Source organism: Carex rostrata, chromosome 10 (assembly GCF_964058835.1).
Source record: "Carex rostrata chromosome 10, lpCarRost1.2, whole genome shotgun sequence".
Taxonomy (NCBI): Eukaryota; Viridiplantae; Streptophyta; class Magnoliopsida; order Poales; family Cyperaceae; genus Carex; species Carex rostrata.
In genome coordinates this window covers 8,609,369-8,750,351 of record NC_135927.1, presented here as the reverse complement: position 1 = coordinate 8,750,351, position 140,983 = coordinate 8,609,369, and the positions used below count along the sequence as shown (strand labels likewise).

At 33.2% G+C, this 140,983-nt stretch overlaps 15 protein-coding genes, 1 long non-coding RNA gene and 1 pseudogene across 32 annotated transcripts in view; 11 read left to right on the top strand and 6 right to left on the bottom strand.

Moving 5' to 3' along the window:
* NFD5 (pentatricopeptide (PPR) repeat-containing protein) overlaps positions 1–2,452 on the top strand; it is a 4,054-nt gene extending 1,602 nt beyond the window's left edge. Inside the window, exon 3 of the mRNA XM_078309851.1 lies at positions 1,084–2,452. Within this exon, the coding sequence (XP_078165977.1) occupies positions 1,084–2,157 (1,074 nt within the window). The 3' untranslated portion in view covers positions 2,158–2,452. The remainder of the gene's footprint in view (positions 1–1,083) is intronic.
* Positions 2,453–4,647: 2,195 nt separating this feature from the next.
* LOC144560664 (epoxide hydrolase 1-like) lies at positions 4,648–6,581 on the top strand. The gene is made up of 4 exons (XM_078309905.1): positions 4,648–4,997; positions 5,254–5,436; positions 5,543–5,781; positions 6,261–6,581. The coding sequence occupies exons 1-4, from the start codon at positions 4,710–4,712 to the stop codon at positions 6,505–6,507; spliced, it is 957 nt and encodes a 318-aa protein (XP_078166031.1). The 5' UTR covers positions 4,648–4,709; the 3' UTR covers positions 6,508–6,581.
* Positions 6,582–10,535: 3,954 nt separating this feature from the next.
* On the bottom strand, positions 10,536–13,767 carry LOC144560665 (epoxide hydrolase 1-like). Its single transcript, XM_078309906.1, has 4 exons — positions 13,317–13,767; positions 12,454–12,636; positions 12,143–12,384; positions 10,536–10,886 (listed from the first exon to the last, which is right to left on the bottom strand). Exons 1-4 carry the CDS (start codon positions 13,602–13,604, stop codon positions 10,640–10,642), a joined length of 960 nt encoding a protein of 319 aa, XP_078166032.1. The 5' UTR covers positions 13,605–13,767; the 3' UTR covers positions 10,536–10,639.
* A 19,627-nt stretch (positions 13,768–33,394) lies between these two features.
* On the top strand, positions 33,395–36,408 carry LOC144560461 (putative aldo-keto reductase 1). Of its 2 annotated transcripts, XM_078309663.1 has the most exons (8): positions 33,395–33,534; positions 33,977–34,141; positions 34,238–34,405; positions 34,576–34,779; positions 34,861–35,033; positions 35,195–35,291; positions 35,786–35,939; positions 36,144–36,406. In XM_078309663.1, exons 2-8 carry the CDS (start codon positions 34,100–34,102, stop codon positions 36,323–36,325), a joined length of 1,020 nt encoding a protein of 339 aa, XP_078165789.1. In that variant the 5' UTR covers positions 33,395–33,534; positions 33,977–34,099; the 3' UTR covers positions 36,326–36,406. The 2 variants fall into 2 exon arrangements, with proteins under 2 accessions (XP_078165789.1, XP_078165790.1); XM_078309664.1 differs by lacking the exon at positions 33,395–33,534 and having other exon boundaries at positions 34,033–34,141; positions 36,144–36,408.
* Positions 36,409–39,225: 2,817 nt separating this feature from the next.
* On the top strand, positions 39,226–41,822 carry LOC144560136 (uncharacterized). 4 transcript variants are annotated; one of them, XR_013513337.1, is made up of 4 exons: positions 39,226–39,624; positions 39,863–39,932; positions 40,544–40,644; positions 40,747–41,822. It is a non-coding gene; the product is annotated as an uncharacterized LOC144560136 (long non-coding RNA). The 4 variants fall into 4 exon arrangements; XR_013513338.1 differs by having other exon boundaries at positions 39,227–39,624; positions 40,544–40,594; XR_013513336.1 differs by having other exon boundaries at positions 39,228–39,624; positions 40,544–40,594; positions 40,999–41,822.
* Positions 41,823–42,406: 584 nt separating this feature from the next.
* On the top strand, positions 42,407–45,142 carry LOC144560255 (putative folate-biopterin transporter 2; annotated as a pseudogene). The gene is made up of 4 exons (XR_013513351.1): positions 42,407–42,418; positions 42,787–42,882; positions 43,586–43,756; positions 44,395–45,142. The product of XR_013513351.1 is annotated as a putative folate-biopterin transporter 2 (transcript).
* Positions 45,143–47,626: 2,484 nt separating this feature from the next.
* On the top strand, positions 47,627–52,301 carry LOC144560999 (putative folate-biopterin transporter 2). Of its 2 annotated transcripts, none has more exons than XM_078310221.1 (6): positions 47,627–47,743; positions 48,746–49,093; positions 49,562–49,821; positions 50,211–50,306; positions 50,805–50,975; positions 51,611–52,301. In XM_078310221.1, the coding sequence occupies exons 2-6, from the start codon at positions 48,757–48,759 to the stop codon at positions 52,226–52,228; spliced, it is 1,482 nt and encodes a 493-aa protein (XP_078166347.1). In that variant the 5' UTR covers positions 47,627–47,743; positions 48,746–48,756; the 3' UTR covers positions 52,229–52,301. The 2 variants fall into 2 exon arrangements, with proteins under 2 accessions (XP_078166347.1, XP_078166346.1); XM_078310220.1 differs by having other exon boundaries at positions 47,660–47,879.
* A 1,424-nt stretch (positions 52,302–53,725) lies between these two features.
* Positions 53,726–57,046, top strand: LOC144560460 (putative ribosome biogenesis protein RLP24). The gene is made up of 5 exons (XM_078309662.1): positions 53,726–53,789; positions 54,279–54,372; positions 55,072–55,185; positions 56,140–56,276; positions 56,697–57,046. The coding sequence occupies exons 2-5, from the start codon at positions 54,292–54,294 to the stop codon at positions 56,866–56,868; spliced, it is 504 nt and encodes a 167-aa protein (XP_078165788.1). The 5' UTR covers positions 53,726–53,789; positions 54,279–54,291; the 3' UTR covers positions 56,869–57,046.
* A 1,705-nt stretch (positions 57,047–58,751) lies between these two features.
* Positions 58,752–61,739, bottom strand: LOC144560719 (enhancer of rudimentary homolog). The gene is made up of 4 exons (XM_078309971.1): positions 61,591–61,739; positions 60,359–60,458; positions 59,623–59,743; positions 58,752–58,989 (listed from the first exon to the last, which is right to left on the bottom strand). Exons 1-4 carry the CDS (start codon positions 61,591–61,593, stop codon positions 58,881–58,883), a joined length of 333 nt encoding a protein of 110 aa, XP_078166097.1. The 5' UTR covers positions 61,594–61,739; the 3' UTR covers positions 58,752–58,880.
* A 3,323-nt stretch (positions 61,740–65,062) lies between these two features.
* On the top strand, positions 65,063–70,442 carry LOC144560661 (U-box domain-containing protein 70-like). Of its 5 annotated transcripts, none has more exons than XM_078309899.1 (8): positions 65,228–65,275; positions 65,630–65,724; positions 66,087–66,174; positions 66,474–66,821; positions 67,295–67,537; positions 67,854–68,357; positions 68,579–69,340; positions 70,028–70,442. In XM_078309899.1, exons 4-8 carry the CDS (start codon positions 66,672–66,674, stop codon positions 70,217–70,219), a joined length of 1,851 nt encoding a protein of 616 aa, XP_078166025.1. In that variant the 5' UTR covers positions 65,228–65,275; positions 65,630–65,724; positions 66,087–66,174; positions 66,474–66,671; the 3' UTR covers positions 70,220–70,442. The 5 variants fall into 5 exon arrangements, with proteins under 5 accessions (XP_078166026.1, XP_078166024.1, XP_078166025.1 ...); XM_078309896.1 differs by having other exon boundaries at positions 70,022–70,442; XM_078309898.1 differs by lacking the exon at positions 65,630–65,724 and having other exon boundaries at positions 65,072–65,275; positions 70,022–70,442.
* A 2,051-nt stretch (positions 70,443–72,493) lies between these two features.
* On the top strand, positions 72,494–79,148 carry EIFISO4G1 (MIF4G domain-containing protein / MA3 domain-containing protein). Its single transcript, XM_078309895.1, has 9 exons — positions 72,494–72,844; positions 73,284–73,352; positions 73,960–74,055; positions 74,892–75,086; positions 75,190–75,281; positions 75,667–75,754; positions 76,041–76,391; positions 76,999–77,241; positions 77,700–79,148. The coding sequence occupies exons 1-9, from the start codon at positions 72,707–72,709 to the stop codon at positions 78,723–78,725; spliced, it is 2,298 nt and encodes a 765-aa protein (XP_078166021.1). The 5' UTR covers positions 72,494–72,706; the 3' UTR covers positions 78,726–79,148.
* A 9,679-nt stretch (positions 79,149–88,827) lies between these two features.
* On the top strand, positions 88,828–94,602 carry LOC144560663 (putative protein phosphatase 2C 21). 3 transcript variants are annotated; one of them, XM_078309901.1, is made up of 11 exons: positions 88,828–88,993; positions 89,720–89,853; positions 90,132–90,195; positions 90,370–90,475; positions 91,365–91,518; positions 91,993–92,118; positions 92,723–92,846; positions 93,362–93,438; positions 93,644–93,696; positions 93,855–93,909; positions 94,169–94,602. In XM_078309901.1, exons 2-11 carry the CDS (start codon positions 89,737–89,739, stop codon positions 94,319–94,321), a joined length of 1,029 nt encoding a protein of 342 aa, XP_078166027.1. In that variant the 5' UTR covers positions 88,828–88,993; positions 89,720–89,736; the 3' UTR covers positions 94,322–94,602. The 3 variants fall into 3 exon arrangements, with proteins under 3 accessions (XP_078166027.1, XP_078166030.1, XP_078166028.1); XM_078309902.1 differs by lacking the exon at positions 88,828–88,993 and adding an exon at positions 89,068–89,179; XM_078309904.1 differs by lacking the exons at positions 93,855–93,909; positions 94,169–94,602 and having other exon boundaries at positions 93,644–93,700.
* Positions 94,603–95,582: 980 nt separating this feature from the next.
* On the bottom strand, positions 95,583–98,755 carry LOC144560659 (uncharacterized). Its single transcript, XM_078309894.1, has 6 exons — positions 98,571–98,755; positions 97,888–97,941; positions 97,724–97,797; positions 97,576–97,610; positions 96,630–96,784; positions 95,583–95,937 (listed from the first exon to the last, which is right to left on the bottom strand). The coding sequence occupies exons 2-6, from the start codon at positions 97,905–97,907 to the stop codon at positions 95,736–95,738; spliced, it is 486 nt and encodes a 161-aa protein (XP_078166020.1). The 5' UTR covers positions 97,908–97,941; positions 98,571–98,755; the 3' UTR covers positions 95,583–95,735.
* Positions 98,756–100,699: 1,944 nt separating this feature from the next.
* On the bottom strand, positions 100,700–106,240 carry LOC144560101 (disease resistance protein RGA2-like). 3 transcript variants are annotated; one of them, XM_078309253.1, is made up of 5 exons: positions 102,238–106,240; positions 101,679–101,937; positions 101,496–101,575; positions 101,241–101,379; positions 100,700–100,776 (listed from the first exon to the last, which is right to left on the bottom strand). In XM_078309253.1, exon 1 carries the CDS (start codon positions 105,887–105,889, stop codon positions 102,350–102,352), a length of 3,540 nt encoding a protein of 1,179 aa, XP_078165379.1. In that variant the 5' UTR covers positions 105,890–106,240; the 3' UTR covers positions 100,700–100,776; positions 101,241–101,379; positions 101,496–101,575; positions 101,679–101,937; positions 102,238–102,349. The 3 variants fall into 3 exon arrangements, with proteins under 3 accessions (XP_078165379.1, XP_078165380.1, XP_078165378.1); XM_078309254.1 differs by having other exon boundaries at positions 101,241–101,364; XM_078309252.1 differs by having other exon boundaries at positions 101,496–101,937.
* A 13,978-nt stretch (positions 106,241–120,218) lies between these two features.
* On the top strand, positions 120,219–122,355 carry LOC144560254 (putative protein phosphatase 2C 46). Its single transcript, XM_078309418.1, has 4 exons — positions 120,219–120,645; positions 121,337–121,713; positions 121,791–122,027; positions 122,203–122,355. Exons 1-4 carry the CDS (start codon positions 120,219–120,221, stop codon positions 122,353–122,355), a joined length of 1,194 nt encoding a protein of 397 aa, XP_078165544.1.
* Positions 122,356–129,441: 7,086 nt separating this feature from the next.
* LOC144560253 (uncharacterized) lies at positions 129,442–136,951 on the bottom strand. The gene is made up of 6 exons (XM_078309417.1): positions 136,820–136,951; positions 136,137–136,190; positions 135,973–136,046; positions 135,825–135,859; positions 134,693–135,033; positions 129,442–129,559 (listed from the first exon to the last, which is right to left on the bottom strand). The coding sequence occupies exons 2-6, from the start codon at positions 136,154–136,156 to the stop codon at positions 129,442–129,444; spliced, it is 588 nt and encodes a 195-aa protein (XP_078165543.1). The 5' UTR covers positions 136,157–136,190; positions 136,820–136,951.
* Positions 136,952–138,946: 1,995 nt separating this feature from the next.
* LOC144560100 (disease resistance protein RGA2-like) overlaps positions 138,947–140,983 on the bottom strand; it is a 5,541-nt gene continuing 3,504 nt past the window's right edge. Inside the window, exons 1-5 of one of the 3 annotated variants that reach the window (XM_078309249.1) lie at positions 140,485–140,983; positions 139,926–140,184; positions 139,743–139,822; positions 139,488–139,626; positions 138,947–139,023 (exon numbers count right to left, since the gene is read on the bottom strand). The exon at positions 140,485–140,983 is cut by the window's right edge and continues 3,504 nt beyond it. In XM_078309249.1, the coding sequence (XP_078165375.1) occupies positions 140,597–140,983 (387 nt within the window). In that variant the 3' untranslated portion in view covers positions 138,947–139,023; positions 139,488–139,626; positions 139,743–139,822; positions 139,926–140,184; positions 140,485–140,596. Of the gene's footprint in view, positions 139,024–139,487; positions 139,627–139,742; positions 140,185–140,484 lie in introns of all 3 variants that reach the window. The other 2 variants (XM_078309251.1, XM_078309248.1) reach the window with 2 other exon arrangements.

Sequence of the window (140,983 nt, the reverse complement as noted above, 5' to 3'; positions counted from 1 at the left end):
GAGTGAGGCTATGGTACTATGCATAGCATGTATTGGTCCGTACTATGGATCAATGTCTTCGATTTCAAAGTTTGAATAGTCGATATGAACTATTCAACATAATCACCATATGAAAATGTACTTGGAGACTAATTTTTATATATTTTTTTGAATATTTTAACTAACTTTTAGACGAGTAGAAAATCACTTGATCTAAAATTCTGGACCATTAAATTTAAAAAATATAAAATTTGGTCTCTTAGTACATTTTCATATCGAGATCATGTTGAACAGTTCATACCGACTATTCAAATTAAAAAAAGAATGAAGATATGAATCCATTGGACAGTTTGACTTGCGGTTTGCAAAGTACCATAGCCTCACTCAGGAGGAAAATGTCATGTGCCTACAAATCCTGTCCTGGTTAGGTCATACAGGGAAATAGGGAATTATACCCCTATCTTGTGATAAGATGGGTTGCGATTTTAAGCACCTGGGTCCAAAACAAATAGACTAAATTTTAATATTTTTTGGAAATTTTTTACTATTTTTTGGAAATTTTTTACTATTTTTTTTATAGGTACAAAATCACTGTTTTTGGATGGTCCAGGATCTTCTGAAAAATAGTGATTTTGTACCTATCTAAAAAATTAGTGAAAAAATCTAAAAAAATATAAAATTTGGTCTCCAAGCACATCTTAATATGGAGATCATGTTGAGTGATTTTGATCTCAACTATTTGAACTTCGAAAATAGAGATAACAATGTGAGGCATGATTGGGCACGAAAACAATGGCGCATTTTAACCCTATTCCCTAGGGAAATGTGTTGGGAGGTACATCTGTAATTACTGGACAACATAGATTTTAGGTGGAATTTGACTTTAATAGCCTCCTTTTTTTTGTGCATATTGCTCATGCTGCATATTTGTAAGCTTCAACTGTTGGTTGTAATCTGCATATAACCCAATTAACGAATGTAACTAGTGTGAACCTAAGAAATAGTTGAGTTTCTGCAAGCTAAACAATTAATGAGTTTTAAATTTACAAAATAATAAAACCCCTATTCTTGCTTATGGTTATTGTTTACATGTACTCTTTCCAGGTGTATGAATTACTACTAAATGAAGAAACCTTCAAACCAACTATTCGGGACTATTCATTTTTAATTGACCATTATTACAAATCAGACCAAATCAAAAAAGTTGAGCGAATCCTTTCAAAAATGAACGAAGCAGGTTTGGAACCTGATGCTGTGATCCATGTAGCCCTGGTTCACATGTATTCCAAATTAGGCAATCTTGAGGTCACTCGGAAGCACTTCAAATCCCTAAAGGATGCCGGGTTCAACATCCATTTGGATCTGTACACCTCCATGGTATTAGCATGCATAAATGCGGGCCAGCCAAAAGAAGGGTTAACACTTGTCAATGAAATGGAGGCGAAGTCGAAGGCGGAGGAGAATATTAAGCCAACCGCTGAAATTTATGTAGGGTTACTGAAATCATTTGCCGAAAAAGGTGATGTCACTAATGCACAGGTTGTGATGAATATGATGCAATTTTCAGATATAAATCTTGATTTGGATTGTTATATCGCGTTAATTAAAGCATATGGTAAATTGGGATTTCCTGAAGAGGCACGGAACTTATTTGATGAAATGGCCAAATTTTATGACGAACCCCATGATTCTTGTACCGCTAGCATGGTACATGCTTACATGAAGAAGAACTCCTTGGATTTAGCCCTAGATTTGTTGCTAACCCTAGAAAAAAAGGGGTTCAAGCCCGGCATTCATACAAATACTGCACTTGCGGATTGGATGGGTCGATTGCAATTGGTTGATGAGGCAGAGCACTTTGCGGGTCTGGCCAGGGAAACGGGTAAGGACTCGTTAGAGTTACATGTGATATTGTGCGACATGTACGCTCGGGTCAAGTCTAAGCGTAAAATGAGTGAGTCACTTAAGGTTTTAAAAAAGTGCAAAAAGGACTTAGAGAGTGATGAACTGGAGCGGATTGCAAAGGGGCTGATATCGGGCGGGTTCATAAATAATGCAGAGCGGGTTGTCGAATGGATGAAGGAACTAAAGATGGAGCCGTCTGATTCCATCCAGGTTGCAATCAAAGCGTCTAAGTCGATGAACCCGGCAAGGAAGCCGACGGGTAGGGTGTGGTAATTTGGATCTTTTGTGACAGTTGCTTAGGTGGTCCTTTCTGTGTTTTAGTTTGTTCCTTGGTTTGTTTTTTAGCATTTCTGAATAATTCTTTTGACCTTTGTTTAATCATCAGTTGGTGAACTTTGAAAGGCCAGAGCAAATATAATAGTTTTCCTGTACCTTTTTTTTATTGTGGCACTGTTTTGTGTGGTCTACTGTGCTGCAGTACAGCTGAGAGCTGGTCTTTGGGCTTATAAATTTTGTGCTCCAAAAGTGTAGCATAAACAACTAAATACTTTCATTTGTTTTTCAAACTCCCTTTTCTTTCTCTTTTTATATCTTTTAGCAATAGTTAGGTTCAATTTTTACCTCTCATGTTGTCAGCTTTTGTATAATGGAGACCCAAAGAGAATTGATAGGTCTCTTTAGGTTCAATTCAAGAAAAGGTACTTCCAAAGAAAATACATGTTTTATGTTTTGTTAATTTATAAAGATTGAAAAAAAGAGTGAGGCTATGATACTATTAGTGTATTTATACTCGGGCGGGTACGGGTACCCCGGGTATACCCGGGACGGGTACGTCTCGGGTACGGGTATACTCGGGTACAAGGGTATACGGGTACGGGTATGGCGGGTATAATTTTCAAAAACCATACCCTACCCGTCCTATACCCTTACCCGTGTACCCTTGACGGGTAAGGCGGGTACGGGTTTTTTTTTTTTTTTTTTTTTTTTTTTGTTGTTTTTTTTTTTCTGGTTTTTTTTGTTTTTGTTTTTTTGTTGGTTTTTTTTCTGGTTTTTTCTGATTTTTTCTGATTTTTTTGGGGGGAAAAAAATACAAATTTTGAATTTTGAAATGGCATGAACAGTGGTCGGGTATACGGGTACGGATACTCGGGTAGTCGGGTACGGGTTTAGTCGGGTACGGGTATAGTCGGGTAGGGTATGGTCGGGTATTGATCAAAAAAACCGGGTCCGGTCCGGTTTTTGCCCTTACCCGCGTACCTGAGTACCCGACCCATACCCGGGCTCGGGCACGGGTACCCCGGGCGGCGGGCACGGGCGGGTAGGGTAGGGTATACCCGTTAAGGGTATTGTTAATACTCTAGATACTATACATAGTGCACTTTTGGTCCGTACTATGAATGCAAATCTCCATTTTTTAATTTCAAATAGTTGATCCGTTCTACTCATCATGATCTCAATACCAAAATATATTTGCATGTCAAACTTTACTTATTTTATTTTTTTTTACAATATTTTTTAGATGGGTACAAAATCACTTGATCTAAAATTCAAGAACCATTCTAAAGTAATTTCCTACCTATCTAAAAGCTAAAATTAAAATCCTAAAAATATAAAATTTGATCTTCAAATATATTTTCATATAAAATCATAATGAACGGTTTGAATCGGACCGAAGTGCATATGCATACTGAGAAAAATCTATAACATCAATGTTAACATTGACTGTGACATACTTGTAAAAGTTTATTTCCAAAATTTAAAATGGCATAACGCTGTTACAAAAAATAAATCAAGTGCAAAACAAAACACGAGAGAGACTACTTGTAGCTAGTGTTGCTCATTGCTAAGTCCTCTATTCTGCATCTTATATTTTATTTGATGATATATTATATTTTTTCTCTTTATTAGTGATTTTTATTGTTCAAATTAAATTAAGAAAAATAACGGTAGGTCATAATAATATTATTTTTTGATAGACACGAGGAGGAAAGTGTGGATCACGTTAAAAGATTCTTTTCATAAATTATTGTAATCATTTCATTATTTTATTCAGATTCGTTTGGATCCGTTCTTTTATTAGGAGCAGCTGCATGTTCGTCTGACTCAATTATAGGCGAGTAGTCAGGATCTGTAAGTAGCGGATTCCAATACTTTTTAATTTTTAAAAATTTAACCTCAGATTGATTGGTTTTTGTTCAATTAGCTAGTTGCACAAGTTTTTTTAATTGGAGCTCTCGCTTGATTTTATATTATTATTATTATTATTATTGTAACGCATCACTGGCGGCGTAATAATTAATACAAATTGAGAGAAACATCAATTTTTGATAGGAATTGAGCTTTTCAATTTGTTCAATGATAAAATAAATAGGAGAAATTTCACGTATATCCCTCAAAATTTTTAAAATGATGTATTTCTTCATTTATTTAAGAAAAATGTCAGTCTTATATTTAATTAGTTTTCGAGGGCAAATGGTTTATTTTATTTACTTATGACATATATACAGTGACATTTAGGTGTAGAAATGGGTCTGATGGGTTTCTCTATCGTCTAATCTGCTTTAAGATCCACGCATGCATGTCGCTTCAAAACAGGTATACATGAAATTATTCCAAATAAGTAAAAACATGTAGTGTTTAACCTTAAATTTACAATGTAGATCATTAATTAGACTTTCTCTTCATACAGCCAGACCACCTACAAAATATAATATAAGAACACTTACTAACTCTCTCTCAAACATATCACCTATTTCCACACACCCACCCCAAAGGGAGTAAGAAATAATAAAGGCAAAGAGGGGGGAGAGGAAAGAGAGACCAAGATGGAAGGCATATCTCACAAAACAATCGAGGTAAACGGCATCTCCATGCATGTAGCCGAGAAAGGACCCGCTGATGGTCCAACAATTTTATTCATTCATGGTTTTCCTGAGTTGTGGTACTCGTGGCGGCACCAGATACTGTCCCTTTCGGAACACGGCTTCCGCTGTATTGCACCCGACATGAGAGGATTCGGTGACACTAGTGCTCCTTCTTCAGTCTCCTCCTACACCTTTTTTCACCTTATTGGTGACCTCATCGCACTTCTGGACAACCTCTCTCTACCCCAAGTAAATATTTAGTTTTGCAAAGGTTATTGCATAGAGTGCTTGAGGCTCAATTTAAGCGCCATCAAATTTTTGAATAATTGCTTAGGTGAGAAAGGAACAACATAAAGTTCTTACATTAATTGTAAAAACAGGATAAAAGTTTGAAAATCATGAGCTCCAAACCATAAAATTGGAAATATTATGCTCTATTATCTTCATATGATAGAAAAGAAAAGGATGATTGAAAAATGAAAATGACATATATATGTTGCAACAGGTGTTTGTGGTAGGACATGATTGGGGTGCCATCATCGCGTGGCAACTGTGCATGTTCAGGCCTGACAGAGTGAAAGCACTCGTCAACCTAAGCGTACCTTTTATGCCTCGCAATCCCGCTGTCAAAGCAGTTGATTACTTTCGATCTCTTTATGGCGATAACTATTATGTTTGCCGCTTCCAGGTTCTCCATCCATTAGTACTCTATTATATATATATAGTTTATTAATCTTTGCTGTGTACTTTTATAGTGCAAATTTGCAGAAGTAACAGATCAAATTTTGAATCAGGAATACGGATTAGCAGATGAAGAATTTGCGAGCATGGATTCTAAGTTGCTAATAAAAAAAATTCTGACAATGAGCGGCGGGGGAGGGACGATATCTTTGTCCAAGGCATCGTTAGAATCTTATAAAGAGCCTGATGTGTTGCCATCTTGGCTCTCAGAGGAAGATATTGAATACATTGCATCCAAGTTTGAGAAATCTGGCTTCACAGGAGGGATGAATTACTATCGTTGCTTAGACTTGTAAGTTTATTAAAAAAAAATTTCATTTTCCTCTAATTATCTCTTAGGAATGAGAAGCATTTAGCATGGAATTTTTGTACTCTTATTTATTTGGCGTAATTGCAATATTCACTCCTTTGTTTTCCGTTAAATGCATTATAGTTATATATTGGGCTAAACATATTAATTTGTTGGTTCTTCACACTAATTAAGTTATTAAAAGAGGTAAAGATTCATATGTGGCTAATTCGGGTTGTAACTCAATCTAAATTAAATTATTTTCATAATGAAATTATTCCGGGTTGTAACATAATATTAACTAAGCAACCTAATTAATTGAATTACTGTTATAATGAAATAATTAAGCATTTGCAACCTTGTTCACACTCATTTAATTAGATCAATGTTTGTTAGAAAATTACTCTGTTAACAATTTCTTTTATTACAACAACCATTTCACTGTTATCAATTGTCAACTAATCCTGATGTAACTTCAACAGAAATTGGGAATTGACGGCACCGTGGACAAGTTCAAAGGTAGATGTACCGACAAAATACATCGTCGGCGATCGTGATAGTTCATATCGCTTTCCTGGCATCCAAGATTTCATTCATAAGGGTGGAATGAAGAGCTATGTACCTTTGCTCAAGGAAATAGTTGTAGTACCAGGAGCAGGGCACTTTATACAGCAAGAGAGAGCACAAGAAATAAGTGATCACATTTATGACTTCATCAAAATGTTTTAAGCAAGCCAAATATCTTGTTTTCTTCAATAATTTGATTTGTTGTGAGCAATTTGGCAATAAAAGTGTTGGAATTGTTATTACTCTAGAATATGTATTTTAATTACTCTGATGAATTAGTATTTGTTTTAGGGGTTTTTTTTTCACTATGTTCACTATGACTCAAAAGCTCAATTTTTTTATTCATTTCATTAAAAGAACATAAAAATTATCAAATTTTACAAAATATTTACATTAGCAAGGTGGATTGCAATCCTAACGACTCACAAGTAATTATATCTGGATTGTATTGCAATACTACAAGAATGAGACAGAAACTGCGAGAGTATACCGATATAAATATGTTTTTTTTTTCTATTAGGCCTTGTTCGGATGTCACGGGATTACACGGGATGGGATTTGACGGGTATGGGAATCCACTTTTGAAAAAATAGGATAGGAACCCATGGATACGGGTATGGAGTGGATTTATTATGGGAATGTGCTAAAATGAGTGTTTGGTTGTACCGTAGGATTAATAGTAGGAAATCCTATTTTTCATTTTAAAATGTTTGAATTTTGATTAATAAACAATAACATGATGAATACTAGTATAAATAAATGCATCATATTTAATAAAATGCTGAATGTTAACACTGGATAAAATTATGAATTTACAAAATAATAATATCGCCAAAATATTCTAATTAAATATTAAATTAGTATTACAACAATACAAATTTTGTATCCAAATAATTATTAAATTGCAAGCATCAGTTGCTATTATAAATTCTTAAAATCACAATAATTGTAAATGTTAGGATGAAGTCCCTGACATTTAAAAGTTGAAGCGAAAGGTATCTGGGTCATCGCCTCTTCGTACCACTCCAGTATGTTCTTTCTTCTCTGTCCATGTAGCAGTTTCTTTTACCAGAACCAGTATGTACCAGTCCGATACACTTCAACACTTGTACCAGCATCAGTTCAGTACGCTTGTACCAGCACCAGCTCGGTACGCAATTGTGCTTGATGAACTTGTATTTAAGTCCCAAAAACTTATCCTTTCTACAAAGATAATTTTAATGACCATGTAAGAAAACCTAATATGCATATGGCCATATATAAATTAGCTCACATCCAAAAATTAAGTAAAAATACGAATAATAAATAAATTGCTTTCAATTTAATTATGTTTGATAGAAACTAACATATGGAGCTTTGCTTAACTAATTTAATTCACAGTATATGGATGCTTAATCAACTAGACCAATCTAAGAAAACAAACATTCCTTTAATAAAGATATATATTAGTCAGGTTCAAATGGTTTACACCAGCACTTAGTATTGAGACAAATAACACAATTGAATCAGAGAACAAATTAGAAGAAACAAGCAAAATTTATTTGTTACTTCGGCATACATGAAACAAATTAGATTAAACCTATCTTGCATACCATATTGAAATACATCATTGCACCCATCATTCATACCAGAGTGGCATCATTAGGAGACCCTCTAAAACTATCCAGAAACCAGCATCACACAAAAACATAAATCATGAATCCTTATTTGAGTAAAAGAAAAAGAAAAAACCAAAACAGAAAGAAAGAAAATAACGACCAAAGAATGCAATGTTATATATTATATCATCAGGTATGAATACAGTACTATCTATTTAAACGACACAATCATGAAAGCAGTATTACCACATTCACATAATACAGTACTATCTATTTAAACGACATGATCACGTATTTCTCTCTCTAAAATTAATAATATCAAATTTACCTGCTGAAACACAAATTTATCTATTTTAATGCTTTTTATATTAAAACTCATTTAAATTTAAATACTATCTATTTTACCTTTCATTAATTTTTTTTATATATGTAGCATGTCTAAGAAAGAAATCAGTCTTTTAGTTGATCGGTATTCGAGATCATATGAGCATTTTTCTACTTTGGACATATACATAATGACATTTAGGTTTACGCTTGTGTAAGCATCAGATGTAGAGAAATGAACTATTTGAGAGTTTTTTAGAAGGATAAACATAATATTATAAATTTGTTCTGGTATTTTATTGTTTTTGTAAACTCATAGTTATAATTTTATGACATGTTTGATTAGGATAAAGAAGTCCACATACATTCAAATTGAACTATGAATATATACTATGAATGCTTGCTTTTGGCTTTAATAAATTTTCACTGCATGGTCTCGACGCACATTCGATAAAACATTATTGTTTTTTTGTTGATTTGATTCATTGATTTCTTTTCTAAATTTGCAGCTTGTTTCCAAATTTGATTCCAAAATGCTGAGCTGGGCCTAAAAGAAATTACAAAATATCTTTGGGCTTGAAAATAAAAAATAAGATAACTTGGGCCTAGATTAAAGACCATATTATGCTATTCGGATGGGATTTTTATGGGCCTATATTAACTCGGGCCTAGATTGAAGACCTTATTTAAAATATAGACTCACTTTAAAAGTCGTGCAAATTATACTGTTGGATCTAATCTGATTATATCAGGTACCTTACATATTATATCACATATTTACTCCGGCATTGAATTAAGTTCTTCATTGATCATAATTGTTCATCTAGTGGCTTATTAGATTTGATTGTTTGAACTTTTAATCCTGACCGTTGTCGAATGAGGACATCAAATAGGAATGAGATAATAATTATTTTTTTTATTAGACATGATATTCTGTTCATTTTAAGACCTTTTTTATATTTAATTACAATGAAAAATTCAACACTTGAATGTGTTCATTATTATTTTTACTTTAAATAACTTGGAGATCAAATGGTTGCTTGAATGCTTGGAGGAGATAACAATTAAAGTTTGAAAGTTAGTGTCTTTTACCACTAAGCCAAAGGCTTGTTATTATATTAGACATTTAAAAAAATCCAAAAAGAGAAACTGATTCTATTAACTGATTTTTCAGAATATTTCAAATAACAAAGTAAATTGTCTGTAAAGATGCATTTTTTTATTATCTGGCTTGTTTGATTGTTACAAACTAAAATGAGAAAACAAATAAAACTAGTTGATCTATTTATATTAAATAGTCAACACGTACCACAATGCAACCTTTCAGTAGCAGGAGGAATTTAGTTCCTGGGTTTAATTAAATCCCCAAACCCCAAAATTATATCACAAAGTAATATTTAATTAAATTCCTCCTACCCTAAACCCCAAAATTATATCACAAAATTAAATCACCGGATTGCTTCAACTTTAGAAGAAAGGGACCATATTCTATGGTCATGTCCTTATGCCAAACAATTCTGGCAGCTCCTCTCCATCTCCTTGCAAATACAACTTAACACAATCCATCGGGGAGGCATAGTCAGGATTTGGTTACGGACTCGTAGGAATCTGGGGGTCTCAGATAAAAGAAACTGGGATATCACATGGGCAGGTGCTACATGGGCCCTTTGGCGCGAGCGAAATAGGCGAACATTCACAAGAGAGAGGAAGACGGCGCGAATACTGGCAAATGAAGCATGCTCACAAATTAAATCAAGCTTTGGCAGGCTGTTTTATAAGCTGCTCACTCCATCTAGAGGAGGTGATTTAGAGAGAGACTTTGTGCGAGGATTTTGTATTTTATTGGCTGTAACTTATTCAAAATAGGTAGATTAGTGAAAATTTGATATGCTGAGGTGACCCTGTAAATATTACTCTCTATTTTATTTAATACAAAATTGTCGGAGGGCAACTTGCCCCTGACCTTCAAAAAAAAAATATTTCGTAATACAAAATTTAACTGTTGGAACTAGGAAAACAATAAATGTTGCGGCTATTGTTTCTAAAGTTTGGAATGCAAACAAACTTAAATATACAATATCACATACATTATGTGATGCTTCATAGTTATTTTATGAATTCTCATGAAAGTCACATGTTTAATTCATTTTTTGTTTGTTTGCGGCGTGATGTTTATTCATTGCAATTTTAAATCGCCCGGTTGCTCTAGTAGCTTAATTGAAAATTATATCACAAACCTTTGTTTTGCGTCCTAGAAAACCATTAAAGAAAACAAAACGAATACTTAATTATCAAAGTAATTATAATACATATTTATTTGAGAGTATTATCAAACTTCTTCTCAAAACACGATACATGCATATGTAGCTAGCTCAAAACATCTTAACGAAATCATAAATGTGATCACTAATGACTTGTGCTCTCTCTTGTTGTACAAAGTGGCCTGCTCCTTTCACTACAACTGCTTCCTTGAGCAAAGGCACATGGCCTTTTAATCCACCCTTATGAATGAAATCTTGGATACCAGGATAGTGATATGTAAGATCGAGATCGCCGACGATGTATTTTGTCGGTACTTCTACCTTTGCACTTGTCCACGGTGCCGTTAACTCCCAATTTCTGTGAAATTACATATACATAAGATGAACTGAGCAATTGAGAGATAATAATAACAAAGAAATAGTAGTTTTAGTATCAGAAACTGTTAAAGAGTAATAATTTAAACATTTACCGGAACACTTATATTAAGAATTAATATATATATGAGGAGGGATCGGATGACACCCTTTTTTAGTGACATCGGATAACATCGTGCATTTTCAAAGTTTTCAAAGTCCAAACAGTCGATCCAAACCGTTCAACATAATGGATATATTAAAATGTGCTTGCAGATCAAATTTTACATTTTTTGGAATTTTTTTACTTAATAATATATATATATAGAGAAAGGTTGGCTAAGATCAAAGTGGTAGTTTCTGAGCTTTGGTGCTACCAATTCGTTTTCCAATTTTTAAAGTTCAAAACATCGATCCGAACCGTTCAAATTGTTCTCCATATTAAATTGTACTTGGAGACCAAATTTTATATTTTTCTGAATTTTTTTACTATTTATTAAGCTACTTTGAAAAACAGCTCATCCAATGGTGGCTTCTGATTTTACTGTTTTGTTAAGCTACCGTTGAATCAGCGATTTTCAAAGCGGCTTAATAAATAGTAAAAAATACAGAAAAATGTAAAATTTGGTCTCCAAGCACAATTTAATATGGAGAACAACTTGAACGGTTCGGATCGACGTTTTGAACTTTGAAAATTAAAAAACGAATTGGTAGCACCAAAGCTCAGGAACTACCACTTTGATCTTAGCCAACCCCCCCCCCCCCCCCCCCCCTCTCTCTCTCTCTCTCTATATATATATATATATATATATATATATATATATTAATTGATTGATTTACTCACCCGGATTATTAGCCACCTATTTAATTGGTTTTCATTATATTGCAATCCGGAATATTAGCCACAAAAGGTTTGACCACAGCATCTTTGAATCTAGCTACTAATTAATTCATTGGTTATTTCTACTTAATTTTGTATATATGTATAGACATTGCATGCAGTTGGTCAAATATAGACAAACTAATTACTATAAATATTTTTTGCTGGTCAAATATGCTTAAAAAACCTCATTGTTGATATATATATATTATTTGTTGGTTCCTATAACAACTTGGTTAGAGAGATTATGCCAGTTTTCTCTTTGTTAATAAATAAGAGTTTAATTCTTCCAACTATGTTATGCCAGCTTTTCATGGCCTAAGAGAGATTCTAACAGAGATAAAGTTAAAGGAAAATGAAATAAATTATAATTAACTTACAAGTCCACACAACGATAGTAATTAATCCCTCCGGTGAAGCCAGATTTCTCAAACTTGGATGCATAGTATTCAATATCCTCCTCTGAGAGCCAAGATGGCAACACTTCGCATGCCTCTTTACAAGATTCCATTGATGCCTTTGAGAAAGGTAACGGCCCTCCCGCGGCGCTCATTGTCGTAGTTATTTTGAAGAACAATTTAGAATCCATGCTCTCATATTCTTTTTCTGCAACCCCATATTCCTAATTCAAAATTTGATCAGTTAGTTTTGCTCATTTGTGCTATCAAATTATAACTAATAAAGGAAGAACCTGGTAGCGGCAAACATAATAGTTATCGCCATAAAGAGATCGAAAGTGATCGACTGTTTTGACAGCTGGGTTGCGAGGTATAAAAGCAACGCTTAGGTTGACGAGTGCTTTCACTCTATCAGGCCTGAACATGCACAAGTTCCACGCGATAATGGCTCCCCAGTCATGTCCTACGACAAACACCTGTTGCAACATATATATGTCATTTTTATTTTTCAATAATCATCCTTTTCTTTTCTATGATATGAAGATATATAATTGAGCATAATATTTCCATATTTCAATACAACATTCATGCACACACAAACAAATGTAGAGTAATTTATTATTAAGTTCAGAACTAATATTATATTTAGCCACTGAGGTTGCATGCATTTCCTATTATTATATCCTACTTAACTAATAGAATTAAGGGAAGATATATTTATTTATTTAAATTTAATTTGTTGAATTTCCTATGATAAATGCGGCTTAAAGTTAACTTACAGATCTTTTTAGGAATTTTTAGCACAGTATCTACAGATCTATTAAAGCTAGCTATAGTTAACTTGTTGAGAAATCCAACTTGAAAACGCAAGGTCATAGCAAACAAATTGACAGGAAACCAGGTCATTTTCAGAAAAGAAAAGGACAGCCAAGTTGCAATATAATACAAGTACCTAATCCAAAAAAAAAGATTAATTCATTTTACAACAAGAAACCTTAAACAACGTAAAATTTCATGAGAACCCTTAAAAATATTGCTGACCACCAAAGCAATCCATGAGGTACTACAAAAATTTAAATATTCAAAATTTGAAGGTGATCAAAGCCTCAAACATTATATTGTACATGCAATAACCTTTGCAAAACTAAATATTTACCTGAGGCAGAGAGAGGTTGTCGAGAAGTGCGATGAGATCACCGACGAGGTGAAAAATGGTGTAGGAGGATATTGAGGAAGGCACAGTGGTGTCACCATATCCTCTCATGTCGGGTGCAATACAACGGTAACCACGTTCCGACAGGGACAATATCTGGTGCCGCCACGAGTACCACAACTCCGGGAAACCATGAATGAATAAAATCGCTGGGCCATCAGCCGGTCCTTTCTCGGCTATGTGCATGGAGATGCCATTTACCTCCATTGTTTTGTGAGATATTCCTTCCATCTTGGTCTCTCTTTCTGTATCTTCCTCCTCGCCTTCCTCCCTTTGATGTGTGTGTGTTGGGATAGGTGATTTTTTTGAGATATATATATGAGAGTTAGTAGTGTTCTTAACTATATTATATTTTTCTAGGCCGGATAAGCACGTTCGGTTGCAAAATCAAAATCGCTGACATATAATTAATGGCACCTAGCGCAAGGATACTATTCTGTGCATGCATTACAAATCCATAACGCCACTTAACGTTTATTATTTTTGACTTCAAAATTGTTTGCTACGACTAATAAATCAATATCGATCAGCGTTCACACGCAAGGAAAATTACACGGTCGAAGTCTCACAAGAGCAAGGTGAATTCCATTTGTTGCTTCGATTGATTTTACAACATTATTTCTTCATATAACAACTTTTCAATATTTTTCTTTCTTAATCAAACATAGAATTCAGAAAAAAAAAAAAACATTATTTCGTCATTTAACAAATTTTTAAACATTTATGACCAATAAACTTGATTACACATGATCCAACGGAACTAGTCACGTTATATTTATCACATGTAACTAACGTATTGTGAGCTAGCATTCGTGTATTGTGATAATTTTCCTTGATTTTAGTTATGACATAACACGACATATAATCCAAATTACGATATCACTACAACAAAGTAGATACTTTTTGCGAGGGAAAAAATACATTTATGACGGTAGTCCGTCGCAAAAAAATATCATCGCAAAAAGAAAAAAACTGAACAATAAGAGTAGTCTGTTGCAAAAAGTCATTTTTTTATCCTCGCAAAAAGTGTCTCATTCTTGTTGTGATATAAATAGCTACGATACAGCACGGTATTACACAAATTTACATTCCTAATTAATGTAGGCGGATGGATGCATAAGCAAAGTGGTGATAAGTATCTTTATAAATGAAAAAAAAAATTGTCTTTAAAAAATTCATTTTTTAAATAAATAATATTATTACCTTATTAATAAAATAAAATCACATAACAATCTCCAATCTTAATTTTCTGATCGATTCCACCAATAGACCATAGTGACAAATGAATTATTCGGGTTCGGTTCGGCGAAGTCAAAAATTCGTGATACGGAAATAATTCGGGTATAATTCGGAAATTATTCGGAATTATTCGTATTAGAAATCTCAGTCCTACAAGGAAGCAAAAAAAAAAAGGAAAATTTCAGAAAAAAATTCGTAAAATTCGTGAATTATTCGCGAATAATTCGGTCAACTAAATAATTCGTGAATCTTGTAACAATGATATTAATTATTTGACTGCATCCGCTATATTCAAATTATCTAATCGAATTGCAGTTAAAAAAATTTAAAGTAAAATACAAATTTCAATTGCTTCGTAATAGTTCAAAAAGAGCGGGTGAAACTTAATTATGAACAAATCTTCTATTATTTTATACTTATTTTCTTTATTTATTTTCTTAGAGTTGTGGTTCGTCTATTATAGACTATTACGGACACGTCGCCTACGCGTCTGACACGCTTGACGATAAATGGATATATGCACATAAAAGAGATTGTTTCCAAATTAATTTGCTCCGTCATCTATTCCTATTCCTTTTGCTTGGAGTTGGTGATGACTTGATTTGAATTATGGCGGCTTCTACTTGCCGTCCAATTTTGGCAAAGCTTGAATTTCAACTATTTTGCAACAGTGTTGTAAATTTTTGTCGGACAAACAGGGTACCGTTCAACGATTAATCGGAAATAATCAAGAATAATCGGTCATAATTGAGAATAATCAACCAATTAATCAAAAAAATCTATGATGGTTTGATCACCACCAACAACTAATCAACCAATTAATCAATCTAAACGACCGTTTTTTACAGCATTGTATTGCAATGAAAGAATCATATTTCTATTTTTGGGTACAGGAATATTTATTTATTTCGTAGTCAACAAATAAAGTTCTACACTGTAGTTATTTATTTAAATAATTTTACTCATTGCAACCGCTACAATAATTTGACCAGGTTTAAAATTTATGATTCAAATATATGAACATGATTTGAAAATAATTTGTGACAAAGAACAACATTTAGTAACCTCTGACAAAATTTATGCTTGATAAAATGCCTTCATCCAATGAGAATTTAATATCAAGTAAAACAGAAAAAAAAATTGTTTTATTAAAAAATTATGCGTTAATTTGCATTTAAAGAAATTTCCAACATAAAAGGAGAAAAAACTTGTACGTGTAGCTAAACAAAGAAAAATATTTTGAGTGGATGACATTATATTTATTTTATTATTTTTTTCAATTTGCTATTTTGAATCTAAAAATCCGACCCAATTAACAGAGATGCTGATTGCTGGAATCCGACCCAATTCACAGACGTACTGACATCTATTACGCGTGCGCGCGCCTCAGTCATAGGTCTAGATCTTCTGTTCCTTGTATGAATCTAAAAATCGTGTAGCAGGTCACATAAATTCAGTATAATTCAGAAATAATTCGGAAATAATTCGTTTTTGTAAACACCAAATAAGTATAATTCAGGTATAATTTGAGAATAATTTGGGAATAATTCATTTTTTTACACAACAAATAATATACTAAAATACTAAAGTTGTAAAAAAAAAATGAGATTGTTTTGTTTATTTTAATTTTTTTATTAGTGTAAACATAGAAATTTTTACATAGACATATTTATTTAATTCTACTCTATAAGTTATATCAATTTTATAGCTTATTTTAGCAAAAATTAGCATAGTAAGCAATATAAACATCATCAGCTTGATCTGAATTAATTCATTAATATGTAAACAAATCAACTTGTCAAGATTCGTAATTCTATTCTTTATCACCTTCATACACATATACATAGATAAGTATATACCAAGTAAATAACACGTAAATAATATATAATAGCACTGATTCATTACATCTAATTAAATTCAAAAGTTAGAAATTTTAACACTTGTATAACAACTTGAATACAATTTTTTATATACAGAAATGGACACAGAAGATTGAGTTTGAACTTTAATACTCCTACTTCCGATTCATTCTTTCTTGCTTAAGTTCATCTTCTATTTTTTTTAATTTAGTGGGATGGTATTAAAAAGATTCAAACCATTAATTTCATATTTAACTGTTTAGATCTTCATGAATTATGCAATAAATTCTCTTTAAATTGGAGAGGATCCCGTGAAATAGAAAAGGTTGTGGAGCAAAGTAGCAAACACGTGATCCCCCAGGTCTCCTAGAAAAATGTGAGCCTTGCGTGATTTCAAAATTTCTTCGGATTTCAAATTCATATCGCGATGTATTTTTCCGAATTTAACTCGAATAAAACGTAAAATTCGTATAATTCGCGAATAAATCACGAATAATTCGTTTAATTTGCGAATTGTCATTTAATCCGCCGTTCGATTCGCAGATGACTCAGATCCGAATTATTCAAAAATAACTCGCGAACCTTGTCACTGTGAGTGAGCCGTGAGAACTTGTAGCGGATCAGCGTTCACAGAGGCTACAGATTTAATGTCACAGTACATCTAGTTTGTTGATTAATAGCATGTTTCGTAGTCAACGAAGAGCATCTCTGACTGTCTCTTTCCCATTATATTAATTCCATGGAGTGTAGACGGTAGACTATGTAGTCCAATGCGACTTTATAAATTAGTAAATTACATTTCCTTTTATCATGATTAGACATGGTCTAACAATCCCGCCCATACACCACAACCCTCTTTTTTTTTTTCTTTTCTTTTCCTTTTGATATTCTATGAATGAGATACATATATAATTTTTTAAACATATTTGTAATTATTTAATAAATATTTTTGGGTGGGTTTCTGTATCCTTATTGTTGGTTCCTTGATTATGTCGGCATATTTGAAATTGATGGTTACATTGAAGAATTGATAAATGTGATTTTGTATAAGAGGAGGGATCAAGTTACAACAATTTTTGAGTTACAACAACAATTTTTTATAATTTCAAAGTTTAAATCGTCGATCCAAACCATTAGATGTGATCTCTACAATAAAATATGTTTGGAGACCAAATTTTATATTTTTTGGATTTTTTTTTTAATATTTATTAAGATGGGTACAAAAACTAGTCAAATTCAGACCATTGAATTTTGTACGCATCTTAATAAATAGTAAAAAAATTACAAAAAATGTAAAATTTGATTTGAAAGCACATTTTATTGTGAAGATCACATCTAACGGTTTGGATCGACGATTTGGACTTTGAAAATGTAAAAAATGGTTGTTGTAACGTATTGTAACTCAAAAATTGTTGTAACTTGATCCCTCCTAATTACATATATAATTATTTGCAGTATAATTAAGATTATCTACCATTATTATTGCTCATGGTATTATTTGCATTGCAATTGAGATTATTTACATTTATTTGAAACATGTAATTTCATTCATTGTAAAAATGCAGAGTGAGTCGGTTTTTGAGATTTCATGTTTGGAATTATTTATAATCTCACTGCATTTTGGATGTCTAATTGTTTGCATAGTTTTAACTATTGCATCATAAGTATAAACTACAAAGAAATTAAAATTGAATTGTTTATAATGATATATTATTTTGGTATAGTTTGGACTACAACCACATAATATCCAAATTATTAAATTTACTAAAATGTCTAGAAACTAAACACAAGATCATAAATGTGTATCTGGAGAATTATAACGAAAAATTATAACGGATAAGGATACAGTAAGACTTTTTACTATCTGTATCCGACCGTTTATACTTTTAAACTACAACAAATGTGCTATATGTTCTTAAATTGATTTATTAAATTGCATATATATATATAGAGAGAGAGAGAGAGGCTAATATGCTTTCGGTAGCATATGGGCCGAAATACAAACGGTCCAAATTTGAAATTTCAAAATTTCAAAAGTCGATATGAACCGTTCATCTTGTTCTCCATATTAATATGTGCCTGGAGACCAAATTTTACATTTTTCTGAATTTTTTTACTATTTATTAAGTCACTTTGAAAATTACTGATCCAACGGTAACTTAACAAAACAGTAAAACCGTTGAATCAACCATTTTCAAAGTGGCTTAATAAATAGTAAAAAAATTCAGAAAAATGTAAAATTTGGTCTCCAGGCACATATTAATATGGAGAACAAGATGAACGGTTCGGGAATGGAATTGCTCGACTGTTAAAAAGTAAGGAGAAACCGCGGGTAGACGCTTTTTCTTTCGGATGGATAGGACTGAGTTACGTGCTTTCTTAGCGATATGTCTATAAAATATCTGCTCTTATCTTAAGGATCGACTTTTTGGATTTTAAAATTTCAAATTTTGACTGTGTATTTCGACCCATATGCTACCGAAAGCACATTAGCTTATCTATATATATATATATATATATATATATATATATAGGACTTGGCTACGGTGCTATGAGTAGCTAAGAGGCCTCCCGTGCTACGGCTCAATATTCGACTTTTCGAAATCCTAACGGTCGATCCGAACCGTTCATCTTGTTCTCCATATCAATATGTGCTTGGAGACCAAATTTTACATTTTTTGAAAGTTTTTTACTATTTTTTTAGATTTATTGAAAATCGCTGTTTTCCAGACAAATATGGACCATAAAAAACAGCGATATTCAATAAATCTAAAAAAATAGTAAAAAATTTCCAAAAAATGTAAAATTTAGTCTCCAAACACATATTAATATGGAGAACAAGATGAACGGTTCGGATCGACCGTTAGGATTTCGAAAAGTCAAATATTGAGTCGTAGCACGGGAGGCCTCTTAGCTACCCATAGCATATTAGCCAAATCCTATATATATATATATATATATATATATATATATATATATATATATATATATATATATATATATATATATGAGGAGGGTTCAAATGCACCCAAATTTTTGTGCACCCAAATGCACCCTATCTTTCAAATTCTTTTTCTCCGTTTTCAAAGTCCGAATAGTCAATCTGAACCATTAGATGCGATCTATATATTAAGATGTGGTTGGAGACCAAATTTTACATTTTTTGAAATTTTTTTACTATTTATTAAGTAACTTTGAAAATCGCTGATTTTACATTTTCTGGACCATTAGATCAGCGATTTTTCAAAGTGGCTTAATAAATAGTAAAAAAATTCCAAAAAAATGTAAAATTTGGTCTCCAAGCACATCTTAATATATAGATCGCATCTAACGGTTCGAATTGACTATTCAGACTTTGAAAACGGAGAAAAAGAATTTGAAAGATAGGGTGCATTTGGGTGCACAAAAATTTGGGTGCATTTGAACCCTCTCATATATATATTGATGAATAATATAACGCTATTTGTGCTTTCAACCATCTGTCATCATCAAGCAAGGCTACACAATATACCAAATAAGTTTATGTTCCTATCAGTTTTTATTTCCTTATTACCAATTCTAACAACATATCAAATCAGAAATCAACTATTTGTTCCAACCACAAAAAAAAACTCAAAAACCAGAAAACTTCAGCCTTTACCGGGTTCTTAATTTTCTTAGAACCTTACCATAAAACTTCCTTTTTCATCAACAAAAACCAGAAATTTCAGTTTTTACCAGTTTGCATCAGAAAACCAGAAAAATCCCTTTTTCATCAACAAAAACCAGTAAACCAGTAAACTAGTAAAAGACCAGAAAAATCAGTTTCGCCCCAAGCTTCAAAAGCATTACCAGAAAACTGAAAAAAAAAAATATACCATAAAGATCTTACCTTGCTTCGCCCCTTAACCCAAGAAATGATGCAATCGAGTTTCGCCCGAAACTCTAACCCTAATTAACTCTCGAGAAGTGGCGAGAGGGAGAGGAGCACCCAACAACACCGAGCGGTGTGAGCACTGCAAGAACGCAGGGCACACTTGCACGCTACCTCTTCAACTTTAAAGATTTTGGAGTGATAAATAACCAATTTTCTCAAATATGTATATCATGATGCTCTTGCAACCTCTCTTGTCTCCTTTGTATGCCGAGTGCTCCCACTTGCACGCTATCTCTTCAACTTTAATCTTCTCTACCAAGTCTGCTATCTTTGACGCGTTCTAGTCTAATTGGTTGCATTTCATGTACCGTAATCTATGTTTGGTCCAAACCTAGGTAAGGTGCAATTTGCGTTTCATGGATGATCTTGCTGAATTGTTGACTTGAATTCTGGTATTAGGTTGGTTCCCAAATAGAGAGAGAGAGAGACTAACCAAGCAATTGTTTTCAAAATTATAATTTTTCTTGTTTTGTCGAGTAATTTTTTTCTTTATTGACTAATATTCTTAGGATTCATTTTGATAGGTCAAGAATAGTCACTAATTCATATTAGCTCTGTTCTTGATCTATTCCTTGTTTCATCCAAATATTCCCTTAAAAAATTAAACACATTTTTGGATCATACTGGGCCATTGTAAATAGCCTTTTTTTTTTTCTTTTATTAATCAAAAACCTGTTGGCGGCACTTTGCCCGAACCTTAAAAAAAACAATGGAAATTAGACACAAACTCATTACAGTTATTCACCAAGATAAATCAATTTAGTTGAGCTCACTATGGTATGATAGCATAATCGAGGGTTTAAGAAGCGGAAATATACCTGTTGTTATTATTTCAAAGGATTAACAGCAGAACTAACATTAACATTATATTGTTATTATGATCGATCAGAATAACATGTTTATGTTATTCCTTTGAAATAACAGCAGAATTATTTCCGAAGCAGAAATAACTATTTCCCATCAAGGTCTATACTAATATTCTTAATTACAAGTGATTGAATAACTTAGGTTAATGAACGACAAAAATAGAGTGAAATAATTGAAATTGTATAAACAAAATATTATAAAACCGCATAACCCGAGGAGCCATGCATATTATCTTAATCATTCTTACGTATGCAACTCTCTCACTTTTCCCCTTAAATCAGCAAATATCTCATAAATGAACATTGATTTCCACATAGCAAACCTCATTGCGCATTGCTTGTAGGGGTGCAAACGGATCGGATACGGATCGAATAGTGATAAAATCATATATGTATCTGCTTTTGTTTTTCAGATACGGATTAAATATTAGACAAATACGAATTGAATCGAATATTAAACAGATATGAATATAGATATCCATTTTTTATAATAGTGAATAACATAATTTTTTTCATAATATATATTAAACTATATAGTAAAGATACGAATAATTAAAATTTAAAACCATATCCATATTCACACGGATATTTGGATATCGGATATCCATATCTAATTTTCGAGATCGACCATTCACAACTTAAAAAGAGGCCTATTTTGTTAATTTTAATATGCTCATTTTTTATCTTTGTGATCACTTGACTCCATATTAAATTAATTCGACAAATTATAAATTTAATATGTAAATGCATCAATTGTGAACTAGATTAGTTTTAACGATTTAGATTGTCGTTTGATATCATTCTAATAAATAATTTTGAAGTTAAATTCATTAAAGAACTTGATAAGCTTATAACACTCCAGTTCTACTATATTAATTACTCTAAATAGTTCCTAACATTGATAATTAGCGTGCAATTACTGACTCATCATTACAAAACTACCATTTTAATTAAATAATAGTTATATTTTACACACCATAAATAAATAGAGTTGCCAATTTAATCTTATATATATAAATGTGTGTTGAAAATCATGATATTTGAAGACAAAAATGAGGACCAAATATATCAGAGAAATTTTCTTCTATATAATTAATAAAAAGAAAGAGATAAAAATAGAAAGAGTACATCAGATTTTTTTATTAATAGAAAATCGGTAGAAATTCCACTGATCCTAATGAGTGAAAAGTTTGAATCCATAAAATTTCTACTAATCCTAACTCAGTTTTTTGTGTGAATCTGACGATCGAATACATGAATAAAATTTTTCTATTACATCTCTATTAAAATATATCTTTTTGTAGAAAATAGATGGAATTTTATATTAATCTAAATTTTAAGATAATTTATCTATTTTCTAATTTTTTTATATTTTTACTAAAAAATAGATAAAAATAAATAAATAAAATTTTCTATTACATCTAAATTTTAAGATACTTTATATATTTTAAATAAATAAATAGGATTTTTAGAAAACTGGTTTGAATCGACAGGAAACGTAAGAAATCTACCGATTCAAACATTAAATTATTAGGATCGGTAGAAGTCCTACTGATCTTATCAATAAAAAACCTGATGTAATCTTTCTACTTATCACTCTTCCTTTTTATTATTTTTTATTGAAAAAATATTCTTAATATATATATATCCAGTAGGAAAGCTCGAGGATACTTATATATTGACCTACTCTTGGTACGTACGTAGCTGTCAACCACCTCACGGAAGTCATCCCCTTAATTTTTTCCTTGCCACATAAACAGCTGACATTATGTAATGTGTAACAATAATTAACCTTAACAATGATTGGCGTGTGGAATGTGTATGTCTGAACTAACCATAGCACGTGCATTATACAAACTTCTTAAGCATAGCACGTGCAGTGCGCACATGTGAGCTGCTGTACCTCAGACTGAATTTATTATCAACAAATATAAGAAAAGAAATAGCTACGTCCCCTAAAAATATAACTTGTCAAATAAAAACTAAAAATGATAAATTTCTACGCCGTTTGCTTTGCGCATGCATGCATGCACATAAACATGGCTTATAAGATACATTGGTTTTTTGTGTACAGTGTGGTCTCAGCTTATGCTGGGAAACAAATCTGCTGTGATTCTTGAGAATCAGAGGACCCTGTTTTTTCAAATTTATCCATTCATTTGTTTGAGATTTGTGCATATAAAACAACAAATTTTGCACAAAATTTGTGCATTTGAGAATCACACAGCAGATTTATTCCCCCAGGGCTTTTGGGTACGGTTAGAGTGAAAAAAGCGTGCCGTGCTGTAACTAATACGTCGTGACTTTGGTCTTGTGTTGTGTCGTATTGTGACCAAGTGAATAGTGACCCGTGTCGTGCTGTGCCGTGACCAAAATATCAAGAGGTGGTCACGGCATGCGAGTCACGCCGTGTCCAAACGAAACTGGTCACGTTTCTCACGTTTAACTATTTTATCATAATTTAAGTTAGTTTATTCAAGATTCACCATTTCAATAAGACCTAACGATCCTAATTATACGTGACTCGCGTGATTACGTGCTGTGCCGTGTGACCGAATCTTTCGCGTGTCGTGCCGTGCCATGACCAAAATGTCAAGGGGTGGTCACGGCACGCGACACGCGAGTCATGACACAAAACAATAACACATGCCGTGCCGTGCCGTTCCGTGACAGAGCCAGTTCCACCGTGCCATTTTTCCCAATCTAGGTGCGGTGGCATCAACAAGGCAAAAGAAAAGTAAGAGTAACTGCACCGTCTTTGTTAAAAACAATCCGAATCATTTAATTAGTTCATTGTAAGATAATTTTTTGTTCATCTCCTCCATGCAGACATCACTTGCAACTGTACAATTTTTATTCAAGAGGTGTTTACCTACCTCTTTTTTATTTATTTATTTATTTATTTATTTATTTATATATATCTCAGTAGAGGGGACAACTTGAACCAATAATCATGTGAGTATAGCTGTATAGTGGAGAGAACACCAGTAATCATGCAAGAGACAAGCTGGAACCAATAGAAAAGCACCAACTGTTGCATTTTATGCTCGGGGTTGCTGCAGATTATACGAATGCCTCCAAATTACAACGTCACAGTGACGAACACAAAATCCTTCTTTTTCAACGTGAACGCAAACCCACCCTGCAACAGTGCCATCAACCAAAGAATCTCCAACCTCCCCAGGCCGCTAGCTGTTATCACCAGCATGGCTATTATTGTGTCAAATAATGTATCATTCTCCGGTGCACCTTCACCGGGAATGTTTGGTTGGTTGGGGATGTCAATTATTACATCCGTTGTGCTCAAAGAATAACATTTGTACCATTTGAGTCAATTATAATATTACATCAACCAATCCATTATTTTTTATACCATGAGAGATCGATACTAGTTTTGTAAGCAATTAGTTGTTGAAATTTGGTATTTAATTTTCTTCCTAAATATTTGATATTTATTATGGAGGATATATAGACGCTGACTATACATCATAAATCAGTTCCAAAAAATTAAACACTCGCTATTTGATACTTAAAAAAAAAAAAAAAAAAACCTCAAGCAATTATTATGTAGTATTTGAAATAATTTAAGTTACTCATTCAAAGATTGTTCGGCCATAATCCTAGGCTGGGACCCGGCTGCAGTTCCGGACCCGGTCGTAATTCCGTCCTCGATCATGGTCCCGGGCCCCGCATTGCTGGCTGCTTCAGCATCATCTTTTTAATTTACGCTGATTGCAGTTGGAATACTAACAGCCAGTTAAGTATTTATACTTAGAGGATGAACTCTTTCTTTCTTTTTTTAATTAAACATCGGCAGCAGGAGCACAATCGATCAAAAAGTCGTCGTCATCATCATCGTCCCCGTCGAAATATATATAATTCACGTTACATATTCAGTTAAAGGGCTGAGATGAAAGCAAGAAATACTATATGGCTGAGATCACATGCAGTTAACTTTTAGTCCCTTGGAGCAACCTAACTTATAAGTCATTATTAAAATGTTTCTGTGTTTTTATTTTTATTTTTATAATAATAAATTAAATTTTAATTTTATATGATAAAATAGAGTCATTAGACGTTAATTTTCCCTACATGTATTTAACAAAGTATCACTTTCTGATTTTAATTTTATATGAATAATTAACAAGTTGAAAAATTAACATCTATAATTTATGCATATATATTGAGTATTTTTATAAGATGAGCGCAGAGTAGGTTTTATGGAATTTGGATTTACTTTTGAATCCAATGGACACCGAAGTCGTTTGATGTGCTTTAAAATTTGTGCGCATGAATCTCATAACTGGACGCGTACAAATCTTAAAGCGGTCGGACTCTGATGGCCATCAAACACTAAAGTATATTCAAAAGCCCATCAAACCTATATATTTCTCTTATTAGAAATTCTTTATACTAATCAAAACAAAATTAAAATATCATATTAATTTTTTTTATATATGCATAGTGGAAAAACATGAATCAGGATCGGCCTATCTGGATCGGTTATATGAAACAACCGATACTAATACCTATCTGTATTGGTTTTCTGAACAAAACCGATCCTAAAAACTAGTTAGATTGGGTTTTTTAGTCAACCGATCCTAATTTGTGAACTATCAGGATCGATTTTTTATAAAACCGATCCTGATACTATCAGGATCAGTTGTTCTAAAAAACCGATCCTGATCGGTTGTTTAGAACAACTGATCCTGATACAATTTTTTTTTTATAAATTGGTTCTGCAAAAAAAAAAATTAAAAAAAATAAATAAATAAAAAAATAAATAATCAGGGTCGGTTTTTTATAAAAAAACTGATCCTGATACTATTAGGATCGGTTTTTTATAAAAAACCGACCCTGATTTTTTTTTTTTTTTTTTTTTGCAGAACCAACTTTGAAAAAAAAAATTGTATCAGGATCGGTTTTATTTCTAAAAACCGATCCTGATAGTATCTGGATAGGTTTTATTTCTAAAAACCGATCCTGATAGTATCTAGATCGGTTTTTAGCAATAAAACCGATCCTGATAGTATCTGGATCGGTTTTTAGCAATAAAACCGATCCTGATAGTATCTAGATCGGTTTTTAGCAATAAAACCGATCCAAATAGTTAAATGGAATGCAGACCGTTCATTTTTGCATGATCATCCAACGGTGGGTCTGTAATTAAATGACATGTAATAATTTTTAAAATGATCAAGATATAACATGGAACATTAATAACGTAAAAGTGCCGAAGGCCCGACAACTGTAAGTCTTGATCCAACGTAAACTATTTACGGTCGTGCGATGTTGCTATATTGTTTTGCTTTGAAGAACTAGTAAATGAATCCCGAATTGTATCAAATTTTATAATGGTGAAATTAATATGACATTCTTTCATTTTAACGGTTCCGATCGACCAAATGCTAATGTTCTTATTCGTTCCTTCACAACCCCACACAACAAGGGTTCAAGTTCTATGTATATTATTATATGGCACAAGTCATTGATGCATCATGCATGATTGTATAAAAAAATTCAATAGTCAAAATGACTTCAAAATGAAATATTAATGTCAAATAATTAATTATATTATCACATAAATTTTAATAATATAAATTACATTAATTTTCATCAAAATTACATTAATGAAATATCAATGTCAAATAGTACCTATCTTCTGTTTAATATTATTTAAGTAGAATTTGAAAATTAAATAAAATTTCTATTAAATAATTAACTTATATTTCTAATATGTAATTTTTTATATTTATTTAAACATAACCATATGAAAAGATTTTCCAAATAAAAGAAAAAAACTATCTGGATCGGTTTTATTGCTAAAAACCGATCCAGATACTATAAGGATCGGTTTTTAGCAATAAAACCGATCCTGATACTATTAGGATCGGTTCTTTATAAACAACCGATCCTAATGATAACTTCCTATATAACCAGCTTAGCTAGGGTTCTTTTTATTTTTATTTCGCGCCTCTCATTTTCAATTTAGCGTCTCTATCTCTGTCTCCGTATTGTTAGTTTGTAATAATCTAGAAGTCAATAATACGATAATTTATCACAAAGCTTTGTTCATGAATTGGATGATTAATATCATTTTGTTGCCTTGAGTATTATTGAATTTATGGATCATTTCGAGTTCATGACTGAAATTGTGAAACTCCATAATATAGATGATATATACTCTTAATCTTAAAAGGTCACTAACCAAGGTAATTAGCAGGAACACTAATTACCGCTATAAGGTTAGTATGTGGATTAAAAGATGGTTAAGTTTTACAAACCATTTGACACGAGATGTCATTTTAATCACATAGATACATGTTCTAGGAACATGGTATTTGACAGACCCCGAATGAGACATTAAATAGAATTGTGTTCGTGTCATTAATGTTTCTCATTCAGTGTCACGTTCTAAAGTATGAGGTATTTATCGTTTCCACTAAGAAATATATATGTGTGAGTGTTATCTAACACTGTCCGTAAAAAGCAGTCATAACGGTAGCATTTCGATATATATAGCTTAGCTGAGGAAGTGATAGTCTGCCAAGAATACTACTTGTCCCTCGTATCTCTATACGAGTTATAGCATCACTGGGCCCCTTGATAGAGTAAGATTATCAGCGCGCGGTATGATTACAAGAGTAATCATATTTGATAATCAGCTCAAGATCAAGAAAAGATTCAGTTAGCAAGGATGACACACATCTACCTTGAAACTGATCTGATAGCTATGAGACAGAAGAACAGACACAAGTAAATTGTTTACTGGATCGTGATATTGTACAGTACAGCATCATCTGTGTAATTGGATGGTCATGATGTGTTTCCAGACGCCACCCATGATTATAGAAGTTAAAACAGTTTTAACTCTATTTACCAACATAACACAGATCCTATTGGGTCACACCATATAGGAGTTAATCGGAGAATCTTATTTTGATTGATTATAAATTGGTTATGATCAATGATAAGATGGTTATAATTAATTATACGTGTTATAACTAAATTATAAATGTTATGTAAAAATAACAAGCAAAAACATTGGTTAATTTATAAACGTGTATGACACGTTGTATAAAAGTTAACCGGTTAATTTATAAATGTGCAGGACACATTGTATAAATTATCGAAACAACAACCGCAAGAAAAATATATATAATTATTCAGAATAATTATACGAATATTATTTGTGTTCGGGCCGAGGGCATTCGAGTCTTTTCAGATTCGTCCTTATCCGCATGACACGTCATCGATCCTATCCAGATGACATGTCATCGATACCGAAACAAATAACCGAAAGAAAAATATATATATAATTGTTCAGAATAATTATACGAATATTATTTGTGTTCGGGCCGAGGGCATTCGGGTCTTTTCAGATTCGAGCTTATCCGCATGACACGTCATTGATCCTATCCAGATGACATGTCATCAATCCTATCCACAAGGGCAAAATGGTCATTTCACACCTATGCCACCTTGCATGTGTAGAAGCATGGAGAAGGATGTGGAAGGGTGTGGAAGGGTGTGGAAGGGGTATTTTGGTCATTTCACATATAAAAGGATGAGGTGTCAATGGCATATCTTGTAAATAGGCCGAACTTGGAGGGCATTTTGGTCTTTTGCAACCAACTCTAAACACTATAAATAGGGGGGAGGGGTAGAGAGAGAAACATATATTCACATATATACATATGCACATTCACATGTATCTTTTCGTGCAGAAACGAATCGGTATTTTCTCTCTTTCTCGGTTTCTCTCCCAAATAGTGTTTCGGTTGAGAAAAGAAAGTTATACGTAGTTGACGTATAATCTTGCGGGTTGTTGTGGAGAATATTTACGGGATCGATGAATAGTGTTTTACCGAATTTTGCGGTATGTCAGTTTTGCATATTGATGAAACTGAGCAACCGAAAATTCGTGTTTACGGGTTTTCGTCTTATTCCCGTGAATAGTGTTTTTGCATAATTCCGCGGTTTACGATATTTCTGACAGAAGAAATAAACCGCTCTCCGGTTAGTCCTGGTGGATAACCGATAGAGGTATCACACGTGTGATACTCCGAGTCGACTCCTTCCCTGGTGAGGCTCTACTCGCTCGGTCTGCATTCCAACTATGATTTGGAAACAAGGTATAAATATGTTATATTAATCTATTTAATTTGTAAGTAGATTAAAGTTTTAGAAATCAATCATGGAGTAGATCTGTAAAAAGGATTAAAAGGGTCTTTGCAATGAAAGACTTCAGAAGGAACTCTGCTTTGGTCTTTCCGGCATATCCCTTTTAATTCACGGCTTGAGTTAGAAGTAAAAATTTTTGTTTTATGTTCTTTCCGCAGCTTAAGCCTAAAAGGGTTTTGGTTACCGCGAAACCCTAAAAGTGGTATCCGAAAACCCTACACGTATCTCCCTCTCAAATCCTCAGTACTCTGTCTCTCTCTCTCTCTGTCTTCGTCTCTCCCTCTCCTCCGTGTCTCTCTCTCTCTTTCTCTCCGTCTCTTCCTCTCAAATCCGAGCCTCTCGCACCTCCGGCTCAATTGTGCCAGTTTTTAATTTTTTTTATTGTTTCAAAAATTAATTAATGGTGTTTGTATATTGTTTTACAGTTTTGAGGACATCTCTCTCAAGTTACTTAATCATCCGGCCGATCAACTATTATGGTATTAGCTTTATCTAATTTTCTCATTATTATACTTTTAAAACACATTTTTTTGTATTGTTTATTGGAAAATGTTTTTCCATCTAATTGTTACCTTTGTTTTTGTTTTTAGGGTCTTTTTTAATCTCAAGTGATGTGATTGCAAAAGAGGTAATTATTGATTTTTTTATTGTTGTGCTTTACATTAATTGCATAAATGTGTATATTGTATAAATGTGTGTTAATTGAATAAATAGCCCAATTAGTCAATTGTATGTTTGTTAATTAATTTTTTTTTTTGATTTAAATTTCTTGTTATAATATGTAATGCTTCACAAAACTTTGTATGAAGTACATGAATTTTTTGTAATAGTTTAAGATGTGTATGATAATTAATTTAGAATGTGTATATGATATTTAATTGATTATTGCTTCTTACTGTGCAAAAAAAGAAATTTAGGATGCTGGCCAGCAAAATATATATGGAAGCTGGTCAAATAAATAAAAATATTTTTTTTAGCTTCAATAAAACATCAGGATCGGTTATTTTAAACAACCGATCCAGATTACTACTATTAGGATCAGTTGTTTAAAATAACCGATCCTAATTCGAAAAAAAAACAAAAAAACTTTTAGGATCGGTTTTTAAATAAAAACCGATCCTAAAAGTTTTTTTTTTTTATCAGATCATAATTCCAAAAAAAAAAAAAAAAAAAAACTTTTAGGATCGGTTTTTATTTAAAAACCGATCCTAAAAGTTTTTTTTTTTTTGGAATTATGATCCGAAATACTATCAAGATCGGTTTTATATAAAAACCGATCTTGATAGTACGTATCAGGATCGGTTGTTATGTAATTTAAAAAAAAAAAATTTGAAAATACTATCAAGATCGGTTCTTATATAAAAGCCGATCTTGATAGTACGTATCGGGATCGGTTCTTAGTCAAAACCGATCTAGATAACAACTATTAAGATCGGTTTTATTAAAAAACCGATCCTAATAGTTTCTATTTGGATCGGTTCTTTAAAAATATAAAACCGATCCTGATAGTATCAGTATCGCCTTCATCAGGATCGGTTGGATTCCGATACTGATATGTGTATATAACCGATCCTGATTCATATTTTTCCACTAGTGATAGAGAAATTAATTTATCTAATTGTTTTATTTTAACATTTAAATTTTAGATTATAAGTTATTGTAGTTCTAAAAAATAGAAGAAAATTAAACAAAAAAAATTAAGACATTTGAATAGGGTATCAATGGCACCCTTTTACCCGTTTATGAGTATGGATAAGATTTTGTTTTCGTAAATTTATTGGATACGGATAAAGATTTTTTTTTAATCCGATAATCATAATAGATAAGGGTAGAATACGGGTAAGATAATTTTTAACAGATAAAAATAAAGTACGGATAAAGACAATTTGTAACGGGTGTGAATCTGAAAATGCTTACACTCAATTCTTACCGGCCATAACCGTTCACACCCCTAATTTGAAACCTCCTCAGTTGTAATTTACTTTTTAATTAAGTAATTAAAAGATTTTTCGACCGGAGTCAGAGTGCAATAATTCGTAATTAGTAGCAAGTAGGATAAACGGCATGCAACGGATTGGAAAGCTCATGTAAGCGCTGACATAGATGGTGATCATCTCATCATATCTTATTATAAATCACAATCTATAGAAAATCTCCTATAAATTATCTATATATGAAGTTTGTATAGCAACCTTCTTCCCAGCATAAATTAAAAGTTCAGTTTTCTGTTGCAATCTATTCAAGGGGTGAACATGGGCTCTCCTTAATTTCTTTCCTATTGAACCTTTTGGAAAACCATTTTTCTCATTTTACATGTTTAGGAGATTTCCAAATTGAATTTAAGCATCTTCATCACAAACTATAAACTTATCAGTCTAATAAATTGTGGTTTTAAATTAAGAGAGTGTAAATACCACCATTATGTATGTACTTAATCTTCAAATAACAAAAATTCTAAAATTTATATGTCAAAATAAAATGCTAGATGTAATCTATATTATTTTCTGTACATGCATATAAAAAATTATCAATTTTCGATTTAGGTTTTATATTAGTCAGTAAGTTGAATAATCAAAATCCATAATTTTTTCACATCGATGTATTTTTTGTAAGCTCTTGATATATATATACTAACGAAAACAGAATTGAAATGTCGTGATTTAATTTACGTGTGAATAGGAAAAAAAATGATATTGATCATATCTAATAGTTTTGACATTTAAATTTAAATTTTAGTTATTGTTCTAAAAATAAAAATATAATGAAGACATTTCAACTCTCTTCTTAAATTAATTATCAAACTCTTAGTTGATAGCTTAGCAATCGTTATATATGGATATAGTTTAATCGATTACTCTCAGATAGCATATATTCATATATTCAGGGTAGACAAATAATGAATAATGGTATTGTAAAAATATAGCGTGTCAGACACATGTGTCGACATGCACGACAAAGGACATAAAAAAACACGGTACTACTTATATATTAGGGGTATGCTTGGTTGCAAAATAATAGCTAGAATAGTCAAATCAAAAATAGTTTATTTTTCAATTTAGTTATTCTAACACACTCAAACACCCAATAAGCTATTTTGAATAGTCTAATTTCAAAAATAGCATATTCTCAGTACAACAAAATATACCCTAGACGTGTGGTGTCATCAGGTCATGTTTTCAGGAATATGTTGTCTTAAATTTCATAAATCGGCACATTAATTTATGTTAATTGTGATTTAAAAGTCAATTATTAGATGTTTGCACTCTTAGTTTTATTCATAAATTGAATGATTTATATTAATTTTTTTATTTTTGAAACTTTATCATCTATAGATCATTTAAGTCGAGAACGTATATTGTGATACTCTAAATCATTTCTAGTTTTGATAATTAACATGGAATATGAATTGGTCATAACAAAATCGATCAGTACGCATGTGAATTAAATAATGATTATATTTTATAAACAATCGATATGGAGTTACTAATTTAATTTCATAAATGCGTGTTCTACTCTTAGATCGGGTACTTTTCACAATCTCATTGAAAGATATATATGTCGCACAATCCGATCTCCACCAAAAGTCGTGCAGATCAAAACGCTGATCAGCGCAAAAAAATATAGATCACTATTGGACGCCTCCTATCTGAATTTGTATCACCTAAGGTAACAAAATATCTCTGTTTGGATCTGGACCGTCAACCAGAATCCGCACGATTATTAAAACAGGTTCGGATTGGCCCGGATTCTCATCGGACGGCAAAAACCCAAACAGAAGTATTTCTGTTACCTCAGAAGATATGGATTCTGTCTATTCTCTCAGTCTCAGACCCTCTGCTATCAGTCTTCTCCCCCACCCTCCCCCTCTCTCTCTTACTCTCGACGGTCGACCAGAGCCCTCTTACGCTCTCCCTCTTCTGGTCCAGGTCGCGTGTGAGAGAGCCGGGAGCCCTTGCGCCTCTCCATCCTAGGAAGCTCTCCTTCTCCCCTTTTTCCTGATTTAATTGTTTCCGATTTTGAATATGATCGGGATCAAATCAGAACTTCTATTTTCAGCATTGAATTCTTCTTAGAAGATTGCCTCCTCCTTAGTTACGGTACAGTAAAGTCTAGACACTTTTGACAATTTATTGATTTATTAGATCAAATAAAAAGGAGATTAAGGATGAGTGAGGCTATGGTAATATGCATATTACGGATCGACTCGTCTTATGGATCTATCTATATTTGCAAAGTTCAAATAGTCAATCCGGACTGTTAAACATGATCTCCGTATGAAAATGTTTTGGAAAACCAAATTTTACATTTTTTAGAATATTTTTACTAAATTTTTAATAAGGTAGAAATTTATTGTTCAGATGGTATAGAAACTTTATATCAAGTGAATTTCTACCTTTTTGTAATTTTAAATACCAAAACATGTCATGTTCAACTGCAATTTTGTTTTTCTTCTTAGTAACTCTTGGAAATATATAACCGCCTCTGTTCATTAACAACTTTAAGTTTGAGATACTTAGCAAACTTTGTGAATAATTGCAGGATAAATAACTGCTTCCCTAATCAATAAGTAAAAGCATCATTCCCTAACAGCATAAATACCAAAGCACCTCCTCGGTACTTCAATCAACACTTGTTGAGGAGGAAGAACAGGAGCAAGTGCAGATGACCACTTCTAGAGTGAAATTGGGATCCCAGGGATTAGAGGTAGTACTATTTTGACACTTTTTTGCAATATATATTTTCTTAAACACTTTCATGTGCAGTTTTATATAAAAAAATAAATCACGGTTATTTCTGTAGGTATCAAAGTTGGGTTTTGGATGCACGGGGCTTTCAGGAGCTTATGACTCTCCAGTGTCTGACGACGTCGGCATATCGATAATAAACCATGCATTTGACAACGGCATCACCTTGTTTGATACCTCGGATATCTACGGAGTTCATACTAATGAGATTTTGGTTGGCAAGGTTTGTTCTACACTTCAAGTTTTTTGTTAAATATCTTATTTTGGGGAAATTCAAAAGAAAAATTAAGTTTGATCAATTATTTCTGAAATTTACTGAAAGGAGGTCCATATGATGTTAGCCAAGCAAAAAACATGTTATTTTCCTAACTTACAAAGGCCTTCATTTATTAGGCTATTAAGAACTTGCCAAGGGAAAAGGTGCAAGTGGCTACCAAATTTGGGCTTTTAAGAAATGCTGCTGGAAATTTAGAGATATGTGGCAAGCCAGATTATGTCCGTGCGTGTTGCGAGGCGAGCCTTAAAAGACTTGGTATAGAGTACATTGATCTCTACTACCAGCACCGAATCGATACAACCATTCCAATTGAGGAAACTGTAATTAAGTTCTTATCCTATTTATTCTTTATTAGCCCTTGTTAAGATTTATCAATTAATTGGGTCTGATCATCTATATAGATTGGAGAACTGAAGAAGCTAGTCGAAGAGGGGAAGGTGAAGTATATAGGATTGTCGGAGGCAAGTCCTGATACAATTAGGCGTGCACATGCGGTGCATCCAATCACTGCTTTGCAGATGGAGTGGTCCCTCTGGACTCGTGATATCGAGTCAGAAATTGTGCCACTTTGCAGGTGATATTTTTTTCTTCTCTTTTTTGTTATATCAAATGTGTTAAAATATGGTAGAATAGGACAAGTACCTGTCATGAATTTTACCTTATATGGTTCCAGCTGAAGGTTCTTTCATATGAGTATTGTAAAGGTTACTTATTAGTTGCATTTTGGTTGAACAGAGAACTTGGCATAGGAATAGTAGCATACAGCCCCCTTGGCCGTGGATTTTTTGGTGGAAGGGGAGTCGTTGAAGAATTAAAGGACGTCTCTTATCTGGTAAATTAAAAACCAGATTGCTCATTCTGACCAATTCACCTTCAGTTCCTATATCAGTTTAAATATGTAGGAATGATTCTGTTAATCTTTCATAGTGAGATAATCAACAACACTTAAATTAGTAATATTAAATCAAATAATAAATAAAACAAAATATTATACCTAGTATTTAATTCAGGTCCCACTAATGCCTTACTGGTAAAGAGATTCACAGGTATGGAGTAACATTCCATTTGCAACCCTGGATTTATAGGTACACTTTATGCAGTAACAGTGATTAGCACGGTTATCCAATCATCTCGTACTATTTTTCCTTCTGATTTAGTTTATTGTATGAAAATTGAACCCCATTTAAAAAAATCTGAAGTTACCTATTAAAAGCTCTACAAAATATTGATGCGATACTACATTGACCATCCTTCATAGTACCAAAAAACAGTGTGTGTTGATTTGTCACTGGTACTAACTAATTGTTGCTCTTTCATGGAAAGTAGACAAATCACCCAAGGTTTGTGGGGGAGAATTTGGAGAAGAACAAACATTTATTTTTTCGTTTTGAGAACCTAGCGAAGAAGCACAAATGCACAACTGCTCAGCTAGCTCTGGCATGGGTTCTTCACCAAGGGGATGATGTGGTTCCCATCCCAGGTTTGTTTGATTTATTTTCTATCACATTCCTTCTGAAATGGTTATTTTTAGAAACCAAACATACTCCTTTTAAATGGTCTAGAATGTTTAGATCAAGTGATTTTCAACCTATCTAAATGGAGATATTTATCAAAAAACAATAACCAAAATAATAGGACTGGCAATTTTGAAAACCAATAATTTTCTTTTTGTGCGTTATATCAGGAACCGGCAAAATTAAGAACTTGGATAGCAACATAAGTGCAGTGAAAGTAAAACTCTCAGATGAAGACATAAAAGAGTTAACTGATCTGATAAATGTAGATGATGTGTCAGGTAGTAGAACATACGGTGGATATGAGCACACAAGCTGGAAATATGCAAATACTCCCCCTCTCAATATATGAGAATAAGATTATTTGATATGACTGAAGAGACAAAAGAATCTAAGAATTATTAAATAAGGATTTTTGGTACTTTTGACTTGTAAGCATAATGCTGACGTTCATAATTTTTTATGGATGCTGACAATTATCAACGTTAAAAAAAAATAAAACATTACAATTATTATCACCCATTCACAGAATCTCCAAAAGAAAAAATATAGCGAATTATAATATTTTTTGTTTCTAAGAGAAAAAAATATGTTTATATGTATTTGAACTTCAGATTTTTTTTTTCTTTTTAAATATTTAAAATACAATTCGATGAAATATGAAAAATAAAGGAAGAGACGAGATGTTTCTTAATATAGACGATGCAATAGCATGTTCAAGTGGTGGCAGAGTTGTTGTAATTAGTGTATCAGAGTTGTGATTACATTGGACTAGATTGCAGAATTTTTATTTGAAATAGTAAAAATATAAGTTTGATGAAAATGTGAAAAATTAATGGACAGTTGTACCATCTTATAAAAAAAAAAAAGCGAGGCGGTTTTATTTCTTTGTAAGAACTACGAAAGAGGCGTTCATTAAGCGGACAGAGCTAGCTGTTCTAATAAGTGTATAAAAGTTGGTGATTTACATTGAACTATATTTCAGAATTTTTATTATTAAAATTTTTAAAAATATAATTTTGATGAAAGTATGAAAAAACAAAGGACAATCGGGCGAATTATGTTACGATTTTGATTAATTTATGACATATTTGACTGATTTTGACAATGTTATAGTTAGAGCAATCTCAATTTTAGTCTAGATATAAAGGAAAATATAAATCGGGAATTTAAAAAAAAAAAGAGTCGAGGAGAAGACGGAACTTTTTGTGAGCAAATGGTTAGTTTTTTTTATATGTTTCAAAATAATAATACTCTCGAGCTCTTCTTTAGAATTCAGACTAATTCAGTTCGAGGTAGAATGCACAGAATCTTTAATATTTATGCAGATTCTGATCAGACTGGCCGGATCTAAACAAAGATATTTTGTTACCTTAGGTGATATATGAACTCGTCTCCCACTCTCCCTTATCATATTGAAGAAAGTGTTAGAGAAAATACCTGATGAATTAGCAGATCTTAATTCTGTCCTGAGTCCTGACCGGGCAAAGTATACAAGAAACTCGTGTCTTCATTTAAGTATCTATATTTGGAGGATTGAAGAATGAAAAATTATTGTTTTTCACAGTGAGATTATATATTAATTAATATTAACATTAACAACGTCATGGAAATGCCTTGATGACTTTCATGTATACCCCCTCATTTAAATATTTTTGACTAAACTCGTATCAGCTTAGAAACAAATAATCTGCTGCCAACTTCCTTTACGTTGAAGGGCTGAGATCAAAGCAAGAAAGACTGAACGGCTGAGATCACAGTAATTGATTTTGTTCAATTTAGAGGCTAAGTATTTTAGAAAGCGAGGAACGAGTCCGGCTTTATGTATTTTCTCTGAGGCGATTTTTATGTGAAAAAGAAGCACAAAAGAAAAAAGAAAAAACAAATCCTTGTTCAGAAGTCGATCCATCAAGTTCAGATTTCGCGATTGTTTAGTACAGTTGTGCTAAATAAAGGCCCAAAGAAGCTTTCAGGCCCATCAATAGAGACGAATGTGGGACCCCCGTGATACAAGAATTCGCATCCTCTCAGATATCTCATATTTTGCGTGACTTTTTGGAAAATGTCAACTGTTAGAACACGTTCTGCGCGAATCTCAAAGCTCAAATAATACTGGCCCCCTATGTCACCCCGAATAGGCACCGGACACGTCGGTCACGCAAAATTTGAGATATCTCAGAAGATATGAACTCGCGAGTCGCGATACAAGGATGCTGCTCTCCAACCGGCTCGTGTGTGGCGAGCAAAAACGACACCTCCTGTTGTCAAATCACGTGCTCGATTGATCAGAAGAAAACTGGAGAAAATTCGCAGCAAATGGACTGCAAACAATCCCGTTTGTGTTCGATGTGGCGATACGGATCATCGGGCGAAAGACTATTGCAAACTCGCAATGCACAAATAAAACACAAATTCGCGTATAATTTTTTTTTTTAATGTTTTGGAATTGAACACTGAATAAAACGTAAAAAAAAAGTATCATATGTTTTATTCGTGAATAAATGTTTATCACAAATTATTTGTCAAAAAAACACAAAAAAAAATTATTTTGTTTTTACTTCCTTGTAATACTGCATCATTCTTGAATTATATTTAAATTATTTTCAAATCATGAATTTTAACTCTGCCAAACTAAATTCAAACTGAGGGCCTACCGGCCATGTAAGAACCCAATAAAAAAAAAATGAATCCAAACTATTCATTTGTCACAATTGTGAGTAACAAATAAATTATTCGGGTTCGATTCGGCGAAGTCAAAAGTTCCTAATTCGAGTAGAATTCGAGAATAATTCAGAATTATCTGGATTAAAGATCTCAGTGATTAAAAATAAAATAAAAATGTTCTTAGAAAAATTCGCAAATAATTTTTGAAATTCGGAAAAATATCATAAAATTCGCAAATTTACAGGCATATCTATGATTCTTTTCTACCAGATGAAGCGGCAGGCATCGGTCCGTAGAACCTATAAAAAAGAGATGATTATTCGGATTTAGTTCAGTCAAAATTCAATCAACTGAATAATTTGACGTTTAGTTCAGCATAAAAAAATAATTATTCATATTTAATTCGGATTCAATTGGCGAATCTTCTGCACTATTACGTTTTTTTTCGTTTTATTTGTATTTTGTGCGCAACAATCTTGGCCACAAAGCAGTTGTATGCGGAGCATCGACAGTCACCAACGTGTTCGGTGCCTATTCGGGGATAGCGCAGGTCCCGTATTATTTGTGCTTTGAGATTTGTGCAGAACGTATTTGAATGGTCGATATTTTCAAAAAAGGTCACGTAACATGTAAGATATCTCAGAGGATGCAAATTCTAGTCATCACTCTTCTTCTCCGATCAACCTCCTCTTCCAGAAACACCTATTCTGCCAGCGGAAACTTCAGATCCGGGTATGGAAAATCTGAATCCTCTCCCGAATGCGCTCAATCGAGTTCCGGCGTCTGAAGCGATAGAGCGCGATTTCAATCAAAGCTTCATTTTAGACGATGTCGCTGGCTGGGGTCCTGAACAGGTGGAGCAGGCATTACTCCGCCTGTTCAGTCAAAGTTTTTTTTTTTACTTTGTTCAGCTCATAGATCTTGTCGCTGTAGATACCATCTTCTCTATTTGAAAATTGGGGATTGTAGATACCATCTTCTCTATAGGTATGTATTTTATTTTATTGTTTTTAATCATTTTCTGTGGTTGTGTTGGATTATAAAAATAATAAGTAATAAGTACAAAATTAGTTTCGCCAATGATTCATGTGCTGAATAATTTGATAAAAAAAAAATAGTATTGGAAAGTACTGTAGGTGGTTGAAGTGGCTCAAAATTGGTATACATGTATACAATACATCATAGTTAAGGTCTTATTTGTAATTTTTCTTTTTACTTTTTTCAGCTCATAGATCTTGTCGCTGTCAGCAGCTACTGCTTGTAAATTGGAGACTGTAGATACCATCTTCCTATAGGTATGTATTTTATTGTTTCTGATCATTTTCTGACAGTTTCTGTAGTGGTGCTGGATTATGAAAAAGTATTAATAAATATAAAATTAATTTCACCAATGATTCATGTGCTGATTAATTTGTTAAAAAAATTAATGCATTGGATAGTACTGTTTTGGAACTTCTTTTTTAAGTAAGAAAATATTTAATGATATAAACAATTTATTTTTCAGGAGAAATATATTGAACCTCAATTTAGCCATCATTTTACAATTGTGATCGACGTGGAGTCGTGGACCATATCAACTCAATTTGGACCATTTCTGTTTTTCTGTTTTTCTGTTGGGATCATTATACATTTCTTTATGCATGCTAATGACCTTATCAACTCAATATTTTTTCTCTATCTTTTTAGTCTAACAAATATGTTCAATGTTAAATAAGCAAAGGTTATTTCTTAGAGCTTTTTTTCTTTTTAATTTAGATTTTCCCAAAAGTATATCATTGGCAATGTCTCATACTTTGCTTCTTTATTTGGAAATGTATCATACTGTATTTCTTTCGTCCCTTCTGTTTTTATTTATCGCATCATGATTTAGGACAACTCTTGACAACATTTCATCGTTTTGTGCCAGACGATGTGGCTCATCAGCTCATATAATTCTGCCAACCTACTTCTTCGTAAGGTAATTTAAGAACTACATTTCTATTTTGTGAAGAAATGAGAACCCATTTGGTATAAGTTCTCTTTTCTTTTATTTCTTTTGATGTTGTGTACAAAACTTTTTTGTATGTAAGATGTAAGATTGCCAATTTCTGATACCAGTCTCTGGTACAGGTGGAACAATTGTATATTTGCAAAAGGTGGTCATATTGGTGTTTGGTTGGACTAAATTGGTCAATGTGATATAACAAAGCAGATGAGTACACCTTTTTTATTAAGCTAGATCTGGCCTGAAAGAATGACCAAAAAATAATTATTTTTTACTTATTTTACTATTACAGACTTCATCAAAATTTTAATTTATGAACATAAAATGGTTGCATCTTGTAGTTTCTATTCTAAACCCTACATTATTAACTTTTACAGATGATGACAAGGAAAACTGCTAAATGTGCTAAATCCATGATAGAATGATGGGAAAATCAGACAGGCCGAGGCTGCACTCGGCATTCACTTCTCTCACCTTCAATTCCCAAATGGCCTTCTCACCATGTAACACCAAGTCAGTAGCACTAGTGCCTCAGCGAGTGCCACGACATAAAAAAAATTTAAAGCGAAGTTCCAATTCGCCTTAAATGTCTTTTCTGTTTGGCTGAAATCTTGTGAGTACAGCTGCATTGTGGAGAGAACACCAGTAGTCATGGCAGAGACGAGCTGGAACCAGTAGAATTAAGAGAACACCAGTAGTCATGGCAGAGACGAGCTGGAACCAGTAGAACCAGTAAAATTGTGAAATTGAGCATTGACCCCACAAACTCCACTCTACTTAATTTGAACTTTGACCCCACAGCCTCCATTCCCGTGATTATTGAGCATTGACCCCACAGTCTACTTAATCGTTGTTTATCTTTCTCCTTAAACCCTAAGCGCCTGATCGGAAGCAAAGCGAGGGTACCGATTTCAGTCGAAGAGAAATGGAGGTGGCGAAAGACCTTTTCTGTGTTTGTTCTCCTCTCCTCCTTACTCTTGTTCTCTTGCTGAATTTAATCTTTAGAAATGATATTTATTCATTGAAATTTAATGGTGAAATTCTAATTAATATTGTAATAATAATGATAGCAAATACATAATTGACACCCCTTGTTAGATCTCTCTCCAGGTTGCTATGTTTGAACTGCCTGCTTCTCCATCGAGAGATGTGGATGAGAAATTTGTTTGGCCTTGGAAAGGTGTGGTCGTCAACTTGCCAACTGAGCTAAAAGATGGTAGGCACGTTGGTAAGAGTGGAAACCGGCTCAAGGAGCAGCTTTGTCGGTTTAACCCTCTTGAGGTTTATCCCCTATGGAATCACAAAGGGCATACCGGGAACTGCATTGTTACATTCTCAAAGGACTGGAATGGTGTCAAAGATGCCATGTACTTTGAGAGCCATTTTGAAGCAGAGGGGCTTGGCAAGAGGGACTGGCAGGAGAAGAAGTCCAAGGTAACTGAGATTTATGCATGGGTTGAAATCATCCTCCCTTGCAACCCATGCATAAATCTCAGTTACCTTGGACTTCTTCTCCTGCCAGTCCCTCTTGCCAAGCCCCTCTGCTTCAAAATGGCTCTCAAAGTACATGGCATCTTTGACACCATTCCAGTCCTTTGAGAATGTAACAATGCAGTTCCCGGTATGCCCTTTGTGATTCCATAGGGGATAAACCTTGAGAGGGTTAAACCGACAAAGCTGCTCCTTGAGCCGGTTTCCACTCTTACCAACGTGCCTACCATCTTTTAGCTCAGTTGACAACCACACCTTTCCAAGGCCAAACAAATTTTTCATCCACATCTCTCGATGGAGAAGCAGGCAGTTCAAACATCGCAACCTGGAGAGAGATCTAGCAAGGGGTGTCAATTATGTATTTGCTATCATTATTATTACAATGTTGATTAGAATTTTACCATTAGATTTCAATGAATAAATGTCATTCCTAAAGATTAAATTCAGCAAGAGAACAAGAGTAAGGAGGAGAGGAGAACAAGCACCTTGTCAGAGAAAGGGTCTTTCGCCACCTCCATTAAGACAAGAAATGCCTAAAATGAAACGAAGAAGTCAAAATAACTTTTAGATTGGATAAAAACTGGAACCATGCCAGCATGTGTTACTTGTTTCTTTATTATAGTTTTATATCATTGCTTTTGTACTTCTAATATTACTAGATGTTTGTCTGAAAGGGGGTTCTTGGATTGTTAAGCATTCCCTCTGCACTTGTATTTTCAATTGGGATTGTACTGAAGGAGACGTGCATTCAAGATTTCTCTTATAATCAGGTTTGTTTGTATAAACTCCCTTACCAAATCTCAACGAATTGAAATCTGCTAAAATCCACAAAGGATTTCAGGGACCCTGAAATTCCAAATCCAACCATTTAAATTTTTTCATACACGAATCTCAAAGTAGACAATTTTATGCACAAATCACGAAATATATAGATGGTTGGATTGGGAATTTCAGGGTCCCTGAAATACCTATGGATTCCAGCAGATTTGCACTCAATCTCAACATATATGTAGTTTACCTAATTTTTTATGGGTCAATTTCTCCATTTTTTGCAAAATATGCTCTCTTCATAAATTAATCAGGAGGGTAATTTGGGCATTTTGGTAAAAATAGTAAAAATTAATTTCGAGATAATGTTGCAGATATATTTAACATTCTCATATTCCGTCGGTATTTTAAGACTACCAGGGGTAAAAAATAATATTTTACTTCTACTTATAACAATATATTTTGTTCAATTAGGTTCATGGGTCAATTTCTTATTTTCTCCACTTGTTGTAAAAAATGCTCAAGTAATCCTGCTTATTCTCTTCATAATCTAATCTAGAGGGCATTTTGGTAAAAAAAAAAGCTGAGATAATGATGCAAACATATTAAATCTCATATTTCATAGGTATTTAAGACTACCGGGGTTAAAAAAAATATATATTTTACTTTTTCTTATATATCAATATCTTTTGTTCAATTAATTAGGTTCATGAGAAAATTTTACAAGCTAATAAAAGTATGTGGTCAGCATTGAAGTGTCCTGAAGTGTGGCGCCCATGTATTTATATGTACCTCTCTCTTGCTTTGAGTCTGGATATCTCAGTTGGTATGTTCTACTGGTACAGCAATCCTACAGCAGGGCCTGCTTTTTCTGAGGTACCAGATTTTACCATTTTTTATCCGCAGCAAATTTTTTAACTGTTAAAAGGTTAAATTGGAACTGTTTAGGTAAAACTATTAGATTGAGTCTATGATACTTTGCAAAGCGCAGATCAGCTCGTACTATGGATTCATATCTCTGTTTTCATAGTTCAAACAGTTGATCTGAAATATTGAACATGACTCCATATGAAAATGTAGTTGGAGACGGGCTTTTAGTTTTATTAGAATTTCTAACTATTTTTTTGGATAGGTTGAAAATCATTACTTTTGGATGGTCAAGAATTTTAAATTAGGTGATTTTCTACTTATTTTAAAAAATAGTAAAAAAGTTGTGGTAAATGTAAAATTTGATCTCCAGGTACATTTTCATATAAAGATCATGTTGAACGATTACTGTTTGGACTTCAAAAACAGATTTATTGATCCATAGTACGGACCAATCTGTGCTATGCATAGTACCATAGCCTCACTCATAAAATATATATACTCCATTTTATGCTATGATTGATAAGTTTGCAAGGAAATAAAGGCTCAGTTAAGGATATATCTATTTCAAGCTGGTATTAATTTATGCTAACCTGTATCTTGTTAGGTTTACATGATTTACAAAACTATTGTTTATTTCATTATAGAGTTTCATCGGACTTATCTACTCAGTCGGATCAATAGGTTCTCTCCTCGGGGTATTGCTATACCAAACTAAACTCAAAGATCACCCTTTTCGGAGCGTTGTGGGCCCAGATACTCATTAGCATGTCAGGCATGCTAGATTTGCTATTCCTACTCCGTCTAAACCTAAATCTACATATACCTGATCATATTTTCGGTGTCATAGACAGTGGTATCTCAGCATTTGTCGGGAACCTTAAGTGGATGCCACTTTTGATTCTCAGCTACAAATTGTGTCCCCCAGGAGTCGAGGGGACGTTCTTTGCGCTTTTAATGTCTATTGACAATGCCGGTCTTTTGACCTCGTCTTGGGCCAGTGGCCTTCTCCTTCACTTGCTCAAGGTTACCAGAGATGAATTCAGCAATTTGTGGATTGCTGTACTGGTACGGAATTTTTCGAGGTTGTTGCCACTTGGGTTTTTGTTTCTGATACCAACAAGTGATCAGAATTTTGCAATGCTTCCTTCTGATATTGTTTTGGAGAATAGTGAGCATGTTAGAGAAAAACAAAATGACATAGAACTAAAGGTGGTAGAAGAAGAAAGTGAGTTGGTCTCACTGATTGGAAAGAGTTGAGATTTTTGAGCAATTTACATGATATATTTCTCTTTTGTTTAAAGAAAATGATATATTTCTTTTTACTTCTTTCATGAATTATTTTTCTTTTTCTTTTTTTATGAATAACAGAATATCTGAATTTTTTTTCGTTAATTTTTCTTTTTAAAAATATCATTATATTCTGAATCACTTATTCCAAATATTGTACTTCTCCGAGAAAACTATTTTTCATAAACTAACTTAAAAAATAGTTTTGGCTTGCACTCCTTTCTTTTCTACCAAATCTTTTTAAAAAGGGGTAAATTTGCATCATCATTTAGTCAAACTATTTAATGCATTTTACTTCAATGTTTTAGAGATTTCCACACTGAATTTGGCGGATTCAAATCTGCTCCTTTTCTTAAGAAAAGGAGCAACCTCCTATTTCTTCATCTGAACCGTTCAAAATCGATCGTACGGCTTCAATTACATCTGATTTGTTTTAATAGATTATATTGATATAAAAAAAAAAGTAATTGAAGCCGTCGGATCAATTTTTAACAGCTCGGATGAAGGAATAGGAGGGTGCTCCTTTTCTTAAGAAGAGCAGATTTGAATCCGAATTTGGCCATCTCCATCACAATATACAAACACATCAGTAATCAATAATCAATTGTAGCTTTAATTACCAAATTCATATATAGTTTTTTAATTGATACCTCACAAATAGCATATATTATTGGTAGACAAATAATGAATAATGGTTTATGTATTCATTAGTAGGACATTGTAAAAACACGGCATGTCGGACACACATGTCAACACACACGATTAAGGACAGGTAACAACACAGCACGACCTATCAAATGTGTTATGTTAGATCGTCTTTGTGCTGTGTTTTCATAAATATTGTGTTCTAAATTTCATGAATTATGTTAGTATTGTAATCTAAAAGTCAATTGTTATATTATTACATTCTAAGTTATCTTCATAAATTATATTAAATTATATTATTTTTGTTTCTTGAGACTTTATTATTTATGGACCATTTAAATTTAAGTTGAGAACTTGAAATTTAAAACATTATAACGGGAATGATGATTGTTTTAAATGATTACTAATTTTGATAATTAATATGAAATGCTAATTGTCTATTACAAAATTAGTATGTGAATTAAATAATAGTTATATTTTACAACCACATATAAAAAGTCATCAACCGTCTAATCTTATAAATGTTGGAATAAATTTTTAGAACAATTTGGATAGTTAAATAAATTAATAAAAAAATAAATTAAGTTCAAATGATAATATCTGGATCGTGTACGTATCCACTCCATTTACACCTCCAGCTTGAGTCGGCATATTTTGATGAACAAGATGACACTATGATATGATTAGTGATTACTATTTTGTTAATGATATATGTTTTTTGTAATCAGTAAATTTATTATGAAAAGAAATATATTTAGATGTTAGTAAATCAGTAATTTATTTTAAAATATCTAGATTATATATTTCTTAATTATTATTATTATATCAGTTTTTTTTTTACTTTTACTGATTTACAAATTGCTTAAATATTACTGATTTAAAAATTACTGATTACTGCTGATATGAGTAATTTATTTTAAAATATCAGGAGATGGATAATGATCTCATCATTCTTAAAAAATAAACAACATCTTATAATAAATATCTTTATTATTATTATTATTATTATTATTATTATTATTATTATTATTATTATTATAAATCACAAGATAGAATCTCTTTAATTCCTAACCTATAGAACAAGAGCTGTTTCTTGAACAACTTTCTTCGTAGCATAAACTTTTTTTTTTTTATGAAGGAACAGAGGCTTGTATATTGATTCTAACTTCTAAGCAAAGGCACATCGGTTTTTGTTTAGAAAACCGCTAAATTAAACCTAGCATAAACTAATTATTAAAAAAAAAAAAAACAGTAGTTTTCTCTTGCAGTCCTTTCTTTCCTACCAAACCTTTTGAAAAGCATTTGATTTCAATGTCTTAGCGATTTCATCACAAAATACAAACACATCAGTATAATCAATTGTAGCTTTAATTACCAAATTCATAGCTGATAGGCTAGCAATCATTATGGATAGTTTAATTGATTCCTCACAAATAGCATATATTCCGGGTAGATAAATAGTGAATAATGGCTTTTGTACTAATGACTAGGGGATTTCAAAAACACGGCGTGTCGGACACATCAACACGCACAGTTAAGGACACAAAATAACGAATTCACATCCTCTCAGGTTACCGGACTGAGTACAATTGAATCAGACGATTCAAAATTGTCCTTTTTTAACTTGGCACGAATCTCAAAGCACAAATAATACTGCCTCCTCTGTCATTCCGAGCAAATACCGGCTGAGAGGATACGCACCCCATGGCATGACCTACCAGATATGTGTCTTTGTTAGGCTGTGTTTGTGTCATGTTTTCAGAAGTATTGTGTCCGAAATTTTGGGAATCGGTACATTTATATTAGTGTTGTAATCTAAAAGTCAATTCTTAGATTAATTATATTAAGAGATATAATATAAGTTTGTAATCTTCAGCTGGGTCCCACCCACCCTAGAGAGTAGTAGATCCCACTTACTCTTTTCTCTCTAGCTGGGTCTCACTCCCCACTCACTCCTTTCTCTCTCTTTCTCTTTCTCTCACTTTCACTTTCACTTCCTCCTTCACACCCGTTTCTCTTCTAATTTCTTCGGCTGGACAAAATCGAAGCAGCTCCGACGAGGTAATCCACGGATATTGCTCCGTTTTGGGTTCTTGGTTTCTTGCAGCTTCTTTCTGAGTAGTTGTGATATTGGATGAAAATTAGTTATTTAACTTGGTTGGTGAATTTTGATTGAGTGTTCATGATTTTGAGCTAGGTAATTTGAATTTCTACTATTAATATTTAATTTCGGTTTAACCGAAGTTTTCTTATTCGGTTTTGATTCTATTTCGGTTCCGTTCGGTTTGATTTTTGAAAACCGAATAAAATTTTGGATTTTCTATTTTAGTTCGGTTTGAGCCGAACCGAACCGATGAGCACCCCTATATTATTTGGCTCAACATATCTCTTTTAGATGTTATTCTTTCTATGTGACCTCTACATAGAGAGACGGAACTCGTACCACTACACTATATTTGCGGACTAATTTTAAAACTTTATAATGTAAATTGATGATTGTTTTAAATGGTTCCTAATTTTGATAATTATTATGGAATACTAATTGACTATTACAAAATTAGTATGTAAATTAATAGTAGTTATATTTTACAAGAAAGAGGCTCCTGAACAGCTGAGATCACTCTAATTAGAGGATAACCATTACTTCGTTGCAAGAAAATTTCCAATCCAGCAAAACGCGGCAAAGGTGGGGAAAATAATATTTTATTTTTGAATAAAAGAAATCCTCCAAATCCCTCTTTTGGTAAATTCCAGATAATATTGAAAATATGTAGTATTTGTCATACTTGCAAGTAAGACCAACTTGACCAAGACTAGTTTTCTAATCTTATTGCTTCTAGGTAAAACAGTGGAGATCTTTAACACCCATTTGGCAAATACATTATACGGTCAACGAAAAATAAAAAATTAAATTTGGTCAACACATTTCTTCTTCTCCTTTGCGTTTCTACTTTCTACCCAAAACATTTTTACAAAAATAGGAATCTTGTTCAACCAAAAACTCCTCACAAAACCAAAAAATTTATAGAAATTATTCAAATGCTTACATTGTCTCCACATTAGCCTTAGAACGAATGAAAGCAAAAAATGCAAGATCCATGGAACAAGAGAATGCTTCAAACGATTCCAAATGGCCATGGAGTTGGCTCAGGATACTCTCAGACCAGCTACACTGGTCTTTTGTGTACGGCGTGGTCTCAGCTTATGGAATCTGCCAGGGCTTGGGATGTGGTGTAACTGAAGTAGCGAGCAATTTCTATTGGAAGGATGTGCAAAAGCTGCAACCTTCTCAGGCACAGTTTTATGATGGTATGACTTGGATTCCTTGGATAGTCAAACCAATTTGGGGCCTTTTGACTGATTGTGTACCAGTACGAGGGTACCGGAGACGACCTTATTTCATCTTGGCAGGTACATTTGCTTCTAGAACTGTCAATATTAGAACTGGTACTGTTATAAAGTTTGTGTATTTTAGGTTTCGGGTTGGTTTGTCGGTGCATTGGTACGAAACCATCAAACCGATAGCAGATGCTTGCATAGCAGAAATACCATAATTGAAAATTATTGTTTTTTTTTAGTAAGATTTGAAAATTATTGTATTTTTAATGGTTAAGTAACATCAATATTAGATGTGAATGTTATAAAGTTTTTGTATTTTGGCATTTGGTTTGTTTGTGGGTGCATTGGTATGAAACCAACAGTAGATACTTGCATAGTAGAAACACCATAGTTGAAATTTTGGATTGTTAATGGTTAAGTAAGATAAATTTGGGACTCAAATGCGTTAAATCGAGGTCGAAGCCATAAATTTAGGTATAGTTGCCCAATTCAATCACAAAAATCAAAACTAAACCCATACTGGTATATATATTTTCACAGGTGCAATAGGGATAATATCTACTCTAACTATATCTCTAGACAGTACGCTTCCCATAACACTTGCTGCAATGACAATGACACTGCAGAGTGCCGGTGCAGCGATATCTAGTGTGACCATTGATGCATTGGTGGTGCAAAAGAGTCTAACACACCCCTCTCTTACCTCTCACATGCAAAGCATGTGCAGCTTGTGCGAATCCATTGGAGGCCTTGTCGGGTACTCCATTAGCGGTGTTCTTGTTCAACACATGGGATCTCAGGTTAGCAATTTGTTTAATCATTTGTTTGTTGAATTTTAATAACTTTGAACTGGTTTTCTCATGGATTATTATGTACTTTTCTTATAGTACTGGGACCCTAGATAATTACAGAGGAGTTTTTGCTTCATGCAGTGCACGGATAATAGAACCAATATGACTCGTACACTACATGAAGCAAAAGTTTGTGTATAATTCTCTTTATATGGAACTAGATGATAAATCAAGTCTGAATTAAGCCAAGAAATGCCTAAAATAAAACAAAGAAGTAAAAAAAACTTTTAGATTGGATAAAAACTGGAACCATGCCAGCATGTGTTACTTAGTTCTCTATTATAGTATTATATCTTTTGCTTTTGTATTTTTAATAATACTAGATGTTTGTCTGAAAGGGGGTTCTTGGATTGTTAAGCATTCCCTCTGCAGTTGTATTTTCAATTGGGATTGTATTGAAGGAGACGCGCATTGAAGATTTCTCTTATAATCAGGTTTGTTTGTATAAAACTCCCCTACCAAATCTCAACATATATGTAGTTCTTAACATAATTTTTTATGGGTCAATTTCTCCACTTGTTGCAAAAGATACTTAAGCCACCCTATTTAATCTGGAGGGCAATTTGGTAAAAAAATTATATTCTGAGATAATGATGCTAACATGTTTAACATTCTCATATTTCATAGGTACTTAAGACTACCAGGGGTAAAAAAAGAATATCTTACTTCTCCTTGTATCATTATATTTTGTTCAATTAGGTTCATGGGTAAATTTCTCCACTTGTTGAAAAAAATGCTCAAGTAACCCTATTTACTCCCTTCATAAACTAATCTGGAGGGCAATTTGGACCTTTTTGGTTAAAAAAAATTGATAATGATGCAAACGTATTTAACATTCACATTTTTCATAGGTATTTTAAGACTACCTAACAGGGGTTAAAAAAAGGAATATTTTTACTTTTTCCTTATATCAATATATTTTGTTCAATTAGGTTCATGAGAAATTTCTACAAGCTAATAAAAGTATGTGGTCGGCATTGAAGTGTCCGGAAGTGTGGAGACCATGCCTTTATATGTACCTCTCTCTAGCTTTGAGTCTGGATATCTCAGTTGGTATGTTCTACTGGTACAGCAATCCAACAGCAGGGCCTGCTTTTTCTGAGGTACCAGAACTTCCCATTTTTTATCCGCAGCAATTTTTTTTTTACTGTTAAACTGGAACTGTTTGGATAAAGCTATTAGAGTGAGGTTATTGTACTTTGCAAAGCTTCTGATCGGCCCGTACTATGGATTCATATCTCTGTTTTCATAGTTCAAACAGTTGATATGAACGGCTCAACATGATCTCCATATCAAAATGTTGATGGAGACCGGATTTTACTTTTTTAGAAATTTTTTTACTATTTTTTTTATAAGTTGAAAAATCACTACTTTTGGATGGTTCATAATTTTTAAATTAGGTTATTTTCTACTTATTTTAAAAAATAGTAAAAAAAATCAGAAAAATGTAAAAATTTGATCGCCAAGTACATTTTCATATGAAGATCATGTTGAACGGTTCGGATTGACTGTTTGGACTTTGAAAACCGAAGTATTGATCCATAGTACAGATCAATCCGTGCTATGCATAGTACCATATATAGCCTCATAAAATTTACTTCACCTTAGGCTATGATTGATAAGTTTGCAAGGACAAAGGCTCAGTTGAGGATATATCTATTTCGATCTGGTATCTATGCTAACCTGTATCTTATTAGGTTTACATGATATAACATAACTATTGTTTATTTTATTATAGAGTTTCATCGGACTTATCTACTCAGTCGGATCAATAGGTTCTCTCCTCGGTGTATTGTTATATCAAACTAAACTCAAAGATAACCCCTTTCGGAGTGTTTTCTTGTGGGCCCAGATACTCGCTAGCATGTCAGGCATGCTCGATTTACTATTCCTACTCCGTCTAAACCTAAATCTACATATACCTGATCATCTTTTCGGTGTCATAGACAGTGGTATCTCAGCATTTGCCGGGAACCTTAAGTGGATGCCGCTTATGATTCTCAGCTACAAATTGTGTCCCCCAGGAATCGAGGGTACGTTCTTCGCGCTTTTAATGTCTATTGACTATGCCGGTATTTTGACCTCGTCTTGGGCCGGTGGCCTTCTCCTTCACTTGCTCAAGGTTACCAGAGATGAATTCAGCAACTTGTGGATTGCTGTACTGGTACGGAATTTTTCGAGGTTGTTGCCACTTGGGTTTTTGTTTCTGATACCGACAAGTGATCAGAATTTTGCAATGCTTCCTTCTGATATTGTTTTGGAGAATAGTGAACATGTTAGAGAAAAACAAAATGACATAGAACTAGAGGTGGTAGGAGAAGAAAGTGAGTTGGTCTCACTGATTGGAAAGAGTTGAGATTTTTGAGCAATTTACATGATATATTTCTCTTTTGTTTAGAAGAAAATGATATATTTCTTTTTACTTCTTTCATGAATTATTTTTATTTTTCTTTTTATGAATAACAGAATATCTGAATTTTTTTTCGTTAATTTTTCTTTTTAAAAATAACATTATATTCTTAATCACTTATTCTAAATATTGTACCCTAATAACATAAGTAAATAACTAATGACAAATTTATTTGTGTAACTTTTTTGTTACTCTAAAAATTCAATATTAACATAATTACAAAAGCAGATAATTGTTACTTTTAATTCCAGGTGATTTTATATTACGTAATAAAAAATATTGAGAAGTGATAATCAATACTCCTTACAATCTAGCTCAAAACGCACTTTTACAGCTTTACTTGATAATAAAAATATTTGTATCAACATTGCTAGTAATAAAGACTCTGAAAATTATATTTTACTTATTCAATAAAACCTTTAACTTGAACCTTTTTTTTTATAATTATCTAGAAAAAAGACGATAAACACTTTGATATTAAATATAAATACTTACGAATTTCGATATATATATTTTGTTATGTTTAGTATAAATATTTATTTTAGGAGTCCCAATAAGAAATGTGGGATGAAGTGCAAAAATAATCTAAAAAAATAATATTTATGAACAACCCAATCACATTCTTAGGAGAATTTCACGGTAGCACTAAAAAGACTTTAAAATTATATATTTTCTCCTCTAAAATTTAAAATATCATATCCACCCTTCTAAATTTCAAAGCCTCGCAAATTTATCAGTTTTATTGTCTTCTTTATTAAAACTCATTTCTACATTTTTAAAGTACATATTTTTATCTTTTATTAACAAAATAAAAAATGTTGCATGTTTAAGAAAAATGTCAGTCTTCTAATTGATCTATTTTCTATGGACATATTATTCATTTCTCTACTTCTAACACATACACAGTGACATTTAGATATACATTTGTGTATGCATTAGAATTACAGAAATGGATTATTTGTCCTTGAAAATGAACAAATTAAAAGACTGACATTTTCTAAAATGTTTCATATTTTTTTTTATTTTTCAATAGATGGTACAAAAATGTACTTTGTAAATATAGAATAAATTTTAATAGAAAAGCCAATAAAATTCGTAAATTTGTGAGTTTTTGAAATATAGAAGGATAAATATGATATTATAAATTTAGATGGGGAATGTGTAATTTAGAAGTTTTTGAGGGGCATAAGGAAATTTCCTTCTTTTTCCCCGAATATTAAGAAAAAAAATAAAAATCAACAAACACCGTTTTGGGAAAATCTCATTTCATGATGGTACGAAAGTACGAAACACAACGTCCCGGATCGGACGGTAGAGCCCATAACCTCTGAGGTAGCAGTATATTTCTGTTTATATATGAACTGTAGGATCAAAATCCGAGCCTTCAATATTCGTGCCGATTCTGATCGGATGGTTTCGATTAAAACAGAAATATCTTGTGTTACCTTAGGTGATATGAATTCTCTTCCTCTTTCTCTCTCTCTCTCCGCTGCCTCTCTTCTCTCAGGTACGCTCGCTCTCTCCCTCTGCTGCCTTTTACCAGTATGCCCAAATCAAGGAAAATAGCGTGGTTTGCTTAAACCTGAATCTGATATTTCCTTTTAGTTTCTTTCGGGGTACAATCTTAGGTCTTTTAGGTCTGTGTATCTCCTCTTGGTTTGGTTTCTCTGCAAGCAATTAGGGTTTGATTTGTAACACATTGAAACCCTTTTCCTTGCTTTTACTTTATTATTTAGTAGTCCCAAGTAGTATTATTCAACTGCTTCTTAGAAAAACTGAGTAATTTATCTGATTAAAAGTTGGTTTTGTGTTTTCTTATAATATACAGCACAAAATAGCTTATTAATTTTGCTGGTATGTTGAAATTGGAGGGAATAGAGCTATTTAGTTTATTCCTGGATTATTTCATAAAAAGATGAATTTCTTTAATTCAGTACCTACTTGGATAACTATTCTCCCTTTCTTCTTTGTTTAATATGGATTTATTTGTTTACAGGGTTTGAGTAGCAATGAGGTTAGAGAAGTGCTGGTTCTGTTCTTCTACTATCTATCCTGGCCATGGTATTCAATTTGTGAGAAACGATGCTAAGGTGAATCTCTTAGTCAATATACCAGTACCAATCTTACTGGGTGTATAAGGTCTTTTTCTGTGTGAACCAAATTGCCAATCTTTAAAACTTTTGGGATAAATATGTGCTATCCTCTTGCGTACCAGTTCATATACTAGTACCAATCTGACTGGGTATATGAATTGGTTCTGTTCAGGAACAGTACATTTTTTGCAACTGTCTTCTTGTCCCCCTTATTCCTAAGGCCTTTTGTTGTGGACCAAATTATCAATTTTGACAAATTTTGGTTTACTTGTGTTATATTTTGATGCGTACCAATTCATATACCAGTACCAATATGACTGGGCATATGACCTGGTTCCGTTCAGAAACAGTACATTTTGCAACTGCCTTCTCGCTCTTTTTGCTAAGGACTTTTGCTGTGTGAACCAAATTACCAATTTTGACAAAGTTTTGGGATACATGTGTGCAATCTTTTTTACGTACCAGTTCATATACCAGTACCAATCTGACTGGGTACATAAACAGTACAGTTTTGCAACTGCCTTCTGGCCTTTATTCCTGAGGCCTTTTGCTTTGTACCAAATTACCTATTTTGACAAATTTTAGGTACATATGTGCTATCTTCTTGCATACCAGTTCATATTGTACTTGAGTAGTTAATTGGCGGCTTCTTTTCCCTCCTATTGTGTTTTGATTGTCTTTTTAATTGTTTGTCAGATATTTAAGTTTTGCCGGTCAAAATGCCACAAGAATTTCAAGATGAAGAGAAACCCTCGCAAGGTGAAATGGACTAAAGCGTACCGTCGCTTGCATGGCAAGGACATGACCAAGGTACATCCAACTACAGTTCTTCTACCTTTCTTTTTACTGCTTTGATCTGGTTTACCATGGTTGGTCTCAGGTTTAGGTGCTGTATGCATGGAATTTGGTTTTGTTGAGAATTAGTATCAAAATATTTGAATTTGTTGAGTACAACCTTGTTAAAAGTACTGCTTAAGGTCATGTTTGGTTGTGGAGTAAAGTTTTTTTTTTAAATAAGTGGTCATTGCCACTGATTTTCATTAGAAAATCACAAGGGGTGAAGATGGTACCAAGTTGGTACCAACCCACCTATGTTTTTACATCAATCCTCATAGCTAGAATTAGAACAAAACACCACATAGAAATATAGCTTTGTAACAACAAAATAGCAAAAACTAAAGGCAGTCATAATAAAAAACGCCGGTTCAAAGATCTTCAAATGAAGCCAGGTCCAATAGATCCTCATCATATAGTGTCATCTGCTCTAGGTTCTGAATACCTAAAGAAATAAGCTCACCAGCCCCTAAAAAGCTATCATATCACCAACGTATCAACATATGCATAATAGTCCCTGTAAGCAAAGAAATCTCAAAACAGTTCATCAAAGCCTTCATAAACCAGAAACCCTAACAGACAAGTATAGAACACCACAAAAGATAACTTTAGCATAAAAGACCCTAAAATATTAGGTCACCGCTATTGCCTACTCCATCTTAGAAATGAACCTCTGCCTATAACAGCGGGCCCCATCGGTGAAGTGAGTGTGGAGTATGTTAATCTGCCGGGAGAGGTGGGAGTAACTTATTTTGGATTAACTCACGTCTTTCTTGTATTTTACTCGTTTGGCTGCTTAAGTGTGAAGGGGTTTACTCCACCGCTTACTCCACAACCAAACATGGCCTAAATGAATCTTTATTTTTTTCAGAAATAGCAATATTACCTTTCTCATGTATCTTTTTGTCATTTTGTTTTTTATTTGAACAGGATTCGACCTTTGAGTTTGAACGGAAGAGAAATAGGCCACTGAGGTACGATCGCATCAACACAGAGAAGGTACTTCAAGCCATTCCAAAGATTTCTAAGGTGAAGGCCAAGAGAGAGGCCGACCATATCACAAACAGGTTTGTTCATATTCCTTTTTATAATTGAAAATAATTAAAGGTGCTTTGCACATGAGACCGTTTGTGGTGAGAATTCGCATCCCCTAAGATATCTCAAATTTTTAGTCAATCCATACAAAATCTGAACTGCTCAGCACGAATCTTAAAGAAACCCATTTTATATTAATACTGCCCCGTTGCATCTAAATAGGCATCGAAAATACTTTTTGGCCCTTGTAATGATGCACCCGTGTAGAGATGCATTTTATAGGGTGTAAACGGATCAGATACCTATGGATAATAGTTTGTATCTGATATAATCATTTATATACCTGAATACGATTGAATATTGAACAAACAGAGATAGAATATGAATACATTCCGGACATTAAAACCTTTTTGTTCTTGTTAATAATGGCAAATCTGTAAAATGTTTGACAGGTTGAAGGTTGGTAAGACCAAGAGAAAGATAGAAGCAAGGAAGGAACTAGAACAAAGCATTTCCATGGTAAAGGCACCGTCAGCTTTCAAAGAGGATGCTACTCTCACTCTTCCAAAGCAAAAGGTCACGGTTTCCTATACCCAAACGGAAACGAAACTGATGGAAGAGTAATTGTTGCTATAATAGGGTTTCATTTACTAGTATTTTTTGTTATCCAATGTAGGAGATTTTGTGGGGTTTTATTTGCTTGGTGGTAGATTATAGAGTATGTTTAAGATTGCAAACGGATTGGAGTCTGATGATTGTACTGATATGGATAAAGAAAATGTGGTGGTTTGGTTCTATTATTCTGATTTTTGCAGCATTTGAAAGTAGCATGTGAAAAATTTTGATTGGTCTGTCATTTTTAGAATGATAAAGTTTCAAATGGTTAATTACATCCAATTGTATTTTCATAACCCTTAACAAGTAGGTTGTAATTTTCTCAGACATTGCAAATAATGGAGAAACTGTTGCATGTCTTGATTTTCACTCTTTAAGTTTTGTTATATTTTAGTGCCAAGTTTCATTCAGTTGAGATGCACAGGTCAATAAAGAAGCAATATTCCAGATGGTGAAAATAGCAAAAAAGGAAAGAAAAAAAAAATGTTATACTTTTTTATTGTTTTAGGGAGAAAATCGCATATTTATTTGATAAAAAAAAAATTGCGCAAAGTAACATCTTTTTTTCTCAATTTGATGCCTAGAGAGTTATTTATAATGTTTTCAAATTGTCTGAATTATTCTACATTTTTTTTCTGGAGTATAATTACAGTATAAAAGTCTTCTTTAAGTCTTTAACAATTGACAACATGTACGCTTGGAACAGTGATTTGTGAACAAACTTTGTAGGTTTAAGTTATGTTGGTTGAGTGAGTCTATGGTAATATGCATATCACGGGTTGTTATCGTGCTACGGCTCTATATTCAAGTTTTTAAATCCTAACGGTCGATCCGAACCGTTCATCTTGTACTCCATATTAATATGTGTTTGGAGACCAAATTTTACATTTTTTGAAATTTTTTTACTATTTTTTTAGATATTTAGAAAATCACTTGATCTGAAAATTCTGGACCATCCAAAAACAGTGATTTTCAATAAATCTAAAAAAATAGTAAAAAAATTTCAAAAAATATAAAATTTGGTCTCCAAATACATATTAATATGGAGAACAAGATGAACGGTTCGGATCGACCGTTAGAATTTGAAAACTCGAATATAGAGCCGTAGCACGGTGCCAAATCGTGATATGCATATTACCATAGACTCACTCATGTTGGTTTGCTCATAAATTTCACTGTTTAGAAAAAAATTGTTACCGAAAGCAAAATGTCACTACATCAGATATAATTTGCCTCAATTTTTCTTTATGCATGTAAACTAGCAGAACCAGTTGAATCCATATCATTTGAGGTAACAAAATATTTTTGCTTAGATCTGGACCGCCCGATCAAAATCCAAACCAATCAATCCAGTCTGAGGTGATATGCACAAGGCCCTTTAATATTTGTTTTAATATTTGTGTAGATTATGATCGGATGGTCCAGATCTAAACATAAATATTTTGTTACCTTAGGTGATATAATGATATAAACCAGTTCATATCAGATCCTTATTTTATAATCTACATGGTTATTCACACAAAAAAAAATTCTAGTAATCAAAGAACGTAGCCAAGAAGTGTGATAAGGTGAGGCAAAATATTCAGGATGGAACATAATTTATAATTATTTGAACAATAAACATATACTTGCAATTCTTTTTGAAAGAAAATACAGTAAAAGAAAGTATATTCTAAAAAAAAATTGGCTCACGGCTGGCAAGTTCAATTCAATTCTGATCCTCTAAACTCAAATTTTGAGTTTGACTCCGGATGGTTCAATCTGCTCCAGCACGAATATTAAAGAGGCCCCGTGCATTTCACCTTGGACCAGATTGACCCGAATTCTGATCGGATGGTCCAATATGGCCCATGTGATTGTAATAATAATGACAGAGCAATACAAATTCCAAATTAAAAACAAACCAACTGCAAACAACAAAGTGTATATTACAAGTCACATCAATCCGCTGATATATTATTATAACAGTTACTGTTAACTTCACCAGATAAAACATGTTACAGTACATAAAAACTGACTGATCAGTAAAGTTGACCATGATCTCTGGCGAGGCAACGGAGATGTCGGTGCAACTTAGATTTTATCCACTGCCGGTCACATGGCAGGTACGCCTGGATAGTATAATCGTACCTATAAGTTCAAACCAATGAACTATGAATTGCATTATATATATAAAACTGTAGTTTACTAATCAAATCGAGACCTATTAACTAGTCAGAGAATTTTGGCACTGTAACAGACCCTACCAGTCAGGTAAGTTTGCTACTGTACCGTTCTGGTATTTTGGATTTTACAGTCGGGTTAGGTGACCTGACAGAGAGTGATTTCAATCGCACTGATAAAAACCAAAACCCTGATTTAAAAAGCAGAATATTTTAACAATTTCTAGGGTAAATATGCATATAGTACAAACCAAGAAAAGAGAGGACCAACTGAAAACTGTATAAATTGAATACTTCACCAAGGGGTAAAGATTTTAACAGAGCAGTTTTGGTTTCATGCAGCGCAAGGAGTGTAGAATCAAAACAGCGCTGTGTATGGTTCGTGCGCTGCATGAAGTCAAAACTGTTCTATTAAAATCTTTACCCTTCACCAAGGTCAAATTGCTCGTTTATAGTCAACACATCCTTCCATCAATAGCTTTCCGTGTTAATACAAATTAAAAACGTTAAATGCATAGCAATAAGTCAAATCTTTAACAAAGAAATAAGTTCATGATTCGCAAGGTTAAATTTGTTGAATAAACAAAAAAATGGTACTTACACCAAAGCACTGAGATCAGTCATGCCATCTATGAAATTGAACAAATCAGATATGTCATAAGTTAGGTTTTGAACAGTCGGGTTTACATCCCTGAGTTTTTTCTCATACATTCCACAAAGAGCTGCCATTCAATTAAATAAACCCCGTTATTAGCAAAAAAAATGAATTACTAGTCACAGCCAAGTATACCAGTATGTACCAGTAACAAATCCAAATGAAATTGCTTCATTTCTTTGGTTGTTTATCATGAGTGAGGCTATGGTACTATGCATAGAACAGATTGGTTCGTACTACGGATCAGTATTTTCATTTTCATAGTTCAAATAGTCAATCTGAAGTCTGAACCATTCAACATGATTTCCATATGAAAATATTTTACATTTTTTAGAATTCTTTTACTATTTTTTAGATAGGTAGAAGTCATTTTTTTTAAGGGTCTTGAATTTTTTTGATCAAGTGATTCACTACATATCCAAAAAAAATAGTTAAAATTTTTTTGTAAAAAATGTAAAATTAATCTACAAGTACATTTTCATACGGAGATCATGTTGAACGGTTCAGATCAATTGTTTAGACTTTAAAAATGGAGATTTGATCCATAGTATGCATATTGGTCCGTACCATAGCCTCACTCATTTATCAGTTCATTTTTTTCTTTGGTTTTGTTACCAAAAAAAACCCTATTTATTACTATAGCAAGCATTTCTTGCAATACATATTTCTAAGATAAACTTACCTTCCATGGCTTGACCAATGGAACTATAATCCATAAAAGTTCTCGTCATACGATTCGGGGTAGGTTGCATTAGTATGATGGTGTGCTTGTTATTAGCAGCCTACAAAAACATCTTAGTTTTGGTTAGAACATCCTTCTAACAAGAAGCAAAAATAATAGCATACGTATTTTACTATTTTTGCGTATTTTTTGTTAGAACATCCTTCTTGACAACAGCCGTTCAATCAAGAAAATAAAGTAATATTACAAGAGCTGCAAAAGGAAGAACAAAATATATACTATGTTATCCTATATATAATTAGATTAAAAAAAAAAAAAATGACCTAGCTTCATAGGACATGAAATTTATTAAATACTTAACGGCTAATTCTAACAGTAAACATAAATAATAGGATCAGCTTCCTTTTCTTGTACATATTTTTGCATATGATATAACAAGAGCAACAAAAGGAAGAACAAAATATATATACTGTCTATCGTTTATAATTTAATTTAAGAAACTAGACTAACTCCATAGCACATGAACTTTATTAAATACCTAACATAGGACTTCACACTTGATAACTCATTATGAGAAACAGAAAAAATAAAATGAAGACAATTATTTGAATGAATTGACTAATCCATTAGCACGTTTCGACAAACTTGCTTCATGCCAAGTTGCAAACACTTTTTTAAAGATGAGAGCAGCCTTTAGAGTTTCAAGTGATATAAAATCATAAATAATATGACATAATTTCAACAAAAATGTTGTGATTTTGCACATTTATGGTTTGAAACCCTCTTATAAATGCCTAATAAGTCATCCAAAATGATAATTTCTTATCTTGAATGGATCTCATCTCAGTAATATAAGGGAATTCCCAAGGAATTTCACTGCCCCAGTACTCATATGATAAAATTGTTGAAACAGATATTAAAAAAAAAAAGAGGATATATTGAGATAATTGAAAGGCATAAAATCAAAAAGAGCAATTAAGATATCAGCAAAACCCAACAAGGAACAATTGAGGATTGCAACTTTCTACATTAATATCTTCTTTGAAATTATTCTAATTGCATATCTGCTCAATATTTTAATACACTAAATAAGCACCAAATTCAATACTAGAAGAGTAGCAGGTTAGTCTTCTAGAATTTTGGCAGCCCAGTGGAGCCAACAACAACAAAATCAAACCAAAATAGTGGGTTACGCGAGAGAGAAAGAAAGAGAGAGAGAGAAAGAATTTCACCATGGTTTTTTCTTTTGGAGCGAAGAGGAGAGAATATATCCAGTGTCTGTTTAACTAGGGTTTTGGTCAGTTTAGAGAGGAAAGGGAAGTGAGCAATTTGCAAAGAGAATTTGCACAGATGACCCTCAAAATTCTGAAATTGGTTAAATATACGGATTGATATTTCGGACAATTTTATAACAGCTATAAATAATAAAGGACATATTATTCCTCCTTTAAATTTATTACCAAAAATATTTTTGTGAGACTCAAATTTACACTGTGATTTACACTTATTATACAGTATAATCTAGCTTAATATTTGAAGTTAACATGTTTCTAGATTTGTTTGAAAACTTAATTAAAATTTTGACTTGAATGATTCTAATTTTTAAGATATTCAAATTCAAAATAGATCAAATTTGACGTAAACTGATATGTTTTAGAAAACGGATCCAAATCTACTGCTATTGTAAGAAGAATAGCAAAGTTTTGTTGTCCACTTTTATCTCTCTTCAAAAGAAAAGGAGAAAGAGAGCGATAGAGAGAATAACAAAGGATAGCAAGATTTTGGATAGCAGCGGATTTCGCTTTTCATAAAATGGTGCGAAGAGAAACGGAAGAGACGAATGCGTGAGTTGCATCTGACTAAAGTTGTTGACAGAAAGAGAATGTGAGCTATGTATATAAATTAAACGACAAAAGTTAATAGTTTTGTAAATGTCAATTTAAATAAAAAAACGTAGAATTAATTTCAAGTCATGTTGAATTAAATAAAAGGTAAAATTTTCCTACATATTTAATTAGTTCTAAGTAGGCATTGCTGAACGTGATGAAAATACTTATATCTTGTAAATGGCTTATGCTAATTTCAAAAATATTTTGGATGTATTTCATTTTATTTCAGAGTTAATGAAAATGGCATTAAGCACCACTTACACACAAAAAAATGGCAATATTTTTTTATCATATAGACATACTTCTTACTAGAATAATTAATATTATTACTTTTTAGTTTTTGATTGAAAACATAACATTAATATTTCATTTTTATTTGGGAAAATTGGTATTGAGCCACTGATTTCATTGGAGAACTTTCTAAAGCATTGTGTTTCACATAAATTGAAATTATAATGAAAAAGTTATGACTAAATCATAAAAAAAATGTGAAATATAATTTCTAGCGCAATAAGCATTAATAGATAACTATGTAATTGAATCAATTAAGTTAGACTTAAATGAGTAAAATATGATAAAAATAAGGACTAATAACAAATGGATTTATTTTGTTTTCAATGCTTCACCTTCTATATATTATTGACAGAGGTGGTTAGAATTACTGAATTAGTATTGTCTACGGTAACTCAAGTTTGAGTTAATAAAACATCCGGATCGTCCGTTTTGAATTGACATAAATATTAAATATGCCTCTTGAATTTTCAAATCGGTTCGGATTGATGTAGATTATCATCGGACGGTCCAGATTTAAAGAGGATACGGGGTCGTAGTAGCTAAGCCACTTATTATTGTTTTTTTTTTTTTAAAAAAATCCAACCTTCCTCTTTAATCATTCGTAGTCTATAAAAATGTAAAAAGAAAAAAAAAAACCAATAATAATATTTGTAGTGTAGTGTTATTTTCTTAACTTTATTTATTTGTTGCTATATTTGTTTAGGGTGTTATTTGGACTTAAATGAAGTATTTAATGCAATTATGTAGGAAAGCATGGTAAATTGAGTGTTGGTTTCTCAAATATCAAATTTAGATGGTTGATGGATCCAACTAGAACCATAGTTACAAGATACCCGAGTTATTCCCGAATTATATCGGAATAATTATTTTTTGGGGTGATGCTGAACCGAACGTCGAATTATTCAGTTGACCGAACTTTGACCGAATTAAACCCGAATAATTTGCGAAATTTTACAAACTTTTTCTGAATTTTACAAAAAATTTCCGATTTTTTTAAAGAACAATTTTTTTTTTTGGTTTTTTTTTTTTTTGCTCCCTTGCAGGACTGAGATTTCTGATTCGGATAATTCTAAATCATTCCCGAATTTTTGATCTCGCCGAACCGAATCTGAATAATTCATTTGTCACTATGACTAGAACTATCAAAAAGTTGATGAATAATTTAATCTTTCGTATTATTTTTGTGTTGATGTTTTCCAACTTTATATTGACTCTTGATAGTAGTTGATAATTCTTGAAAATTTCATGTGCATCTTGTCTTTTTTTTTTTGACTGATTTGTTTACTAACTATTAATATTATTATGTATATTTTTTTCAAAATTGCTTGATTCAAATATTAATACAACAATATTATTGTGTTCGGCAAACTAAAAATATAACAATTGTAACAAAAATAAATTGTTTGTGTTCATTTAAAATAAAAAATTAACAGTTGTTGTCTTAATTTTCAGAACTCATTTCCGAACTCTTTCAAATTGAACACATGTCTAAACAAACATAAACATATTTATGAAGCAAAGTAAATACCTGTCATCATAAACTTCGAAATTTATTGTATGAATCATTCTAACATGCATATTTTTATGAATCGAAATAAACACTTGTTTGTAGTGAAATGAACAATTATCTGATCGAAAATGAACATTTTCCGGTTCATTTGTTTTTTAAAAGTTGATAAAAAGTAAGTAACAATAAAGAAGTTCTTATCAAGCATGTGATGACCAGAGATCAATTGACAGACATATTCAAGAGAGCGTTTTCATGTGACAAATTGTTTACCTTATAGTATTATTGTGTATGACAAATAAAAACATTAAGGGGGTGTTAAAAATTAATGTTTTAGTTTTTCTATGTTGAAATTAATATTTGATCAATTAGTTAATTGGTTAGAGAGTGAATGTATTTTGATTTTCTAAATAGATTAAATGTTGAGATTTTTTAAGAGTCATGTTTGAATGTGCAATTCATACACTTGATACTCGTGTCATAATTAATGACATATTTTTTTTTCGAATTTGTAAATATCACCACATGACCTATAAATATATGAGTTTTCATTTGTAAGATGTATAAGAATATAATGTGAAAATTTCTACTATCTTTCTTCTCTTTACTTCTTTTCTCTGGCACTAAAAATACAAAATATAAAACAAAATAAGAAAGACCTTTGAATAAGCCAACATATGTATGGTGAGTCTCTCTTCCTTTATTCTTTCTGAGTAGTCTCTGCTTTCGCATGTTTGGGTTTGCAAGTATATTTGAAGGTAAGGGTAAAGTGTTTATAATTGATTTAATATAGAAATGAAAATATTAATAAATAAGTGAGTTTAGATGAAAAAATAATTAATTTTAAAGTTTTGATGAAAGAATATCTAAATTCAAAAGTTATGATGGGAATCTAAATTTCTCAATAAACAAAATATTTTATCATGTGGGTCCGTCCCATTAACCCACCGCTTCCTCTACTTTACTCTTCTTTTAACTATTATTCAACTATTTAACTATTTTAAGTATGGAATGAGAAAGAGAGGAGTGTGAGAGGTTTAAGTTGAGTAGGATTTATTCGTTTGTTCTCCTTCGAACAACAATTTGATTAGATCGGACAGTTGTGATTGATCTATGCAGACAGATCAGACGGTTAATAGCTTGAGTCCGGGTGGTGGGAACCGCAGCAGCCGATTCACCGTGGCCGCAACCGCACATGGCGTCTCCTCAGCTATCGGGTCGGGCAAGGTGAGCAAGGGTTTTGGGTAGCGGATCCCTTCACGGGTCTGGGCTTTGATTGTTCTGATTTTGGTTCGGCACAAGTATGGCTGCTTTGGGGATTGGTTCACTTTAGAATTTATTAGAATGAGTTTTAAAAGAAAATGCAATAAATGCGGTAAATTTGTGAGTTTTTAAAATTTAGAAGGGTAAATATGAAATTACCAACTTAGAGGGGTCAATACGTAATTCAAAGTTTTTGAGGGGTATACACGAAATTCTCCCTTTTATTTGATTTTTACCTTTTTGTTGTTAAGAATGTTCCATTATATAGAGCTTCAGTTTCAAAAGATATAATTGTTCTACTTGTTATATTTATAATAGGCAACTGGTACGCTCATCAAAGCTGAGGTGCCATGGTTAGTGAGAAGAAGATACAACCTTTCTGACAAGGAAAGGGTTCTTGAAACAGTTAAAGGGTAATAATTTACCTTCCTTGTACTTGTTGGATATGAGAATTATTGGTGAGTTAAAAATTAAAATTATATATATGGTATAGTATGCATTGCTTATTTTGTAAAGAAAGATGAATATATAAGCAATATATGTTTACTGTGTTTTCTCTAGTCAGTAGATAAAGCTAGTAATAATCTTTTAACTTGATTGCATGTATTATACTATAGTATTGCACTCTACTGAAAACTGGCCTTGGATGTGTATTGCCAATCAGATTTTATTTTGATACATCATCACTTGGTCTTGGTAGTAAAAGATATGCTATTTTCCTAGCCTTTTTTTCTTCTGGTGTACGTACTAAGGGGCTTTTTTTTTTTTTTGGCAGTATACTTAACAAGTTCACACCAGAGAAATATTATGTTCTCAGGGGACAGTTGATTGAATCTGGCATCACCACTGCTGAAATCTTGAAGGTAGTTTTCTAGCAGAAATTCCTTTTTTTTTTCATTTTTTTAATAAAGAAAGAAAAAGAGAAAGTTGTTTACTTGGTCTCAAGTACATCTCCAGCCCCAATATTATGCCATCTTGGTATTGAATTCACAGGCACCAAAATTGGCCTGGTTTTAGATAAACTGAAAATTTGAGATATCTCAGAGGATACAAACTCCTTGGTATAATACTGAACATCTATCACCATTATGGGATGCTTTCTTTCTCCAGTTCTGACATGATTTTGTCATTTGATATTGTTTTTCCTTGTAACATTTACCAGGATGTAGCCACGCTGATTTTTGAGAAGGCTGTGTTTGAACCGACCTTATGCCCGATGTACGCACAGCTGTGCTCAGACCTGAACAGCAAGTTGCCGGTGTTCTCAGTGGAGCCCGGTGGTGAGGTGATCACCTTCTAACGTGTTATCGTGAACAACTGTCAGGAGACCTTTGAGGGGGCCAAGGAACTCAGAGCCGAGATGCGGAATCTCATTGATCCGGACCAGGAGACGGAGAGTTATGATGAGGAGAGGCTTTTGAAATTGCGCACTCTAGGGAATATTCGCCTGATTGGAGAGCTTTTCAAGCAAAAAATGTTGACTGAGAGGATTGTTCGCCACGTTGTTTGGGTTTTTCTTTTTATTTTATTCTCCATTAATACCTACTTAAAGCTTCAAATTTATGTTTCCTGCCTTCATAAATATTTATGACATGTATTTCTGAATAGAAGAGAATGCTACATCTCTAAATCTCCTTCCTCTCCCATCATTTCCTTGACAATTATGAGTGTGGCCGTATATTTTTCTTTTGGTTACACCTTTTCAACAACCACTCAACTCATAATAAACTCTTATAGGCTTCCAATCTCTTCAAATAAATTGCAAATTTGTAGTGATTGTTGTAAAGCTAAGGCACATGTTTTGCCTTATAAACCTTGTACTTCTTTTGTTTCCTCACCTTTAGAGGTTGTGCATTCGGATTTGTGGGGTCCTTCCCCAATTGTTTCTTCTAGTGTTTTCACTGCTACGTACATTTTGTTGATTGATTACTTGATTCTCTTGGATTCTAGTGGTTCATTAACTGATTTATATAAAACAAACAGCAATTAATGGGGCATGATAGTAAGACATGTCCAGCCAAAGAGAACGTAGAAGCCATCTGCCTGATTCTTAACACTATTGGGAAGCAACTGGATGAAAACCCCAAGTTGAAACAATACAATGAGGCCTACTTCAACCGCCTCAAGGATCTCCAAGCCAACCCACAACTTGATCCTCACCGCTGCTTAATGGTGCGTGATGTCCTCGACCTCCGCTCCAACAATTGGATCCCTTGCTGTGAAGAGGTTTTTTTTTTCCTCCTACTCCCTTTTATATTTTTCATGTAATCTAACAATTGGGTCCCCGGCCTTGAAGATGTTTCTTTTTCCTACTTTTACATTTTTCATGTTTTGCTAATTACAAAAGTTTTATTTACTTTTATTTTCTATTTGTGACAACTAGAGTCTGTGGTTTGCAGTTATGTGTACATTTGGGTAACTTAATATTTGTACCTGATTTTCCTTGTATTTGGGTTAATAACCCTTGGGCATATTCACTTACCTATTCATTTTTAGTTATTATATTATAAATACAACATAATTTAAGACTTAAACATTGCAGAACAAGCTAGCAAATAATTTGCAGCGAAAAGAGGAAGAAATTAGGGAACTCAAGGAAACTCTACGGAGGGAAAAGCAAGAAAAATATCAATTAAGAAGAGAAATTGATGAGAAAGAGCATGAGGAACTCCAAAGCAAAGACATAATTGAACAACTTAAGGTAGAGAATGACCTCCTCAAAACCCAAAGACGTGAACATTTCAACCAGATTCAGTTGGCAAATGAGAGGAGGCTTGCATTAGAAAAAAAAGTTTCTGATTTTGAACTCCTTGTCAAGGAGCTGTGCATACAAAAAGAAAATATGCATTGTGGTTCCTCTACAGCATTGAACTCTGAGTTTTCCTTGCAAGAACTGCAGCAAGCAACCCAGAATTTTAGTGAAACATTGAAGATTGGAGAAGGTGGATTTGGACCTGTTTACAAAGGCTCTCTTCGTCGAACCACGGTAGCAATTAAGCTGTTGCATTCCCAGAGCCTACAAGGCATATCACAATTCCAACAAGAGGTATTTAATCTACGAAAAAAAAATTTATATGCGTTAGAGAGGAGAGAATGGCTGATGAAGTTGTACATTTAAGTGAAGAAAAATACATGGGATGTTATTCTTGGGTAGCATCTATAATGGTGATCCTTGATTTACCCTAGTTTTCTTTGACCTTGTATTAAATTATAACCTTGTCAATTTTAGTTTAATCTTTATATAATTTTTTCCTTTCTTAATTATAGATTACAATCCTCACTAAAGTGAGGCACCCAAACCTAGTAAACCTCATAGGAGCCTGCTCAGAAGTATCGGCACTTGTATACGAGTACCTATCTAATGGCAGCCTTGAGGACCGTCTTACCTGTGCCAACAACACCCCACCTCTGACATGGCAGGCACGCACCCGCATCATCGGTGAGATCTGCCTCGCTCTCATTTTCCTCCACTCAAACAAGCCCCAACTAGTAGTCCATGGAGATCTCAAGCCCGGAAACATTCTCCTTGACACCAATTTGGTGACTAAAATCAGCGACTTTGGCATTTCTCGCCTCTTGAAACAACCGGACACCAGCTCAGCTGCTTTCATCCAAACAAGCCGTCCTGTAGGAACATTTTCATACATTGACCCTGAGTATTTGTCAACTGGGTATCTGACACCAAAATCAGACATCTACTCCTTTGGCATCATTATCCTTCGTCTCCTAACAGGAAAGTCTCCAATGAACATAGCAAGACAAGTGCAAGATGCAATGAGAAATGGGATCCTTTTGTCAGTGATTGATGAGACAGCTGGGACATGGCCCTTTGAGCAAGTTAAGGACTTGGCAAAGATAGCCCTAAGATGTGCTGAGTTGTCTAGAAGCCAGCGACCTGATCTTAATGAGGTGTGGATAGTGGTCGAACTATTGATGAAGGCTGCTTCTAGTTATGTGGAACCACAGAGTCATGGATCTAGGCTTGGAGAAAAGAGCATACCATCACACTTCATCTGTCCAATAAATCAGGTAATAATTTTTGAAATATTGTATTCCCAATCACAATATATAGTATGGGTATACCATAAATATTTAAATTTTCTTTGTTTAGGAGATCATTTGCTGTTATTTGAAATTTAAATTTGAATTATTAATAAAAGAAACTATGTTGTGGTCTTGATGGAGCTAGAAAAAATGGTTGATATACTTTGTATAATTTTATAAATACGTAGATGAACTTTAGATATGTTGTGCATAAAATTTTAGATATGTTGTGAATGAATTAATAATGAAAAAAATACAGTGTATCCTCCCCATACGAGAAGGGGTATATTGACGGCCATATTAGTTCGTTAACCACTTCCAACAACTTAAAAAATTATTATCAAAATAAAGAAGTACAATGGTAGATATACTTTCTATAATTTATGTTGTGCATAAAATTTAATTCAGTTAAAGAATTTATTTGGTCATTGGCTGATGGTTTGTCAAATTGCACCATATATATTTAGTTTGATACCCAATTATCCGAATTATAAAGGAAATATCTATACTAGTACTCTTTTTTATTTTAATAAACATTTAATCGATTGTTGCATGCTATATAATCAAATAAGATTGTAGTGTTTCTTACCTCAATAGCTTTTACTTTAGGAAATTAGTTGAATGACAAATATAGAATTTGTAATTGAATCATATTTGTTACTTGAGTTTCAGGAAGTGATGCAGGATCCTTGTATTGCAGCAGATGGGTTCACATATGAAGCAGACGCAATAAAACAGTGGCTCAGTAGAGGGCACAACACATCTCCAATGACCAACTTACCACTTTCAAATAGCAATCTGATTAAAAATCGGGTGCTTCGTTCTGCCATTCAGGAATGGCTTGAGCAGCACCCGCAATCTTAATCTATCATTCAGTTTCAAGTTGTACCGGACGCTACTAGAATGGGAGCTTTTTTCTAAATTATTTGCATGGTAATGAGGATCCATGTAAATAAAATTGGTTTTTTGAATTCGTAAAACTATTTGCATGGATAGTCCCATGGAACTAGTAATGTATGGAAATCCAGTATGTGTAACTATGTAAATGTTTTGTATCTCCTAATGTAAATAAATTTTGAAGACTCTCCACCCGCCAAAATTTCAAATATTATATTTTATTAAAGGTCTATATAAATGCATGGAGTTACTTGACACCATGCGCATGTAGTGATGTAGATAAGTCCAAAGTAGAGAGAGATTATTTCTATGAACTTATCCATGTAAATGTTTTAATGATTTTGTTTATATTATTTTATAAAAAGGGTCTATGTAAATATCTGACCAACATGCGCATGTAAATATTTTGGAGTGTCGAGTCTCATTATTGCCTTATTATTGCCATGGACTACAGTTGGAAATGGTGAATTCCTAGAAACAGTGCCATTGAATGTATATTTGATATTTAAAAACAGTGCCATTTATGTATATTTGATATTTCCCTTTGAATGAAAAGCTCATTCAAATCATAACATTTATTTCCAAAGTTCACAGTAAACATAAACTAAGGGTATCTACATCTCAACAATTCAAATGAGTTTCTAAATAAATGTTAACTAATTTTTAAAAATTATGGTCTAAGTTTTTAATTCTCACATCTCTAAAATTAATTTTAGAGTTTCTAACAGACCACGTCAGTAATAAATTAAAAATGAGAAACAATTTTAGCTAATTATTTAGCTAGCATAGAGTTTATAAACAATTTCTTAATAAGAAATTCTCTAACATAGTTTCTAAATAAGAAACTCTCTCACATTTCTAAAACTGAATTAAAAACTGCTACATCAAATTAGAAACTCTCATAGTACCAGGGATGTAGATGCTCTAAAAATCATATATTAAAATCACATAAATATTCATATTATTTTGTTTGATATTACAAATTTACAAATATTACAATCAAATCATACCAAGTCCTTACACAGTACAAGTCAAATTAACACTTCACTTATCCGGTAAGCATTCTTACATAATATTAACACAACCCACGAGGCCTTGCACCATTCTAACTTGTTAGATAGTATGACAGTTTAATCTTGAGGCGCATGAAGTCCAGTGATTGGATAATTTTTTTCTAATAAGTTAAAAATTTGAAATAATGCAATAGAATTAATATATTTTTACTGTTTAAATTTTATGTAGTAAGTTAGCATAATATTTCCATTTAAATACTAATTCGACTCTAAAACAACTTAAAAGCAATATTTCTCATTCAATCTCATCATTTTTATAACATTTTGCATAATTTGTTGTTTAATCTTGTTACTTTCCAATCTAGACTATCGACTTGAATTAACTCAACATACCATTGAAAATTTTATGATATAGTTTGGTACGCACAATATATTTTTGCAGGAATTATGTAGTATAAATGGTATGTCTTCCCACATTTGGAGATAAAATAAAAAAAGGAAAGTGATATATTTATAGCAAAAAAAAATTATTTGTCAAACCAACATCAGAAATTGTGAACATTAAAAATTCAAATTAAAAAATTATTTTTAGAAAGATTATGTAAAAAAATTTGGTACAATTTAAATAACAATTTTATTTTAATATGTCAATTATTTGAATAATCCTCCTGAAATTATAAAATTATTATGGAATTATCCCATTAGATAGGCTGAAGTCTGAACCCAACCCCAAATGGGATAAAGATTTTAACAGAGTAGTATTGACTTTATGCAGCGCACAAAGACTTATTTAATTCTATTATTGATACGCTGCGTGAAGTCAAAACTGTTCTGTTAAAATCTTTATTCCCTAAAAACGGACCTAACGTCAGCCTCCCAAGCAAATCTCGAAATATCTGAAAAAATAAAATTAAAAAAGGAAAGAGAAAAACATAGCGGAATGACATCATCTGAGTTACCTCATATTTTGCATGACTTCTTGGAAACTTTCAACCGTTCAAATACGTTCTACACGAATCTCCAAAGCACAAATAATACGAGCCCCCGCGCTATTCCCGAATAAGAAACGGACACGTTGGTCACGTAAAAATATGAGGTATCTCAGAGCTTAACACTGAACATAGCGACCCATTTGCGTCATTTCACGCCGTGGTAACGTTGTCCGACTCGTCGTAGGGTTTACACCGCGCTTTTGTATATAAGCCGACTCTGCTGAAATACCCAAACTACCCTTACCAAAGCCCTAAGCGATAAAAGGCCTCGTCTCTCTCCGTCTCGCTCTTTCTCTCCTCTCCTCTTCCTTACCTCCGCTAAATTAAAAACAAAGAGAGAAAAAATAAAGAAGAGAAAAAGAGAGGATTCAGCCTAAGTTGAGTAGGATTTATTCGTTTTTTCTTCTTCGAACAAAAATTTGATTAGATCGGACGGTTGTGATTGCTCTATGCAGACAGATCAGACGGTGATTAGCTTGAGGCCGGGTGGTGGGAACCGAGGCAGCCGATTCACCGCGCCGCGTTTTCCCGACACTCTCGCCGCCGCAACCGCACATGGCGTCTCTGCATCTGTCGGGTTGGGCAAGGTGAGCTTGCTGGGTTCCCGGTAGCGGATCCCTTTACGGATCTAGGTTATGGTTGCTTTGGGGATTGGTTCATGAGAAAATTTGGTTTTCTCTTGTTCCTTTGTGATCTGAAATCTTAGCTGTGGTTGGCGATTGTAAGGAATTTTGCTCTGTGTGTATTCAATTTGGTAAATTAAATATGATCCAAAGTTTGTAAACAGTAAAATAAAACTCAGTTTGTTGATTTAGGTTTTGGATACCTATTACTTTAGACTTATTCTGATTTGGCATTAAGCAAAGTCTTAGACTCTGTGCTAATTGTAATGAGATGCAAAGTAATTAAGATTTTTTAATCTTGGGCTGGCCTGTACTGTTTCATTTGTTCTCTCTTTAGTTGGGCCTTGTTTAGTATTTGAACTTGATAGTATTTATTATGGTAACACATGTTTTCTCTGTTTAGATTGGTGATCGATTTGAGGCACGTGAGCGCATTAAGTACACTAGAGACCAGTTACTCCAGTTGCGTGAGGTATAATCTAATATATGTTTAAGATTTTTGCTCTTAATAAAATAAAACTCTTATTTGGCCATTTAACAAAGCATCCCTGTGAAATTGCCTTCTTGTGAGGATTTTTAAAATGCAACAAGTTATTGGAAAAATATAGATTATGGCTGCTGTACTATCATGGAGTTTACTAACAATGTCTAATTGAGTTGTTGTTAGTAAGCATTACAGTTGCAATACAACAACAACAACTAACCCTTTACTCCCAAACAAGTTGGGGTAGGCTAGAAATGAAACCCAAATCGGAGTCCCAATATCTATTTTGTCAAAATCTTATTTTGTAATAGAGCAGCACCAGAGCACTAAACACCATTAGGGGTTCTCTATGTTATAGACATAATGCATGGTTTTGCCAGCATATCTTATGTGTGAATTGTTGGTATTAAATTCTGCATATTTCGCAAAATTTGTTGATTCTTGTTAACATATGGTATTATTGAATGTTGTGTGTGCAAGGGCTTGTCAAGAATGTCACAATTAAGTTGCTTGTTAGATATATTTCTATAATCTCTATGTAACTATATCTTGAGCATGTAGAACTAATAATCATTGGTGCTATTTTGGGTTTAAGATTGTCGACGTATCGGAGGAAATATTGAAAATTAAACAAGAGATAGAAACTGAGCTACACGGTGAAGATCAAAGTTGGGCCCGCAGTGAATCAAATGTAAGTCTTTAACCTTCCTGCATTTATTTTTTCTTTTCTAAATTTGCATGCGCATATAATTGATTTAACAGTTCTATCATATAATTTGATTGTACTAATGATGTACTAATAATTGCTTTTGTATTTTTAATTTGTGGAAAGAAATACCTTGAATATTCTATTTGACTCTTTTTTCTAAAACTATAGTTTGCAAGCAATTTTATCTTTGAATAAGCAATTGCTAAAGCCAGATTTTGGGTATATTTCAATTTGAATATTTCACCAACTTGGCTACTTAGGTTACATGAAGCAAAGGAAACAAACAGATTATCCTATCTGCTGGAGAGATATTTATTGCTTTACAAGTCCCAATATATCAATCACATTTTATTTAAAAAAAAAGAGAGGTTATGGTACTATGCACAACTTCGATTGGTCCGTACTATGGATCAATATCTTTGTTTCTAAAGTTCAAATGGTTGATCTGAACTGTCCAACATGATCTCCATATGAAAATGTACTTGCAGACTAAATTTTACATTTTTTAGAATATTTTTACTTTTTTTTAGATAGGTAGAAAATTACTACTTTCGATGGCCTAGAATTTTCAGATCGTGATTTTCTACATATCTAAAAAAATTGTTAAAAATGTAAAATTTTGATTGACAAGTACATTTTCACATGGATATCATGTTGAACAGTTCCGATCGACTGTTTTTACTTTGAAAATGAAGATATTGACCCATAATAGGAACCAATCACACTATGCATAGTATTATAGCCTCACTCAAAAAATAATGCATGATTAATTTATTGGATTGCTTATGATTAATTAACTTTTGTGTCCTTGTTTACAGGTGCAAACACAGGCCTTCAACCGCTATTCAGAACCTGACACGCGTGATTGGCGCGGCCGATCAGAGAAAATAGCTTCTCCTCAGACCGAGGAGAAGTCGTGGGATTCATTGCGTGACCGTGATACTTCGTTTGGGCCCAATCAGAAATCCCAATCAGATCAGTTTTCCCAGAGGTCCCAAGGCCCGATCAACCAAGTCAGATTTCTCTTAAATGTTCCTTTTATTTGACATTTTCCTTTTTGTCATAGAGCTTTAGTTTCAAAAGACATAATTATTATACTTGTTATATTTATAATAGGCAACTGGTACGCTCATCAAAGCTGACGTGCCATGGTCAGTGAGAAGAGGCAACCTTTCCGACAGGGAAAGGGTTCTTAAAACAGTTAAAGGGTAATAATTTACTTGTACTTTTTGGATACGAGATGTATTGACAAGTTAAATTTTACATATGGTAGTATGCATAACTTTTTTTGTAAAGAAAGATGAATATATAAGCACAAGTTTGCTGTGTTTTCTCTAGTCAGTAGATAAAGTTAGTAGTAATCTTGTAACCTGATTTGGCAGTAGATAAAGTTAGTAGTAATCTTGTAACCTGATTAGTTAGTAGATAAAGTTAGTAATAATCTTTTAACCTGATTGCATATATTATACTCTAGTATTGCACAATCAGATTGGATTTTGATAAATCATCACTTGATAAAAGATATGATATTTTTTGTGCCTTTTTTTGCTTCTGGTTTATTGAGGGGCCTTTCTGCTTTTTCTATTTTGACAGTATACTTAACAAGTTGACACCAGAGAAATTTGATGTTCTGAAGGGACAGTTGATTGAATCTGGCATCACCACTCTTGACATCTTGAAGGTAGTCATCTAAAATTTTTTTTTTTTTTTTTTTAAACTTGATTTTTTAGGAAAGAAAAAGAAAGAGAGTTTTACTTGGTCTTAAGTTCATCTCCAGCCCCAATATCATGCCATCTTGGTATTGAATTCACATCCTCTGACATATCTTAAAGAGAAAATTTGAGGTATCTCAGAGGATACAGACTCCTTGGTATTATACTAAACATCTATCGCCATTATCGGATGCCTTCTCCAGTTCTGACATAATTTTGTCATTTGTTATTGTTTCTCTTTGTAACATTTACCAGGGTGTGATCACACTGATTTTTGACAAGGCTGTGTTGGAACCGACCTTCTGCCCGATGTACGCACAGCTGTGCTCAGACCTGAACAGCAAGCTGCCGGTTTTCCCATCAGAGGAGCCCGGCGGAAAGGACATCACCTTCAAGCGTGTTCTCCTGAACAACTGTCAGGAGGCCTTTGAGGGGTCCGAGGAAATCAGAGCTGAGATGAGGAAGCTCACCGACCCTGATCAGGAGACGGAGAGGCGTGACAAGGAGAGGCTCTTGAAATTGCGCACTCTAGGGAATATTCGCCTAATTGGAGAGCTTCTCAAGCAAAAGATGGTGCCTGAGAAGATTGTTCACCACATTGTTCAGGTTTTTATTTTTATTTTGATCTCCATTTCTATTTCACTTTGAGTTAACATCTATTTCTGTATGTTGATCTGTGTCAGCCCCTCCTGAAGCTTCAATTTTTTTGTTTCCTGCCTTAATAAATAATACATGAGTAGGGTTCAAATCTTTTATGCCTCAATCGTGCCTTTCATCCTTATTTTCTTTTTTCAAAGTCCAAACAGTTGATTTGAACCGCTTCACATGATCTTCATATTAAAATGTGCTTGGAGACCAAATTTTATATTTTTTGGGATTTCTTTTACTATTTTTCTAGATAGGTACAAAATCAATGTTTTTGACATTTTAATATGGAGATCATGTTGAGCAGTTCAAATCAACTGTTTGGATTTTGAAAACGAATATAAGGATGTAAGCCACGATTAAGGCATGAAAGACACGAAAACCCTACTCATAATACATATACTGCCCATCTGTGCAGAAACATGTATTAAGAGAATGCTACATCTCTAATGCTCCTTCCTCTCCCATCATTTACTTGACAATTATGAGTGTGGCTGTGTATTTTTTTTTTTTTTGGTTCTTGCCTTGGCAAAGTGGTACATTAACTAACTTTATATAAAACAAACAGGAATTACTGGGGCATGACAGTAAGATATGTCCAGCTGAAGAGAACGTGGAGGCGATATGCCAATTCTTCAATACAATAGGGAAGCAACTGGATGAGAACCCCAAGTCGAAACGGTACAATGAGACCTACTTCAACCGCCTCAAGGATCTCCAAGCCAATCCGCAACTTGCTCCTCGTCTCCGCTTCATGGTGCGTGATGTCCTTGACCTCCGCTCTAACAATTGGGTCCCTCGTCGTGAAGAGGTTTGTTTCTCTTTTTCCTACTCCCTTTTATATTTTTTGTGTTTTGCAAATTACAACTGTTATTGTTTTTTAATTTTCTATTAGTAACAACTAGAATCTGTGGTTTGCAGTTTTGTGTATATTTGTACCTGATTTTCTTTTTTAAGTACAATTTTACATTTTTTGGACTAGAGTGGTCTCTTCTTGTGGGTGCAAGTCACATATATGTGAGAGATTCATTCAAATGTAGTAAAAATATTGGTTTTGGTTGCTGTATGAAATGCATTTTGTTTTCTCTTTATATCTTGTGCAAAGGTCTCCTTTATCATTCATCATTACATTCATAATCGTGGATACGTGTCAAATTAACAGTTAGTAGTACTGCACGGGGCCAACAAGTAGTATCGGATCAAATGCATTTTGCTTTAAGTTTTCAAGTATTTCTCTCGGGAAAAACTTAAATTCCATATATATCACAGGTGAAGGCCAAGACAATAACTGAAATCCACACTGAGGCTGAGAAGAACCTTGGGCTCCGTCCAGGTGCAACCGCCAACATGCGAAATGGGCGCAATCAAATGTCAGGTGGGCCCCTTTCTCCAGGCAGTCCATTCCCCATGGGCCGTCCTGGTACAGGTGGTATGATGCCAGGCATGCCTGGGACCCGTAAGATGCCCGGCATGCCTGGTCTTGACGCTGACAACTGGGAAGTTCCCCGCTCCAAGTCTATGCAGAGACGGGTTGACCCGTTATCTCAGCCTCCGTCCATGAGCGCCCGACCCGTTAACATAAACCCTAGGTTGCTCCCTCAAGGCAGTGGTGGACTTATTACTGGTAAAACCAGTGCCCTTTTACAAGGTAGTGCTAGTGCTACTAGTACTACTAGTACAGTCAAACCTTTCTCTCCTGTGGCAGCACCTCCTGTTGTCAGTACCACTGTCGCACCACCTCCTACTGTCACTCCTGCTGCCAGTGGGCCCAAAACAAACATTGCAGTGTTGAATAAAAAGACAACATCTCTCTTGGAAGAATATTTCCATGTGCGCATTCTAGACGAGGCATTGCAATGTGTTGAGGAACTCAAAAGCCCCGAGTACCACTCTGAGTTGGTCAAGGAGGCGATCAACCTAGGGCTTGACAAGGGTGCAGGTTTCATTGACCCACTTGTCAGACTCTTAGAGTACCTCTCCTCGAAAAATGTGCTCAAACCGAGGGATATAGGCACTGGTTGCCTGCTATATGGGTCAATGCTTGATGATATAGGGATTGATTTGCCGAAAGCACCAGTGTTTTTTGGGGATGTAGTGGGGAGGCTTATTGTTTCTGGTAAGTTGAGTTTTAAGGTGGTTGAGGAGGTTTTGAAGAAAATTGAGGATTCTAAATTCAGAGAAGATGTGTTTAGTTCTGTCTTGAAGAGTATTGAAGCAGCGGGCCCCACTGGTCAGGGAATTCTGGGCCAGCACTCTGCTGAGATTAAGGTTTGCAAGGACCTCATCTCGGCTTGAGGCGGCAATTTAAGAGGGGTAACTACTGTTGGGAGTTTATTTTCGTAATTCCTTGTTTTAGTATGAAAAGCCTGGGACCCACCTGTTTTATTTCTCGCTCGTTTTGACATGAGGTGAGAAAACAACTTAGATGAATGAAGAAACGAACTTTAATTAAGGGTTTTGGGAGAAGTGATGTACTACTGATTAGGTGAATGTGAGAAGCATGGTTATTTATAATATGAGCTGTTGTATATTTAGATTTTGCCGAGAATATTATGGTGAGTTTTGAATTATTATTGTTTGTCAGAAGAAAGACTTAGGAGGAACAAAGAACAGAAAGCAAGCCATGGAATTTTTGTTTCTTGGGCTTATGGCTTAATTTGCTGCAAGTTTGAGATGTAACAGGGCTTGAATTGTTATTTATGATTTGTTTTACAATTCCGTATCTTCTTATATAGACCTTTTGTTTGTGTTTTTTCTTATAAAGCAATTTCGGCCACCTGAATAGGGCTTTGAATAATTTTACAGGAAACTACTCAGAATTAACAATTAGAAAATGAAATTGTTTAAATATAAAGCAATTTTGGCGATCTGATAAGAGCATTTCAAATTTCAATTGCTCTGTATTACAAGTTGATTGATGATTTCGTTGTGAGGGAGGGGACGAGTTGGTCTTAAAATTAAATGCAGATATAGTTCCAATTTAAATTTCTGATGTTTTTTTTGTGCCTTGCCTAGGTACAACTCTGATTATATTTCAAGAGACAAATATTTTAAGAGAATGAGATACAAGAAAGGTTATCTGTGGTTAGGAACTAATGTGTTTTGGTTCTGATGGTTACTCTTTTATTATTTTATCAGCTCTGTTAGGACATATTTCTTTTTTATACGAACACACAAGTTTTTTCCGAAATCAATACCTAAGCAAGTTCAATAGGTTTTTTGACATGTAACTAAGCAAGATAAATCTTTTACGAACATTGCAAATTCCACACATCCTCTTAGTCATAAATTAGATATGGTGAATATTCTTAGAGGAACAATGAAGAACTGCCAACTACTAATAGACACAAGTATATAACAACTGATACAACTACGGAAATGATGAGTACATCAAACCCTTAAAAAAAAATAAAAGAAAGGTAGACCAGTACACAGTTTGATCCCAATTTGTCAATTTTCTCAAACACTTCCCTTTACTGCTTCGGCGAGGGGCATTTATCGTCATCATCTAGCCACCACCACTGATCATCACAAGGAGTCTCTCTGGGACCCACTGCCTTCACGGCCCAATGTAATTGGTCCTCGACTTCCCGTAAATTATTCCAGATAGGATAACTAGTTACCTCAAATGGAATCTGCAGACCCATTTCCTGATTTACCAGCAGAGCATCAAGTATTATAGAGTTTTCGAGTGCCAGTTCAGATTCAAAAGCTACTACAACTGGATGCATTTCACTTGACATCTCTCCTTCGGGTTCTAGGTTTCTTTTAGGCTTGGTTTTTGGTTCAATCTGAGTTGTAGAGGTACCGGTTGTGGCATCTTCTGGTGCATGATCAGGTGATGTTGACTCAGATTCAGAGATTTTTTCATGGCTGGAGGCAATGCTTGCTTTTTCGACCGTTACCCGGTCAGAAGCATTGATAGGTGTATCTATCTCTCTTTGTGGTTTCACATGTTGCAAGGGTTCAGGGTTTAGGGTTTTGTCGATGGATTTTGAGGATTGTTTGCAGTCAGTCGACTCAGAATTTGTTCCCGTTTTCGGTGATGATGGTTGCCGGCTCGTTGCTTTGGTAGGTGTAGTCTTTGATTGTTTTGCCATCTTCTTGGAGAAATCAAAACAAGAAAACAAAAGATATGAAAAATGTGATTAAAATTGATCAAATATTTGCTTGACTGTAGATAATTGCCATAATTGAAATCTTTATTCTACTAAATCATGTGCTGGGTAAATAGAGATAAATGACAAGGCTGTACCACACAAATGCTTCTAAGTATAATTTATTCAAACACTGTGTGCATATACCAAATACTCAAATAAATGAAGAAATAAGAGTCACATAAGAAACCAAGACAACAAACAAGCACAAAAAAAATGAAAAAAAACATAAGATTTACGTGAAAACCATTTCGAAAGAAAACCACAGTAGTACATGGCACAAATCTATTAGATTAATAGAGTCTTACAAGTACAAGAGACCAACAAGCACAATAACACTCTCTCACACAAGCTCTTATAATTTCAAAAAGAAGAAAAAAAAATCTAGAAATATTTGGAGAAGAAGCAATAAAATTTCAAAAAGAAGAAAACAAAATCTAGAAATATTTGGAGAAGAAGCAATAAAATTTCAAAAAGAAGAAAAAAAAATCTAGAAATATTTGGAGAAGAAGCAATAAAGAGAGCGAGTGGCTCAAAGGCTCACTAAAAGTAAAAGGTCATTTTATAACCTTTTATAGATAAAAACAACCACTAAAGCTGTTGACCCAAAACTTCTCTGTCTTCAATCTCAACAGCATGCAAACCTTAATGTAAAAAAAGATGCAATATAATTAAACTTATAATTTTTGTCATAACGAAAATAACTAGATGTAAACAGCTCTCCTATATTCTAACCTAGTTGAGAGACATTGTAGAAAATAATCTGAAATTAGGTTTACCGATATATTTATTATTGATTCAGAATTTCAGATTTACTCTAGCGCCTATTGTTATCATGTATACGAACTATAAGTATCTTTCGCTATCTATGAATGAATGGTGGATCGGATTTAAATAACTAATTGGATTCAAATTCATTAGCTAATCAGGTACTATGTAATTTGCAATGCTCTAACTTTTAATTCTAATTATTAATCAGAATTCAAAATAAATTATCTTAATTTTAACTCTAATTACAAATTAGAATTTTAGAGGTGAGCAAATAAAATTATAGGAGAAAGAAAAGTTGATTTGGTCCTATGACACCTATAAAAGTTCAAAATCTAGGAGGGGAGATAGTTTGAATTCATATCCTCTGCATTAACTCAAAATTCTCTTTTGAGTTGATGCATCCCAACCATCTAATATGTTTTAAGATTCATGCAGACTAACTCTGCAGTCTGCACTAATATTAAAAGGTTCCTATATTATAGGCAAGAATCAGGTACCAGGTTGACTCTGTTTAAAATCAAATGGTTGACATTCATTAACTCGAAAAATTCTCTTTTGAGTTAATGCAGGATATGCATTGAGACAGTGTCCCCTCGTGATCCTTAGTGGATCTGCGCACCTTAACAACCACATAGCTCACGCACAGCGATTGCTAGAGATAAATATTTTTTGTTAAATTATATAGATTTTTGGTTGAATTTTAGAACTACCAATTAATTATTGGAGGTGGTAATCTTCGAAAGAAAAATCTTGATCAATCTAGATCATTAATAAACGGAGGTTTAGAAAATTCTTTGTATGCCCATACTTAATTATCAATCAAGCTCTCAAATAGCCTCAAATGAATTTTGGACTGAATAGAAAGTTAGAAATATTACAGTACCTAATGGCACTTTAAAAGTTGAAATGAATGCAATAATAGTTTTTTATTTTTAAATATCTTTGTTCTTATACAAAAATCAAAAGAGATGTTAGAAATATGCAGGGGTGGATCCAGGGTTTTTGTCAGGGAGGGGAGGACAAAAAAATATCAAATCGGGTTTTAATAACTAATAGGATTTGAACTCATTAATTAATTGGGTATTCGATGAAAAATAATGCTTTGACTTATATTTTTCAATACTTTGACTTGTACTTTCTGATTTTTTAACTTATAATTCTAATTACCAATCATAATTCAAGAATTTATTTTGATTTTAACCGTAAATTTAATCCGAATTATGAATCAAACATCCCAGAGAGGGGCAAAAAGAATTTCAGAGGAGGGCAAAATCTATCGAAACCACTAAATCAGCACTAAAACTCAAAATCTAGAGGGGCGGCCGCACCCCCCCCCCCCGGATACACATGGGTTCGCCCCTGGAAATATGTCTAGGCAAATCATATTGGTAGAAGAAGGATCACTGCCAAGATTTGAGAGTGAGAGAGAGAGAGAGAGAGATGTACAGGGATTTAAAAAAAAAAATCAGATTACAGAGTAAATTGAGATCATACCTTTGTAGAATGGTGGAGAGAGAGAGAGAGAGAGAGAGAGAGAGAGATTAGTTGAAAAATATAGCATAGCCCTTAATTTGAAAAAGTTAAAATAAAAAGAGAGGAAGAAAATAATAATACATGGTTGAGCAAAATAAAATGTAATGTATGTATAGCCATCAAATTGGAAACTAATTTATGTAGAAATAAATTGGATTCTAAAAATGTAAAAATGGTGGTTGCATATTTTCAATGAACATAATGTTATATATATATGCATATATCTATGTTTATTTTTTCTTCTTCCTATAATTAATTTAACATAATTGAGAATCCAAAATTAATTTTATTCAAGCTAAATAAAACACAACAATTAATAGAACTTTCAAATTCTAAACCCCACAAGAAATTCTGTGTTTTTTTTGAGGAAAAAACATATATAATTTATTGTGGGGTTTAGATTTTGAAAGTTCTATTAATTGTTGTGTTTTATTTAGCTTGAATAAAATATGTAGAGGGTGAATGAAAATAAACTAAATATTGTGAATCTATTTGGTTGCTTCCACAAAGAAATTTAAAATGGTGAATAAAAATCACTTTCTTCTAAAAAAACATAAATAAATAAAACTAAATAAGAAGGTATTTGACAAAAGATATGGCTGGAGATGATAATTAATGAAAATGGGAGAATGATATTATAGGAAATGTAGAATCTCTAAATGCAGAAAACAATAAATTTACAGAGCACTATATATATATATATATATAGATGCCAATATTACTCATCTTATTTCCTCTTCGGTTTAAATTTTGATGCAAGATATAATGCTGGCATATAAAAATTGGTTGAATGGATGTTATGATATTAATATTAAATGAATTAATGTTAAGAAAATATGAGACCGGCTAATGTCATAACGTTAGAACTTTAGCCTTAATTAAGTTATAACGAGTTAGTTTTTGTGATTTCAAAGTTGATATGAAACACTCAACATGTTCTCCATATTAAAATGTATTTGGAGATCAAATTTTACATTTGTTTTTTAAACTATTTTTACTATTTTTTGAATCTTTATGAAAACCACTGTTTTGATATGATAAATAAATAATAAAAAATTCTGAAAACAATGATTTTAGAAAATTCTAAAAAAATAGTAAAAAAAAATTCCAAAAAGTATAAAATTTGATATCCAAGCACATTGTAATATGAAGAACATATTGAGCAATTCAGATTGTCTATTTGGACTTTAAAATTGTAAAAGCTGATTTGTTATAACTTAGATTAAAATTCTAAGTAGTCGTAACGCATATATGCTTAAAAATAAAAAATTGTTGGATTCTTTGCTTAGAGTTGGTGAATTCCGTTACAAATCCTCTGTTATATTTTTAGGGCTTACGTGGAACTTGAGAAGAAGACAATGTAATTATTTTGGAGTATATACACTTGGTTTGATGAAGCTTGTATATCCATAAAAATTAGCTAGGGATTAAAATTATCAGCATATCTTTTTCTACCATTTCTTCCCACAGTTTATAGAATAGTATATATACATATAGGCCCTGACAATTTACACAATTAAATTAAATTAAATTAATAATTAATATTTAATAAATGTACTTTATTAATTGGCAAGACAGCTAATTGTGAACCAAAAAAACAAGTTCATCAACATAATTAGGAAAGTTAATTGAAAAGAAGAAGTCTAATTAAATTATAACCAAAAATTAGGTCCATATATTTTAACCTATGGCTGCACAAACCAAATTTCAACCAAATTAATCCTGATTTCTAAATTTTTGTTTTACGTACATTTTAACATAGGCAATAATCAAGCTTTGAAGTTGCCTCAATTTTTTTTTTTTTTTGATAATACAATCTTTAAATATTATACTGGCAATTAAAGATGTTGAAATTAATCACACTCAAAAGTATATATTTTTTTGTATAAATATCTTGATCTTATGAAACAAATAAAAAACTAAAAAAACTTCAAAAATATATGCCTAAGTGGAGCGTAAATTAAATCAAGATTAATGGTTTAAATTATTGGTTTTAGAAAATAAGAATGAGAGAAAGAGGAAGGAGATAGAGAGAGATCATGCTCTCAAAATTTTCAAAGAGATAGAGAGCACACATTGAGGGAACGAAATTCCCTGCTCTTAAAAAAATCATGCTATTCTCTCTCTCTGTTTTTTTTTTTAAAACATGGCAAAGGCTGTCCTCTTCTCTTTATCTCTATATCTTCTATCTCTCTCTCCCCTCCTCTTTTGAAAAGAGAGATAGACATAAGAATGGAGAGCAAGGAGCTGTTATTCTTCTTAGAATAGCAGTAGATTTGTATCCCACATTAGGAGGGATGTAGAAATATAGAAATTGAAGAAAAAAAAATCAATAACTATGTAGTACATGCTTAGAGAGAGAAAGATGAAAATTCTCAATTTGTTTGCATTGAAGGACACAATACATAGGTAGGGGGGGAGTGGTTTAAGAGAAGTAAATTGAAAACTTGAGAGAAATTACGGGTTCAAAATACGAATAAAGAATTTTTGGTGGACATGAATAGTTAGGTGACTTGATTTCAAATCTTTATTAAAAAAAGATATAAACAAAGAGAGATCATACCTTGGGAGAAGTCATAGTACCGGTGCGTTAAAAGAGCTTAGTTGAGAAAAATAATACAACCTTTAATTTTAAAGAGGGAAAGGAGAATTATGGTTGAGCAAATAAAAATGATTTGATTTATGTATTTAAGGGAATAATTGTTTCGAGACTAAAAGGTAAAGTTCACAAGGAATGAATTGAATAAATTGGATTTCCCAAAATATAAAAAAACAAAAGTAATAAAAGCCAATGAATATTATCTTATTTACCTTTTTAGATGATTTTATTTTCTTATAATTTAACAAATCTGAGAGCCCAAAATTATAGGCTTCCAAGCCCAATATAACCCACTGCAATTAAAATAAATCACAATTAAATTAGGCCCACGTTTAAAGAATAGTATATATATATGAGGAGGGATTCAATTACACCTTTTTTTTGTGACACCGGATTACATTCTATATTTTTAAAGTTCAAACAATCGATCTAAACCGTTCAACATGATGGATATGTTAAAATGTGTTTGAAGATCAAATTTTATATATATTTTTTAATTTGTTTACTATTTACTAAGAATTAAGATTGGTAAAAAATTCAATAGCGATTTTGTTAAATACTTAATAAATAGTAAAAAAATTCCAAAAAATGTAAAATTTGATCTGCATGCACATTTTAATATATCCATTATGTTGAATGGTTTGGATTGACTATTTGAACTTTGAAAACTTTGAAAATCGAGAGTGTAATTGAATTGTGAACACTTTTAAATTAGGCACACGTTTTACACAATTATTTTGAAATTAATTAAAATTATTTAGTGTATTTTATTGGCAATATAGCATGTATGAACACAAAAAATATCATCAACAGTCCATAAATGTAATTCAAATAGTCAATATTTATATAATGGTTTAGTAATCTATTTAATTTTGAAAGAAAATAAAAAATTGTGCCTAAAAATCTGTCCGTTTCTGTAATTGTGTGACAATAATTTTATTTTTTGCACTTCAATTATAGTTTTCAACACAGAGGACGGATAAGGATTTCGTCACGAAGGAGCAAGAAAATAGCGAATCCGTTTTAAATAGCTAATTGGATTTCAAATCTATTAACTAATCGAGTACTAGATGAAAAAACACTGCTCTAACTTATGATTTCCAATTCTCTGACCTCTAATTTCTAATACTTTGACTTCTAATTGTAATTATCAATCAGAATGCAAGAAATTTATTCTTATTTTAACTCTAAATTTAATATATTTGATTTGTATCGAGATTTGCTAAAATGATTTATATTTATGAGATAAATTAAATTCGTATGAATCTAAACCATTCATGTCCATTCGCACAAATCTCAACACATCAAACGGGTCGTATCGAACATAATGTGCTAAGTCAGCTGATATGTGTCCACGGTAATAATAGATGTAAATTTAAGATGATTTGAAGGGAAATATGCCAATTTGTTTGATTTTAACATGAAAATATGTAATTTAGATATTTTTAAGGGAAATCGTATTCATTCTCTGCAAAAATAAATAAATGTTGAGTTTACATGAATCTTCATTTAAAAAAAAAAAGAATAAGATATTTGAATAAACTAAGAAATTTAAATTTTTTGGTGGACAAAAAAATAGAATGAGGTGATAGATATGGAATTTATGTCATCTAACGTAACATAATAATTTTGTTTACATCCGAACCATCTGATCCGAATTTAAACATGAATATTATGTTACCTCATAGGATATCAGTTCGGATCTCCTAAAGTAATTCAAAAGTTTGAGTTTGAATCCGAACATCTAATTCAAATCCACATAAATATTAAAAAGATCCTACAAGTTCTAACTTGAGTTGAATTGATCCGAATTTTGATCCGATATGGATTCAAACTCAAATTTGAATTTGAAATGTTCAATTAGGATCTACATAACTATTTAAAGTGACTCTGTGCGTTCCACTTCAGATCAAATTGGCTCAGATTCCGATCAAACGATCGTGATCTAAACAAAAATATTATGTTACCTCGTAGGATATGGATTCATGGGAGAGTATCCTCCGCGGAGTATTCTCTGCGGAGCTGTGCGGATTTTTTAATTTGATCCGTCCGATTAAAATGAATGGATCAGATTAAAAACTCCGCAGAGGATAGCGTTCCATGGATTGATATCTCATCTTTCCTATGGACTCTAGTCTACAGAGATGTTGTACCTGTATTATCATTTATCAACAACACTTTGCCAAAAAAGATTTGAATAATTATTTCAATCCCCACACTCCAGTACCCGCATTATACCCCCATCTCTTAAACAGATTTTAACTTTCCATAAACTAACTTAACTAACTAATTTAATTAAATTTATTCAAAACACTAGTATAAATACTTGGAAGATAATAAATTAATGCTTGCAAATTAAGATATTAATACTTGCATATATAACTATATGGAGAGACCACTCAAACTACATGGGGAGAAGAATCATACACGTTTTTAGAGGTGGGTTTTTTTTTTTTTTTTCAATATCTTTCACATTTCTCACGTTCTATGAGGAATTTTGCGAATCTAAAACCACGAATGTATTCTACGCAATTTTATCTTTCAAATGAGATCCATGATGACGTACTTTCGGATTCATCGTCACACAAGTATTTATACCTCGTTGTGCAAGTATTTATACCGCATCGTACAAGTATTTATACCTATACTTGTAAGTATTTATCCCCAATCGTGGACCCCGCATCTCCGCATCACATTTCCCTAATCGTCTCTGCGTCAACCTTTCTCTAACAAAAATAGTTGACCACATAGGTATAAATACTTCAGTGCATAGATATAAATACTTGTAATACTTGATATTAATACTTTTAAATGTCAGCAGTGTCATATGTGAAAAATACTATGTATAAATACTTAAATGACGATGTATAAATACTTGTGTGATGACGAGCTCGAAAGTATGTCATCATAGATCTCATTTGAAAGATAAAATTGTGTAGAAGACGTTCGTGATTTTAGATTCGCAAAATTCCTTATAGATCATGAAAAATGTGAACGAGATTAAACAAATAAAATTGAGAGGATAATGGGGGGTGAGAGTGCGGGTACTCATATCATCTCCCAAAAGATTTTTGCAAGATATTTATCTCCTTTGCTGAAGCTATGAGATATCTATCCTAATAACTAGTTGGTGAAAGCGGGTCGGATTTATCCTACCGAATCCGGATATGTTCGATATCCAAATAAATAGTGGTATATATATATATAATTTAAAATTTTAATAATTCGTATTCATATAATTTGATTCGTATATATTCGAAAAATAAATAAATACGGATATAGTTTTACCGTATAGTAACAATGTAAAATGGTTATAATTAATAATTGGGATCATCGCCAAAATTTAATTCTTATTTTTTAATAATAAATCTAGAAACAGAAAATAGCAACAAGTCGTCTCCCCCATCTCTCCTCTCTCTTTCATCGCACGACCTCAAAACCTAGTCTTCTCTCTTTCTCTCTCTTTCTCGCACCGGTTCTTCGCACGCTTCCTTCATCTCTGGGTAAGTATTTGTTTATCTCGATTGGAACCTCTACCCGTTTATTTTGAAATTTTTGTTTCTAAATCATTGTCACGAAGTTTGTACAGATAACTAGTCTGATCTCACAATTGGGTGTGTTTTTGATGAATTCTTACTAATTTAAACGAAATTCAAGTACTTTGTTCCTTCAATTTAGTACCGTAGAAGGTAGAACCAATGAGTTCAATTCTAGAAATGGATTTGAATTTTTCTGGCAATTCTTTCAATATAGATTTGCAATTGGAATCTCAATGTTGCTTCTAGTACAAACTACTGGTACTAACTGGCATCATACTGAGATCTGATAATACTATCCAGAACATAGGGAGGTACTGCACTGGGATTTAACCTGAACACTTGTAAACATATCATGTAAAACTCAGTAGAATTCTTAAGTCAAGTTCCAAATTTACCCCTCTTTTCCCTGATTTAAATTGGGGTTTTGTTTTCTTTGGGTGCAATTCTAACATGGGAAATTTCCCATGAACCCTTTAAAATTTCATAATTGCTATGCATTCTGCACAGTGATATATGTGATGTCAAGCCTACAAATAATTTCTATGCATGCATCATTGTCCCTGTTTTCTTCAAGGGATGCCTAAAATACCCTCCTTGACACCTTATATTTAGAGAAATGAGGTAAAAAGAGGGAAACAAGTATGAAATTATCCCTACTATTGTTATATGATTGGGTTAATTAATAAGCAGGTTGTATAAAAAGTAAAATGGGAGTGTATTTGAGTACCCCAAAGACTGACAAGTCGTCAGAGGATGGAGAGAACGATAAACTTAGATTCGGTTTATCATCCATGCAAGGCTGGAGGTCTACTATGGAAGATGCGGTTAGTTTTTTTCCTTTTAGTTGAATTAGTATATTGATTTCATCTTTCATTTTCACTTTTGATGCTCTAAATCAACCATTGAAGTTTTTCAGTCTGTAAATGTGGCTAGTTGAAACATCTTTTCAATGATGAAATGTAAACAATTACCCAAATAGATCCAAAAACAATTCAAATTTACTTGAATAAATCCAAAAGCGATTAGCCTTGCCTTCTCTTTCAACATTTACCAGCACAATAATGATTTATTACTTGTTGACTATTGATTTTTTCATCTTTAGCACACGGCTCTGTTGGATCTTGACAAAGGGGCATGCTTCTTTGGTGTATTTGATGGCCATGGAGGTTTGTGTTCACACATTAATTGATTCAAATTTCTTTTACTGTGATGCAATTTTAATTGTTTCAAAAGTTGGTACTTTATTGAATCTTGGAACATGGCAATTCAACAATACCTTAATAAAATGTATAAAATCATAAAATATTATAATACAACTGAAAATTATTCTATTATTTTAGGCAAAGCTGTAGCTAAGTTTTGTGCAAAATACTTGCATGCTGAGACATTGAAGAATGATGCTGCCACAGGTGACATGGTTGAGTCATTAAGAAAATCCTTTTTCAGGTATTTAGATGTTGGATTGTTTTCTTAATTGTACCAAAACTTTTACTGTTTCTGCAACAGTCATCAATTTGTTTTCTTACTACTAGTACCATAAATTTTTGGGTTAGTTTCAAAGTAAAAAAAATATATAGTATTGTGTAATATTGGTACAACTTGCAAATACCGTTTCTCAGTTAGAAACTGAGTGACCAAAGTTTGCTGTTTTGTTTGCTATATCTTTGGGTTGATCATCAATTGTGAATTCATTGATATGTTGGTTGATATATATAGTAGTGATGCTTAATAGCATATCATAAAGTTGTCTGATTTAAATAACAAACAGAGAGATTGCAATCAGGTTATATCTTAGAGGAGGGATCGGATGACACCGTTTTTTGGTGACATCGGATGACAATGTCCATTTTCGAAGTTTCAAAGTCCAAATAGTCGATCCAAACCATTCAATATGATGGATATATTAAAATCTACTTGCAAATCAAATTTTACATTTTTTTGAATTTTTTTACTATTTATTAAGTATTTAACAAAATCGCTATATTCGGACCGTTGAATTTTTGTACCCATCTGAATAAACCCAAAAAAAATTCAGAAAAATGTAAAATTTGATCTGCAAGCACATTTTAACATATCCATCAAGTTGAACGGTTTGGATCGACTGTTTGGACTTTGAAAATGGACGGTGTCATCCGATGTCACCAAAAAACGGTGTCATCCGATCCCTCCTCTATATCTTAATAACAGTAACTCATATTTCTCATTAATAACCGATGTGCTGTTTCCAATAAACTTTCTTGGATTGACTAAATTTACCATTGGTATCATACTGGTCAAGTGAAGTGCATGTGATGTGTGATGAGATGATGTATAAATGGGTGAATTGAATTGATAGGATGGATGAGATGATGCAAGGGCAAAGGGGATGGAGAGAGATTGCTCTTCTAGGAGATAAGATGCATAAATTGAGCGGAATGATCGAGACCTGGATTTATTCCCCAAGAGGTGGTGATGCTCATAACCGTGTCGATGATTGGGCTTTTGAGGAGGTACTTCTTTGACACAAGTAATTGAGCAATCAAGCAATTGATTTTTTTTTTTTTGTTATTTTGGCTTTTTTTCTTCGAGAAATTCATTTTAGAATTCAGATCAACATAGTATGAACCAATTTGTTATCTATAACACCAGGAAAAACAAAAATAAAATACCATCTTTTTCAGCAAATTCCTATTTATACCAGGATGAGGTTGAAATATGCAATTTCAGCGGTCCTGATATAAATCGAAATTTGCTAAAGAAGATGGTATGGATGGAATATTTTTTTTTTGTGTGCTACCAATGAAAAAATTGGAAGCATAAAACTACCAATACCAGAATTTCTTTAGTTGAGGGCCTTTGTGCAGATGAAAATAAAATTGACATCTAATTGCTGTCTTTTTTGTAGTTTTGTTTTTATTATGAGATAGGTTAGTCTGTACTAAGCATGCAATGTAACTGATGCATGACTTGTGTACTTTTTCCAGGGACCACACTCTGACTATCCAGGCCCCACTGAAGGGAGCACAGCTTGTGTGGCTGTTATAAGAGATAACAAACTCTTTGTCAGTAATGCAGGAGACTCTCGTTGTGTCCTCTCAAGAAACAGAAAGGTATAGTCCTAGCATCCTAATTTCTTCGTACCAGTAATACCTTAGCAGCATAGAAATAGTGGTCAATAGCATAGTGTACATAATAGTGTATAACCAATACTGGTATATCTGGTTCAGGTTGTGACCAGTATATCCATAGTACAACTCTTTGAGTGTGGCTATGGTACTATGCATAGCGTATAATGGTCTGTACTATGGATCAATATCTCCATTTTCAAAGTACAAGTAGTCAATAAGAACCGTTCAACATGATCTCCCTATAAAAATGTACTTGTAGTTCAAATTTTTTATTTTTTCGAATTATTTTACTAATTTTTTATATAGGTAGAAAATCACTTGATATAAAAATATTAGACCATTCAAAACTAGTGATTTTCTACCTATCCATAAAAATAGTAAAAACTTCTAAAAAATATAAAATTTAGTCTGCAACTAGATTTTCATATGGAGATCTCGTTGAACTGTTCAGATTGACTATTTGGAATTTGTAAATAAAAATATTCATCCATAGTACGGACCAATCTGCGCTATGCATAGTACCATAGCCTCACTCCAACTCTTTTCTAGTGTGTTTTCCTCTAATTTGTTATTATATATGTTTTAGGCAATTGACATGTCGAAGGATCACAAGCCAGACCTTGCTTTGGAGAGAGAAAGGATTCTAGAAGCTGGTGGTTTTGTGCATGTCGGTCGAGTTAATGGCACTCTAAGCCTTGCAAGAGCCATCGGTATGATACTGTTTTTTTAATATATCACTTCTCCTAGGCTACTATGAACACAAAATTTGATTGGTAGATACACTTATTTTTCCTCTTGCCATACTAAAAGTGAAACTAAACTGTAATAATGGTTGTGTGAACTATTTTAGTCCTGATACAATCTACCTGCAATAATGCATATTTTTTATACCAGTATTGGTAATACATATTAGAAGTAGAGAAATGACCCATCTTTTGTCTGAAACTGACCTGTTTCACCAATTATAAGACATTTTTCTAAAACATGACATATTTTTATTTTTCTTAATAAGGGCAAAATGGGTACTTTATAAATTTAAAATGAGTTTTAATAGAAAAGACAATAAAATGGGTATATTTGTAAGTTTTGGAAATTTAGAACGGTAAATATGATATTATGAAATTTTAGAGGGGAAAAGACGTAATTTTGAAAATTTTGAGGGGCAGACGTGAAATTCTCCATTTTTAATTAAAGCGTTGCCAATAATGATTTTATTTTGTTTCAGGTGATATGGAATTCAAGCATAACAAGTTCTTGCCAGCTGAGAAGCAGATTGTGACATGTAATCCTGATGTTAATGTGGTTAGTATTATATTATACTGTTTTAACTGTGTATTAATCTGGTCTGGTAACAGTACCTTACACACTTGAGTGACTGAATTCTTCTTCTTTTTTTTCAATTTTTTCTCTGTGCTCCATTTTTTTATATTAGATGTGTATATGAAAACAGAAGATCAATGCGAACTAAAGTTGTTAGTACTTTTCTAAATTATATTTATTTTGCTAGATTGACATTACTGATGAAGATGAGTTCCTTATCCTGGCGTGTGATGGAATCTGGTAACATCTCTTTTCTTGAAACTGAAGGTCTTCTTATTTTTTAAACCAGTTCAAACATACTGCATACCAGTTCCTTAAATCAGGTCTGGTAAAAGTATAGAATAGCATGATGATTTAATGCTTCAATTGTTAATTAAACTATTACATGCAACTTGTAGGGATTGCATGACGAGTCAGCAGCTGGTGGATTTCATTCATGAGCAACTTAAAACTGTGAGCTCTCTCTCCCCCCTCTTATCTCAGAAAAAACATTGATTGGGAGGTTGGATCCCCATCTTTTATGAATTCGCATCCCCTAATATATCTCAAATTTTGAGTTGATCCGTACGAAATCTGAACCGTTCAGCACGAATCTTAAAGCACCGAAAACCCTTCACCATTGTACCACCAACATTACAGTGTCAACCAAAAAAAAAAGAATGCCTAAAAAAAATGTCTTTTATGAAGGCTAATTTTGCTATTGAAAATGCAGGAGACCTGCTTGTCTGGCATTTGTGAGAAGGTAATGGAACACTGTCTTGCCCCACCGTCATCGGTGCATGGCGAAGGATGTGATAACATGACTATGATTCTGGTTCAGTTCAAGAAACCCGACCAATCACCCACTGCCACCTCATCCTCATAAGTGTTTCGGCATGAAAAATATCTGACTACACACTAACCCTCGTGTTAACTCCATTTACTATCTCTGCTTTGGGTGTAAATAGAATTTGTTGGTCCATTTATACCTTTTGGTTCATGGCTATGAATTTAGACGGTAAACCTTGTTAATTTTTTTTTCCTTTTTTTCCTTTTCCTTTTGGAATTGTAAGAGCTTTTATAAGATGCCTGTACCTGGCCGTCTCACGGTTTGAATTCCTGTGCTATCGGATTTAAATGTGCTTTCACCGTTTCATGGTTTCTCTCTCTCTTTTCTTCTGAAAATGTGCTTTCATAGTTGTACTTATTGTGCATATCGTCTATGTGCCTGAATTCAATACATTGACGAGTTTCCATGTTTTCCAGAGTGAAAAAGGAAATAGCTATCAATCAGGTGTGACAATGAGTTTGCTCATTACGGGCTAGGCACAGCTCGTGATCGCTTTGCCACAACAACCGAGCAAGCCGAGCTGAGATTAAGGTGCTGAGCTAGAATGTTCATAATCGGATTGAACCAATAGTGAGCTGGATCGAGTGCTCGTTCAGCTCGCTGGGTTTTATTTGAGCTATTGTAAGACAATTAGAAAAAAAAGAAAAAGAAAGATAATGGAGCTCAAACAAAACATGAGATATTAATTTTCAAGTGCAGTTAATAGAATGACAAAAATGCATGAATATTGAAAAAAAAAACAACTAATTGTAAATTCTAACCTTTCATCTAACTAATCAGATCAAATCGTAAAATCTATCTAATGAGCGAGCTAGGAATTAACAAATTCAAACATCGAGTCACCGATACAAGGATAATATATTTAAGCTCTCTTTCAAAATAACATTTTAACGTATATTGTGGGATCTGGAGACATGGAAAATAAGAGTTAGCACAATAGAAAAGTTTTTAATTTTTTTTATCGCTTTTTTCGCTGCTCTAACTTTTAAATAATAGAATTGTGAGAGTAAATAGATTGGATAGAAAGAGATTAATGCCAATTCTTCTAAACAATCGATATAGTGAGTGCATTTGTGAGGTAAATGTGATGCAGTAGGTGGGGAGTTTGTGAATATTTAGCATGTAAATTTTTTTGTTTTAAATTAGTAAACAAAACAAAATGCCCATGTAACAACACTGTTAAACTTGATATTTAATTTAACATATGATAATTTGTAAAGCAAGTGTAACAAAAGTTAACCTTTCATAGAGAAAAAAATAAACATTTCTACCAATTTGCAACTCAAAAACCACTACCAAAATCAACTATTTTCTATTAGCGTAAATAGCATTCGTTTGATTCTGCATAGAAGATGCACTTCACATTTGACAAAATTGGTAGATATACAAACATCTACCTAACAAACAGTGCATTAGAAAGGTTCCTTAATTAGTTTAGAAACTCTAATAATCAAACCTCCATTTCTTGAGCTTTTGATTTTGCTTTTTTTACCCTTCTCTTTCTCTCTCTCTTTTTCCCTTTAAACGCACTTTTAATTTGTTCTTGCCCTGGTGGTTGCGTCTCCAGTAATCGCAGGTGTATGGTTTCAAAAGGATCCTTTATGAAAGAAGGGTCGTTTAGTACCGCTTGCATTTTAGCTGCTTCTCTTTGTCTAAAAATGAAGGGGCAAAAAAGTTGTCAGGTAATATTTATAGTAGGAGTGAGGCTAATGGTACTATGCATAGCGCATATTGGTCCGTACTATGGGTCAACATCTCTATTTTCAAAGTCTAAACAATCAATCTGAACCGTTCAACATGATCTCCATGTGAAAATATAGTTGTAGGTCAAATTTTACATTTTTTTACAATTTTTTTACATTTGAGATAATTAAAAAGTATAAAATTTAGTCTGTAGGTATATATTTGTATGAAGATCATGATAAACGGTTCAGATTGATTGTTTGAATTTTGAAAATAAAGATATTGATCCATAGTATGGATCAATCCGTGCTATGTATAGTACCATAGCCTCGTATAATAAAATACTTTTTGATTGTTTGTTCAATGAGCTGGCAATATCTGATCAATCTTTTACACCAGCCTGAACTGTTGGATTCGAACCCGATCCAATACACATCAACCCGTAACCCAACAAACCCAAGTTCAAGCAATCCATAGCCTGCTAAAATAGATCTAGCAATCACTTTGCTAGAAAAAAAAATTAAATGACTGGAATAAGAAACCTAACAATCCAAAACCCTGAATCTGACATGATACCCAAATTGGCAAATTTAAAACACTGAAACTGTAACATGATGGATAAAGCATTTTAGAAGTAAGAAAAAGGTTGAAAAGAACATACACTAAGCTTTGTCTAGACTTGCAATTGATCTTCTCATCTTTGATTACGGCTGTTTCTTTTGTTTTTGCTAAGGTTTCCAAATCAGGAAGAAACTCAGCGAGAGCTGAGAGATTATACGCCTTCAATTTTTTTTGTCGGGTCCTCAACTTCTTTGTCTGCACAAAAGGAAAGAAAAATATATGCGTAAATTGACAACTTAATGTTTCAAGAGAGAAGATATTAGAATAACTTGTCTGCTCAATATGAGGTTCAGCCCATTCTTTTATAGATCACCTTTACAATGAACTGTTCATTAAATCTCATTTATTCTAATCCCTATAATCTAGGAAGTAAATCATATCTCAAATTATATTCTCAACCCAAACTACTAAATATACAATATTGACATAAATCTGGTATAAAGGTACAAGTAGGTGTTCTATTGGAAGAAAAACATAATATTTTAGGAGTAGGGTTAAAATGCCCCATTATTTTCGTGCCCCGATCATGCCTCACATCCTTATCTCCATTTTCAAAGTCTAAAGAGTCGATCCGAACCGCTAAACATGATCTCCACATTAAAATGTGCTTGGAGACCAAATTTTAAATTTTTTACTGTATTTTTTAGATAGGTAGAAAATCACTGTTTTTTAGAAGATTCTGGACCATCCAAAAACAGTGGTTTTGTACCTATCTAAAAAAATGGTAAAAAATTTCAAAAAACTAATATAAAATTTGGTCTCCAAACACATTTTAATATGGAGATCATGTTGAGCAGTTCGGATCGACTCTTTGGACTTTGAAAATGGAAATAAAAGTGTGAGACATGATTGAAGTATGATAATAATGGGGCATTTTAACCCTACTCATATTTTAGCCTCAATTGAACACCAGAATTCAAAATAGCGTCTGCACTACACAAAAAAAAAAAAATATTGCAGATCAATTAGATGTAAATATCATTTACCTTGGTTTCCTTTTTCACTATAGCATCTTGCACTTCTGAAAATTGAAAAGAAAGAACACAGGTTCATTGACAGAAACTTTTTGATATATCAATCTATAAACAAACGGAGAGAGAGACAATTAAAAGGAGTAAATTGTAAAGGAAGTACTATTATAGAAGCCCAATTTCTTCTCGACTTTGCGCATGGAGCTGCTCTTTGAATCTTTACTTTTTGATTCAGATCTGAAAAACACAAATCATTCATTGCTTTTAACAATAAACAAACAGAATGGTAAGCACGCCAAAAGGAATTTATTAACAAAATAGAAGTACCTCACACCAGTTAATCCCATTGATTCAAATCCTCTTCAAAGAAGCAAAAAATACCTGAAAAAAATAAAATAAAATTGGCGAATTCACTATCCAAATTTCTCATAGATAATTTTTACATAACTCTCTAAATTAAAATTATACCCACCACTGGGAATTTACAACACAATCACATTCAATATCTGAATCTGAACATCTATGAAGCTAATAGTTAGTATATATGTTTGCATCACGATGTTATACAACTCTCAACTTAACAACTTCTGAAAGAAAATTAGTAAGACGAGAAGCAATTTTAATTTAGGAGAAAATGACATTATCTGAAAATGTATCAAATACTGACAACACAATTTTATCAGAGAAACAACAACTTCTTATTGCAAGATTATTATTCTGACACAATTTACATAGATAATCTTCATATAACTATCTAAATTAAAATTATATACCTACCACTGGGAATTTACAACACAACCACATACAATATCTCAACATCTATGAAGCAAATGGTGGGTATATATCTTTGCATCAAGATCATATACAACTTTCAACTGAATCCCAATTTCTGAAAGAAATCAGTAAGACGACAACCAATAGTTGATGCTAATTTAGGAGAAAATAACATTATCTGAAAATGCAGTAAACACTGACAACACATTTTTATCAGAGAAACAACATCCTCTTACCAGTAAAAGCGCACAGTAAATTCTGTAATGGAGCGCGGCGAATAGAGAGGGAAAGGCTGATCGAGATACGGGTTTGGGTCGGAGTGAGGTTAAGGATCGGATTCGATTAAGTGAGGTTGGATCGAGTAGAGAGAGAGAGATGGAGGCGGCGATATCTCTTCCTCTTCTCGTTGGTTATTTTCGGCTTTTCGCACAGCGGAGAGGGAGGAACGAGGGATTCAGGTATTTTATATGTGTTTTGAATCGGATCGTTCGTTGTAAATCGGCACGAATCTTATAGCTTAACCGTAATTTGCGAAGTGGTCTGGGTGGATCCCGATTCTGATCGGATGGTTTTAAAATGAGTTGGAGATTAGACCGGTGTAGTATGTAATGTAGTGTAACGATAAGAAATCAAAGATCAGAATAATGAGTCCGGATTTTCTGAGGTAACTCAGAACTTAAGTTTAGATCCGGACCGGATAAAATGAACAATTTTTTTTGGTGGTTTTAATATTCGCGTCATAGAAGATCAGACGGTGAAAATATAAATTCAAATTTTGAGGTACCTTAGGTGATAATTTCAGATTCGGTTGGGTCTGGGCTTATAAACAAGCTCGTGTGGATCCTGATCAATCTCAATACAGAGATGAATGGAATGTTAAATGGATATAAATATGAATCGAAATATGAATACGGATACTGATTGAAACTGATAATAAATGCAAATAATTATTATGTAAATACTGAAATAATTCTTTCTACAATCTAATCAAATGCATGACGTTTGTTCCATCCGATCATTTATGCAATTATAAATAAATGACGAACATTTTTTTTGATACAACTAAGTTATAAATATACAAAATATATATCTTTAGTTAAATAGTCTCATATTTGGAAAATACAAAAACAGACATACAATATCTCCATCTAGGTTCTGTTTCAAAATTCAAACCCATATTTGCATCCAAATCCACTTAAATCATAGTGTACAAATATTCGAACATCAGATATTCTTAAATTAGAAATCTAGGTCCAGATCAAATATATAGATGGATAATATTTAATTCGTTTTCACCACTATGCTGATCATTTGTTCATTCTATTCAATCTGATCAATATAAAAATTGAAGATCCTTACTATAACCATAATCATTAAATATAGGCTCACCAAGTTCTTTATAGTGAGTTTAACTTTAAATTTTATTGAATTGACTTTGAAAAATAAATTCAAACCGTTGAAACCGATCTACATCACAAACAATGTGTTTACATGTCAAATTTATAAATTTTCAAATTAATTTAGTATTAAAGTTATTTTAAAATTGTGTTATATTTGTGATATTTATAAAAGTAGTAACCATGCAAAACTTGAGTTGCACATTGTGTCATTAGAAGTAAACTTGTTCAAAAATAGGCGCTATCTTTTAGTAATATTTAATTCAGTATTTAAAATCAAAATATTACAATTACAAAAAAAGTAAAAAGTGGTAGCTTCTTTTTGACTCATCAGCATTTGATGAGTTAGAAACTTTGATTTAACTACGAATTATCCTCCAAAGTTTTTTTTTTGTTCTAAAAGGAACTATTAAGCATAAAATTGAGATGATAGCTCCCTTCTTAAAGAACTGGGAAAGCTCACCTGTTTTGAAATGGAGTTCGCAAATTTCTTATAAAAAAAGCCTTGAAATTATAGTTTTTTCAAACTTGTGAGTACAAAATGTTGGCGTAAAATATTAAAAAAAAGTGACAAAGAAACAGAAAAACTCACGGCATTCCCATTTTACAAAAGTTGGTATAAAATATCAAAATTCCCCTTTGCAAATTTCTTATAAAAAAGGCTCTAAATTATAGTTCTTCAAATTGGTGAGTACAAAAAGTTGGTGTAAAATATAAATGGTGACAAAGAAACAAAAAACTTACAACTAGGCTTAAATCTAATTTATTGTTTCAATATTTCCAAGAAGTAATGATCTATACACAAACTCTAATCAGATCATTGGGAGACTCAGCAACTGTATATAACAATCAAATCAGTGATACATCAAAATTCAGTAAAATTATTTATTCTTTGTGTGTGTGTGTGTGTGGGGGGGGGGGGGGGGGGGGGGGGGGGTTGATGCATAATAGGTTAGTTTGATAAATTACCTTGCTGATTCTACAGGCATTTCTCACTAACTGAAGGGCAGCTAAGGAAAATTACACGCACTGTGTCTGATAAACCCTGCATGCAAAGAAACTAGCTGTATTAGTACAATCTACATAAAGCATGCAAATTGAGGTAAAAGGAACAATAGTGTTCATTCTGTGGAGTTTGCTTAAGTATCAGAAAAAAAACACTTAAAACACATTAGTTTAATCCCAAATAAAGTTTGTAATTTCAATGTGCAACCAATCTGGTACTTATTCTAATTTAAATTAGGTAATTTCTATGTCTTCATTTGGGCAAAAATTCTGCAAATCAGAAACCATTATAGAAATAATAAACAGCACAGCTGTATTCCAAGTTTTCAGCTAATATCGGTACCAGCACCTGGCTGGTACAATAACCAAGATACTACAATGAACTACAGGTAACAAACACCTTGTTGAAAAACAACAAGATGATCTCTACATGTAATGACTGACAACAAAATTTGCTCCAAAAAAAATGAAAACTGAGAATAGGTAAATCAAGTGAGAAGTAACCTGAAGTGAAGTCCAATTCGTCACATGTTGTCCATGTACTCTGACAGAGGCACATGAGGACTCCGGCCGTAGGAATGTGCCTTACTTGAACCATTGCCTCCAAAATAATCTACACTAGAGAAGGCTGTACCAGCGAATCCTGATTTTAGTAATAAAAAAATCACATTGCAGCAAATTTGCAAAAATAACAATAATGTCCTGTGGTTATTACTTATTACATGAAGCTGTTAATCCTAGAAGCACACTTTACCTTACCTTGGGAAAGACTTAATGGGAAGGACCTGAAGTGCATGGTTGGAGTTCCATCGCTCATACTCACGCAACAGCACATCATCCTTCATTAGTTGAATGCCCAACACACATCCACAAAACAAGACTTCATCTCTTTAACAAAATTGACAACATAAATTGAAAAGAAACAAAGTAGAAGATAAAAACCTGGTGAGAATAGGAATGAACCAGAGTAGTACGCCAGCTGGCGTGACTGAAGTTGTACTGCACAATCGACGATCCAAACATCACTATCACCAGCCCCTTGGGTCCCACCTTGCCTACCGAAATATCTCGTTAACTGATTGATTCATTGTACGGTAATAGAACTCAAAATTGTGAAATGGTCAGCCTGACTAGGATCTATCTTGCATTATCCAAACCCATAAGGCCATAACTTCGTGCAACTTCCTGTGGAGCATTGTTTCTGTAGACATAAATCAAAAGTATAGATCAATATAAAAAGTGCTACATAAATTTTTTTTTTTGAAGGTAAAAAGTGCTACATAAATTGAAGGGAATATATTATCTGATGGAACTAAGAATATATTATCTGAAGAATTACATATTCCAATCCATTGCAAGAGCCTTTTATTGATTTCAGAAATATAAAATAAAGTACCTGAGACAATGAGAGATGGAACTAAGAATATATTATCTGATGAATTACATATTCCAATCCATTGCAAGAGCCTTTTATTGATTTCAGAAATATAAAATAAAGTACCTTGTGAATACAGAGTTGTAAAATAATGAAGCATTATCCCACTGAACACATCTGGTTTTATTTCTTCAACATGAGTTGGGGATCCATTGTGAAAACAGAGTGTCCTTATGTTTCATAGCAGCCGGCCACCACGGCCTTCAATATCCTTTACTTTCAGAGAAGCAGGTAACTCTGGGAGCTCCTCTAGCAAATCGGCCTTCTGAATTGTTAGATATTTAAGGGCAGTGAGCCTCGCCATTGCAGTAGGCAATGACTTCAGAGATTTTGCATAACTGATAAACAACTCCCTTAGAGAAACAGGTAACTCAGGGAGCTCCTCCAACAAATCAGCGTCCGCTATTTCTAATCTTTCAAGGGCAGTGAGCCTTGCCATTGTAGTAGGCAATGACCTCAGAGAGCTTGCATTCAGGATAATCAAATGCTCGAGGGTACTGCTGTTTTGCAGAAACCATTGCTCTGGCAAGGTTTCCATCCCTAAACAATAGGATACTTTTAGTATCCTAACAGATATGAGGCTTCTCAGTGGTTCGATAAGAATGAGAGAGAGGTGATCAATTTCAAGATAAGAGAGCTTTAAACACACCAAGTTGCTCCCTTGGTTAACACCATGTGCTTGTTTACTAGATGAATGTTCAATGAGCTTTTTGCATCCGTGGATACACAGCTCAGTAACAGATCTGAATGCATTTTCTGAGGGAATATGAGAAATGTTTGCACAATTTTCAATCCAGATAAAAGTGAGAGTAGTGAGACATGATGCTGACTCCAGCAGTGGCACATCAAGTTCACCACAGTTTTTAATTAAAATCTCTTTTAGTTTTGTAGGCAGAAGGTTGTTCAGGTTGTCGACTGCTGCCAGCATTGGGCAATCCCTTATAGTTAATTCTGTTAGTGACACAAATCTCCCAAATGCACCTACTGGTACAAATACCAGTTTCTCACAGCGGTTGATTTCTAATGTCTTAATAGCTTGTAAATCTAGGTTGTGTTGCTGTAGAAAGCCATCCAAAGATTTTAAGTTGGGGCATCTACTTATTTGCACTACACTTAGTGATGATTTCAGGGATGATGGTGTGGGAGTATTATTGTCACAACTTAGGTTCATATTTGGAAGACAAGTCAAGCCCACATTATTAATTCGGAATTCAATTAGGGAAAGGGGCATATCAGGTAACCTGTCCAGGCTTACACAATGACGTATATCAAGAATTTTCAGATATGACATTTGCCCATAAAATAATTGGTTTTTCCACATAGGACATGAAAATAATTTAAGGGATGATAGGTTTAAAAGGGACGATTCCTCCATCCATCTAGGAGATCTTTTTCCTTCATAATTCTCAATTGTTAGTTCCTTGAGATTGGGATCAGGTTGAAGGTAATTAATAATTTGCTCAGGGTTAACTGGATTGCTCCCCGAGGTCCATTTCAAGGAGAGTGACATGAGATTATTCTTTCCCAATAGGTTGGCACTCTTAGCTTCAGTAGGATCCCGTACATTCTCAATGTTTTCAATAAACAGATGACAGAGGTTCTTCAGTGTGCCTAGTTCATTTATACGACGACCACTCTCTTGTGAAACCAAAAAGGTTAACTCTTTGAGAGATGTCAGCTTGTGAACTCCATGAATGGTTTGCATTATCTCCTTGGGAAGCCTCATATAACGCAACCTTACTAGATTGGTTATTCTTGTTGTTTTAAATCCTGAATTATCACCTACTGTTGAAAATTCTAGTACTTGCAAATGGTAAAGTTTGAAAATTGAAGCAAGGAGTGAGTCCATCAATGGTTGACTTGCATGACTTAGTCTGATGGATAAGTAGCGAAGGTGTACCAAGCAACTTATCTCTTCTGGTGATTCAAAGATACAATATTGATCTATTTTCAATAAGCGCAAAGGTTTCTTGATTAAATTATTCGATAGAATCAATGAATTCGTATTAAGATAAGGAAAAATAACCAAACTACGTAAATTCTCAAGATGAGAAACCTTGTCAATTTCACTTTTATGTACAGAGACATGTCGTATAGTGCTAGGTATGATAATAGATTTATCATTAGACTCTATTCTACAACATTCCCCATAGGAAACGTTCAGGGCCATTTCATGCACCATATCATGCATGACATACCTTTCTTCACCATTCCATGATTTAATAGTATATTCAAAGAAAGACTTCCTCAAAAGATGATGGAAATAATCTTGTCCAATATCCTCCAGCTGTTTATCCTGACCTAGTTGCTGCCGGATGATACCCACAGCCATCCACATTTTGATCAACTCATCTTTATTGAACTTATGATCTTGAGGAAATATGCTACAAAATCTAAAACATTCCTGCAAATTTGCTGGTAAATGGTAGTAGCTCAACTTCAAAACATCCAACACATCCTTCGCTTCCTCTAACTTAAATAGAGCCCCATGATTCAAAATTCTTCTCCAATACTGGGGGTCCATACGTGAATGCAATAAGCTTCCGATCACCTTTGCTGCTAATGGATTACCTCGGAGCATTTTTAGTATTTGATCTCCAATTACTTGGAAATCTCTATGATTGTCAGGGTTAAAACCTTGAAATGCATAGCTATAGAAGAGCAATCGCAACTCTTGCTCTCCTAATCCTTGTAATGCTAGAGATTGTTGTTCTGTGTTTATCACACCGGCAAGCAAGTGTGCTACTGATTTCATTCTAGTTGTAAATAAGATTTTACTCCCTTGTTGTACAAACCTCAAAGGGGCAATCAGTTGCTCCCAATCCCACATCCTATCATCGTTCCAAACATCATCTAAAACGAGAAGGACTTTCTTTGAAAGTATGTTTTGGTTCAAGGTCTCCTGAAGTGCATTTAATGGTTTATCACCAGAGCTACTTTCGCCTAGTTCACTGAGCATCTTTCTCGTTATATCTTCAACACTAAAGTTAATAGAAACACAAATCCAAATTGTTTTATCGAAATGATTAGACCCGCGCATTTCTTGATAAGCAAATTGCACAAGGGTTGTCTTCCCTAGTCCACCCACCCCAACAATACCAAAAGAAGAGAGGCGGGCATGAGTTGGTCGCTTCAGCCAACTAATTATCTCATCTTTCTCAGCATCGCGACCAAACACCTCTCTTTTAGCTAAAAAGGAAGTAGTTTCGCGCCTTAAAACTTCACTTGCTCCTTGCCATGATTCAGAAAGACCATGAATACCTAGCATAGTGGCAGCTTGGAGGAGAGGCTGCAAACCGTCAACAACCCGATCCAACATTGATACAGCATCCTTCAGCCTCTCCAAAGTATCACCATTTAGAACACTCAATTTCTTCTTCTTTGAATTAGAAGCAGATCCACCCACCTCATCTTTGTCTTTCACCATATCCTCGAGCTTTTTGTACTCCAATTCGTCAAGCACGTCTTCGGATGCTTCTAAAGCTTGCCTAAACTGCTCAACCCATTGGCTAGCATCTGGATGCTTCATCTTGAGTGCTTCAACAATGCCCATGACAGCTGTGATCTGAGGAAGAGCTGTTTGTAGCTTCTTTAGCTCGGCTTCGTTGTCAGCTGGCAGCATACGGTCACGTAAGTACAAATAAGCTGCGCTAACAAGGTTATGAATAACAGAGGTTGCAATGGTCGAAACAGCCCAGTTTGCAATTGAAAGATTCATCGTGACGTTCCTTCTTATTTTCCTGTGGCACCTCCTCTAATTAAATCCGCTGTTTTTGTTTTCTCAATTTTTATATTTTTTTTTATATTTGTAGCAAATTGTTTTTTTTGTTTGTTTGTTGTTGTAAACACGTACCAAATTGTTCGTTGAGAGAACAGATTGAGAAATAAAGAAAGCAAAACACAGACTGGTTGATTTATAAGCTAGTGAGATTAGAATTAAAGATTTTGGAAACAGACACGGTGTACCTGATTGAAAGAGAACGAGAGAGAGGGCTGAGAGTTAGAAACAGAGTTGCAAAAGAGATGAAGAGATCACTAGATAGATTGAATGCTGTTTAACAGAGATTGCTGGATTGAATTTAGTTGTGGTAGAGGTGAATAGAACGCACCAGATTCGGGTGTTAATGAGATCCTTTCAACCGCTTACCTGATCCATACTCTACCTTATAAATAGGTGAAGGTGATTTTTTTTTTTTCCTTAGCTTATTGGGTATTGATAAGAATTTGTATTCATTAGCTTATTGGATAAAGATAAGAATAAGAGTTATTTTGTATCTATTATTTTATAGAGGTAATTAATAAATATAAATTATATAACTATATAATTTTATTATTATAATTAGATTGATTTATATTATACCACGGTAAGAATAAGAGTAATAGATATTTAAGGTAATTATATTTCACAAGTAATAGGTAATTATATTTCACAACCTATTACTCTAAAACTATATAGAGCTTGCCAACATTAAGGTTTATATTATATAACTATATAATTAACTATTAAGGTTTCTATTGATTTATATTATACAATTATCTATTACCTATTACTCTAGAGCTTGCCAACATTAGACGGAAACTTCTTTGATTAAAAGTCAAGATCTTGCTTTAATTATTAGATGGAAACTTCTTTGCAGCAACTGAGTATACTATGAACCTAAGATACAAATACAATATTGAAACAAAATCAAAAGTGTTCTGTTTATAATGTTATTTTATTATACGGTAAGTTATTTATTTAAAAGTTATGCTAATGTATTAACGTTATCATATATACCGGCCAATATATGTTTAACTGGTTAGATTGTACATTTTAATTTCTAAATAGTCAATCCAAACCACTAAATAAAATTTACATATAAAAAATGTTGAAGAATACATAAATTTCCGAGTAGAACTAGGGTGTTCTTAAGTTCACCAAGCTCTTTGGTAAACTCAAGTCTAAAACCCATCAAATCGACTTCAAATGATAAATCCAAACCGTTGAAACATGCCTACCTTATGAGTGAAACGTCTACATATGAAAATTTTTAAACATTCGAATTAATTTAGTATAAAGTCAATCGGTCAAAATTAGAAGGTTAATAAATTAATTTTAATGCATTTATTTTTTGAACAGTTTTGACCGCTTGACTTTATACTAAATTAATTTGAATGTTTAAAATTTTCACATGTAGAAGTATCACTCGTAAGGTAAGCTGGTTTCAACGGGTTAGATTTATCATTTAAAGCCGATTTGATGGGTTTTAGACTTGAGTTCATCAAGAGGCTTGGTGAAATTAAGAACACCTTAGTTTTACTCTAAATTTCCTACTTGTAAATATTATTTACTTTTTTATTTTTGTAAAATGATTATGTATGTTATGCAAATAATGATATTTTTTATTATTTAAGATTTAACATTCAATAAAAAAAATGTCAAATAATAATTATATTAAGTGGAGTGTTTAAAGTATTATTCAGCCAACATATATAAGAACAGTTTTATTTCACTAAAATTAATGAAACCGATTTTACTTTTTCAAACAAATAAAACAAAATCATTCGACAGGAACACTTTTGAAAATGTAATTCCAGACATACAATTCTAACGAACGACGGATCCGAATCTGCTGAAATCCGAGGTCAGTACTGTTCACCCTGAAATCCCTGCAATCTGAATCCAGCCGTCAAACTGTTTTGAGATACGTGCAAGGAAAAACTAGCTGTTTTGAGATGCGTCCTTGAAAAATTTCAATGGCTGAATTTTGGATTGCAGGAATTTCAGGATGAACAGTACCTGATTTCAGAATTTCAGCTGATTTATTTCCAACGAATGACTCAGAAACTTCTTGCTAAGTAAAAGTTTCAGATCCACTAAAAACAATCCATGAGAACAAATGACACCTTCTAGACACCTAACTATTCTAAACTTTACATCACCTCTTACCATTGACTGTGAAGCAAACTCAGAAAAATCAATAAGAAAAAAAAACCTATTACACCACGGAGGAAGGTCCCTACAAACTTCTACCTTAAGGTTTCTATTATATTTTAAAAACCAACCACAATAAACACAAAAACGATCAATGTAAAAGATAATTGCATTGAGATAAAGTATCTAGATTCCAGAGCAAAATGAGGGCAGTTCTCCAGTCTTTTGTAAAGACTAAGCTTGGAAGATTTTTGCTTGTAGACTAGGCAGAAAGGAAAATAATATAAAATGATGACATAACTAAAAGTCTATAATAGTGTATTTTATTGAGGTTAGTATATAGTTGACTTAGTCAAAGTCTTCTCTTGTTTTTTTTTGAGAAAACAAAGTCGATCTTCTTTTGTCATTCTCTGATTATGACACCTCATTTATTTTCAAAGGATCAGATTTTCTAATACAATTACTTCATATCTAAGAGTCTGTCCAACCAGATATTGACTGCTTTGTTGACTAGCTAGCTATGGAATCAAACATGATTAAAAAAAAATTATAAAAATGTATTTCAGACTAAAAAAATGTATAAAATTATATTTTACTCCAAAAATTGTCTTCAAAATATGCTTTATCATCTCCAAAGAACAAGTAGTGAATTCGTTTTGTTGCTGTTGTTTTAGTTGTAAACAGATACCAAATTGTTGGCTGAGAGATGGGAATGAGAAATGAAGAGAGCAAAACACAGATTGATTGATTAATAAGCGAGATCTAGAGATGCGAATTAGATATTTACCCGATCGAAACAGAGGCTTTTGGTTATAATCTAATTTACATTAATATTTTGGTGGTCATATATCTAAATTAAATCTAATTAAGGTGTTTTTTTTAGAAAAAAAATGTAATTAAGGTGTTGTCATCTCCAAATTTTAATACTACAATTTTTATATCCTAACCATTAAACTAAAGCCCCTTTGTTGATTTCACTGATAGAGAGTGCTTTAATGTTTATGCCTATCATATCTTCCAGTATATTGAACCGCAATATTTTAGTGCACCTACCTAATTTATTTTTGGAAGTTCTTGTCCCAACCTCAACCACCCCATATTTTAGTGCATCTACCTAATCTTTTGGTGCATCTACCTAATTGAATTGCTTTCATCATTTTGATAGTTTTGCTACAGATTTGTTTAATTCTCAAAAAGAAAAGCTTTAATATATCCGTTGAAATTTGAATATATATAGTAAGACTACCATACATTACAATGCATAGGCATTCTTGTGTATTTGACTATAAATCACCGGATTCAAAGTCCAAATGACCGATCCAACTGTTAATCTTGTTCTCCATATTAATATGTGCTTGGAGACCAAATTTTACATTTTTTTGAATTTTTTTTTTTACTATTTACTAAGCCACTTTGAAAATCTCTGATCCAACGGTGCCTTTTGATTTAACTATTACCGTTGGATCAGCAATTTCAAAGTGGCTTAGTAAATAGTAAAAAAATAAAAAAAAATATAAAATTTGGTCACCAAGCACATATTAATATGGAGAACAAGATGAACAGTTTAGATCGGTCATCTGAATTTTGAATCCGGTGATTTAAAGTCCAATGCGCAAAAATGCATAGGCATTGCAATGTATGGTAGACTTACTCATATATATATATAAAATTGATGACAATCATTAGGTGATAACAGAATCAGAGTGAAAACTATCCAAACAGAGGACATGAAGATGTTAATTACATTACCAAAATATTGTTTTCATAGAAAAATATATTATTAAATCTAGCTGTAATGTTTCTTGAATCAAGACCATGTAACAATAATTATTAATAACAAAAACAACTACAGTTATAATTATTAGTAATCAGAGGCCGAACTAGAAAATTGAGATAATTTCATTTTATAAGGGGGTTAAAAATATTAATGCTCACAAAAATCATAAAATATAATAGACCAAATTGAAAAATTTCAATTTATAGCGCGGCTTAGCTCCATTTTCCCTCACTACCATCCACCCCTCGCCGAGGGAAATAAATCTGCTGTGATCCGTAGGAATTGCAGAGATCCTGTTATTCAAAATCTAATCTTTTATTTGTTTCGAGATCCGTGCACATAAACAAAATTTATTGGAATTCGTGCGTTCTAAAAGAATAAAAGGTTAGATTTGGAAATAGCAGGGTCCCTGCAATTCCTACGGATCACAGCAGATTTATTTTGCTCCATGTTGGCTGAATAGCTAGCTTGTGTTTATCACTTCATCAAATGTTATTCCAGTATTCTAATTGACATACTCATGGCATGTTAAGCATAATCCGTGCAAACTAAGTGGCATTAAATAAAGTATATATCTCGCCCAAATGAGATTTCTTTGCCATCTTTTTTTTTTTTGGTTTTGTTTTGTTTCGAGAAGGTTGGAAGGCAAGGGCTTAATCAGTTTGTAGCATTATATTGTTCCTTGTTTCTTTCATCACAACTTAAATTGCATGTCATCTGACATTATGACAAAAATGTAAACATTTTAGCACTTATATAAATGAAAGACCCATTAAATACAATTAATCATAGAAACTACTTCAGCGACTTTTGTTCTAGGAGAAGTTTTTTGTTTTTTTTTTTTTTTTGGTTTAAAAGGTCATATAGACCCAGTTTCATTTAATCAAACGAAACATACAGAGTCAAACAGTAACGAGAGCACAACATCATAGACTATCCTGGTATACCTATCTGATATCAAAAGGCCCCATACCACAATGAAAATAAAATAAAGGGGACTGGACACAAAATCTTAAAAGGGACTGTCCAAGTGCAACCCTCACTGAGAGCGTGCATATCCCAGAAGCTGCTATATGTAAACTACTGACTATTTCTATAACTCGCTATGACAGTATCAGTAGTTGTGTCACACACACTCTCTATGGACGATTCCGGCAAGTGAAAGGAATCACTTTCTTCGTCTCCTGGCCACATAACTCTGAGAGGTACAGCATCCATGTCCGGCAACCATTTGTGAGTAGCGTCCTTCACTTTTGGCTTCACCTTAGAGCTACCTGTCCAATAAGAAACAAGGGAAATTATGAGATAAAGTAAAGATCGAACTGATTTGGGTGACACGTGTTGGAAGCATATTTCGTTTCTATGTTTCCAAATGGTCCAACACGTAGCACTAAACACAATTAAAAAAGCAAATCGGTCACAGGGGGTCAAGGAAATGGCAAAATGAAACACATCTTTAAGAGAACGCCAGTTCTGGTAGACGCCTTGTGATTGCCCTAGCCAGTGCCATATTTGTTTGGTGACCACACAGTGTAGGAAAAGATGATTGACTGTCTCAGGGAAAGTACAAAAAACACAGTGATTAGGCCCTTCCCACCCTTTTTTAAGCAAATTAGTCCTGGTAAGTATTTTATTTCTAAAAGTCAACCACATAAATATTTTGATTTTAGGAGGCACTGGTAGTAACCACCATAGTAAAGGTTGTTCAGGTAGAATGCCTCTGTAGTTGAGAATAAGGTACAGAGATTGCACATTAAATTCCCCATAGTCAGACCATCGCCATGACAGTTTATCAAAGTGATGAGTAAAAGAAAAATGACTAAGAATATTCAGAATTGCATTCCATTCATCCCGACAAACACCCATTAGTATATCGGAAAAGATCATAGCTTCCCCTTGCGAATTGATAACATCCTGAAATAGAATTTGTGGGTTAAGGCATTTAGAATAAAGCTGAGGGTACTGAGAAGCTAGGGAACAATTGCCCCACCAGATGTCTTCCCAGAACCTGACATTGGATACTTGCCCAGGTGTGAATTGTGTACAATTGGATCCTAACTCAGATAATTTTACAATCTCAGCCCAAAAAGGAGAGCATAAAGGATGAGAGGATGTTGTATCCTGGTAAATAAACTTCATAAGGGTTTTCCAATGGCTATGATAGTCTGCATCCTGGTATTTCCACCACCATTTTAACAATAGAGCTGTGTTCATATCTTTTAAATCTAAAATCCCTAATCCTCCATATTGTTTTGAGAGACAAACAACAGACCAATTAATGAGAGCAAACTTTTTCCTAGATTTAGTTGTGCCTTGCCAGAGGAATCGGCATCTAATCTTATCTAACTCTTTTAACACTGTACTAGGAACTCTGTATATAGAGAGTGCATAGAGAGGAACAGAGGATAGGACTGAGTTGATTAGGGTGTGTCGACCTCCAATAGATAATAATTGACCCTTCCAATTTTGCAATTTTTTATCTACTTTATCAAGTAAGAATCTCCAATCTGAGACAAGCAATTTTCTATCATGTAGTGGTAAACCTAGATATTTTATGGGAAAAGCAGCTGTTTTACATTTAAATGCAGCTGCTAACATGGTCAAGTTTTGTGCAGATGTGTTAATTGCATACATCTCAGTTTTATCTAAGTTAATCCTAATACCAGAGATAGCTTCAAAGGCCTGCATGGCCCACCAAGCAGAGGTAATCACTGCTGGATTAGATTCTAAAAAAAATATAGTATCATCGGCATAATGACTATTAGTAATGTTGGTATTATCGAAACATTTTGGTCCTAAGCCTCTCAGTATATTGGCTTGCTTACCTTTATTAAACATTCTACTGAGGACATCAGCTGCTAATATAAAGAGGTAAGGGGACAAGGGATCACCTTGCCGTACCCCTCTTTGATAGTAAAAGTATGGAGTTAATTCCCCATTAACACTAATACAAGATTGAGAGCTAACTAGACAATTATGTATCCACTGAATCCATCTAGATCCAAAGCCCCTACTAGAGAGAACTTCTATAATGTAATCCCAATGGATTTTGTCATAAGCCTTTTCAAAATCAACTTTGACAATGACCCCACTTTGTTCATGTTGTTTGCTATAATGTATAAGTTCCTGACTTAAAACCACATTATCTAGTATATACCTATTTGGCAAAAATGCAGATTGACTATCATTGATTAGTCGAGCCATGACAGATCCTAATCTATTAGTGAGAATTTTAGAGAGCAGCTTAAAGATACAGTTCACTAAACTAATAGGTCGATACTTATTAATGGTGGCTGCATTTGCCTCTTTGGGAATAAGACAGATAATTGATCTATTAAGGTAAACTAAATTTAGAGAATTGGTGTAAAAACTGGAGCATAAAAGGACAATATCTGATTTAACTAGATCCCAAAAGTGTTGGTAAAATTTGAAGGAAAAACCATCTGGACCTGGAGCCCCATTAGGCTCACAGGAGAACAAAGCCTGTTTGATCTCCTCTTCTGTGAAAGGTTGTTCCAGTATATGATTCTCCTTAGAGGTAACTATTTGATGGGAATCCCAAAAATCAGTATCTAAAGATGCATATTTAGATCCTCTAGTTCCTAAAATCTGTTTATAATACTCAAGCACATGCGGTTTAATATCTTCCAGAGATTGAGTAGGAGAACCGTTAACAACTAAGGAATTGATTCTATGTTTCTTTTTTCTATGATTGGCTACTATGTGAAAGTATTTGGAGTTGGAATCTCCCTCCTCTAACCAGGTTTGTTTAGATTTATGTTTCCAGTATAACTCTTCCTCTAAATATATATGTTCCAATTTAGACTTAAGGGTATGCCATTCCTCCACCTCATGTGGAAATAATGCCCTATCTTCCTGAAGACATTCTAGATCCTTAAGTTGAGCTAAAAGTGTAAATTTTTCTCTTTTTTTCCTAGCATAGAAATTCTTGGCCCAGCCTCTAATTTTCCTTCTAAGAAAACCAATTTTTTTAGACCAGTATTTGGCTATGTCATGACCTTTCTGGGAAAATTCCGTCCACCATTTAACAATTAGATTACAGAATTCTTCCTGTTCTAACCATAAAGGATCAAATCGAAATAAAGGAGGATGAGAATGTGTAGAGGGTGTTAATTGCATAAGTATTGGACAATGATCTGATCCATTTTTACTAAGATCGATAACGCTACTATGAGGATATTGTATATCCCATCCCATATTGGACAGATATCTATCCAAGAGTGCAAAATTACCCCCACTAGCCCAAGTAAACCTTCTTGTCGGTAATTTATGTTCGACCAAACTATGCCTATTAATGAAATTATTGAACATTTTACTAATCTTAACATCAAAATTGGGACCAGATTTTTCCTGATGATTTCGGATAACATTAAAATCGCCACAAAGAAGCCAATGTTTAGTCATTCCTATTCTTAGACTATCTAATTCTGTCCATAGAGCTTTCTTCAAGCTTCTGATAGTAGGACCATATATGATTGTAAATTGCCATGCAGTTTGATCTAATTTATTAATAAGGTGTATATCTATGCAAAATTGATGTAAAGAATGGTGTGTAATCTCTATTGTGTTACTATCTCCTCCAAAAAGAATTCCTCCAGAAGCACCATTAGATGGTAAATAGAGCCAAATATCAAATCTAGGTGCTATATTCCTAAGCATTCGATCACTGAATGTATCTTTTTTGGTTTCCTGTATTGCTATCATATCTACGTGATATTGCCTAATATAATCACTAAGTGCTTGTCGTTTCCGAGGAGAATTCATCCCTCGGATGTTCCAATTTAGTATATTCATAAAACTAATGTCAAATCTCTACCGGGGGGCTGTGTATCAGCCTTCCTGAATTGTTCTACATGCTGTAATTGGAGGCAAATTACCTTATCTGATTGGTTAGTGTGGTAATCCAATGAAACTAACAATTTCTCAAACATATTTCTATCCATGTGCTGCAGAGCAGTGATTAACATAGCTCTATCCTGATCATTTTTACCTAACACTATATTATAGACTCTAAAAAGGTGCTCTATTTGTTCGAAAGTAAACCTATGATAAGGAAAATTATAAAGTAAAGGAGTACCTTCTGGCTGTGAGGAACCAGAGGCCTTTCTCTTTTGAGCTCTCTTCAATATAGGAGTTTGAGTATTCTTAACTTGGAATCTGAAACTTCTGCGGGGAACGCTTTTGTTATACCGCCATTCATTAGCAGATATGGGAGCATCTGCGATTGTATATTCTGTGGAGGTGTCTAAGATCTCCATGACACCAGGGGTGTGCGGAGGTGGTGGGTGAGGGGAGATGCATGTTGTAGGTTGAGAAGTTTTTTGTTTTGTTTTGTTTTGTTTATATGGAGCAGAAGCAGAGGACCTTTATTTTTCAATTTAATGTGATACCCATTCTCCATAAGATGCTGAGTTCAGATCTGATGAGGTACCTTAACGCGTAGAGTTAAATCCAATTCATTCATTACTTATTAGTACGAATCCTAAAGGGATCTCGTAAATTCTGTATCCAAATTCTTTCTTTCACAGCCCATTTTGAGTAACCTCACAAAGTGAGATACCTCAGAGGATACTCCTAAAAGCACTCTGTGCGCACAAAATTAATAATATGTTTCCTACTGTAATGCACCTACCTAGCTAATGGCGATCAAGGAAAACATCAAAACATGGGTTCCATTCCTCATAGATCCAAGCATAGGGAGTATGGATAATTGTACATTACACAAAACAGAGGATCCGGAACTCATCCAAAGTAAAATACAGTGATTAATTAACTTTAACTGATCAGTACAAAACCAGCTTAAAATTAGAGTTTTTTTTTTTACAAAAACTAACGTACAAAGAGAAAATTGCAATTTTCTTAAATTATTAATGCACAATAATTCATTTGTAGAGAATTATTCTATTGTTATACATATCTAATACCTATTATATTTTAAAGTCATTTTAAAGTTCTTTACTTTAGAATACTTAATATTTGTTATTAATAATTCTTCAGTGAACTCTACATTAATGTCTTTTTTTTTTTTTAGTTGTGGACAACAAAATATTTCCTTTCTATTGTAATCAAGGTTTTAAATAGCGTCTATCGCGTCATAGCTTTTTTTATTTTTATAAAAAATATATCATATATTTGTACTAAATATCAACATTATCTAAGTCTCATAGAACAATAAATAATATCAAAATGATTAAAAAATATATAATATTCATATTGAATCAATACAAAGTTCAAATTGCGACTCAAAATATCCATAGTAATACTAATATCATAAACTATCAATCTTTTTCTATTCAAAATATATTCAGTATCATGACATAATCTATATTTTTTCTATTTAAATTTCAAAATAACCTAGACATCATGACATAATTAACTATCTTAATATATTCAAAATATTCAAACTACTGTATAGTAAGTATCATTTTGTTACTTCAAGAAATATCTTAATATATTCAATCTAAGCCTTTATTTAAAACTCATATAAATTGAAAAAAAAAACAGCAGCTCATGTTGCATAGCGCATTGTAGCTTCTTTATTTTGATTTCATTTGATGGATTTCTCATTAAATATTTAATAGTTTAATATAAAGCTTAGTACATCAATTGCAAAAAAAATTATGGTTAAAATCCAATCTGAGCCTTTATTTAAAGCTCATATAAATTGAAAAAAAAAACAGCAAATGTTGCATAGCGGGCGCTATTTGCGCTGCACGCTATGCGCTAAAGCGGACTGCTATTACCGCTATAGCGTCCATAGCTCAAATAGCGCGTTATTATGCCATAGCTTAGCGTTTAGGGTACAAAAACGCTATAACGCGTTATTTAGAACACTGATTGTAATACAGAGGACAACGATGTAATCTAGCCAGCTAGATATGGTTAAATTTATGGCAGGAAAAATAACTGTATTTCTTGTATTATATTCTATTAGCTTGACAAATTTTTTTTCTTTATATTATTTTTTTTAGTACAAAACAAGGTGCTGACAAAAAAAAAGAATCTGAATTTCCGATTCGATTCAACCGATTTTGACTAATTGACCGATTCCATTTCCAATGTCAAAAGTGACCGATTCCAATTCCGATTCCGGTTTTTGCGAACCGTGGCGTTTGGATTTTAACCCTACATGGTATTTTTTTTACAACCCAGTTTTGGCACAATTACTGTATTCCTTAGATTGACCTTACACATGATTGTATTTTGCTCGGGAAAGAAAAGATGCTGGGACCTATGCATCCAATCTACGCAATATTATACAGGGGTCTTAAACGAGTAGGAAACTTCTTAGAATTTAAATAATTAAAATAAAAGCTTATTCGAATTTCAAAACTTGGTATACCAAAAGTTGGTAAAAAGTGGGGCTAACAAGAAATTAATTGCTTGATTAGGTAGAAAGATAAATAGATAAAAGGGAGTCAATAAACTGACACTGATGAAATATTTTTATTATATTTTGAGGAAAAAAGAAGAGATGTGCGGATAAAACTCTAGCTCTTCCATTCCAGATATGTGAAATATTAATTGATTTGATTACCAAATGATGAAATGGGAGGTTTTTTTATGAAAAAAAGGGAATGGGGAAGGAACTGAGCAACCTGCTTTTAATCTGTTGTTTTCTTCTTCACACCTTTTTGCAAATTCAGCTAATGGAATTATGTGGCATTTTAGCAAAAATTCCTTTTTTGCAAATTCAGAAAATATTTAGTACAGGAAGTTGGTGCAAAATATCTAAAAATAATGACAAAGAAACAAAAAACATAAAACAACTAAGCTTGAATCTGATTTATTGTTTCAAAATTTTCAAGCACTAATAAGATGATAATTTACCCCTTCCTCCAAGTAATACATCAAACATCAATGAAGCCTTTAACTTTATTATTATTATTTTTTTGGTTTGGGGGGGGGGGGGGGGGGGGGGGCGTGGTGATGATGCAAATTTGGTCGGGAGATTACCCGAATACAGATAGTTCCCATTTCGCTTCACCTATTGCCTCCTAATATATCCAGTGCCAGTATCATCTCACTCTCCACTGCTGAGATTTGTATTCGGTCTCTGTGTCAGTTAATTTTTAATTAAATATTATTATCAGCAATCAAACAATCCAAGCTGTTTATTTATTTATACACTACTGTAAATATGTGAACTTACGTGAAGCATGTATCAGCCCGGTCTTGCCACTTTTGTATTGCAGTAAACAAGCTCCATATATAATTTGGAAGCTTGGGTCTCTATATGGCTCAGTTCCTTACACATTTGTATACAAGTGGTAGAGTATACTCTACAATCTACATGTTTCATATGTCCTAATTCAGGGGGAAAGAAATCAATTAAATACTTAAATAGTTTTGCATGAACATATGTCGTGATCTAAAAAATAAACTGAAAGGGTGAATGCATAATCGGTTAGTTTGATAAATCACCTTGCTGATTTGACAAGCATTTTCTCACTAACTGGAGGGAAGCAAAGGAAAATTACACGTGTCGTCACAGATAAAACCTGCATGTTAAGAAACTGGCTGTATTAGTTTGCTTATGTATCAGAAAACAAGAGCACTAAAAACACATTAGTTTAATCCCAAATAAGGTTTGTAATTTCAATGTGCAATTAATCTGGAATTTAATCAAATTTTACATTGGGCAATTTTTAATTTTGGAAAATTCGGTTAGTGTCAATTTGAGTTACAATTCTGCAAACCACAAACCATTATTGAAATAATAACCAGCACATTTGTATTACAAGTGTCCAACTAATTCCAATACCAGCCCCTAGCTGGTACAATAACCAAGATACTACAACCAATGACAGGTTACAGAAAAAAAAATCAAGTCAGCAGTAACCTGGTGCAAAGCCTGATTTCTCGCATGTCGGCCTTGTACTCTGACAGACTCACATGAGGACTCAGGCCGCAGGGATGTGGCTTACTTGAACCATTGCTGACAAAATAATCTACCACTAGAAAAGGCTGTACCAGTGAATCCTAATTTTAGTAAAAAAATCCAAATAGTATAAGGTCAGGATTGCGGGAATTTTGCAAAAATGATAATAATGGCACGGGGTTATTACATGAAACTGTTAATCCTAGAAGCGCCTGGTTGGAGTTCCATCCCGCATATCCACGCAAGTACTCAACACCACATCTGCCTTCATGCATTCAAATCCGAACACACATCCAAAAAAAAAGACTTCATCTCTTTTACAAAATCAGATAAGAGAAATTCAAAAGAAAGAAAGAAGACGATGAAAGCACTATCAATGGCCTCCTGTGTTCCACCATGTCTTCCCTAATTTCTCATTAACTGATTAATTGCAATGTACGATAATAGACTAAAAAATGTGAACTAATCAGCCTGACTAGAGATAGAAATAGTAATATTATTATGTGATGAATAACAAATTCCAATCCATTGCAAGAGCTTTCTATTGATTGGCATTTCAGAAATTTAGAAGAAAGTACCTTGTGAATAATGAAAGCATTATCCCACTTAACACATCTTATTTTTTTTCTTCAACATGAGTTGGGGAGATCTGTTATGAAATAATTGAACGGTCCAGATCTAAACAGATATCTCTTTAATATTCGCACAACTTCTAATTGAACGGTCCTGATCTAAACAGATATATTTTGTATGGAGGTTTTCAACAAATCCGGGTTTCTATTTCAACAATTCGATTTCTTTTTTGTTACCTTCGGTGATATGAATTCTTATTGTACGGAGGATTTCAACAAATAAAATTTTATTTTTCAAAAATAATATTATATATTTGTTTGATTAATCTAATACTAATGGTAACTTGAGGTTTCAAATTAATCTAATACGAATGATAACGTTCTTTGAGTGAAAACATAGGCTCAAAATACAACGGAAAAACCCTTAAAAATATTTAAATTAAACAACTTAATTTCCATCTTTGTCTAAAAAAATATTAATTAGCTTATGTTAATGAAGTTGACACCAGTTCTATCTAAACTGATTCTAATTCAAATATTTAAAAAACAAATGAGCCCAATTAAACAGAAAGCAGATAAATCATAATGGGCCACACTTTTAAGCCCAGTCCAATTTCAGACACCAAGTTAATTTGAAAACCAAAAAAATTTTACAACTAAATTCAACACAAGGAAATATTGCACTCGCCAAGTGTCCCTTCCCTATAAACACAATGGATCCCACGGTCTATATACTTCTCCGAAAACCCACACAAGGAACTCCTCAAAGAAACCCCATTGCAAATCTTTCATCTCTCCTCCTCTCCTCTTCCTTGTACCATCTCTCAGAACCAGAACTATCCTCTCCTATTCTTGTTTAACAAACACCTCGACAGATTGCACATGGCGTGCAACTTTCTCAGGCGCTTTTTGTTACAATGTTTTGGAAGCGAGCAAGACAACCCCAATGGCAATGGAAACTTGCATGGCCGGTTTTCAATGGCTGGGACGCAAGCTATCTTACAAATAGAGGATCATAGCCAGCTGGTTACTGAAGCCGAGACAGAAAGCTCAGAGACATCGATTCAAGGTTCCAGTGGAAACATGTTATTCCAATTGAAGTTGGCCCGTCACTTGTACGGCATGTTTTCAATGGCCGGGGTGGGACCACCTACTAACTTCCCGAACAAGGATCGCAGCCAGCTGGTTTCCGGGAATCTGACAGAACGAGAAGATGGGCCCTGTGGGGTGTTCGTTGGCATCTATGACGGCCATGGAGGGACCACCTGCTCTCAGTTCCTGCTTGACCATCTTTTCCACAACCTCAAGCGTGAGGAGCTTTTCAAATTTTACTTTTTTTCGTTTTTTTTTTTTTTAAATTTCTAGTTGTTTTGAGGGAGTCCTGTAAATTTCTTGTTTTGGAAAGAACTGGAGGGGCAATGTGGAAAATTTCTTGTTGTTACAATCTTGGGGTTAAACTCTTGGCAGCCAAGTATGATTCTTGGAATTTCTTTATCATCTAAGTTGTTTAATTTCTTGAATTTTGAATTATCAGGTATCTGTTAACAGTGCAAAGCACGTTAGTAATTTCCCAAGAACTCCATATCTGATTTTATTTTACATAGTGAGATGTTGAGCACAGTTTATTTTCATTGTTCTGTTTCTTGAACAAACAAGCCGCGCATGCATTTTAATTCGATATATTATTTTATCTTTAGTCTTCTGTGCAATGGTAATTAACATGTGATAAGCGATTCAAATAACTTCAGAATATATTTAATTTCTTGACAGTATACTTCCTTAAATTTTTTCTATCTTTGTTTGCTCTGGTCACTTGACATTTGTAATTAACAAATATCTTAAAGATGCACATGCAGTTTTTATTTCTGACAGCTTATTAATTTAAGAAAATATATGCATGGGCTAATTTACATTTATTTAAGTACTAATTAAGATAAGACAAACAACATCTTTCAATTTACAAACATGCATGGGCTAATTTATCATTTTATTAAATGTAGGTGCTATTGCAAATAAAAATGGTGTGATCAATGAAGAAGTGTTCCAGGAGGCGTATAACAGAACCGAGCTAACATTCGTGAATCACGTGAGAACTAATTGGCAAAATGAACCACAAATTGCAGTGTTAGGGTCGTGTTGTCTGGTTGGTGTCGTGGTCAACAAAGTTCTCCATGTGGCAAATGCCGGCGATTCTCGTGCAGTTCTGGTAAGATGGCCGGACGGGGGTGGCTTGGATGACATGGTGGTGATTCCGCTGTCAGTTGATTATAATGCTAAATATAGAGAAAGAAGGGATGAGGTTTCAGAAGAGCATCCTCCCGGTACCAGCCTCTTTGAAGAATTCGAGGGATGTTCTTATGTCAGGGGGTCTCTTCCGGTAATTACTTTCTCATGACCGGTGATCAATTATTCTGATAAAATTGTTGTTTATCATTTAAAATTTAAAAATTTCAGGTGACTAGGGCAATTGGACACGTGTATCTGAAATACGATGAATTCAACCAGGCCCCGCTACCTGCTGACTACATACAAAAGGAGCCGATTGTCCGGCCTATTGTGAAGGCGGAACCGATGATTCGATCACGCCAACTCGGTCCTGATGACAAATTTGTCATTTTCGCCTCACACGGGCTCTGGGATGAGATGGACAACAAAGAAGCTGCCTTGCTTGTCCGGAACGCTCCTCGAGATGTATGTGGCTATGTGCCCCCAGAAGAGAACTAATTTATTTGTTTTTTTGTACCAGTAGATAATTACTTTTAATATGAAAACCAAGGATTTTCAAACTTTTTACTCTGCAAAATATGATATGCATATTTAATTAGTTCGTTTATCACCTAACCTATTGAGTATTTCTATTGTATAGGGTGCAGCTGCATTGCTATTGAAGGAAGCGATGCGCAAAGCAGCCGCCAAACATGAGATGGATTTTCTCGATTTGAGACCTTTCTTGCCTAGTGATAAGCGGTCCTATCATGATGACATCAGTATTATCATTCTTTTCTTTGACAACTTGTAGGCACCAGCACCATAAGCTGTGAACGCATTGAAAGAGCTGAAGTTGGTTTAGGCTAGCTGTAGTTGCATTTAGGCTTGTGAAACCTGAACTTGGCATTTTATTTTTATTTTTATGATATATCTAGACATTTTATCTTTGAAGGGTTTAGAACAATTAATTGTCAATGATTTTTTTCTTTCTTTCTTTCTTTCTTTAAGCTTTAGTTCTGTGAATATATCCAATTTTGGAATTGCTAATATCGTGACGTCTGGTGAAATATTATAGTATGCTCAAGTTTTATCTGAATGCAAATCGATTTTTCCTTCGTTTTATTTTGGTTAAATGGTTTATGCAACGTCAGTTCAAATGCTGTTCTATCTTTTGAAAATAGATTCATTGTAGTGGCAACTGGCAACCGCATTCTTTGTTCAATTAGCTAGATGCTACTAGTATCTCCCTAAAGAGTCTACCAAATAGTAAAAAATAATATTAAATAAATAAAAAATCGAAGGCCATAAAACTGTCCTTGATGTATGCCCATAATTTTGATATCTTTAATTATAAACTTTGCTGAAGATAAATTACTTGTCAACTCATACTAAAAAATTTACTTGACAACTTATTGTTATTTGGGGCTTCTTGGTTTTCAAATTAACTTGAGATCTAACATTGGGCTCAACTAAGAAGATCAGATTATGGTCGAATTAGACCATTTGTTTCTTGCTTTACAATGCGTTTTGACAGAACTTGTGTTACCATTATATAAGCTAATTATTATATTTACTAGTATCGTAGCTGTGCGGTGCAATGAAGACATATTATTAAAATAAAAATAAAAAATAATCATAAAAAATAACATATTTTCATAAAAAATAGGATGTGTTATTTTGAGAGCATGATTTTGATTATTGAGGTACAATAATTATTATCTTGTGAGGTGCATTTTTTATCTCATTGTAATATATTTCTAGTTTCCTATTGTGTTGTGCATTAGTTGAATAAAATATTAAATGAAAGAAATTGCCAAGGCCAATATGGGTATAAAAAGGGAAAAGTTTCTCTCCGCTCCCAATAACCAAAATAGTAATCTCTGAGAAAATTGACCAAGCAAAAGAGAATTGACCAAGCAAAAGAGTTAATTATTCAACAATATTTATAAATTATTTTTAAATAACAAATAACATTCTTTAAAAGATATAAAAATGAAAAGAAATGAAAATATGATCAATTAATTATCAATCAATTCATTTTTTTTCTTAAATAACATTTAAAAAATAGAAAGAAATCTTGACCAATCAGAAAATTGAGTATTTAACAACCAAATAAGAAAATTTAGGAAAGTACGTGTGGCAAGTATGTGTCTAACTACATTTTGAGGCACAATGTATGTACTCTAACTGCTAACTGTTAACAAAATATTAATTTATTATATTTTAATTAGTCATCATTGAATTTAAATCACCAACTTAAAAGCTAGTGCAACTAGAAAAAAAAAACATATTTTTAGCTTTGATAAATCAAGAAAAGCAATTAGCATGGACAACACAAAACTACACAAAGAAAAGCTATAACATGTTTTGACATCCAAAGTAATTAATTATTACAAAAAGAAGTCCATAACTAGATTAAAAAAAAAATGTATCTAGAGTTTCGAATCTTCATGCATTACTATTACAAAAGAAACATACACCACATCTCAAAATTTTAATTAAATCCTTATTCAAAACAAGAAAACAATATTTCCCAAATTTTCTCCAGCATTCATACAAAGTTTTTAATTAAAAACTATATATATGTGTGCTTCAAACATTCATATACGGTTTATTTTTTTAATAAAGGACTGTGTATAATTGGACCTAATTGGCACAATTTATTTTCGGATGAATGTTCCAACAATTGTACACAATTTTATAGTATTATCTGTGTGATGAAAGAAATACAAATTTTTTCATGTCATCGATCCGTGCTTTCATGTTAGAATGCATCTCTATCTATTCTTTTCAAAGTAATTTCTCTCATTTCTAAAGCATCTCTTCCCTGTATATGTATTTCTCTGTAGCATCTCTTATAAACAGGCAAGACTAGGGCAAGGGATAAGACAAGGGAGGTGATATCTAAACATGGACACTGAAATCGGACACTCCAACAAGGAAAGGCTAGGTCAAGGGACGCTTAAATTGGACACTCGAGAACAAAGTTATGTGATCCCAGACGAAAACACTTAAACGGGGCATAACTTTTTGCTCGAGTGTCCGGTTTCAACGTTATTTACTAATTCAGAAAACTTGTGACGAGAAGATATCGATTGTCTTTCTCTCAAAAGCTGCATTAATTAAACTATGATAAGCTTTTTATCATAGACTCCCTTTCTTTTGTCAACGCTGCATTTGTAGGTATGCACAAAATGCTCATGCTCGTAACTCGTTCGAGATCAGGTTGGGTTCAACCCATCAACAACTTGTGGTGTAACTGACTCGAGTTGATGAACTCGGTTGGGAGCAACTCGTTTATGAGCAACTCAAGTCAGTATAATTTGATAATTTGCACTTGTTTTACAATTTGTAGACTGTTTTTGTAATATATTAGACAATATAGGAAATTGTGGATTTTATAAATACTGTGAATTGTCATGGTAATTTGTAGATTGTTTATTTCGGACTATTATTTCCTCTCAAAATTAAAATTACAAAATTTAATGAGTTGGATTACGAGGTACGATTTGACTAGAGTTGCCCGTGAGTTCACATCCAATTAAGTTGAGTCTGAGGTGCTCCAACCCAAATCATGACTCTTTCAAATGCACCCTACTGATTTCAACGAGGATTTTCATTTGCATGGACCTGGAGTATAATCTTAATTTACAAACACTTACTACTAACTTTCCACTTATTTTGAAATGTTGTTAACTTATACGACGTATTCTAGTTGTCTACTGCATATATTTTCTTAAATAATTATACGATGAGAGTTCTTTTCTTGAAATATATATTAATTGTTTATAATATAAAAACGACAAAAATAATATTTTAAAGCAACAAAGAAATTAAAGTTCTCCAATCGTTCAAGAAAAATCAAGAAGTTATTAATAGAAAAATTATCATTTAATTAACACACATTAATCGGAAGTGTACCTAAATAAAATTCTACAAATTACAATTTCCTTACATAATTATTATTATTTAATTACCACATCGTTTGATATATATTTGTCTATTCATCCTTTATATATAAAAATAAAGAAATACAATATTATGTTTATCTTAGTCGTTCCTAGGCATTAAGCATTTCAATGCGCCAGGTGCACTTAATTCTCCCTCCCTTGATAAACAGAAATCAGTTATATCGAAAACAAATCAGTTATATTTCACCAACCAACAGACCTTAACGCCTCTCACTCTTCTTGCTTGTGGTCTATATACTTGTCCTTCTACCATCTCAAAGAAATCTCATTGCAAATCTTTCATCTTTCCTCCTCTCCTCTTCCTTGTACCATCTCTCAGAACAAAGAACTACCCTCTCCAATTTCTTCTACCATCTCGATTGCGAGATTGCACATGGCAGGCAAATTTTACAATCTCTGGGTGTCACGATGCTTTGGAGGCGAGCTGAACTACCCTTATGGCATTGGAAACATCTGTCGCTCTCTCTTTCGCCGGATGAAACAATGCTTTGAAGGCGAAGGAGTAAACCGAGAGACGTCAATTCAAGGTTCCAGTGGAGACTCGTTGAGCCAATATAGAGAATGAGGATTTCAGCCAGCTGTACGGCATGTTTTCAATGGCTGTGGCGCAAGCTAACATAGAGAATGAGGATTTCAGCCAGCTGGTATCAGGGTCTCTGACAGATAAAGAGTCAGTGGGCCCCGCGGGGTGTTCGTTGGTGTCTACGATGGCCATGGCGGGCCCGCCTGCTCTCAGTTCGTCCTTGAAAATCTCTTCAAGAACTTCAAGAGTGAGTTGGTTTTCAAATTTTAATATTTCCTTTCGTAATTTCTTGTTGTTTTGAGGGAGTCTTCAAAATTTCTTGTTTTGGAAAGAACTGGAGGGGCAATGTGGTAAATTTGGTTCTGCTTGAATTAGAGTTTAGTCCTCTGTTGGAAAAGATCAAGTTTTGTTGTATTCGTTGAATTGTGTTGGTTTAATTAACATTCAATCTTGAACTCTAAATCTGGGCAGCCTTGTACAGCTCTTGGAATTTCTTTATCATATAATTCCTTGAATTTTAAATTATCTGTTTAGTGTTTACAGTGCAAAAACACGTAAGCAAATTCATTTTACTTGTTCTGTTTGTTTAACAAACAAGTCACGCATGCAACTAAAAAGATAGACCAATAATTTCATCTTTGGTTTGCTGTGCAATGGTAATTTAACATGTGATAAGCGCTCAAATAACTTTGCAATATACCTTAATTTATTGGAAATTTCTTGACAGTATACTACCTTAATTTATCATCTTTCAAAGTTTCAATTTACAAGCATGGGCTAATTTATCATTTTCTTAACTGTAGGTGCTATTGAAAATCAAAATGGCATGATCGATGAACAAGTGTTAGGGGAGGCGTATCACAGAACCGAGCAAATGTTCGTGGATCACGTGAGAAGTAATTGGCAGAACGAACCACAACTTGCAGTGTCAGGGTCATGCTGTCTGGTTGGGGTCGTGTTCAGTAATGTTCTCTATGTGGCGAATGCCGGTGATTCTCGTGCAGTTCTGGCAAGATGGCCGAATGGAGCTGGCTTGGATGACATGCAGGTGATTGAGCTGTCAGCTGATTATAATGCTAAACATATAGAAAGAAGGAATGAGGTCTCTGTGGAGCATCCTGGCACTAACCTCTTCCAAGAAGTCGAGGGATGTTTTCTTCTCAGGGGGTCTCTTCATGTAATTACTTTCTACTATTTTATGTTAATTGATTTTTAGTTATTCTATTTCAAGTGTTTTCTGTGGGCTGTGCTTGTTTAATTCAGTCAGTACTAATCAACCGCTCTACCTGTGGTACTTCAATTGTGCTTGTGGTTGACAGTGGCAAAGTTGAAGGTTCAAAATAACTTCTATTTCAACATGACTGTACCTTGTTTTGCACTCTTCCTAACGATGGAAACTCTTACCATTCTTGTCTAAACCCCAATTTATCACACAAAATAGAAGGAATGTGAAAAAAAAAAAAAAAACTGGTCAGCATCAACCATGTGCCAATAAAAAATCTCGTTCATCAGTTTAAATAAATTTTTTTTTCCAGGTGACTAGGGCAATTGGAAACGTGTATCTGAAATACAATGAATTCAACGAGGTGCCACTACCTGCTAAGTACAGACAAGGGGAGCCGATTGTGCGACCTATTTTGAAGGCAGAACCGATGATTCAAACACGCCAACTTGGTCCTGATGACAGATTTGTCATTTTCGGCTCACGTGGGTTCTGGGATGAGATTAGCAACGAAGAAGCTGCCACTTCTGTCCGAAACTGCACTCCCGATGTAAGTGCTGCTCTCGGGCCTTATGACAGAGTTGTTATTTGTTTTTAAATTAATTTGTTTGTTTTTTGTTTTATGTACTTATTGGTACCCGTAGAGAACTACAGCATGCTTTCATGAAAAGCAAAGTAATTATTTATTCTTTAGTTTGTTTAATTATCACCTAACCTATTGAATATTACTATTGTGAAGGGTGCAGCGGCAAGGCTGATGAGGAAAGCATTGGAGAGAGCAGCCAGAAAACATGGGACGGGGTACTACGATTTAAGATATTACGATCCTGGTGCTAAGCGGGACTATCATGATGACATGAGTGTCATCATTCTTTTCTTTGACAGTGCTTTCTTTGACAATGCTTTCTTTGACAGCCATTTCTCTAATTTCTTAACATAGAGATGTACTGGCTGTGTTTTGTGACTCTCTTTGGTACGATTTGGAGCAGTTAGGCTTGTGGAATCTAAATGCAATAAATTGAATTTTCCTTAGTTTAATTGGTGAAGTTCATTGAAATTATGTTGTTGCTCTATCTTTTGAAAAATGATTCATGGGTTTTATGTTGTTCGCTGATAATAAAAGCAACGGAATGTACATGCGTAATAAGTACATATAAGAGCACTTGATTTAGATGGTCTGTACATGCGTAATTTGCAAATAAAACTTATGCATTGAATTGTCATTATCATTCTATATATGTGATCGATGTAATTTGTAAATAAAACTTAATATCCTTTTGTATATATGATCGATGTAATTAATGTTATAGAGCCGAAGTTGTTTGAAGAAAGAAAATTTAATTAACCATAGAGTTCTCGTGCAATGAAGTTGATAAAAGCAATAAACTATGGGTTCCAACAATATTGGTATTATCGTAAAAGAAATATTGCTCTAATAAACTTAGCATAAAGAGATGTATTATCTGACCACCAAGCATATGAGAAGGTTTATCAATTTTTTTTTTTTGCATTCACTATTTCTTGAACGTTTTTCACTAATTCGAAAGATTCTATATAAATTAATTCGAAAGTTTCAAATTTTCGAATGTTGATAGGTTTCAAATTTTCGATTAGTTTACAAAGAATCTTGATGAACTTAAGAACACCATAGTTCTAGTCCTATCTTAGTACATAAATTAATGTAATAGCTGGTATTAATTTAAATTTATCTTAGTACACATTTTCTTTATTAAAATATACACAGGAATTTATATATTGTCAAAAGTTTCGAACATTCGAACTTATTTTTCGAATCCAAAAATAAGCTCAAACTATTACATAATATGCATTCTTTATTCTAAAGTACTTATTAATTGTTTTGAATTTTTACCTTCATTATCTTGACCACGTCTAAAATTTTCACTTAATTATTACACAATACGTACTTGGAACTGCAAAATGCACATGAGATTATTTATTTTATTTTTTTTGATAAAAGTGGAAAGTCTCCTATTTCATTAGAAACATAGTTGTTTGTACAAAACTAGAAATGATAAAATCCTCAAGGTGTGAAGCACCAAAAAGATATATCTAAAGCTAATATTAGAAAACATAAAGGCATAACATATTGCCAGTATATCTAACGCACAATATATCCAACAACATATATAAGACACATCAAAATAACTTGACAAGCACATACTAATCAACCCTAACAATAGAACGAGTAGAGGAACTAGCAAAAGAAGAACCAGAATCAGCAATAGATGGATCAGTCGCCATAAAAGCAGCATCAATAACATCACACTCAGCACTGTATCTAGGTAATAAAAAAAATCAGAGCTCTCGAGACCAAGACATGGGTCTTCCTCTTACTGGTTGCTTACCCTTTCCTGCGTTAACATAATACCTGTCAATATAATTGTCTATTAAATACCAGATCTAGTTAAAGAGGATTGTTCAATATCATCAGCCACATAAATTGTTGGATTAGAAGCAATTCTAAACAAGTTAGGATAAGAACAGTACAATGCACGTTCTCCAAACCATCTATCCATCCAAAAACTAGTATCATGACCATTACCAACTATTCTATTAATGCCTATGCCAACAATAAATTTAATAGACATAATTCCTGACCAGAATGAAGCAAATCTAGACATTTCCAACCCAGAAGAACTATATTTATCTTGAAGAATTGATTTCCATTGACCTAATACAGAGATATTTTCCAATCAATGCAATTTGTTTTCAATATTATTTTTGATGAAAGCAAAATATAATTAATTAGAATAAATATTTCTTTCTCCCAGTTTATTTCCCCATCCATCCCCCAATCATTAATTATATGAGGGGACCACATGCAACTTTCAGCACAAAAAGAAAAAAGAAAACGTGCATCAGTAATTAATAATGTGGGGGACCGCTAATTAACTAGAGGACCACTTATATTTGAAAAACTTTACAACTGATGCGTGTAAATATGTATACTTATACACGCAAGTATTAACATCTAATATAGTAAGTATTCATATGTAAGATATCAAGTATTTATTTAAACAATCTTTCTTATCACATACTCATTTTTTACACATTTTTAAAGATTAGTTTTTTTTTTCTTACTTCAATGTCGTCCATATTTCTGACAATCTATGAATTTTTTTGCGAATCTAAAGTCACAGACGTTTTCTAATGTAATTTTCTCTTTCAAATGAGATCTATGATGAAGTACTTTTGAGTTGTCCGCTGCGCAAATATTCATACCTCGTATTGCAAGTATTCAAAACTTGTCGTGCAAGTATTCATAACTCGTCATGCAAGTATTCATAACTCATCGCGATCTCGATCCAGACTGCATCACCTCCGACTTCCTATCCATCCACTCCTACCGATCCGCCGGCAACAAGGTAGGTTGTTACAGGCGATTTATGAATACTTTCCAAGCGAGGTATGAATACTTGCTCGACGAAGTATCAATACTTGCACAAAGATGTATGAATACTTGCTCGACGTGATAGAATACTTGCCCAACGAGGTATGAAACTACATGACAAGATATGAATACTTACGCGACGGACGACTCGAAAGTATGTCATCATGGATCTCATTTGAAAGAGAAAATTACGTAAAAGACGTTCATGATATTAGATTCACAAATTTCATCACAGATCGTCAGAAATATTGGCGAGATTGAATGGGGGAAAAAAAACCCACCTCTAAAACGTGTAAAAGATGAGTGTGATGTGTCCAGTTTTTTTTAAAAATACTTGATCTATTATATATTAACATTTGCGTGCATATGTATCCATATTTGCGCGCGCCAGTTGTAAAATCTATCAAATATTAAGTGGTCCCTCAAGTAATTAGTGGTCCACCCAGTAAATAAGCGGCCTCTCAACTTAATAATCGATAAGAACACATTTTGTTGTCTTTTAGTATTGGAAGTTGTGGTCCCCCTCTTAATTAATGGTCAACAAAGTCAGTTATTGACTGGGGGATAAATGGGGGAAATGAATTAGGTGATAGTTAGTTGATCCCAATTAATTATTATCAAATTTTAAATTGTTTTGTTCATTAGATTAGATCAAAGTAAAAATGACTGAACTAATATATAGCACCACCAATTTTAAATAATTTGTCAAGCCACCAATATAAAGTGTTATTAAAATTCTATGAATGGACCAAATCTATTTTGTTTATTATATTAAAATAAAGTAAAAATACTGGACAATTATATATTGCAAAGCCAATTTAGTGTATACGAAAAAAAATTTGAACTCCAGTTCTGCCCAAGGAAACAAGTCCATAAATACTCATGCTCTCAAAAAGAAAAATCTAATTTGATCTCTTTTAAATAGGTAAAGATAAAAAAAAGGCACCATTCTTGACCTTCTATCAAAATATAATCAATAAAATTAAAATTCTAATTCGGATACCAATTATATATAAAGCGTTAACAAAATCGCATGAAGGCATTGACAACAAATCATAAAGTTGTCTTGAAAAGTTTACACAAACACCCACCACTACCATCAATGTCTCTTTTGTTGGTCTCTCTTGGCGTTTCTATCGGAATTTGGTTTTCCTTCTGGTGGGGTTGCGTTCAACCACAGAGCTGGGATATGTCTGTTAGCAATGCCAAGAGAGGCGTGAAGAAATCGGGGCGCATGTGGGATTTAGATAATGTTCGGACAGAAAGGAGAAGGGAGGAGAATGATTTCAGAATATGAAATTTATCGTGATCAATGTCTTATTGTCGTAGTATTTACAAATTAACATGTACTTCTTTATCATAAACAAGGTTGATGTTTTGGAAAAAAAGGAAGTATGTCAATCATGTTATTTTACATTAAAATCGATCTGAGTAGAAATAATTTCGAGCTCTTTTCTTATTATCTTGATGAGAATATCTTACTTGTGATTGTAAAGTTGACTGATAGGTGTTCCTTGAGCCAAAGATTTTTTTTTTATTAATACAAATCTTGTCAAAAAAATATAGAGAGAGAGGAAGAGAGAAGAATAATTTTATTACTATTGGAGGCAGGGACGAAAAGAAAACCCTAACAAATGTTAAGAGGAAACCAGTCTAAACTTGTAGTTTTCTAACCATTAGTGATTTAGTTGTTATGTATCAGGCATAAGACAAGATATTATTTTTGTGTGTTGAGAGGAATTTTGCCGAAACAGAAAAACCAGAGCCAAATTTGTACAAGATGTTCTTCATTATTCTAAATTTTTGATAACTCAAATTCTAAGTTCAAGTACTAAGAGAGAATAATTTGGTAAGATCAATGCCACTTTTTGTACATACATAAAGAAATTGGGCAATTTCACATTATTTTATTTTAATAGATATCAAGAGATTGTAAAAATCTCCCCGTGTTAAAAATATTTCTAGATGTTAACTTCGGAGTTCTTATTCCCGTAAAAACAATTTAAAAATAAAGCAATTATTTTATGTGTAGAGTAGAAAATTTGGCTAGGTGGAGGCAAAAAGGTAGAGAATATAAGAAAAATCAGATGTAATGTCCTCAAGTTATCAATTTCCTATAAGAAATGAAGGAATTTACATTGTATCATGTTAGGGGAAGTATGACTTTACAAATTGTATAGCAAGTACCCCATATCCGTGTAAATAACAAAGGAGATCAATGCACAAACAAAAATCTTCAAGGACAGTATCTGCAAAGTATGACTTTACTTCAAGGACAGTATCTCCAAACTTAGTTAATTTTTAATTTTGTCACTCTAAATAATTAATGACTAAAATATCCTCCCCATCCTATCTAATTTGGAATTCGTGATTTCAGCTAGCTAATTGTTTAATTTTGAGACTAATCTAATATTAAAATATTAATTCTCTGCCCAACAAGAAAAGCATTCTCCATTTCTGCTTCATATACCTCCGAACTACTTAATTTCTGCTTGTAATATTGTCGATGGCTATCATGAAAATTGTTCCATTTGGGATCGATCGCTCATCACCGCGTACATTGAAATTTTCTTTCTTCAGGTCATGTGATTTCAATTTGATTTCTGGTGTTTTCTGGGAGCACTAGTGGAGGACATACAATTAGTGTCGTCTCAAAAAACCGACACTAATACTTTAGTATCGGTCGATTACAAAAAGCCGACACTAATACAATTAGTGTCGGCTGTTTATAATTAGCTGATACTAATAACTAATAATTAGAGTCGGCGTTTTAGAAATAGCCGACACTAATACTTTAGTGTCGGCTTTTTATAAATAGCTGACACTAATAAAAAACAATTAGTGCCGGCTGTTTAATAGTTTAGTATTGGCTATTTATAAACAACCGACACTAATTATTAGTTATTAGTATCGGCTGTCTATAAACAACCGATACTAAAGCTTTCGTTCATTTCAAAACCCAACGCGCCTTTTTAGGGTTTATCAAAACATTTATTGATTATTACACAATACATACTTGGAATTGCAAAATGCACCGGAGATTATTGTAGAAACTAATCGCAGAGAGATATTTTCGAATCAATGCAATTTGTTTTCAATATTATTCTGGATGATTGCAAAATATTATTGATTATTACATCTGAAATAAAATGAATAGCAAATTTTAAATTTGTTTGTTCATTAGACTAGAACAAAGTAATAAATACTGAACTATATATATCACCACTAATTTTAAATAAATTTGTCAAACCAACAATATGACGTGTTATCAAAATTAATAATAAATTATTGAAAACTTTACCATGACTCACCAAATCTACTTTGTTTGTTATATTAAAACAAAGTAAAAATACTGAACTATAGATGGCAGCACCAATTCATACGAATAAATTTTGAACTCCATCCCTGCTACTCATGCTCTCAAAAATAAAAATCTAATTTGATCTCTCTTAAACAGGCAAAGATAAAAAAAAGGCACCATTCAATGTCTCTTTTGTTGTTCTATATATAAAGTCCATAAAATTCTTCGCGAGAACCTCTAATTAAGATAGGCACAGATAATAACATGTCATATAGTATCTCTTATTCAGAAGATCCTCAAACAAGTATAATCTGCGCATACCTCAGATGAAGTTACCAAATTATATCAGACTTAAGACATATACACTATATGAACATTAATGACATAGGCATACACAGACCTGGCCCTTATATAATGTTCAGTATTATGTCACTTCCAATGTCATAATCTTATATGCATTTGTGATATTAAACCGACTCTTGTCGCTTGATTTGTGAAATTCAATCAACATTTAATCATCACACTAATCAAATGTAATTAGTGTTCTAGCTAATTACGAATAATAGGGAAATCTAGAGTTCATCACTTGTTACGAGATAGTGTCTCACAATCTGAAACCCCGTTCTAGATACTATAAGTAATGTTAAATTCAAGGAACATGTTGATTAATAAATCACCCAATACATGAATAAACAAGCAAATAATATTTGCTCTAGGACATTAACTCCATCACATAGGATGCTTGGAGGTAGATGGAATAAGCTGAGAATGTTAAGAATAAGAAACCTAACAATCCAAAACCCTGAATCTGACATGATACCCAAATTGGCAAATTTAAAACACTGAAACTGTAACATGATGGATAAAGCATTTTAGAAGTAAGAAAAAGGTTGAAAAGAACATACACTAAGCTTTGTCTAGACTTGCAATTGATCTTCTCATCTTTGATTACGGCTGTTTCTTTTGTTTTTGCTAAGGTTTCCAAATCAGGAAGAAACTCAGCGAGAGCTGAGAGATTATACGCCTTCAATTTTTTTTGTCGGGTCCTCAACTTCTTTGTCTGCACAAAAGGAAAGAAAAATATATGCGTAAATTGACAACTTAATGTTTCAAGAGAGAAGATATTAGAATAACTTGTCTGCTCAATATGAGGTTCAGCCCATTCTTTTATAGATCACCTTTACAATGAACTGTTCATTAAATCTCATTTATTCTAATCCCTATAATCTAGGAAGTAAATCATATCTCAAATTATATTCTCAACCCAAACTACTAAATATACAATATTGACATAAATCTGGTATAAAGGTACAAGTAGGTGTTCTATTGGAAGAAAAACATAATATTTTAGGAGTAGGGTTAAAATGCCCCATTATTTTCGTGCCCCGATCATGCCTCACATCCTTATCTCCATTTTCAAAGTCTAAAGAGTCGATCCGAACCGCTAAACATGATCTCCACATTAAAATGTGCTTGGAGACCAAATTTTAAATTTTTTACTGTATTTTTTAGATAGGTAGAAAATCACTGTTTTTTAGAAGATTCTGGACCATCCAAAAACAGTGGTTTTGTACCTATCTAAAAAAATGGTAAAAAATTTCAAAAAACTAATATAAAATTTGGTCTCCAAACACATTTTAATATGGAGATCATGTTGAGCAGTTCGGATCGACTCTTTGGACTTTGAAAATGGAAATAAAAGTGTGAGACATGATTGAAGTATGATAATAATGGGGCATTTTAACCCTACTCATATTTTAGCCTCAATTGAACACCAGAATTCAAAATAGCGTCTGCACTACACAAAAAAAAAAAAATATTGCAGATCAATTAGATGTAAATATCATTTACCTTGGTTTCCTTTTTCACTATAGCATCTTGCACTTCTGAAAATTGAAAAGAAAGAACACAGGTTCATTGACAGAAACTTTTTGATATATCAATCTATAAACAAACGGAGAGAGAGACAATTAAAAGGAGTAAATTGTAAAGGAAGTACTATTATAGAAGCCCAATTTCTTCTCGACTTTGCGCATGGAGCTGCTCTTTGAATCTTTACTTTTTGATTCAGATCTGAAAAACACAAATCATTCATTGCTTTTAACAATAAACAAACAGAATGGTAAGCACGCCAAAAGGAATTTATTAACAAAATAGAAGTACCTCACACCAGTTAATCCCATTGATTCAAATCCTCTTCAAAGAAGCAAAAAATACCTGAAAAAAATAAAATAAAATTGGCGAATTCACTATCCAAATTTCTCATAGATAATTTTTACATAACTCTCTAAATTAAAATTATACCCACCACTGGGAATTTACAACACAATCACATTCAATATCTGAATCTGAACATCTATGAAGCTAATAGTTAGTATATATGTTTGCATCACGATGTTATACAACTCTCAACTTAACAACTTCTGAAAGAAAATTAGTAAGACGAGAAGCAATTTTAATTTAGGAGAAAATGACATTATCTGAAAATGTATCAAATACTGACAACACAATTTTATCAGAGAAACAACAACTTCTTATTGCAAGATTATTATTCTGACACAATTTACATAGATAATCTTCATATAACTATCTAAATTAAAATTATATACCTACCACTGGGAATTTACAACACAACCACATACAATATCTCAACATCTATGAAGCAAATGGTGGGTATATATCTTTGCATCAAGATCATATACAACTTTCAACTGAATCCCAATTTCTGAAAGAAATCAGTAAGACGACAACCAATAGTTGATGCTAATTTAGGAGAAAATAACATTATCTGAAAATGCAGTAAACACTGACAACACATTTTTATCAGAGAAACAACATCCTCTTACCAGTAAAAGCGCACAGTAAATTCTGTAATGGAGCGCGGCGAATAGAGAGGGAAAGGCTGATCGAGATACGGGTTTGGGTCGGAGTGAGGTTAAGGATCGGATTCGATTAAGTGAGGTTGGATCGAGTAGAGAGAGAGAGATGGAGGCGGCGATATCTCTTCCTCTTCTCGTTGGTTATTTTCGGCTTTTCGCACAGCGGAGAGGGAGGAACGAGGGATTCAGGTATTTTATATGTGTTTTGAATCGGATCGTTCGTTGTAAATCGGCACGAATCTTATAGCTTAACCGTAATTTGCGAAGTGGTCTGGGTGGATCCCGATTCTGATCGGATGGTTTTAAAATGAGTTGGAGATTAGACCGGTGTAGTATGTAATGTAGTGTAACGATAAGAAATCAAAGATCAGAATAATGAGTCCGGATTTTCTGAGGTAACTCAGAACTTAAGTTTAGATCCGGACCGGATAAAATGAACAATTTTTTTTGGTGGTTTTAATATTCGCGTCATAGAAGATCAGACGGTGAAAATATAAATTCAAATTTTGAGGTACCTTAGGTGATAATTTCAGATTCGGTTGGGTCTGGGCTTATAAACAAGCTCGTGTGGATCCTGATCAATCTCAATACAGAGATGAATGGAATGTTAAATGGATATAAATATGAATCGAAATATGAATACGGATACTGATTGAAACTGATAATAAATGCAAATAATTATTATGTAAATACTGAAATAATTCTTTCTACAATCTAATCAAATGCATGACGTTTGTTCCATCCGATCATTTATGCAATTATAAATAAATGACGAACATTTTTTTTGATACAACTAAGTTATAAATATACAAAATATATATCTTTAGTTAAATAGTCTCATATTTGGAAAATACAAAAACAGACATACAATATCTCCATCTAGGTTCTGTTTCAAAATTCAAACCCATATTTGCATCCAAATCCACTTAAATCATAGTGTACAAATATTCGAACATCAGATATTCTTAAATTAGAAATCTAGGTCCAGATCAAATATATAGATGGATAATATTTAATTCGTTTTCACCACTATGCTGATCATTTGTTCATTCTATTCAATCTGATCAATATAAAAATTGAAGATCCTTACTATAACCATAATCATTAAATATAGGCTCACCAAGTTCTTTATAGTGAGTTTAACTTTAAATTTTATTGAATTGACTTTGAAAAATAAATTCAAACCGTTGAAACCGATCTACATCACAAACAATGTGTTTACATGTCAAATTTATAAATTTTCAAATTAATTTAGTATTAAAGTTATTTTAAAATTGTGTTATATTTGTGATATTTATAAAAGTAGTAACCATGCAAAACTTGAGTTGCACATTGTGTCATTAGAAGTAAACTTGTTCAAAAATAGGCGCTATCTTTTAGTAATATTTAATTCAGTATTTAAAATCAAAATATTACAATTACAAAAAAAGTAAAAAGTGGTAGCTTCTTTTTGACTCATCAGCATTTGATGAGTTAGAAACTTTGATTTAACTACGAATTATCCTCCAAAGTTTTTTTTTTGTTCTAAAAGGAACTATTAAGCATAAAATTGAGATGATAGCTCCCTTCTTAAAGAACTGGGAAAGCTCACCTGTTTTGAAATGGAGTTCGCAAATTTCTTATAAAAAAAGCCTTGAAATTATAGTTTTTTCAAACTTGTGAGTACAAAATGTTGGCGTAAAATATTAAAAAAAAGTGACAAAGAAACAGAAAAACTCACGGCATTCCCATTTTACAAAAGTTGGTATAAAATATCAAAATTCCCCTTTGCAAATTTCTTATAAAAAAGGCTCTAAATTATAGTTCTTCAAATTGGTGAGTACAAAAAGTTGGTGTAAAATATAAATGGTGACAAAGAAACAAAAAACTTACAACTAGGCTTAAATCTAATTTATTGTTTCAATATTTCCAAGAAGTAATGATCTATACACAAACTCTAATCAGATCATTGGGAGACTCAGCAACTGTATATAACAATCAAATCAGTGATACATCAAAATTCAGTAAAATTATTTATTCTTTGTGTGTGTGTGTGTGTGGGGGGGGGGGGGGGGGGGGGGGGGTTGATGCATAATAGGTTAGTTTGATAAATTACCTTGCTGATTCTACAGGCATTTCTCACTAACTGAAGGGCAGCTAAGGAAAATTACACGCACTGTGTCTGATAAACCCTGCATGCAAAGAAACTAGCTGTATTAGTACAATCTACATAAAGCATGCAAATTGAGGTAAAAGGAACAATAGTGTTCATTCTGTGGAGTTTGCTTAAGTATCAGAAAAAAAACACTTAAAACACATTAGTTTAATCCCAAATAAAGTTTGTAATTTCAATGTGCAACCAATCTGGTACTTATTCTAATTTAAATTAGGTAATTTCTATGTCTTCATTTGGGCAAAAATTCTGCAAATCAGAAACCATTATAGAAATAATAAACAGCACAGCTGTATTCCAAGTTTTCAGCTAATATCGGTACCAGCACCTGGCTGGTACAATAACCAAGATACTACAATGAACTACAGGTAACAAACACCTTGTTGAAAAACAACAAGATGATCTCTACATGTAATGACTGACAACAAAATTTGCTCCAAAAAAAATGAAAACTGAGAATAGGTAAATCAAGTGAGAAGTAACCTGAAGTGAAGTCCAATTCGTCACATGTTGTCCATGTACTCTGACAGAGGCACATGAGGACTCCGGCCGTAGGAATGTGCCTTACTTGAACCATTGCCTCCAAAATAATCTACACTAGAGAAGGCTGTACCAGCGAATCCTGATTTTAGTAATAAAAAAATCACATTGCAGCAAATTTGCAAAAATAACAATAATGTCCTGTGGTTATTACTTATTACATGAAGCTGTTAATCCTAGAAGCACACTTTACCTTACCTTGGGAAAGACTTAATGGGAAGGACCTGAAGTGCATGGTTGGAGTTCCATCGCTCATACTCACGCAACAGCACATCATCCTTCATTAGTTGAATGCCCAACACACATCCACAAAACAAGACTTCATCTCTTTAACAAAATTGACAACATAAATTGAAAAGAAACAAAGTAGAAGATAAAAACCTGGTGAGAATAGGAATGAACCAGAGTAGTACGCCAGCTGGCGTGACTGAAGTTGTACTGCACAATCGACGATCCAAACATCACTATCACCAGCCCCTTGGGTCCCACCTTGCCTACCGAAATATCTCGTTAACTGATTGATTCATTGTACGGTAATAGAACTCAAAATTGTGAAATGGTCAGCCTGACTAGGATCTATCTTGCATTATCCAAACCCATAAGGCCATAACTTCGTGCAACTTCCTGTGGAGCATTGTTTCTGTAGACATAAATCAAAAGTATAGATCAATATAAAAAGTGCTACATAAATTTTTTTTTTTGAAGGTAAAAAGTGCTACATAAATTGAAGGGAATATATTATCTGATGGAACTAAGAATATATTATCTGAAGAATTACATATTCCAATCCATTGCAAGAGCCTTTTATTGATTTCAGAAATATAAAATAAAGTACCTGAGACAATGAGAGATGGAACTAAGAATATATTATCTGATGAATTACATATTCCAATCCATTGCAAGAGCCTTTTATTGATTTCAGAAATATAAAATAAAGTACCTTGTGAATACAGAGTTGTAAAATAATGAAGCATTATCCCACTGAACACATCTGGTTTTATTTCTTCAACATGAGTTGGGGATCCATTGTGAAAACAGAGTGTCCTTATGTTTCATAGCAGCCGGCCACCACGGCCTTCAATATCCTTTACTTTCAGAGAAGCAGGTAACTCTGGGAGCTCCTCTAGCAAATCGGCCTTCTGAATTGTTAGATATTTAAGGGCAGTGAGCCTCGCCATTGCAGTAGGCAATGACTTCAGAGATTTTGCATAACTGATAAACAACTCCCTTAGAGAAACAGGTAACTCAGGGAGCTCCTCCAACAAATCAGCGTCCGCTATTTCTAATCTTTCAAGGGCAGTGAGCCTTGCCATTGTAGTAGGCAATGACCTCAGAGAGCTTGCATTCAGGATAATCAAATGCTCGAGGGTACTGCTGTTTTGCAGAAACCATTGCTCTGGCAAGGTTTCCATCCCTAAACAATAGGATACTTTTAGTAT

What these genes read in the sequence shown, in the direction of transcription:
- LOC144560664 (XM_078309905.1), top strand. Translation starts at nt 4,710, where the DNA reads ATGGAAGGCATATCTCACAAAACAATCGAGGTAAACGGCATCTCCATG. An exon ending in ATTATGTTTGCCGCTTCCAG is followed by an intron (nt 5,437 to 5,542) that starts GTTCTCCATCCA and finishes ATTTTGAATCAG; the next exon opens with GAATACGGATTAGCAGATGA. An exon ending in TACTATCGTTGCTTAGACTT is followed by an intron (nt 5,782 to 6,260) that starts GTAAGTTTATTA and finishes TAACTTCAACAG; the next exon opens with AAATTGGGAATTGACGGCAC.
- LOC144560665 (XM_078309906.1), bottom strand. Translation starts at nt 13,604, where the DNA reads ATGGAAGGAATATCTCACAAAACAATGGAGGTAAATGGCATCTCCATG. An exon ending in ACAACCTCTCTCTGCCTCAG is followed by an intron (nt 12,637 to 13,316) that starts GTAAATATTTAG and finishes ATGTTGCAACAG; the next exon opens with GTGTTTGTCGTAGGACATGA. An exon ending in ATTATGTTTGCCGCTACCAG is followed by an intron (nt 12,385 to 12,453) that starts GTTCTTCCTTTA and finishes ATTTTGAATTAG; the next exon opens with GAATATGGGGTTGCAGAAAA.
- LOC144560461 (XM_078309664.1), top strand. Translation starts at nt 34,100, where the DNA reads ATGACCACTTCTAGAGTGAAATTGGGATCCCAGGGATTAGAG. An exon ending in TGGGATCCCAGGGATTAGAG is followed by an intron (nt 34,142 to 34,237) that starts GTAGTACTATTT and finishes TTATTTCTGTAG; the next exon opens with GTATCAAAGTTGGGTTTTGG. An exon ending in GAAATTGTGCCACTTTGCAG is followed by an intron (nt 35,034 to 35,194) that starts GTGATATTTTTT and finishes TTGGTTGAACAG; the next exon opens with AGAACTTGGCATAGGAATAG.
- LOC144560999 (XM_078310221.1), top strand. Translation starts at nt 48,757, where the DNA reads ATGAAAGCAAAAAATGCAAGATCCATGGAACAAGAGAATGCTTCAAAC. An exon ending in AAGATTTCTCTTATAATCAG is followed by an intron (nt 50,307 to 50,804) that starts GTTTGTTTGTAT and finishes TTGTTCAATTAG; the next exon opens with GTTCATGAGAAATTTCTACA. An exon ending in CAGGGCCTGCTTTTTCTGAG is followed by an intron (nt 50,976 to 51,610) that starts GTACCAGAACTT and finishes ATTTTATTATAG; the next exon opens with AGTTTCATCGGACTTATCTA.
- LOC144560460 (XM_078309662.1), top strand. Translation starts at nt 54,292, where the DNA reads ATGAGGTTAGAGAAGTGCTGGTTCTGTTCTTCTACTATCTATCCTGGC. An exon ending in ATGGCAAGGACATGACCAAG is followed by an intron (nt 55,186 to 56,139) that starts GTACATCCAACT and finishes TTATTTGAACAG; the next exon opens with GATTCGACCTTTGAGTTTGA. An exon ending in GCCGACCATATCACAAACAG is followed by an intron (nt 56,277 to 56,696) that starts GTTTGTTCATAT and finishes AATGTTTGACAG; the next exon opens with GTTGAAGGTTGGTAAGACCA.
- LOC144560719 (XM_078309971.1), bottom strand. An exon ending in CATTGGTCAAGCCATGGAAG is followed by an intron (nt 59,744 to 60,358) that starts GTAAGTTTATCT and finishes ATTGAATGGCAG; the next exon opens with CTCTTTGTGGAATGTATGAG. An exon ending in ACTGATCTCAGTGCTTTGGT is followed by an intron (nt 58,990 to 59,622) that starts GTAAGTACCATT and finishes TTGAACTTATAG; the next exon opens with GTACGATTATACTATCCAGG.
- LOC144560661 (XM_078309898.1), top strand. Translation starts at nt 66,672, where the DNA reads ATGCGGAATCTCATTGATCCGGACCAGGAGACGGAGAGTTATGATGAG. An exon ending in TTGTTCGCCACGTTGTTTGG is followed by an intron (nt 66,822 to 67,294) that starts GTTTTTCTTTTT and finishes TAAAACAAACAG; the next exon opens with CAATTAATGGGGCATGATAG. An exon ending in TCATCTGTCCAATAAATCAG is followed by an intron (nt 69,341 to 70,021) that starts GTAATAATTTTT and finishes TTGTTACTTGAG; the next exon opens with TTTCAGGAAGTGATGCAGGA.
- EIFISO4G1 (XM_078309895.1), top strand. Translation starts at nt 72,707, where the DNA reads ATGCAGACAGATCAGACGGTGATTAGCTTGAGGCCGGGTGGTGGGAAC. An exon ending in GGGCCCGCAGTGAATCAAAT is followed by an intron (nt 74,056 to 74,891) that starts GTAAGTCTTTAA and finishes CCTTGTTTACAG; the next exon opens with GTGCAAACACAGGCCTTCAA. An exon ending in GTTCTTAAAACAGTTAAAGG is followed by an intron (nt 75,282 to 75,666) that starts GTAATAATTTAC and finishes CTATTTTGACAG; the next exon opens with TATACTTAACAAGTTGACAC.
- LOC144560663 (XM_078309901.1), top strand. Translation starts at nt 89,737, where the DNA reads ATGGGAGTGTATTTGAGTACCCCAAAGACTGACAAGTCGTCAGAGGAT. An exon ending in TGTATTTGATGGCCATGGAG is followed by an intron (nt 90,196 to 90,369) that starts GTTTGTGTTCAC and finishes CTATTATTTTAG; the next exon opens with GCAAAGCTGTAGCTAAGTTT. An exon ending in TCCTCTCAAGAAACAGAAAG is followed by an intron (nt 92,119 to 92,722) that starts GTATAGTCCTAG and finishes TATATGTTTTAG; the next exon opens with GCAATTGACATGTCGAAGGA.
- LOC144560659 (XM_078309894.1), bottom strand. Translation starts at nt 97,907, where the DNA reads ATGGGATTAACTGGTGTGAG. An exon ending in ATGGGATTAACTGGTGTGAG is followed by an intron (nt 97,798 to 97,887) that starts GTACTTCTATTT and finishes TGTGTTTTTCAG; the next exon opens with ATCTGAATCAAAAAGTAAAG. An exon ending in AAGTCTAGACAAAGCTTAGT is followed by an intron (nt 95,938 to 96,629) that starts GTATGTTCTTTT and finishes CTTCATTTTTAG; the next exon opens with ACAAAGAGAAGCAGCTAAAA.
- LOC144560101 (XM_078309252.1), bottom strand. Translation starts at nt 105,889, where the DNA reads ATGAATCTTTCAATTGCAAACTGGGCTGTTTCGACCATTGCAACCTCT.
- LOC144560254 (XM_078309418.1), top strand. Translation starts at nt 120,219, where the DNA reads ATGGCGTGCAACTTTCTCAGGCGCTTTTTGTTACAATGTTTTGGAAGC. An exon ending in TCTTTTCCACAACCTCAAGC is followed by an intron (nt 120,646 to 121,336) that starts GTGAGGAGCTTT and finishes TATTAAATGTAG; the next exon opens with GTGCTATTGCAAATAAAAAT. An exon ending in ATGTCAGGGGGTCTCTTCCG is followed by an intron (nt 121,714 to 121,790) that starts GTAATTACTTTC and finishes TAAAAATTTCAG; the next exon opens with GTGACTAGGGCAATTGGACA.
- LOC144560253 (XM_078309417.1), bottom strand. Translation starts at nt 136,156, where the DNA reads ATGGGATTAACTGGTGTGAG. An exon ending in ATGGGATTAACTGGTGTGAG is followed by an intron (nt 136,047 to 136,136) that starts GTACTTCTATTT and finishes TGTGTTTTTCAG; the next exon opens with ATCTGAATCAAAAAGTAAAG. An exon ending in TCCTATGTGATGGAGTTAAT is followed by an intron (nt 129,560 to 134,692) that starts GTCCTAGAGCAA and finishes TTTATTACCTAG; the next exon opens with ATACAGTGCTGAGTGTGATG.